The following is a 127411-nucleotide window of genomic DNA, read 5'->3' as shown; positions in this document are numbered from 1 at the left end:
TTATGTTGTTGCTGATGTGGATGCGTCTTCTTTATCTTATCTTAGTTTTCACTACTGTCATTGTGAGGCTACCTCACATAGACCTACTCACATTTCGTTTATTTTACTGTAAGTGCAGTGTTGATTTTGACAGCTAATTTAGATTTTAGTTTAGTCATATTCTTTTGAAGAAAATTCCATTTAGTTTTAGTCACATTTTAGTCACCTGAAATGTTTTAGTGTTCTGATTTTAGTCAACTAATTAAATATACAGTTGATTTAGTCGGCTGTATATGTATTTTGGCAGGCCTTGATGTCGTTGTAATGGCAGATTTTACACTTTGGTTGCATGCTGAAAATAGCAGATCTACAAGCTTACAACATGTCGCAGCGTGACACATTGTGAGCTTGTAGATCTGCTATTTTCAGAATGCAACCTAGCATGAAACTGAATCTCTTATCCACTAGTCCCTCCCTAACATTTTTGTCTAGTTGTAGACGAAATTGTCAATATATTTAGTCATGGTTTTTGTCATCAAAGATTCGTTTCTTATTTTGTTTTTATTTTGTTGTCATCAGTGAAAAAGGGTTATCGACGAACACTTTTCGTCTTAGTTTTAGCTTTTAGCTCAGGACCCAACAGAGAAACTAGACGTTTGCCCTGGACTGGACACAAACTAGTGAAAAAGCAGATCTACAAGCTCACAACACGTCGCTTCACACTTCTTAAACCTTTTTTTATTGTATTTATTTATTTGTTTAAACTTTTTAAATTCTTTTGAAATAATATATATTTTAAATGGAAGAAATGTAAAAAGATATTTACTCTGATAAAATACGTTTTGTCAGGAATACCTTTGTTATCAATAGTTAGGCTAATATTTTCATGCAGTGTTTCACAACTCACTTAGGCCTACATAACAAATATAATTATCTTAGTGTTCACACTTGTGTGCACTTGTGTAATGTTGTGTCTCCCTCTGTTATTGTTTAAGTGCATTAAAGAAGGAATTTAAATATTGCACTAATAAAAGCTATACAATATATCAAAATAAATAAATAGCAACTAAATAGTTAAAGTTTACAAGAATGATTTTTCATTTTGCATTAGTGTCACTGTTGTCACAATATTTTTAATTTGCTTCAAATTATCTCTGAAGGTAGATAATACTTATTGCTAGGGCCTTTATCTTTTGGTAGACTTTTGGAATGGAGGTCAAAATAACAACTACTACAATTGGCTAAAATACTGTACTGCCTGTACATTTGGGCTTAAAAAGCTTAGCAAGCATTTTTTTTTCATCCATTCATTAAAATTAAAAGCATAATATTTGTTCTGTAAAAATCCTTTTGAGCACCTTCTCCTTATAATATAAAAATAAATGAATAGGCCTACTATGGAGTCGATAGAAGATGGGATCAATGGGAAGGTCATGACGTTCCCTAGTGGTAGTTTTGTGCTTCTGCAACGTGTTGGCGTTATTATATGGTTGGCGAAGGGGGGGGGGGGGGGGGGGGTTGTTGTTGTGGGGGGCATTATCAGTGAACTGCCATTAGAGGGCAGCATGGCCACATTATGGGCCACATACAATCTCCAATCTCATTCCATTTTAGGTAGGCATGATTTGCTAAACCAGAGTAGCACTAAAACATGCAATGATTCTAGCCATGGATGGATCAAAACAATTACAGAAGTAAATATCGAGTGACTGACTTTTGTTTTCATAAGAGAACGTGATTGCCTGTCTTGATCCAAGGCTAGAATGATGTTGAACTTGATTGATTGACTGAATACTTTATTAACAGTTTCAGAAGAAAAAAAAGGCACAGGGGGATTTAAAACCCAAGAAAGCACATGGCATGTGTTTGTTTCCAAACACATGCCATATCGAGAACGAATTGAATATGATGGAAACTTTCCATTGGGGTCCTTCATATTCAATTCGTTCTCGTGTCAGCTGTTTGTTTGTTTGTTGATTGATTCAAGTACAACTCAATACACAAAACTGTTAACTGAGTGGACGACACCATAAAGCATTACACTTGTTTACAATAGGGCCCACCATTTTGAAATCATCAAACATTTAGAGACGTACGAATATACACTATATAGTCAAAACAGGAAATAATATAGAGGAGGTAAAAAGGGAAAAGAAACATACAGTGAGGGCCGGGAAAAGGGTTGGGTGGGGGATTCAGATTTTACGGGGGGTAGTTTTGAATTGCAGCCGTCCGTAGGTGTCCTTTGAGAGCAGTTTTGAAGGAGTCAAGGGATTCGCATGTCTTAATGACTGTTGGTCTTTTCTAAGGCTCTGGGTAGGGCGTTCCACATTTTGGTGGCATAGGAGCGAAATTAATTTAGTCCCTTGTTTGTGCCGAATCTGGGTTGCACATGGTTTGTTGAACTCCCTCTGGTGTTGTGGGTGTGGACTTCGTGTATTTAGACCGGTACATGGGTAGGTATCTTGGTGCTGTTGTTATCTGCTGTATTGTTTTTCAATTTTCATGATCTAACGTAAAGCTCCTCCCTCGCGGATAATCCAGGACAAAACGAGCTCACCAGACCAGATGACAAGACAACCACCAACAACCACGTGCTCCGTGTCTCTGGCACAAAAACAGAGCAGTATCAGCTCAGCTCAGCTGCGTCCTTGCTTGGGTTGAAATAGTCGCACATGGTCGCTGTTCTTCACTAGTTTTCGCTGCAAAGGAAAGAAAGGACTCGAACTCTAAAAAACACAAACGCCGAATCACGGTCTTTAATTCGTACGCGTTTTCCTCATTTGAATAACTTTTTGAAAGGCAATTGCAACAACAAGACAACAGTTTGTTATTTGTTTGCCTCTGCGCGTTGCATAAGCTTGCATTGCGATACATCTGCGTGTCTTTGCTCTTTTGGTACACTGGTAGTACTAGTGTACTACTTCGTTTGACGGCAGGCAGAGAGACTAATCAGTATCGCTTCTTCTCCGTGCAGAAACTTTTTCTTTCGGACGCTAAACTTTGAACCGTCATCATGTCGACCACCAAGCAGGTGAAAAGCTGCCCCATTCCCACCAGGATCCTCACCCTGAAAGACTGGTCCCAACTGCCCGACTGTTACAGCCAGACACCCGGGGGGACTCTGTTCTCTACAACGCCTGGAGGTGAGAATATTGTGTTGTGTAAACAGTTTTTTGGGGGGAGTTTGTTTCCTAAAACAAAAAAGTTCTACTTGCTTGCATACAATAAGCGTGTGCACGGTGTGCTCTGCTGTCTGCATTAGGTGTAAGCGGCAGCACAACACAGATATTGCCCATAATATGAATTGGACTCAACCCTTTTAATTTTAGGGACTCATATTTTGGTAATGCATTAGTCCATGGTCCCCAATTTGATAAGATGTATATCTCTTATTAAGAACATTATTATAGTTAGACCAGACATGCTGACATTTAGTCCTATTTGAACTGTCATTTGGTCCATTACCATATATACTGTAGCTAGGTATATTGAGATAACAGTGCTACTCGGATCAAAAATAGTTATTCTACTGTACGTTATCTAGTTGTATTAACTTGTACACTAATAAAGATTAACTACCCTGGCCTGACCACAACATTGACCTGTTATAACATTGTCCCAGTTAGATCTGACCGGGCCACCATACAATGCCACTTGACAAGCATTGCAGACAAATACAGACTGCTCTGATGATTGTCCCCCTTTGTCCACTGTGGTACCATTTGGTGACATGTTGCAAATGGGTGTTGGACTGCAAGTCTCGAACAAAATGCTCTTGTATGTGTTGAACTTGTAGCGTATTGTCGGTGCGAAGTGGATGCACAGACATTTTGATGGTGGTTGGTTGTTGTTAAACTCCTCGAGCTGATGCAATTCATGTACAGTATGGCTGGGCCCACGCAGCAACGGCAAGTACACTACACACTGCAAGAAAAACAACAAGGTTGACGTCAAGTGCCAACAAGATCTCTCCAACCCGTGACCTCTGAACGGGAGGGGCATGAGGTTTCACCAGATATCGCAGGCCAGCGATTGGCTTTTCTAGAGGCGGAGAGAGAGGTGGAGGGAGGCTGTCCTTACCCCTTCAGTCCTGGTGCGTTTTCTGGAACTCGGAGAACATTCTGTACTTGTTGTCAGGAGAGAAGTATTGAAATAAAACGTATACACTGCAAATTGTGCAAGACAGAAATGTATAGGCCTAAGTAAAGTTCCTCATTTAACCTGGGTCAGGCCCTTGGTGTAAACACTCTGAGAGACTAAATCATGAGGGTCTGGGGCTCTAATGCCAACAAAATTAGGGTCCTTCCTTACTTGGTATGAAAATGGCTGTGAGAGCCACTGCTGTAGGCTGCATACAAAAAGCTGAGTGAACTCAGAGAGTGGTAGTCTACTAACGTTGGACCATGTGCTTCCAGCGTGCACTCTGCAGAGACTGAATATATTATACAATGATCGCTTTTGCATAACTGTCTACTTGTCTAGCACTAGCATTGGTGGTGCTGCCTGCTACTAGCTTACATTCCAGCCCATTTGTCTCCCCCCTTGTCCAGCAGGGCCAATTCAGCAGTCAGTTATTACATAACATGTTTTTCCAGGTGTTTGGTGGATAGGCTGATACTGTGTACTGAGAGAAGTTCAAACTCCACTACAGAATAAGAATAGCGGGTAATAAACACAGAACTTAACTAACTTCACCCTGTCACGAAACACAATTCATGACATTGGTCTTGTGCCAGACAGGAGACACGGGGCCGGGGGTCTTCATGGTTTTAAATAATCTAGGCAAATTGTGGGACACTAAGGAGAAACATTAAGAAAAGCTGCTTGTGTGTGGGGGACCCGGGGAGGGAGCTTGACCAAAGCTTTAACCCCAGTGCTGGACGAAGCTACACACATGGCATTGAACTTGTGGTCTCATGGGCCAGGGGGGAGAATGTGTTTATGTGCTTTGATTTCCCAGAACTGACTGTGCAGAGACAGCCTTCACTCCTCCTGTTCTCCTCTCCCCTCTGTTCTGTTCTGAGAACAGGGTGTGTTTGTTTGGTATGTGTCCAGCCAGCAGCTCTCTTGTTGACCACAAGCATGAGCCAATGTGCCACATGCACACGCGTACAGAACTCCACCACGGCCTCTTATCCGCTTTGCCATGTCGGAAGTAAACACCACGGCCGCCCACATGGCTTATAACGAGCTCAGAAGCCAGACTGTCTCTTTGAATCTAATCCTATTAAAAGTGCAACCTTGGGTATTTTGTCTTTCATGTGTCGTCCTGAGTCTTGAGTTCACAAATGTAGGTGTTTTGTCCCACTCTGTTTTTCTTTAAAGAAAGTATGCTCTCACTGTATATTGCAGGTTCAACGTTTCAGTCACGGCTGGAACTTCAGGAATAAGTCAATAAGATATTCCTGTCTGAAGATCCAGATGTGATCCTGATGTTGAACTTGCAGCAGTACGATGGAAGAATATTAGCAATGTGCACACTATTTGCTTTTTGTTGACCTTGTCCCCCTTCGTCTTGCACACAGGAACCCGCATCATCTATGACAGGAAATTTCTTTTGGATTGTCGGAATTCACCCATCGCCCGAACTCCTCCGTGCTGTCTGCCTCAGATCCCAGGAGTAACGATTCCTGCCACGCACCCAATGGGGAAACTGCAAGACCTCAAAGAGGAGATTGAGGAAGAGGAGAAGAATCTTCCAGGTAAGACGTGTGCACCTACTCGCTTTCTCGCATACTAGGAACCAAGGTTATAAATTATAGTTAACCAAAACTAAGCTTAAAACTAGGTAAAGAAAATAAAACTTGGAACTACGATGCAGATAAAGAAAATGTCTTAACTCTTTGTTAGTATGGTCAAATTTGTCAATCCAAGCATACAAAGGCATTGGTGCATATGCTTATTGAGTGGGTTGTCACTGTGACGGTGAGTCAATTGCCTTAAAAAAACGCTGTTTTATATTGTAATATATACATATTCTGATTTAGTTAAATCTTACCCATTGCAAATACTCCCCATATTATCAAAAATATATGCAATAAACTCAAACTAATAAACAATAATAACCCCACACACTGAAGCTAAACGGAATTGAACAAAAACAAAATACTAAAATAAATGAGAATGCAAAACTCTATAATGTGCTGACTGAGCAGTTGCCGTGTGATGTAGGTAAAGTGTGTGCGTGTGCGTGCAAATAGTAAAATGCAGAGTGGTGCGCAAATAGTAAAATGCAGAGTGGTGCATGTTGGAGAGACGTTGAAGCAGGTATAAACAGGAATTGACTGATTGTGCAACACACATCCTTGTTTTCATGAAATCTAAATCTATTGTCACAGAAGTTTTGCTTCCCCCTGTCCGATTTATGACAATAATGGCCAATATGAAGCATTTCTTCCTCATGCGTATGAAGACCGTGTCTTTGTCCTGGTTATGTGAATTTATTTATTTCCTGGAAATAAAAACGTCTGGGTTTCCAGGAATTGGGTTTCCTGGAATTGACACGATTGACATTCTTTCTTGTTCTCAACATCATGACATCCGTACTGCTGTACTTGCACGAATGTTACACATGTACTAAAAGATTAAATATAGCCAGCATGCGTTTCTACAGGCCCTAGCATGTGTTTCTGCAGGCACTAGCAATGCCATGACTGCTGCCTGGTGGGGAGTGGGCTTAGGAAGGAAAACTACTGGAGTTTGCCTTTATTAACCCCATAGCCCTCTACCCTATTTTGTATTTCATTGTATGACCGTGTCGCATCAAAGAAAAACTGAAAAAGCTACACTCACAACTTGTTGCATTGCATTTGTAGATCTGCTCTTCTATTTTGTGACTCCCAAATAGAGCTGCTGTTATAATGGTTAGGATTATATTAGGTGAACCTTTATTGATCCCCATGGGGGACACCCAGGCTTCATTATCACAGCAAACACGTTTGAATAATATTATGACCCTTGAATATGTGACTATCTAATAGTATCTCTATACATGATGCAACAGTGTTTATTGAACTTTTATCCATTTCGTCTCAAGGGTTAGGAAAGATAACGAGGTTGGTCACTCGCTACGGGAAAAAAAATCATCAACCAGTTTAAAGCTCATAGATGCATACGGTAGTTGACCTATCCCTTAGACAAATATAACAAATTAAAATGAATAATTGTATATAAAAGAAGGTTAATAACTTATTATTGATGAACAATAAAGCAAGTGTAGTTCACAAACGGTGTGTCAGCAGGCCTGACCAAGGCAGAGTCTACTCTGATGGCACTCAGTAGGAATGACCTGTATGCAGGAGGGATTAGGAATGACCCCCTTCCGCTCTAGCCGTTGCCCCCCTTATTTTGTCTGGTAAACAACACAATGCAAGTATTTGGCTTTGGATTATGGAGCTGAGTTCTTTAGGTCTAGTGGTGTTGTGTTTTCATCTGTTCTGGCCATGTCCAACAAGGCCTCCCCCCCCCCCCCCCCCCAGTGAGTTCCTCTTCCTGCTCCCATCTGGTCCCTCTCGGGCAGTGACGATGTACTCCCAGACATTTCTGACCGGAGAAATATGCGGCCGTGTGCGGCTGCTAGAGGCGGGATCAACGCGATACTGATGACTTATTGAAGCACTGCCACAGTGCAAATGTAAACACAACCTAACAAGACTACAACTCAAAATTATTATGTAGATTTCATTTGTGTCCAGCTGCTTCCGGTTTATCGTTTCTGCTTGAGAAAGCCCAGATCTGGCAGAGTCGGGTTACATTCTTGCACCCAAAAGTTGAATATTCTTCAAATTAAGTTCAGTGCAGAATAGACGCTCGGCATCTCCCCACACTGCTGCTGTTAAGAGCATAGCGCAAATGCATGGCGCTCCCATTGAATACAATTCAAAACATACAGGGAAAAACAAAACGCTTTGGTGGACACAGCCCCTTACTGTCTGGACACACACACACACACACACACACACACACACACACACACACACACACTCATCCGTTAACAGGGTGTGGTAGAACATGGTGTACTGCCAAAATTACAGACTAATTGTTAATTATCTCCCCCTTTATCTCCCTGTCTTTTTCTCTCTTAACAGAGGACGACCAGTTTGCGATGGACATGTGAGCTACAGTTTTGCCTCCTGTGGAGAGTTTCCTTCCAATGCCTCTGTGGTCTGTAGCGACCATCAAGCGTTGCATTAATAAGCTTTTTTCAGCTTCCTTTTTGTTTTGTAAAAACCCTTTTTGAGGAACCAAAAAGAAGAAAAAAACAAAAACTGTAGGGTGTCATTAACCCTAAAACAAAAAAAAAGGCACAAGAATGTTGTTTAAAAAAATCGAGGATCGGCTACATGCTCTTTTCTGAGCGGTTGCAGGAAGGAATCGATCTTTTCTTTTTACTATGGTTTCTTTTTCATTTGTAAATAATGATAAATGGTACTATGTATACATTTTTTTTTAAGCTAAGGAATGTAAGAGGATTACATTAAGACGTGGGGGGTAATACTGTCGGCACCATTTTTGTTTTGGTCACAAATACAGTGGATTAATTCTCCTTGATGGGTGTCTGAGGCTCTCAAGCTTTAAGCATTAAAGAGGGCAGGGCTTAACTGAAAATCTGCACCTTGTTTTTTATATTGGGAAAATCTAATGGGAATAAGTTCAAATAAACTCTAAAAATGAACCATTGTGTTACTCCTGTTTTCATTTGTAATATTTCTTGTAACACTTTTTGAGTGGTGCAAACCACTCCAACAACCAGCATTGTCTGTATGTTTGTTTACCTGTGTCCGTGCACGGGTGAGCATGGTTACCATGGTCACTGACATTACGTCAGACCACAGCTGATCAGGCTATATAAGACCTTGCACCACTCAGTTCACACGGGTGTGATTTGTATTATTACTTATTAGCTCTGACAGACTCCCTGGCCCAGGTCACTGTGTCCATCTCTACCCTGTACATCAGTATATATATAGGTACAGAATGTTGTGTAATAACTGTACATGTAATTTGTCAGTGTTTGTACTTGGATGTATTGTTTTGACAAGCGTCTGCAAAGGAAAAAGTTTGACAGGACCTTGTTGCTGGGGAAACAATGGTAACACACAGCAAAGGACCCCACCACCACACACACATACACAACTTAAAGAATGCATAGAAAAAGAACAGTGAATATTAGCCTATTAATTGCTGAAAGACCATAGAACATTTTGAAACCAGAGAAGCTACACAATCTACATTCAGTCGAGAAAGTGTTCATAGTTTATCTACAAATACGGATGATGATGATTAATGAGGACCGGATAACCCATTAGCCAACATTATGTCATAAAACCAGACTTCACACCCACATCGTAAACGCTGAAGAAGGTATGTGCCCTTCTGTTACTTAAAGTGGTTATAAAGAAGTTATTTAGGTATGAAAAGGCTCCTGTTAGTCCCAAACCATAACCTCAGTCATAACCGGCCACGCCTCAGTCTTAACCCGCCACGTAGTTCAAACCATGAGATTAGATATGGGGAAGCATACAAGAAAATGTGTGCAGCATTGAAAGTACCCAAAAGCATGCTCAACAAACTCCAATAATCAAGTGGAAGAGCTGTGGAACCATCACGAGTCACTTCCTATGCTGCCCAGCCAGTAATGGGCATTAAGGGCCTTGGTCAGAGTCAGACAGTTGAACAAGAACCCAATGGTCACTGGATAAGATCCAGACATCCTTTCTGGAGATGGGAGAACCTTACAGGTCAATCATCAGGGTAGAGTGGCCAGACAAGCCTAATTAAAAAAAAAAGAAGGCACATGACAGCCCGTGGGGAGTTTGCCAAACGGCACCTGAATGACTGACCATGAGAATCAAAATTCTATGGTCTGATATTCATTTTGATAGTCAAGTGGTGGGGCAGCATCATGCTATGGGGATGTTGTCTGTAACGGACACGGACTCGATATAGAGCGAACAATTGATGCAGAACAATATGAGATTCGGCTGGGGTGAATTTAAACAAGAAACACTCGTGTGATTGAAGGTCCAGATTCTGAGCCTGAATAGAACCCAATAATAGAGCATCTATGAATACATCTGAAAATGGTTGTGCACAGATGCACAAGAAGAATAGTAGAAACGCCATAAAGGTGTACCAAGCTTTTAAGTCTGATCATAAAAGAAGACGCTGCTGTAGGTCTGCCACCGTTTTTGACATGTCATTGTGGATTATAGTTTGTATACATTGATTAAAAAAAAAAGGTTGAATCTGAAACAATGTGGAAAACCTGAAGGGTCTCCAAACATTCTAGACTATAATGTGTATGTAATGGCACAAGTACCTTGATATTTATTTATGGCCTCTATTGTGCATAGTTTTATATATTTTTGTAATATATAATATCATTCGTAGTACGGAGCCCCTGAATGGCCATGCATTCAAAATATATTGTATCTTGTCGGTACAAGATAATATCTCGTCCGGACAAGATATTATCTCGTCCGGACAAGATATTATCTCGTCCGGACAAGATATTATCTCGTCCGGACAAGATATTATCTCGTCCGGACAAGATCTTGTCCGGACAAGATAATTATTATCTCGTCCGGACAAGATATTATCTTGTATATTATCTTGTCTGGACAAGATAATATCTTGTCCGGACGAGATAATATCTTGTCCGGACGAGATAATATCTTGTCCGGACGAGATAAAATATATTTTGAATGCATGGCCATTCAGGGGCTCCGTACTACGCTACTAATATGCAACTATATTTTAATGTATTATTCAGAGCAGTGCACCAACCACAGCCATTCTGAAATGAATTATTAAAGGAGGGTATGGATTATGTGTAAATTCTAAGAGTTTTAGGCTTAAACATTTTAAAAGGAAGGCTTGTTGTGATGGATTCAGCCAACATGTCTAGGTCTAACGCTGTGCACACAGATAAGCTGTTCCTTGTGGATCGAATGCAGGATGTGGGTCACAGGGTCAGTGTTCTAAACTGTTCTACTCCCATGAGCTTGCTGACTTGACGAGCCGGTTTACAAAGCAACAATATGCCAAATGTATGCTCTGTCACACGTTGGCCTTATGCGCCGAAAACAGCAGACCTACTAGCTCCTCTTGTGACAAGTATGAATTGGGCTCAGCCTTTAAAATGATGATCTGTTGAGGAAAATTGTGGTAGAATATGATATTGGTTGTTTACATATCTGACTAACTACCTAAAAATGTGAACGACAGCACAGCCGTGCACAATACTAGAGGGAACGAACGATCTGGTACCACGCACCTATAGAACAAACGGTAAATTCTCCTTCTACAGCACTGCCACCAAAGTGTGGAATTCCCTGACACAATCCCTTAAAAAATCTGGATTTCTGGCTTCCTTCAAAACAGGAGGCCTGAAAATCCATCTTTCAGATGCCCAGGGGGAGGTAAATTAATATCTCCCATAGAAAGGTGACGGCATTCACTGCCTACATGTTGGTCTCTCTCCCCCTTTCCTTTCTCTTTTTCTACTCTGTAGGGCCTACATATATAGTGTTTTATATTTGTTGAAGAAATTGGATTTTGGTGTTATTTGTTTATGCTATGTTGATGAATTTCAATACATAGGACCACAATGGTAACAAATGCCCAGGACTTTCTGTGGTATCATGTTAGCCCAAATGTATGACTGTACCTTGTGCGGTTTGCATTTCTGTGACTGTCTAATTAATAAAGTATTCATTCAATCAATCAACATCTAACCTTCACTTATAGTAATTGTCTCCACCAGGCCGAAGGCATGGGGAGAGAGTATGTTTTGCACTCCGTCCGTCCGTGTGTGTGTGTGTGTCCGTCCGTCCGTCCGTCCGTCTGTGAACAGCTAATCTCCGGCACCGTTAACCCAGTTGATGCCAAATTTTGCACACACACTCACTGGATGCCAACGATGAACCTCTGCCCAGAAATTTCCAGAACAGCCTGTTATAGCACCACCAGGAGGCCGCTTTGTGCAAAACAAGTTTTTGGACAGTACACCTACAGATTTTGTCCAAACATCACACAAATTGGTACACAGTCTCTCTAGAGCCATTCAACAAAACGGGTCTTTCAGATTTCTCAGACTCCATCCTGATTGGCTAAGATTGGCTTCCAAAGTTCGCAAAGTTTCAAACAAAATACTGCAAATCATGAACACAGCGTGTGATTTCCGTGAAATTGTGCACGCACATTCCCACTAGGCCGAGGAAGAAATGCCACATGAACATTTTCAACTCAGCCTCATGGTGGCGCTATAATTGGCCGAAAAGTGTTTTTACCTCTCACTGCACGGATCTGTGGCTAACTTTGTATGCCAACTCCCTAGAGGCCAAGGAAAAACCTATGCCTGGAATTTTTCACATCTGCTCTTTATAGCGCCACCAGGAGGCTGACATATGCAAAACACATTTTCTAATATTACTCCTTCAGATTTTATCCAAATTTCACGCAAATCGGTACACATGCTCTCCATAGTCATGTGATCAAGACGGGTTTGTTTGATTTCTCATAATCCACCCTCATTGGCTACGATTGGCTTCTAAACTTTTCAGGAGTAGCCCACTTCACCGATTGTGGTGAAACTGTGCATGCATATTCCCACTAGGCTTTGGAAGAAATGCCACTTGACAGTTTTCAAATCAGCCTCATGGTGGCTCTACAACAGGCCAAGCCGCGTCTCTCTCTCACACACACACACACACACACACACACACACACACACACACACACACACACACACACACACACACATACACACACACACACACCCATACACACACACACACACACACACACACACACGTTTATATTGCTCCTAAACATTTTGCCAAACATCACACACACTCCTATCCTCCTGGTGGAGACCTGTGCCCAGAAGGGCACTTTTTCTAGTTTATGATATGAAATTATATGTTGTAGCTTGTAGGGGCCAAGATGTCTCCGCTAGGCCTGATGGCTATTGTTTTGGTACAGCCTGATTTGTTTTGGTTCAGTGTGTCCTTAATGTAGCAGCTAAAGCATAGTAAGATGTGATCCCATGTGTGCATTGGCAAAACTACCACTACTGCATATTATAGATTAGAATATCCGGCATCTTGAATATTGCTCCAAGTCCTCTTGCCTCATCAATTACTGATACTGTAGATCACAAATTCCACAACGACACAGTAGACTGACCGGACACGCTATCAGGCTGGCATTGCAGGCTGGCTATTGCGTATAGTGGATGTGATAAAATGCTGTATAGATTTGATTCATTTAAAGAAATGTGCCGTGAGCGTGGTGAGGGAGTGTGTCCAACTGTGCACTCTGGATGTTTGTTTTAGCACGAGTCTGGCTGTGTGTTTGTTTGTACAAGTCTGTGTGCTCATTATGTGTACATGAGAACTACACCAGATGCTGAGTTTCTAATCTATGTAGAACACAGCACGTGTTGATCACTCTTTCAGGTCAAGGGATCACCTGACAGACTGCATGTCTGCTTGGTTTATCTTGGATTACACTCACCTACATGTATGCACCTATCCGAAGCTGGTAGCTGGATGTTCATCTGGGCAAAATACTGACCCAGCACAGACACTCTATTTAACCACCCTTCAAGTACAATAACCGCATATTAAACTGTAAACCTGAACTTCCTCTTTGACATTTACATTATAGCTATTTATATGTTATGGCCCTAGAACAGATATGTGGCAGGTGCACATATTAACTTTCACGCAATAGAATCACCACAACTAGGATGCAGGCCTACACTGCACATACTGTAACCTTGACAGATTAGAGATAACTGAGGAGAGGCGTATTTATATTACCCAGAAACTCACTGTTGAAGGTCTGTATGCTGTACGTATATTCATTAACCCTAGAACACTAAACTTAACTTTTGTCAAACCATCACTAAACCCGGATATATTTTACCCAATGTAATATATTCCATAAAACATATTTCTCATCAAAATCTACAGCAATACATGGCAACTTGTACTCTTCTTTAATATTTCATCATGATTTTCACAAAGAAAAAAACAATAGCTATCATGAGGGGGCCCTATCATAGGGGGGCAAAATCTGTGAAAAATGTGGGTATGTGAGACTGATCCAATGAAATAATAAAATAAGAAAAAGCCCATTGTGGGCCACCCGAACACCTGCCTGTAGAAGAAAACAGAGATGTGTGCAGGGAAACAAACTTACCTTCCATGATGTCACTGAGCATCATGAAAGTACTGAAAGACCCACCCACCTCAGAACCATCAGCAACATTATGAGAATTACAAAAATATAATTGTCCGGGTGAAAATCACCCGGGTTTAGTGTTAATATATTCACTGTCGATAATCTGCTTATACAGTACGTACGGCATTCTTATATTCGTTGGCAATAAGTGTATATTAATTAATATACTGATTAATATAATTCACTTGTGAAGACTGTGCACATATTAAGCCATTCATTCAGATACCCAGTGTCGTGTCACAACTGAAGTCTATATTTTCACTTATTTTATTTAACCTTCCTCTTGACTCTCTTATCAGTTGTGTTTCATTTCTGTTGCTGCTATGACAACCTGTTTTATCAGCTGGGGATTAAACAGTTTTTAAATCTCATCTCATTTTATGCAATCTGTGTTTAACTGCTGTAGTGTCTGGCGTCTGCATTTCCCAAATCATTTCCCAGGGCCATTTTGAATAGCTTTGCATAGCTACCGATCAAGGAACATTCAGCACAGCCTCGACCTATAGAGCAGTGGTTTTCAACCAGTGGTCCGGGGACCACCAGTGATCCTTGGGGGGGATCCATGTGGTCCCCAGCTAAATGATGGAGAGTTGGTAACCAAATGGACCCTTATTAGATCTTTACCTCTTGAGAGCGTAACATGAAACCAAATAGACCCTTACGGGTATTTTACGCTCTCAAGACTTACATTATTGTTAAACAATCTGCATTACTTCAATTAGCCTACAAGAAGTTTACACAATTAGAGAATGTAGAAGAATTGTTATTTTGATCAACACCTGTTGTCTCTCCTAATGGTACTAACATCATACAGCATGGAATTGTGGACAAAATCCTTAGTCTTTGGTCTGAGAGGCTAAATGTCATCAAATGGTGGTCCTTGAAAACCACTGACCTAGAGAAACAAAGCCACTCTTTGTTTTGGCCTACGGAACAAGTTACAGGCCTACTGTAGTCTGTACATGAAATTAAATGTTTTAGGAAAACATTGGTCTTGGACACCTATATCCTTTTTTTTCCTATGCAGTAATATCACTGCCTTCTTGTTCTGAACTTGCCGCTTTGCCCTTTTCAATAGACAAAATATGTAACCTACCCGTAGTTCATGTACAGTATATAAATTACAGCCCCTTTGCCCCACCCCTCCTTCAGTGTCATGTAGGAAGGTGGGGTGTTGGACTGGATAAAGTTCTATTTTTGTCATCGCCCCCCTGTTGAAGTTGAGGGCTCAGACAGTGCTGAATCACTGTGGTGATGGTGTAAACAGACCCTCAAACAGTCGTGGTGTTGGGACACATCTAGGGTGACCAGATCCAAACTGTTCATTTGAGGGACAGAAGTATCACTTGTGCAGGACGGGGTTACTTATTACTCAAATGTCTTGATGTCATATTCGACCATAGGCCTAATATTGCCTATCATTTTGTTATTAAACCCCTCTGGTGTCTCACATTTTTTTTAAAAGGATAACTTTGGTCATGGGTGGTGTGCTGACTTGGTACTGTAGGGGATATTTCTCATGTTATTTTAACAACACGCATCTTGCAGGAAAAGAGACAACGAGAGAGCTTTACAACAGAATGCCAACTATTAATAGGGGACTAACTATTAGGGCATTTGAACACTGATGTCTGCCATTCACAATGGGGGACAGGGTCTCAATTTGTGAGATGCATAAAAAGTCTTGGAAATGAGGGACTGTCCCACGCAAAGGGGGACGTCTGGTCACCATAGACACATCTGTCACCGCGAGGATAGTCTTGTGTAGCCAGACAACTATTCCACAATCTCAGTATGCTATAAAGCATTTAGAAATTGCAAGAGGCAACAGTCTGGTAACGCGAGACTACCGCAAGGAGGACAGAGGGGAGAGCTGAACACTGTTATTGTTATTAGACAGTGGTGGAAAAAGTACTTAAATCTTTTACTTAAGTCAAAGTATCAACACTGCAATGTAGAAATAGGCTACTCCGTTACAAGTAAAAGTCCAGAATTCCAAATGTACTTAGATAATACTTACAAAAAAAAAAGTACAAAAGTATTGGCATCAAGATGTACTTAAAATACCAAAAGTAAAAGTACTCATTATGCAGAATGTCCCATTTCAAGTTTTCAAAATGTATAAAAAATCTTTTGAAAATAGCAGATCTACAGGCTCACAATTCGCCGCGACTCGCGACGCATTGTGAGCTTGTAGATCTGCTATTTTCTTTTTTATGATTTGTACTTTATTAATTTTCTTTTGTATATAAGACATTGGCATAGACAAAACACAACCAAAGAAATACATAACAAAACAAACAACAAAACAAAACAAAACAAAACAAAACAATATAACAGAGATGCACAGAAATATCCCGCAGTCCACCCGTAGATCTGCTATTTTCAAATGGCCGAAATGTATATAGGGCTGAAGTGGTTAATGTATTGTTTTGTAATAATAATCAAAATCTACAAAGTAACTCAAGTTTTCAAATAGGCCTATTGGATCTGAGATGTAGTGGAGTAGAAGTAAAAGTACAGTAGGCTACTGGGTGGGAACCCCTTTTTGTGTTTTACCCTTTCAGGACGGGAACTGCTTTTGAGGTTCCTGTTGCTATGTACAAATATGTATATTGGTATTGGCAGCATGACATTTTTGTAATTTTTGAATTTATATTTGAAACTTAGGTCAGTATTTTTTAGAATCAGAATAGTCCTAAATGGGTTAAGTAAATGTATTTAGTTACTTTACAACACTGGTCTAGTGGTTTTAGATAAGACATGCATGCATTGCTCACATTCTGCATGCATAACACGGACGGACAAAGTCTCATCACAATCTGATAAACAAACTCTATGTAGACAGATTAATGCAAACAAAATAACAAGTACATGTCATAATTGCAGTTTGTTGATGAAAATAAAATTGTTAAAACATTTGTTATTGCATCCCCATTTTAATATACTAAAGCAACACTGTCTCCGAAAAGATTGAAATATAACTTCCAGGAGGATAGGAGTGTGTGTGATGTTTGGCAAAATGTTTAGGAGTAATATAAACATGTTTTTTTGTTTGTTTGTTTTTTGCAACAATTTTCTTCATTTTGTTGAGGAAATTAAGAGCCAGATCACTCATAGCACCTCTGAGGATAGAATTCTGGATGAGCAGGACATGTGCAGCATTTTGAACGAAACGGGCCACTCTTTGGAACTTTGGAAGGCAATGTTAGCCAATCAGTGTAGAATCTGAGAAATCCAACAGACTCGTCTTGATCACATGACTACAGAGATCATGTGTACCGATTTGCGTGAGATTTGGATGAAATCTGTGCGACTAACATAAGCAATGTGTTTTGCAGAAATCGGCCTCATGGTGGCGCTATAACCGGCAGATGTGGAGGGATGCAGGGACAATGTTTTTCCATGGCCTCTAGGGAGTGCACATACATAAGTTGTATACAGATCGATGCAGTTATAGCTAAAAACAGGAATTGGCCTGTTATAGTGCCACCATGAGGCTAATTTGGAAAATAATTAGTGGCATGTCGTCCTCGGCTTAGTGGAAATGTGCGTGTATAATTTCACGGAAATTGCTCACTGTGTTTGTGATTTGTGGCATTTTGTTCGAAACGGACCAATCATATGAGCTTTGGAAGCCAATCTTAGCCAATCAGGATGGAAGATGGGAAATGGGGCAGATCCGTGTTGATCACATGACTATGGAGATAGTGTATACCGAATTGAGTGATGTATGGATAAAATGTGTACGAGTAATCTACAGAAATGTGTTTTGCCTAAATCGGCCTCATGGTGGCGCTATAACAGGCCATTGAAGAATATTTGGGGCAGAGGTTCGTCGTTGGCATCCAGGGAGTGTGTGTGCAAAGTTTGGCATGGATCGGGCCACGGTGGCAGAGATTAGCTGGTAACAGACGGACGGAAGGACGGACGGACACACACACACACACATACACACACACACACACACACACACACACACACGGACGGAGTGCAAAACATACTCTCTCCCCATGCCTTCGGCCTGGTGGAGACAATAACAGATGTAAAGAAAAAAAAGATTTGTTTTTATTTTATTTTATTTTATTTTAAAGTATGTGAACTTTTATGAACTTGCACATGCTGTATTTGAGTTGGTCTGACGCAATGGATTGTATGTCATTCATTGCTACTTGTTGCATAATGTTTGTTATGTAGGCCTATATGTAAATGGTCAAAGGACATATTATTTGTATTTTTTTAAAGATTTGTTTTGGGCTTTTGTGCCTTTATTTATAGTTGCAGTGAAGACAGACAGGAAAGAGGGAGAGAGAGAAGGGGAGAGCCATGCAGCAACGGTCGTCATGAACGGGACTCGACTGGGGGCGCGAAAAGGACAATTTCAAATCATCTGCTTGCAGCAGCCGCAGTCTCACTCATGCTTAATGCTGAGGCTCTGGTCCTGGTCTCAGTTCTATTCTATCAGCCATCGGGCAGTGAATTCACCTACAACTCCAGATCTGAACTAGAAATGCACTCTGTCGGCCTGGGCCATGGCTCAGTGGTCCAGGCACCTTGGCTGGCAATCCAGTCTGGCAGTGTGCCGCGACGGCATGTCTTCCCCCCATCTCTCTCCCCCATTTCCTGTCAGCCTACTGTCTGTCCCTCCATAAAAAATATAAAATAAAGGCGAAAGCCACAAATAACATTTAAAAAAAAAAATGCACTCTGTCGAGCTGCCAACTTGCGCATGGCCTACTTGTGCGCAAGCAGAGCGCGCCATGAGGTGCGCTCACCACTGCTGGTACGACTGCTGCTCGGAGTCCTAAAGCTCTCTGCCGCTGTCTAGGTTTGAAATACAGCAGTGGTCAGTGGTCCCTCATTGCCCGGTGGAGTACACCGACATACACCAGCCGATACATACCCCCTATTGACCTTATATCAATTTTGATAGATATATCTATCTATAGATAGATAGATCTGTATGAATGATGATGAAACTCAGTGGAGTCAGATGTATGTGTTTTCCGTGCTGTTCTATCAGTGAGATGCTTTTAGATTCCCTCTGTAGGACAGCTGTCATCTGCTACTGGTATGCTATATTCACACTGTCGTTACAGGCTATGACCTGCCACATGTCGCATGACTGAGATGGTGTTTCACTTCACAAACCTATCCCCCATCCCGTGTGTGTGTGTGTGTGTGTGTGTGTGTGTGTGTGTGTGTGTGTGTGTGTGTGTGTGTGTGTCAGGGCTGCCAACATTGGAGTGTCAGAATTCAGGAGATTTTCAAGGGTGTGGTCTGGGGTAGCTGTGCCCCCAAGCCACGCCTTATATGCCACACCCCCTTCAAGCAACCACTCCATTGAACAGCAATGTGTGTATTTCTATGCGTGCGTGTTTAGGGTACCAACAGGTGACAAATTGGTGCTGTTGAGCTTCACACTGTGCACAGCTACAGCTGCATGACGGGAAGCTGAGTTTTTAGCAGCCTGCAGCCATTATGTGATTTCGGGTGTGACAGTACAGTACAGTACAGTACAGTACAGTACAGTACAGTACAGTACAGGGACCCCCTGGGGACCCCGACAAGGTAACTCTGTCATTTCTCAACCGTTTCGGACCCAGGGTGGTCGGCTCGGCCCCCTGGGCGCGTTCCTGGGGGTCTGGATGTTCCCACAGTTACCGTTCCACACGGAAATTAAGGAGAAATGACAATTCAGGGGCACAGCAGGAGATGGGATTCAGGAGACTTCCAGAATCCGGAGTGTGGGCAGCCCTGGTGCGTGCGTCTGGACATTTCTCAATGCAGTCTCACAAACTTGAACATGCGTGCACACACACACAAGGCCTAATCAGTGATAGTACTATCATAAACACGTGTGGATAAGCGCACCAACGAAAATAACAAAAACACTATAGTAGTATATCGATTATATACTTGTTTTAAATTATTATTTTAGGTCTGCATCACCCAGAGAGATTGGTGGTCAATATAAGCAATGCAAGTAAGTACATTTTATTTATAGAGCACCTTTTACAGACAGGGTAGTTACAAATTGTAACTTTTGTTGATATTGCATATCAATAAAACATATAAAGGGATCTTCAAACAACTGAAAACAACAAATCACAAAAGAACGGATATGACACAGAGATGCCGTACGTCACACTATGGAAATAGCTGTCCAAAAGGGTGATCCTTTAGCCGCTTTTAAAAAATTGTTCACATAGGTCACATAAGTCCAGAGGTAAATGGAAAGGCTCTGTCACCTTTGGTCTTGAGCCTTGTGCGGGGGATAGCCAGCAAGCCATGCTCTGACCATGCTCTGACTGGCGATCACAAGAACCTTGGACTGGATCCTAAAATTGCCAGACCAGCCTTTAATGAGTAGAGACAGGTGAATAGTGGGCTACACTAGTCCAGGCGTTATGAAACAAAATCCTAGTATAGGCTAATCATTTCCAACTCTGATTGTGATACAGCAGACTAGAAATGTGGTAATAAACTGCATGGCCTGATAAAGAAACATGCACCTGACGATCGGATCATGTGCATAACAATGATATGAAATAGGCTACACTCAAAACATGTACACAGCGAACAGAACAAACAATACTAGAATGTGCCGTGTGTGTGTGTGTGTGTGTGTGTGTGTGTGTGTGTGTGTGTGTGTGTGTGTGTGTGTGTGTGTGTGTGTGTGTGTGTGTGTGTGTGTGTGTGTGTGTGTGTGTGTGTGTGTGGTCGGGGGGACGACAACGACATCGGAGGGATAGTTCTGTCCATCTATAAAAGTACACAGAAGTCTCAAGAATTGTATATAGGCCTACATGCATGTGGATTGGAGAACTTTCTGCAACAGCAAGCCAAGCAGAATTGACCTCGCAAGGAGAAGGTGTGTGACTCAAAGCTTGTGATAGAACTACTTCACAGCTGGCAATTTATTTACCTGAATAAAACACTTGGCCTACTTGATACTTCAGTTGCATTTGGAGTGGAAATAATAGTACACCTGGAATAAATAGACATATGAGTTACATGATGTCTTATAAGGCAAAGGCATATCCTAATCCTATTATTTAATACTAGACCGGTGCCTGGCTGTAGAGCACCAAGTCGGTAACGATGGAAGTTGGAAATCCATGCCCCACCCGGCTATGCAATACCCGTTGTCAGAGTACCCGTTCCACGCATCTGTCTGTGTCCCTTTTTTGCCCATATATGGAGATTTCTGTATCTTTCTCTCTGTGTCACTTTATTCCTATATATGGAGTTCTGTGTCAGGCATGTCCAAATATGGAGTGATGTGATGTCAGAACAGGCCAGCTCCATATATGGACACTGGGCAGGGGCCCTGTCCAGAGCCCGGGCAGAGGCCTTTTGTAGTGGTACTGGACAACCGTGGGTCTGACCGACACGACACCGGCACTATAGTACGCACTACACTCCCTGTGGGGGTGTGGAGCATGTGTGTTGAATTTGAATTCGTTGGGGTGAACGGTTCTCGAGTTACGTGCGTTACAGACAGACAGACAGACACAGACAGACAGACAGACAGACAGACAGACAGACAGACAGACAGACAGACATTCAATTCAATTTAATTGAGCTTTATTGGCATTAAAAACACAAGTTTACATTGCCAAAGCAAGTGTCAAAATACAATAAAAAAGTTGAAAATGGGGATAGTATATACAGTTGGAGGGGGTTACAACATTAAGTAAACAGAGCTGTCACATTGCATCATCATTTCGTTATACATGTTATAAATAGCAGCATTGTTTGCAGTCACTTTTAGCAGCAAATTCTCCAGACTATTTAAATGGTAGGCCTATACAGGTAGCACTAGCAGCTCTGTTTACATGTGCAGTAGCCTAGGTCTACTTGGTACAGATAGTAGGCCTATAGTCCTTAGGGTGGTTGTATTCCATCGGCTAACCTTCTTTTGTTGCAACAGTTTTGTCGTGACAGACGTGCATTTATAGATACATAGATATTAGTTTCCACTACTGCTCGCAGCGTTCCTAGAAAGCTACGAGCAGTAGTGGAAACTAATATATTTGAATAATACTAATAATATTGAATAACATAGGCTATGATGACTTTAAAACAGCATAATAATATTGCACAAACCAACAGCAGTGTCAAACAAAATAGAGTGGAGATAGGGTGACATCTGCTGGAAGAAAACGGTAAAGACCGAGTGGAAACATGAGTATAGAAGTGCTAGCTAGCAGTATAGTCAGTATAGAAGCAGCTTCTGACTGTATTAATTAATTTTCAAAAGGGAAGGGAATTCACAGAGATAATTGTATGTTAATGTGGAAGGGGCGGATTTTTCACATTTAAAAAAAAATATATGTTTTTATTAGTAGAAAGTTTGACAAGTAAAAACAGTTAGGCATTCCTGTTTTTCCTCCCTTCCCCCCAGTTATCGTTGCAATCATTTTCTTTTTTCAATAAAGACAATGGTGACAACAAGAGATAGTCACAAGTTATTTCGCTTAATTTTAACCCAAAGGCTAGGTTTTGAATGGAAAATACCATAAATACCAATTAGTTAACGATTAACATGAGTCACTCATCCATTTATGATTTACTGCTCGTCTTCTACGCAAATATATGCCTCTACTGTATATGGTTTCGTTTGTATGTATCTGTACTATCGCATTTACCAACCCCAGACAAAATGTCTATTTGCATGATTGGGTATTCCCAATTTCCCGATATTTCTACAGCCAACCGCGTTTCGGTTTCGAATGACCATAAAGGACCATTGCCATCTAGATTGGATCCCATGACCCAGAGGGGCCACCTCGCTGTAATTGGCTGTTGGTAAAACCATTGGTTTTCAACCGTTTTAGGCCATTTAATTCTGCATGATCCACAGCTGCCACGGACCACCATTTGATGACATTTAGCCTCTCAGACTCAAAACTAAAGAATATGTTCACATTACCATGCTGGCACCATAGGAGAGATAACAGGCAAACGTTCATCAAAATAAAATAATTCTACATTCTCTAATTGTGTTGACTTCTTGTAAAAAAATTTTTTTAAGTAATGCAGATGTTTAACAATAATTTAACTAATTAACCCTAACCAAATGGACCCATTTGGGTCCATTTATAGATAAAGATCTATAAATGGATAAATGTCTGGATAAATGTCTATGTCAATTTGGTAATATCAACTCTCCATCATTTAGCTGGGGACCACCTGGAACCCCCTCAAAGACCACTGGTGGTCCCCGGACCACTGGTGGTCCCCGGTCCGGACCACTGGTTGAGATGGTTGATTGATTGATCGATTGATTGATTAGTTTTAATCAGGTATAATTAAACAATACACGCAATATGGAACATAAATATCAGCACCAACACACCAACAAGTAAATTATTATAAAACATTATTTCCAGTGTGTGTAGTAGTCCTCATGTAATCCAAAATAAGTAAACTTAGACCAAATATTATAATGATACAGATTAAGACCATAATAAACAATAATAAAAAAATGCTTAAAATAAATTAATAAAAACTATATGAAACCAACCGTTCCCCCGACAACCACCACCAACTAGCCAATAACAGCGCGCCCGCCGCCCGGCCGTCTTTCCAGGCAATGGAATCTAAACTGGACCTTTTCCCACAAGCGGACCCTGTGATGATGCCGTTAGGATGACGTCACGGACCACACACAACAGAGCAGATACGCACTGGTCTTTTAGCAGAGACGAGCAGGGTCCTTCAATGCGGTAAAAAAAAAATACACACACAAGAAAATCAACAGTAAACCTTGATCAGATCTGTGCGAGAAGAGAAACCAGGGAATTTGCCAACGCTGCATTTAAAGGTAAGCCAGGCGGTGGAACTGTTAATTCTGTACGGTAACTGTAAGAATATAAAACATGGTCAACTTGCTGCTTGGCAACCCGATCGGGCTGTGGCCTGCCTGGCTGCAGGTGCGTCTTGTATTTGGTTTGTGATAACATGATGGCAGATTATAGTGATGAATGATAAACCTAACCGTAATACTAATTGGAATAGTACTACTTAACGCTACTACTACGTTGCTAAATAATGAGTTCGTTTTGGTTGAAAATGAAAATTCTGCTTTATGCTGGCAGCTGGTGACTGGTGAGGAGAAACATTTGCTTAAAAATGTCGTGATGGACCTGGCAGGCTGGCACCCTGTGATCTTTAGCATTTTGCCATAGTCATTCACTGCACTGTGTGTGTGTGTGTGTGTGTGTGTTTTAATAAGTGAGTATAAGTGAGTAGCCTAGATGAATTACAGGACAAAGCAACACACACACACACACACACACACACACACACACACACACACACACACACACACACACACACACACGCAGTAGTTTACTGTGATGCCCATCAGACAGAATCAATGTTTGTTTCAGCCTTTTTACCTTTGTGTAGGCCTATACTGTAGCTATAGCCAAAGCCAACAAAATGTAATCTCATTTCCATTTTAACAGAAATGCAATACTGTATTTGTCGGATCATGGATGTTGGTAATGTTATTGTAAATCGAATCATTAATTTGTACGACATAGATAGACTGTGTTGCATTGTCTACTCTAGGACTTAGACGAGTCTAGGTCATACAAAGGCAATCAGATAGGAACATAAAAGAGATCTCATATTACCAAGTTTGTTCCCCAGGCCTTGGGGATACCCAACTCCAACACTAAAAGTGCAGTTAAAAATAAAAGGTCATTTTATAAAAGAAAGAAGCTAATAAAACGTAGCTTTCTCGCTGTGTAGAAGTCAACAACCAGATTGACAGCTGAAACAGCCCTGGATCGGTTTGTCTCGTATTTGACTGATAATTCAGTCTCCTGTGGGGCCGCTGCCAAGACACACACACACACACACACACACACACACACACACACACACACACACACACACACACACACACACACACACAATTGCTGCAGTCTTTTGGTTCTTGAAGTACAATTAGGTAATGAAACGCAAACATAGATCATCATCATAATTCTTTTTAAACGGTGTGGTTTAAAAAGTCTTCCTCTACTGTAATCCAACCTACAGCTGACCCAGATGAGCTGGTGCTAAAATCAGACAGTCAGCCTGGCTTTTTAACAGAGAAGAGAGGCTGACATTTGAGAATTCTTACTGCTCTTTTCAAGTGTAAGAGTATCAGCAATGTATACCTTCTGACTTCTGAGTGAGAGAGCCGATATGTGAGTAAGTGTGGGTGTGTTTGTGTGTGAAACCTCTGTCTGAATCCATGTGTCAAGACTTTTATCTAACCACATTATTATTAGTGTGGTTGTTGACCCTTGGGGGGAACATTGGGTGAAAATAGCCAATCTACAAGCAAGCTCACAATGTCATGTTACCACAGCTTATTAGATACACAATTTCCAGTGAAGACATTTGGTGTATATGTCTCCGTGTATAGGCCTGAGACATATACACCAAATGTCTTCCCAGGGTTAAAAGGGCCACTTCACCCCTTTTACAAATTGTGCTACTGTTAACTACTACAAATACTATTAACATTGAGTGACTGCAGTTTCTTCCAGCGGTGAAATGTCCCTTTTAAAGGGGCATTCCACTCATTTTCAACATTTTACCATGTCATTAACATACCTTAGAGCTGTTGTGTGGAAATAATAAAAAAGTACCCCCATGCTGTGTTTCCTAGTATGAAAAGTATGAAAAAAAGTATTAACATGGTGAAACACATCTTGATGACATCATCAAGATGTGTTTCACCATGTTAATGATTTTTTTCAGACCTCCAGTTCTAGGAAACACAGCATGGGGGGACTTTTTCATTATTTCCACACAACAGCTCTAAGGTATATTAATGACATGCTAAAATGTTGAAAATGAGTGGAATGCCCCTATGGCTAAAATGTACAAAGAGGAGGAAGTCAAGTCACACCATGTGTTGTGATACTCCAGAGATAATAGCTTTGTACTTCCTCATTTGGCCTATTTGACCTGCACTAGCTTTTAAGTTAAAATAAACATAGGGCTTCATTGGCTGTAAGATAACACACCCTTATAACCAAACTAGAGCTATCAAAAAGTATGAGAGGAAACAGAGAGGATCTCAGTGGAAATTGACCACTGAGATTTGTTTCCTGCCAGTCATTGCACTTTATTGCGTTGATATTCTGACCTGGATAAAGTGCAAACCTTTAATATAATGGTTAACTAATGCCTTGTCTGCCACATTGGCACAGTATTGAGTTGAACCCAAATCATGTAATAAGGATGTCAACACCATATTTCCACTGATTGTGGAGGTTGGGCAGGCGTTAGACTGCTTTTTAGATGTTTACAGTGTACATATAGATAAATGGGCCAAATGAGGAGTCTTGAAAAGTTGACCGTTGCAACACCTTTTCATTTTCGTGTGATATTTCCACGTGGGCAATGTGATGTGGGTTCACCACTTTCAACCTGGTGTCCATATTTTGGGTATGCCATGAGAATTTCAGAGTTCAGACATTTCCAAAACGTTGAAATAAATTCAATGTAAAAGAAAATGGAGAACAGATCACAGACACAGTGAGTTGCATTATTATGACACACTAGACCTTACCCGTTCTGAATATATGAACACCAAATGATGTACAGTGTGGGTAATGCGATGTAATAGATCACATTACTGATTGGGAGGGAATTGTGCTGTCTCGTAGGCTACGCTATCGCAAAGATAGTGGATTTGCCCCCCAAATAGCATGTTTTTGCAATAAACGTTTTAAAATTCCGTGTTTGCGGCGCCCCTTATGGATGAAAATGTCTTTCTTTTTAAAAATATTCACTCACTGTATAGAAGGTATGCGCATGCATAAAGTGAGTGGCAAAGTGAGTTTAACATCATTTAATGCAATCAGGTAGGACTTTTCTGTTTCGATGTATGGGCTGTCGAGGACAAAGTCGTTTTTTGCCATTCGGTAGGCTTTCCCACATAACGTTTGGATATGATGATGATGTCACGCGCATACCCTCTATATAATGACATGCCCAAAATAATATTGCTTGTTCGGGAAATCAGAAGTAAATCTGTGCAATGTATTAATCATGACTTTCACCCTTCTATCTACATGGTGATTATGAGCTCGGACAATTACGCCACACACAGATATGAAACTGGGCTCGTGATTAACGTGACGCGTGTTTTGTACTCTCTTATCTTTGAATAAGTAAGGAGCCAGTGTACAGTTACACCTTTTGGCTCAGTCTGTCTTTCTCAGAGGGTTCCTTTGTCTCGGTTCACTTGGTCAAACAGTATTGCAGCCTGATGCCGCCGCCTCCTGCTGGCTTTGTGAAGCTCCTACACTACATGGTCTCATTGTGCCTTAATCAAGGAGCAATGCCATAATGGTGGCAGTTGATCTGGGGTGTGGTGCTTTAAGACATGATTATGCAGACGTATCGGATTAGGATTTGTGACGATCGGCCATATGGATCGGTGTCATGTGCTACATAAGACATGATTGTACGGGGATTACGAGTCGTGACTGTATAGAGCAGGCCATATGTTGTGTTGCCACATAGGCAGATGTTGCGTCACCTTGGTGCTTTTGTGCCGTCATGTCAATACCCAGAGGAATACACTACCTAATGGGTCTGTAGGAAATTGGTATTGAGTCAGCAGAGTGCAGACTGAGGTTGTGTATTCAAGGCCCTGTTACTCTTAAAGTTACAATCCATACTTTTGATTTTATTGCGTCTTAGGAGCTGCCACCATTTTTGAGGGGCGCTATGATGTATGACGATGTATGGCGAGTGTGATTTTTTCTTTTTTACAATTATAGTTCAGACAACAATTTAGACAACAATTTCAGACAACAATTTAGAAGGAAGACATTATAGGAGCACTACTGTTATCCCTCAACACCGGTGCTCATGGAAGGGAATAATAATATTCAGGAGAGGAAATATTACATTTGAATGTCGGAGACGCAAGACGCGACGGTGACGCGCCCGGTGGAGCCCCGGCGTAACACCGGGACTCCACCGGGCGCGTCATCGTGGGGTCTCCGTCACCGTCAGGGAATGTTCCCTTTTTAATCAATGAAATGAATTATTTTTATTTATTACTATTTCAAAACATTTTCAAAAAACTTTCCCAAAAAAGCAAACATTTTCATGAATTAAAAACTAAATTCAACGTTTTCTTTAAAGTGATTATATGAAGAAATCTACGAAAAATCTAAAACTCCATTAATTAAATAAGTGTTGAAAATAGCCACTCTACAAGCTCACAACATGGTGCGAAGCCTCGATTTGTCACCTCCCTATCATGTGTACATTTTCTGGAAGAAACATAAGTCAAGCCTCTCTCTACAGAGACCGAAGTTCACCATGAATCCTTTATTTTAATAATCTCCACACACACGTGCAATCGCGGCATTGCGCATGTCTAATCAATGCACATTAATGAATGGTCATGTGATATGGGTTTGTCAGGCCGTGTTAAAGTATATTAGGCAGAGTTTATTTCTGAAACGCTCATGTGTATGTGGGCTTAATTTGAAAAGCATTTCATGGGGGCACAGTGGCACAGTTGGTAGTGCTGTCGCCTCACAGCTAGAAGGTTGTGTCCGCGTCATCAGTGCCCATACCCGAGGCTGGGCAGGGTTGGCGAAAGGGCCTTTCTGTGTGGAGTTTGCATGTTCTCCCCGTGTCCCCTAGGGTAGGTACCCTCACAAAAAACATCCAGTAATCCTGGTCTCAAAACTGCCTCCCCCTGGCCAGCCGGGGCGCCTGATGGAGGGGAAAGGAACTGGTTGGAATAACGTGTTCCTTCCATGCGCTACGTCCAACCAGGGAAACTCCCCCCTGTCAGGTGGAGGAGAAACTTGGACACTCAGGCATGAAGGAAGCATGAGTTCAAGTCTGTTGCTCTCCCCATGTCCCCCATATATGGGGGTTGGCGGAGGGTGTGTAGAGCCCAGGATCACATTAGATAATTGACACAGGGGTGAAAAATGGGTTACAAAATCGTGGGATAAAAATTATATATATATATAAAAAAGAAAGAAAAGCATTTCATATTTTGAAAAGCAATGCCCCAGAACATAGTTCAGTTAGGTGGACTCTCCTCCAAGTTAATATTTATTAGCATTTATTAGCTTAAACAATGCAATACATTTGTGTTTGGTAGTACAATGATTTATCATATAGCATGATGCATGCAATAAATCCCCTTAGGGATAAAGACAAACTGAACAGAGCCTGCAGCAACAATGATAACAATAAAATGGTATTGTTGTTATCACCGTGTCATCATTATGAGTACTGCTTCTACTGAATCAATTGGAGCTGGTAGCGTACTGATAACTGCACGCATGCAGTGTCAGGATCAAGTGTGAGTAGTATGGGGGGGGAGTCATTAAAAAGACCAACCTTGTTGTCTGTGAGAATGAATTTCATTGGCGTGCAAATCAGCTGAGCCATCAGCTGACTGTCTTTCAGGGAGAGCTTGTCTACCGTTACATTATGGCCTGCCTAAACTAACACAATGTACAAGTATAGGCCTATAGATTTGTAGATGCCATTATGTACAGGGGCAGCAGGGCTTGACACTAAGTAAAGTTCTAAGTAAATGTTCTACTTGCCCAAAGGCCATGCCCACTTTTTTTTTTTTTTAAGATATTTTTTTGCGGCTTACGCCTTTTATTGGTTTTTGAAGGGACAGACAGTAGGCTGACAGGAAACGGGAGCGAGATGGGGGAAGACATGCAGTAAAGGCCGTGTCGGGCTCGGGAGTCGAACCCGCGGCACACTGCGACTGGATTACCAGTCGGGTGCCCAGACGGTTACGCCACCGCCTGGGCAGGCCATGCCCACTTAACCGAAAAGTAAATTGTCCATTATAAAATGATAGTGTAATATGTGTAATTACCATTCAATTTAGCACTTCCTTTTTTATTTTCTGGGGCTGTGCGATAAAAATGTCTCTTTTTATGCCATATGACTATATAGCAGTAGTAGCAACAGTGAAAACAGCCCATAGGTAAACAGTGCTCTTATTTTACATTCCACAGACCAGATGACAGAGTGATCTGGCAACGTTCAGGTGTTTAGACAGACATCTTGTGTTGTGTTTATTGGCGGTTGCATCCCCTCTCAAACAAGCACGTGCCCGATTGGGCAACCTGAAAGCAAACTCAACCTGCCCGAAAGGTTTATTTACTTGCTAGTTGCCAGGGGCAGGTGGGCAACCCTTAGTGTCAACGCCTGGGGGCAGGCAACCTTCTTGGGTAGCTACACTGTATACTGGCCAGTGTTCTACCAAAGGTCAACATCAGTATCAGTACAAGTATAAACCGGCAGACGTGAGGGGAGCACTCACTTGTGCACTAAAGTACACAAGCACACTTTTGAGTCCAACCCCTGTAGTTATATATTTATTATTATTAATATTATTATTACAGTGGTGAATTCTTGATGAATGTTCCTGGGCCAGTGGTTACAGTATAGAACGGTTGGCACCAAAACCTAGTCGGCCCCATTTATTTTTTCAGTGGAACGCTCGCCAACAGCCAGCTGAAAGTCTCAGAACACTCGGCCGGCTTGGTAAGAATAACAGACTTAAGTTGGGAACTAGTCTGATTTAACCAGGGCCGAGTAGGTTTGGGGTGTAGTATATTGTTACCCCATATACACATAATATTAAGTGCATTATGTAGAACTCCAGACAGCCTGAGCAAGGCTATGAGGCACCCCTTTTCTCCTTCCCCCTGTTGAGACAAATAGGCCTGCTCTGATGTGATGTATAAGCAACATGTCTTTATACCATGTCACAAATACACATTCTTACTGCACACAGATGTATTACACCCACAGCATAATGTTAAGTATAAGTATAAAGTTAAGTATGGCTGAACACAAGGTAATACATATGGTATATGCCACCCACAGTTCTGCAGGCCTGAGGTCATACAGGTCATGTGGTTCCCATGGAATGTTTATCAATGGATGTGACTACCACCGTAATATATTCTATTATCTTGAGACCGTCCTTCCTTAGTTACGTCCTTGGTTACGTATTGTTAACACACACACACACACACACACACACACACACACACACACACACACACACACCACATGCATTTTAGTGCATGTGCGTGCACTTGTCCATGTATATAAATTGTCATGTTTCCTCCGGACTTGGCTGCTTCTTCTTTTTAGGAGGTAGCCGACTTCAGGTCTGAGAGGTTTCTGGTTAGAGATGCTTCTTGTCAGAGATACTTTCAGAATGTAGCATACTAAAGTCATAATTTGTCATGCATGTTTGTCCTTCAATAAATTCTAGTTAAACGCAAGGACAATGCCTGGTCTCTCTCCCTTAATTATGCCGAGGGTATAATTAGTAATTGCTCCCACTGGACGACACCGGCGAGACAACAGGGGGCTGACCGTTCTTGTAATCGTTACAGTGGTTTGGCCAGTGGCACATTAATTACCCATTATTGCTTAGTTGAATGCTTGATTCTGTATAATGTATCTTATTACTTTTCCTGTTTTTATCTGTTATTTTGTGCTGCACTTAGGAAACCTTGTGTTTATGAAATGTACTATAGAGCGTTGCAGTCCCGCCCCCTTTCATGACGACGAGAGGCCCGGAAGAGAATTCCCCGTTAATTTTCCACAAATCAAATCATAACAATAAACACAATGTTTTGGGTGGATCAAATAATTAGTAAGAAGAAAAACAAATGTCTTCTTTCTAATCGGCCCAAAACATTGTGTTTATTGTCATGATTTGTCACGAGCCGAGTTGGCTTTGTCCGCACCGTAAACGTCTTTAAATAAATTATTTTTAAATACTCGTCGGGGGTGGGAGTGGGACTCTATATAAATAAATTTGGATTGGATTGATTCTGATTGGTCAATCTCTGAAGTCAGCGGTGTGTTATTTCTGGATAACAGACCAATAACAGAGTTCAAAGACTCTGAGCACCTGCTGCACTGCTTGATTTTATGTTTTTGAAAACATTTGAAGCGAGTAATAGACAATGCAGTAACCGTTAATTTGAACACTACCTCGTTTTATGAGGCGAGTGAGCCGTCCGTCCGCCCGACGAAACACTTATGGAATACTTTCATTACCGTAAGCAAGGAAATACTTATTTTGTTTTGGGTCAATTAATGAATTTACCCCTATTGTGCTGAATTGTGCTAAAAAATGGGGGTCGTATTATAATCGGGGACTAGACTATTTGACATTCAATGTTCTTTTTCCACAAATGAGTCTTCTTATAATCAGAGTCGTCTTATATTCGGCACAATACAGTATTTTTTAAGTAGGGGCGTGTAATAAGTGGGATAATTGACGGCCAGCCCGTCATTGTTGAGAAATAAAACCCTTTAGGGTGATTATGGCACCTCTGCTACGCGTCGGTGTCTAATCATCCTGTCGAGTTTTATTCCTGAACAATGACTGGCTGGCCGTCAATTATCCCTTGCTTTATGCCTACCCTTGAAATGGGAACACACCTGGACCATGGATATACTGCCAGCCAGTCCTGTTCCTGTGTTATCTTCCCACTGTGCTGCTCCCTGATATGACGTGAAGCAGTGTTGATTTCATCGACTAATACTATGACAAAAAATGTTCTTTTGACTTTTCACTGATGAAAACTAAATAGTAACTAAATGAAAACTAAGCCATGATGACTAAGACTAAATATTTTGGCAATTTCGTCAAAACAAATAAAAACTAGACTAAAAAGTTAGGAAGGGACTAGTGGACAAGAGATCCAGTATAAGTCATTTTACACTAGATCTGCTATTTTCAGCACGTGTAAAATCAGTCATTGTGATGGCAACAAGGCCCGTCAAAATACATTTTGGTCGACTAAATCAATTGTAGATTTAGTCAACTAAAATCTTATGATATTTAGTCGACTAAAACTATACTAACCAAAATGTGACTAAAACTAAAATCTAAAGTTGACGTCAAAATCAACACTGACGTGAAACCAGCAAACCTGTGTGATGTGACGACAGACAATAAGAATGTCTTTGTCTTAATGGTTTCCAAAATGCTCTGCGACCGTCAAAATAGCCCTTCGAGATCCGCCAGGCGATGTTAAAGTCATGGCTGCTCACCCAGTGGTGGTGTAGTATATGTTTTGGAAGCCATAGTAGAACCAGGAATTTTCCTGTATTGAAATGTCTTAGTCAGGCTGCCTAAGTGTTTTTCCGAGACATGTGATCTGTCTAGGCGGACGTTGCACAGGCCAGGGTGATCAGCTAGAGCTGGAACAATAGACTACAACATGCACAAGTAATCCAAGAGAACAGTGTTCAGATAAATCCTTTTGTTTAATTCAGATGCAGTTGCATTTATATATGGAATAATATAAATGGAATAATAACACTTTTGTCACCAACCCCATGGCCTCCTCTGGTTTCCGAGAGGAAAGTCTTTCCCAAATCTGCAGATTTCCCTTCAAAAATGGTTATTTATGACTATGAGTTTGCGTGCATGTGCGTACGTGTGTGCGCGTGCATGCGTGTGTGCGTGCGTGCGTGCGTGCGTGCGCGCGCATGCATGCATGCTTAAAATTAGAACAATATTTTTTAAAGGCATTGAATGTATGTAACTTAACAAAACATGTTTTATCCATAATTTCCCTCTGCAGTTATTATCAGTAGTGTGGTGGCGTCTACCTGCAGAAACACAATCTGTCGCTGTATTTTGGTGTTTTCACTGTTTGTTTTGGTAGAGACGGGGGACATTTTTGCCAAAACAAAGAGGGGGCCATGTGTTTCAGCACGTAAACAACACACTACTCCAGTGGCGGATGACTGATGACGCTTGTGGCTAACACACTATCACTTCCACAGGTGGGGCTACAAATTGGTACGATTCCATCACAACGTAACTCTATATAGTCTCTATATAGCTCCAGTTAGCTCATAACATTAGCTGCTGTTGTGAGGCGCTCCACTTGTACAATTACTGCGGTGTTGCAGAGTCTGGCTCTGGGTTAACACTTCCACGTTGCAGCCTTTCAGGGCTTAGGAGGCACTCCTATTGGTTTAGGCGGTGTTTCAGAGTATGGGTTCAGACTCGGGGCAGCTAATCATGACTAGGTCGTCAAAGCTAAGCCGAGCGAAAATAGGTCCAGGTTTCACCCATAGAGTAATAAAAGGATAGAGACCGAACCGGAGCGTTAGCCCCGCCCCCAAGCTATTCATTTCAGTGGAAGTTGCTCAGTGGTGTTTTGAAGCACCCGGAAGACTGCTGGAAGTAAAATTATAACTCAATGTCTCGAGTGAGCGGAAGTTAAGCCTGGACCTCAAAGCCCGGACCTCAAACATCATACATGACGTCATGAACGTCCGTCCACCTCCATGAAAGTGCTGCAGTTCCTCTTTTTGCCAGTAGGTAATGTCAGCTTCAACGTTGGATAGCCTTACTGGGGGCTTGGTTTCACCGGGCAGACTCATCAAAACAATTTCATTAACCATGCCAAGAGACATATGGAGTTTGCTTTCTGGTTGTCCAAATGGGAAATGTGTGTGCGTGTGTCTAAAAATACTTGGACTGGAAAGCAACCTTCTTTTGTTTGCTATTCACACAACATAAGCTAAACTATATCTATCCATGAACACATGGATGTCCTCCTCCTCACACACTGCTGCGTTCCTGCCCCCCCCTGATCTCTGACAAACAAACATGCACCAGCTGCGCAATCATCCACTTGTCAGTCGAGATGGCAAAATCGGCACACTGTTAAATCAGGTGGTCATACTGTATACAGTCCATCTTTAGAGTTAAAACAGTTTAGATTTACAAGGAAAACATATTGTTCTTTCTTTGGGCCTGTCTAGAAAGTTATGGAGTCATGGAGACAGTGGTAAAATTTAGGGAATACCTGCTTCTTTTTGTGGCCTTAATTTGCCATAGTGCATTATGTTTTTTGTTTTAGTTTTTTAGTTTTTACTGTGTATTTAAGTGAGTTGTTTTGTCCGTCTTTTCCGTGTTGTCTATTGCCTAGAAATCCACTATTACTTTATTGTTGGTGCTGGTGCATAAGAGCTATCGACCCTATTTATATTTTTAAAGTTGGCAAATATAATCAACCAATCTATCATTGCGTATACTCACTTCTCATTCTTGTCACTACATTTTCCAATGCATATTGATTCTGAATATTTGAAACTGTTTAAATCAATACTCATTTGCTGCACCATCAGTACCAGGCCAGCCACGTGTTGGCATAGTAGTACAGCGGCTAACAGGAACTATTGTTCATTTTGCGATACAAGCGTGAAATTTGGCAATCTGGGTCATATAGGAAGAAATTCACCATTATAGATATTTTGTTTATTATATATATATATATATATATATATATAGGGGTAGATACGCTGACATATCCTGACTGACTAATTTGTGGAATGTATAATAGATGTTGCCATCTTGTAGCCCTGGTTTCCCTTCTAAAAGAGATTATTAATTAATATTAATGTCAATGGGCAATGCCAAGAGTTTCGGAAGGGTTTTTTAGACTATTCTAGGGGTGGATGAGTGGAGAAAGGGTGTAGTATAATCCTAAAGGAAGAGTATATCAACAGGTTGAGTTGAAGAGAAAGTCAGACAGAGGGATGAGTATTTGTGCCTGGGTAGCTCAGGTGGTAGAGATCTGTGCCTGGGTAGCTCAGGTGGTAGAGATCTGTGCCTGGGTAGCTCAGGTGGTAGAGATCTGTGCCTGGGTAGCTCAGGTGGTAGAGATCTGTGCCTGGGTAGCTCTGGTGGTAGAGATCTCGCCTTTGGACGACAAGGTCATGGGTTTGAACCCGGGCACCTTGAACTCACCTGGCACCATGGTTTGATGTTAGTTGTGTTGACAGAGAAAAAAATCAAATGGTGGAAGATGAAGAAAGAACAATGCTGTGTGGAGTTCAGGGAGGAGATAAGAAAGGCAGCATGAATGAAGTAAGCAGGAGTAAAATGAGACGGAGTCATGAAGGAAATAAGCAGGAGTAAAAGGAGATGAGGCGAAGAGAGAAGTGGTAAGAGAGAAAAGGATTTGTACCGATTGGCTAGACAGTAGTGCAACAGGTTAAGGTGAGGATAGAGATGGAAATGTTCTGCAAACGAAGCCAGTGTGTTGAAAATATGGAATGTATGTGTCAGGAGTTATGTGACAGAAGTGTACCAGTGAGAGGGAAGATGGTAGTGAGACCAGCCATGCTGTACAGCTTGGAAATGTTGGCACTGATGAAAAGGAGGCACAGCTGGAGGTGGCAGAATTGAGATGCTATAGGAGTGACAAGGAAGAACATTATCAGAAAAAATGACTAAAATAGAGAATCAACCCAGGTTAGGTTTGGGGATAAAGCAAGAGAGGTGAGGTTGAGATGGTCACTTGGACATGTGAAAAGGAGGGATGAAGGGTACATTGGGAGAAGCATGCTGAAGATATAGCTGCTAGGTAAGAGGAAGACCAAAAAGGAGGTTTAAGACATTCTTAAACATTGAGAGCCCACGCAAAACTGCCCAAAATCACTTTCACCTAGAAAATCCATTCACATTTTTTATAATTCAGCTGACTGTGGAGACACATGCTGGAACTTTTTACTTTGAAATGTTTTATAGTTTCTGAGTTATTTAATTTAAACGCCAAATCCATTCTCAATGGCGAAAACACAAACTTTGGCACCACGTGTTAAAAGAAATAAAAGTGTTTTGATTTTTCTGATTTCTTTTTTAATAAAAATAAAATAAAAAATGTTTTTTTATTTATTTTTTCAAAGACGTCCACAGACGTCTTGGGCTATGCACGTGCGGTAATACCCAGGATGTCCACAGACGTTTTGAATGAATGAATGAATTGTATTTGTATAGCACCTTTCCAAACATATAGTTACAAAGTGCTTTACAGACAGGTTATAAAACAGGAATCATAAAAACAACAAAACATCAAGACATCAGAAACAATAAAATATGAAGAAAATAACGGGTCAATAAAACAATTAAAAACAATATTAATAAAAACACTTGGCATATAGATGTGTTTTTAAAAGCGTTTTAAAAGAAGACACTGATTCTGCTAACCTAATTTTGGGCACAAAATGTGTTTTAATTAACATGACATGTTTTTATAATTGTATTAATTAAGGCATATTCGTCTTATTAGCCAGGGAGTTTTCCTGTGAGCACAGTTGTATGGCGTGTTTTTGAAATGTTTTTATTTTGATGGTTATAAATTAAATGGTAACTAATTGGTTTCCTAAATTGAAGAGATCTCTAAAAAAAGAGATGATTCGTACCAAATTCCCCGTTTGTATCACCATTTTAAGTATTCTCTCAAAATATTGTTATCTGCTTCACTTCATGGTGTGTTTTTGAAATGTTTTAATTAGGGATGTCCCGATACACTTTTTTCGCTTCCGATCCGATCCCGATACCTCAATTTCTGTGTTAGCCGATACCGAATACCGATACCAGTATCGTGATCTCATGTTGTGTTTATAGCTATCTAGCTAGTGTTGTGTTTATAGCAGACTCCTCACTCAAATGTGCACTTGCGGTTTGAGCAACATTTTATTTACCTGTCATAGTGTCAACCCTTTACCCCTGTGTCGGATCAGTGGTTAGACTGGCATACATATTCACCGATACCAATATGACCCGCTATGACAAATAAGGGCTGATCCGATACTTTTCTCGATACCGATACAGTATCGGGACATCTCTAGTTTTAATTTAGATGTTATAAATGTTAACACTGGCACTGGCGGATGGATTAAATAATTAATACCCGGAGTAACGGTTACCGTCGCCCATATCTTGCCCTCGTTTTTTCCCCCGACCTCACGCTGACCGCTCCGTGCGTGCCCGTGTTTTTTAATACATTTTTCATTTCTTTATTTTATAAATATTTGACTGACCGTGTATAAAATTAAGTACACAAAATAAGTTGTATTGCTTTGATTTCTAACATGAATGTTCTTACATTGATTCATAACATATTGAGATTTTCCCTCTCCACTATCTTCCAGTCGACTGATGAACTTTGAGCAGCCCCCTCCGTATCCGGGCCCAGGGCCCACTGCCCCAGGTTACCCACCGCAGGGGTACCCCGCGCCGGGACCCCCGCCTCAAGGCTACCCTGTGAACATGGAACAGCCAAACCCAGCCTACCCAAACTACCAGGCTGGTCCTATGGGCCCTGGAGGACCCTACCCTGGCCCCGGAGGCCCCTATCCTGGCCCTGGGGGCCCATATCAGGGATATCCTGGACAACCTGGACAACCACAGTTTGGCTGGCAGGGGGGCCCACCCCCTGGCCCTATGTATGGAGAGGCTCCTAAAAATACAGGTGGGTCCGGCTTAGAGATAGCAATTATCGATTAAGTAATTAATTGATAATTGATACGTTTTGATAACCTTATCGATCGATTAACTGGTTGGTAAGCGCCGTTTAAGAAAAATCGGAGAATCTTAATTTCACTCAATAATGTCTAACATAATATCTACACCATTTGCGATACAGGGCCAGGCATTGGCATCTTTGTATGAGGAATAAAATTAAATTAAAAGTGCACTGTCTTGTCTGTAGGGCCACATGTAACGGCCCACATGTGCGTTCCTCGGCAGTGTGCATGGCAGACAGCACAGAAAACCGCCTAAAGATAGCACTGCAGAATCTTCGATTAATTATTAACTGTTGAGTTTAATTGATTACTTTCTTAACGATGATTCATAGATTATTAACATCCCTAGTCCGGCTTCAAAATTCTAATTGAACCTCACGTAGTAAATACAGAAACAAATGTGGATGAATAATTTAATGACTGAAGATGTATATAATATACATTTATGCTGCACAAGGAAGAATAGTTTGGCAACCATTCAACTTGAACTGGAACAGTAGCTGGTTGGGAAATAAATAAACTTACTATATTATATTCTATTATATTATTGTGCTGTTCGGAACTATTACCTTCAGGTTGATCACCAACAATGTCACTTGATATGTTCAACTACTCGGAACTAAAGTAAAAAGTAAGTTTAATTATACTTTGTCTCAAAAACCATGTCATTCAACACGGATTGCATGTTTTAAACTGAAGAACGTGTTGATGTGGGTCGTCCAAAGCCAAACCAATACTGTATATCGGTGTGATATAACGGCTACTTATTTTTATACTATATTTTTGTACTAGTTTTACTTATCGATGCTAACCCCACGCATACTGCAGAGTGAGCCAACCTTTGTAGTCAAAGTGTAGACTGTAGCAAAACGACAAGCAAATATCTAGTTGGAAAATATTCAAACTAAATATGCAAAAGCAGCAGGCCTGCCTCTGGGGAGTACAGCACACTTCTTTAGGCACACAATTCAGCGGCTGGCTACAGATAAGTCTCTACACAGGCTACTATTGGCAATTTGAATAGAACACACCATTATTTCAGGTTTGCTTATGATTAACCAGCTCAAATCATTGTCATGTCATTATCTGAGACCAGCTCTGATAAGTGGCTTGCTCCTGTCAGGCATGAGCTGGTCACCTAGGTAATTTTCATGAGTGACCCATGAATGACCCATCACCATCATAAGAGTGAGAGAGGTGTTTAAACTTTTTGTTCAGAGACACAGAGCTATTATTTGGTCTGGCAGATGGGAAAAGGCTTGACACATACTTAGTCCTTCGACAATATAGTAAATTATAGTAATATGTTGTCACTCTCTGGTGGAAACTCAACAAAACCGTTCCTTTTCATTAAAGAAAGAGTTCAATCGTGGAAATAGCAGATCTACACACCAGGGTTAGCCGGTAGCCGGTAAATACCGGTGATTGACAGATCAAATATTGGCAGAATAATATAATCACCGCCCACATTGGCCAGCTGCCTTGCTCCACTGCTCCAGCTCCACTATTAGGCCAGTCAATCTAAGGTTTGACCTAAAATAAATTGCAATAGTAATCAATTTTTTTTAAATCCTTAGGGTCAATCAAGTAACATATTAAAAGTTGTGAATTATATTATTAGTGGATCAAGGTAAATACAGGCATTGAAAGTTGGGGTACCATTAACCTATATAAGGCAAAACATTTCAAATGCTTTTAGTAGCATATGACATGTCAAATTAGGGGGGTTTCATGATTCTGGATCAATTTACAATTTAGGCATTTAGCAGACGCTCTTAATCCAGAGCGATTTACATTAGGCAGGAACAAAAGTATGGGAATACATCACATATATAAAATGCATTTATCAAGAAACATGCGTAAACTAAGAACGTAACTAGAACAGATCTATATAATGACACTATACATATTAACTATACATATATACTATACTATGCTATACATATGTAGGCTACTATGATGTGCTATGACTATATACAATGCAATTATTGTGCTGTCTACATGACATGCTATAAGTCTGTTTCAAATGCTATCTAAGTCTAAAAAGTGCTATCTAAGGGGGTAGGATAAGTGCTATGGGCCATGATGGAGTCTGAAAAGGTGGGTCTTCAGACTACGGCGGGATCCATTGCAAGCATTCGTTTTGCATGAAAAACACTCCTTGGGCTAAAAACGGCCATAGCTGTCATCACAAATGTGATGAGATCATCACATTCGGGCACATCACGTGTTTTTCGTGCAAAACTAATGGTAGGTTGTTAATGGTACCCCAACTTTCAACGCCTGAACCTTGATCCACTAAGAACGAAAATAACATCACCTGGATGCAACTGGGACGTATCCTCAGTGATGTATCCCAAGGTCATCGGGGTTTCGGGTCTCTCGAACATCATACCCCTCACTCGGGTGACCCAGCCGGGGTGATCAAGTCCCGACTTACGTCCCAGTAGCTACCCTCAATCAGACCACTAGGGAAAGACAGGGCCGCACAATCCGTTGGGACCAATCCGGAACTACTATGCCGGGACTGAGAGGTACAATTCTGGTATGTGGAGGGACTAGGCTCTGTGCCTCCTGTCCGGGCCCTTCCTACGTCTCACCAGGTCCACTACTGCTCTCACCAGGAGTACCGCCAGGACCTGTGCGTTGCACCAGACTCCCAGCACCAGACACTTCATTCAGGAGTGGTGGATTCTTGAGCCGCAGTGGTTCGGCAGGCTCCACCGCTGGTCAATGGTAGTACTGCAGACTCCACTTGCGGCTCGAATGGCCCTCCTAAAGGCCTCATCGAAGGTTTTTGGGCTTCCTCCTCACGGAGGATGCAGGCAAGGGCGCTAACCCATACTGCTCCCGGGGTGCCGTCTACATTCCGGCTGTCACCCGTCTCTCCGGTGGTCACCAGACTATACCTGGTTGTCACATAGTCTATTCCTATGAGTCACTACAAACAGAATACCTCAGAACGAAAATAACATCGCCTTGATGCAACTGGGATGTATCCTCAGTGATGTATCCCAAGGTCATCGGGGTTTCGGGTCTCTCGAACATCATACCCCTCACTCGGGTGACCCAGCCGGGGTGATCAACTCCCAACTTACGTCCCAGTAGCTACCCTCGATCAGACAACTAGGGAAAGAGGCACAATCCGTTGGGACCACTCCGGAACTACTATGCCGGGACAGAGAGGTACAATTCTGGTATGTGGAGGGACTAGGCTCTGTGGGTTGCCTCCTGTCCGGGCCCCTCCTACGTCTCACCAGGTCCACTCCTGCTCTCACTAATAATATAATTCAAATTTGAATATGTTATTTGGATGATCCTAAGGATCTTAAACGATTACTATTGCGATTTATTTTGGGTCACAAGCTTAGATTGACTGGCCTATGTATCCTTGCATTGTTTAACTCAAGGGTGCGAGCACGACTCCAAACTCGTTTCAGCAATAGAGGGTATGCGCGTGACATCATCATCAAACCCGGAAGTTATGCAGGAATGCCTAGTGAGTGGCAAAAAACTACTTTCTGGCCTTGACAGCCCATGCATCCAAACAGAAAAGTCCTATCTGATTGCATTAAACAAACATTAAACAATGTTAAACTCACTTTGCCTATTGCTTTGCCACTGAATTTGCCACTCGATGTGCCATTCACTTTAAGCATGCGCATACCCTCTATATTGAACTTTCTTACTGGGTGCTTACTGGTCTGGACAAGTTACTTTATAAACGGAGAACACCAGCACTCACAGACTAGTCCTTTTAGACTCTGTTATTTATATATATTTAAGTAGGCATTGGGGTGTGCATTGTTTGTCATGCTTTCAAGCTTGTTGTGATTTGAAGAGATCAGGGGTGTGGAGCGGATCTTATCTTAGCAACACTGACAGCGCTAACTCTCATTGGTCGTGCCATGAGTAAATGAGCCAATGAGCTGCTGAGCGCATTCTCAGACACCAGGTTCACACAGTTGACAGTCACAGCCACAGGCAGTAACATCGCAACGAGATTGGAGAGCAGAGTGGGAGGAGGAGGCAGACTTCATTGTCTCAAATAGAAATAAATCACCCTGTCATTCATATTTATTCCCCGACCTTGAAATACAAAAACAAAGTGCGTCCTGTATCATTTCATTGTGGGACACGTTTTTTAGTTTCCCAAATGCGCCACGATTCCGCGTGGTAACCTAGCCTGCGCTACTCGGCTGTTGCAATGGTTGAGTGGTGCACACTCACCTAACATGCACTGATGTGTATTAAATTATGGCAGATTAATTAACACTTGAATAATAAAAACGCTATCGGTCACATTGGCCGCCCAAGAAAATGCTTAGCGGAAACCCTGCTACAACCTCACAACGCCCGAACAATTTGGGATTACGCCCCAAACCCCACCAATTACAGGACATGCTATATATGATCCTTCACTGCATGGATTGTGTAAATACATATGCTTTTTTATTTGTTTGTTTTCCTCAAACCAACATAAATCCCTGATCTTTCCTGTATTGATTGTACACAGCACAATGACAAATGCTTAGGAGTCCTCAAAGAGTTGTAACACAGCTCACATTCTGCCGTCCATTTTAATTTGGTAATTTGTACAGACTAAAATAGATAGCATGGATCATACAAACCGTATAAGAGTCTTATATTGGCCCCTTGTTTAACTAATTAATTGTTAGGGCTCCAACTGTAACCCTGTCCTTAACAAGGCTTTGGCCTCCATGCATCTCCACGGCAACGAGCATCCCCTGCCATTATGGGTATAATGATGAGGGCAAAACCAAAGGAGCCATGGCGACCGTTGACCTTGCTGATAATGATGATGAGCATAATCTCCGGACTGATGTAACGTGAAAGAAAAGACTCACTAATGTCGTTCTTCTTCCCTATTCTGTCTCTCTTCCTCTGTACCCCCACCCCTCTTTTCTCCATCTCTGTACTCTGTCTGTCTGTCTGTCTGTCTGTCCCAGTGTATGTGGTAGAGGACAGAAGGAGAGACGACTCAGGAGACACCTGCCTCACAGCGTGTTGGACGGCCCTGTGTTGCTGCTGCCTGTGGGACATGTTGACATAATGTCCCTCGCTCTCTGCACCGACCGCCCCCCCCTGGTTACCTCCTGCCCCCTTCTCTGTGCCTGGACTCCCTCTGTCCCTGTCTCTCTCTCTCTCTCTCCCTCTTTCTCTCTCTCTCTCTCTGCCTTAAACCTTGCACTCTCAGCCTGCCTTTCGTTTCCTCTGTGAGTCATTTGCTTGTTCATAAACAATACAAAATAAACCCCTTTCCTTGATTTCCCTTCCCAAAGCGTATGAGTTGTATGAATAGATAATGATAATGATAAATAGAGCCCTAGATTCTACCGCAGGCTCAGCTGAGGTGTCGGAAAACGAACCTGTCCATGTGGTTCCGCTCTGTGGCCGCTTGTATTGAACTTCTGAGCTTAGCCTGAAGCTCAGGTTTGTGTACTGTAAATGCATATACACACACACACGGCGCAGACAATATATGCTAACGGTACATTGTCGGTAAAATCAGCAAATGCACGTTCACGCAAACAATCCTACACATGTACGTGCGCGCGCACACACACACACACACACACACACACACACACACACACACACACACACACACACACACATACACAGATCTCAGGCTCACCTATTGTGGAGCTCTCCTTGGCACTTTATTATCATCTTATTACCTCTATAATATGACATGACTCCTGCCTCCTCCTCCTACAAACTACCATAGCCCCATCCCGACCTATACATGCATCCCCACCACACCACACCACACCACACACACACACACACACACACAGACACACACACACACACACACACACACACACACACACACACACACACACACACACACACACACACACACACACACACTCTCTCTAACGGCCACCAAGACCACTGGATTCCAGTAAAGCGACTTGGTCCATTTGTTCTTAAGTATGCCGATGCTTGAAATGTATCCCTTTTATTTGCACAAGTAGCTGTGGTTGTGATCAATGTGTGATCAATCAATAAATGGAATGCATTTTTAAAAGAGGACAATGATTTATGTTTGATTACTGTTCAAAACATTCAATGCCTGCACATGTTTTTTTGTCATGCTGCCTCCTTATATTGAAAATAATAATAATTTTTTTAATACACACATTCCTTGAAAGTGAAACGGAAAATATAAATATCGTGATGATATTGATAGAACGGATAAAGACTTGTTAGATACCTTTGCTTGACATAAGAATCTTGCATTAAAAAAAATGATGTACCCCTGAATGTGTCGGCATTGTTATTGTGTGTGTGTGTGTGTGTGTGTGTGTGTGTGTGTGTGTGTGTGTGTGTGTCACTGTGTGTGTGTGTGTCACTGTGTGTGTGAGTGAGAAGCTATAGATCAGTATATTCCATGGTGCCTGCCTGGCCAGTTTGCTCGTTTATTTATAACTCTGTGACAGATGACCCAGTTTGTATACCGGTATACCAGATGACTGTTTACACTTTACAGCATAGCAGCCTGCCTGGCAGTGGTGTAAAGTAACTAAGTACATTTACTCAAGTACAATTTTGAGGTATTTGCACTTTACTTGAGTACTTCCAATTTCCAATACTTTTACTTCTACTCCACTACATCTCAGACAAAATTTGTTAAAGATTTTAATTTTGATTAGAAAACATACACTTCAATTTCGGCCATTTGAAAATAGCCGATATACAAGCTCACAATGCGTCGCATAGGCTACTTGTAATAGAGTACATCTACATTGCAGTATTTAGACTTTTACTTAAGTAAAAGATTTGAGTACTTTTTCCACCACTGCTGCCTGATCCATACAGCTTATTGACAACACAACACCCAGCTGAACTGCTGCAGCGACAATTCAAAGACACCCCGTCGGGGTCCATACAACAACGTTGATAGGCTGTGGTGTGGTGTGCTGCACAGTACACACGACTTTCCTGGTGCAACTAGAGGAGATTGAGTTGCATATGTCTGTAAAACTGCCACAGTGACTAAAATTAGATCAAGAGGACACCCACCCATGTGCTTTGGGCATGCGAGGTCAGTCGGTGACTATTTCATCTCCATGGTCACTCAAAAGGTACATTACCACTAACGTGTGAATTTTGGCTGGAGGCTGGTAACCTGCTTTCAGAGTTATGAAGCCTTCTAACAACTGTCAACTATGTAAGGCATATGGCGACTCTTGTCGAGTGATATTTATTTGATGGTATGAGCACAGCCATTTTTGTATTATTCTTGGATCTGTTTGGTCACCACCACATTCATTTTTCACTTGAATTAAAAGATACATGGCTGTTTACCACAGCTTCTATTCTTCTAATCCTTATCTGAATAATAAAATAATAAATATAATAAATACTAAATTAATATATAATAATAAAAAGACGGAATAATACAATAATAAAAAGACGGAAGTAAAACAGTTTTTGGATAAAGGCGATATATAAATGCACCATTTTCCATTTAGCATTTCTGTACATATCAATGATACTACTCTGAACTGAACATCTTTGAGCAGAACACATAACGTGACAGGAGGATATCAAACGGAACACAACCACCCTAAAGACTAATCATTGTGTATATTCCTGCACTATACCTGCATCCAGTGATCTTGGTACAATATAGAAATTGATCTATTGAAGATTCTGACGTTCAAATGTACATATTTTTTGTTTTGATTGTATTGCTGTATTGTTGTACTGTGCTTTCTGCTTTGGCAATGTAAACGTATGTTTTCTCATGCCAATAAAGCCCTTTGAATTGATGGCCGCTGGGTGGCGCCGTGGCGGTAGACGCTTTAACGGGGGACAATAATAAACAACAACATGGAAGAAGTTGAAGGGGGGAGTGTTCCTCAGAGTGATCCTGTGGCAGTGATTGGTTAACCACGCGTCGCCAGGCTTTCCAATTGGCTAAGACCCGCTGAGACTCAGGCTTTCCACAAGGCGGATTGGTTGGCTGCTTTCTGTGTGACGTCAATTTGAATTGAATTTAATGCGCGGAAGGCGGAACACACGATTACATTTGTTGTTTTGTTTGCTTGGCAGTTAGTTCCATGTCTGCAACTTGTGCCGCGCCACATATTTGAGGTTTAATTTAACTTGTCTTCAACTATGTCTTTCGCAAGAGCGCCACTGAAACGTTTTAACGAACATGTCGGTAAGTAAGTCAAGACAACATTTAGTAGCAGCTTTACTGACAGTTTGGTAGCAGTTTTCAAGTTATTGGTAGGCTAGGCTATGCTACGCTACTAAGCTAACGTACTTAGTTAACGTACTTAGTTAGCAGTGCTTGTAGGCCAATATATTATAAACTCTTGGTTCCACCCTGTAAAAGTAAAGATACTAGCTATGATGGGTCGTCTAGTATCTAGTTACTTTGGGTTGAGAATTCTGGTAGAATGGAAAATGTACGATGTCACAGCCTAAGGTCACAGCACCTGAGAATCTGTCCGCACCACTGCCCTAAACATGTAGGAAAAAAATTAAAACCGTTTCCCCAGATTGCAGTTACTGTGACACTTGTTCCCAAACAATGTGACTTATGCCTTCCTATACCAGTGGTTCCAAAACGTTTTCATGTCAAGGACCCCCAAATTGACACTCATTAGACTGCGGACCCCCATTCGGAAATATATGCCAAGGAAGCCCCATAAGAGAAGATCTTTACGGTTCTGGCAGTGATTTTCCACTGCCCTATACACAATTATTTATTTACTAACAAAACATATCAGTTCAGTACTTTATGAGCACTCAAGCTTAGTGATGATAGGTTATTAATAATATAACCTATCATTAAAATTATATGTTGCCATGTCTTTAATTTACAATGGAGTTTACTTTAGTGCTTTTAATGTTATTTGACCCCCACCAGGCTGTTCTACTGGTCCTGGAGACTACGACATCAAGCCTGCTGAGCTGAAGGGACCTGTGACCTTCCACAGATCTGACAGGTTCAGACCCATCAAGGAGGGTGCGTCAAAGACGGTCAAGTGCTTATAATATGAGATCTACCATGGCAGCACATGGACTAAAGTTCTCAGTCGGCACAACTAATTTGGATTCCATATTAGAAGCCACTGCATGAATTCTATGAAAGCCAGCATATCTTCTATTGATTGAAGTTTTTATTTCACAGTATGTGGAATGGGTACATTTCAACCGAAAGCACAAGTCAATAAAAAAACTGTTTATATATATTTGTGGACGATCCATACACTTATTTACAACAGGGTCCACCATTTTGAATTAATCAGAATATTTAGAGATGTACAACTTTACAAATAAATCATTTAAAGAAAGTAAAAAAGGGGAAAAAAGTCTGTGGTGCTCTTTGGGAGTGGTTTTGAAGGAGTCAAGGGATTCACATGTCTTAATGGCTGTTGGTAGGGCGTTCCACATTGTAGTGCCATAGGAGCAAAATTAATTTAATTCCTTTTTCCTTCGAGATCTGGGTTGTATGGCAGATCTAAAAGCTCACAACATGTCACGCTGCCATGTGTTGTGAGCTTGTAGATCGTCTATGTTTGGTCATTGGCTATGTAATAGAGCGCCAAAGTCCTGACCGGGACAAAACTGTCCCGGCGATATTGTCGGGGAGGTGTCTATCGTTTGACAGTCAGTCCCTCATATTTGATACAGTATGTTTCTAGCGAAATTAATTAATTAATTTATTATTATTATTATTTATTTATCAACTGACGGTAATGTCAGTTGATTCTCCATATACATATGAGTGAAACGGCCGGGATGATTTATCTTTTCATTTATTTATTCTTATGAGGCGATCTCTACCGATATTGACTTCAGACTTCGGTGCTCTATGTTAAGAATTAAGATTAAAGAGTTTTTAAGTGGTCAAACTAACAATACAATACAAGTTTAGAAGCATCTGCCGTGAACATGAATGGTCTCAGAAATGTAATAAAAGCAAAGTTTAAAGCCTCACCCTGTGATTACTTCAGCTGTTTGGCTGTGTGTATTGTAGAACGGCAGCAACATGCGTTTAGAATGGTAAACGACATCATTACATTTTCAGGCATGAGATTTTATTTCGGCTTTATTCCATGAGACATTTAATTCATCATCTCCTTGTCTACAGCTGCTGCGGACCTACCACCACCACCACCACCACCACCACCCCCCTCACCCTCAAGAAGTGTCAGCATGAGAGTCCGCAGAACCATGTCTGCTGATGGCCTTGTAAGTTGTGGTGTGGTAACCTTGGGTCACCAGGCTTTCCACCTCGGAGGAAAGCCTGGTCTGTGTTGCTAAATTGCAGTGTAATCCGGTCGGGAGTGGATGATATCTTTTCGTCATGTAGTCATTGTTTTGTAGTCAGTCATCAGGCCGGAACCCTCAATCTGGAACTTCCTTTCTTCCCCCAAAAAGCATGACATGAGGGAAAAGGAAGTTTGATTGAGCGTTGACTACAACATGACATAACGATATCATCCGCTCCCGACCGGATCATAAACCCGAAAAGGAATGTTGCCCAGGCTAGTGGTGTGGTGGTTGGAATAATTTGATTTACGGGCGGCTGTGGCTCAGGAGGTAGAGCAGGTCATCCAATGATCCCTGGGTCGGCGGTTCGAATCCCGGCTCCTCCTGTCCACATGTCGAAGTGTCCTTGGGCAAGACACTGAACCCTACATTGCCTCCAATGAGTCGGTCGGTGTGAGCTCGCCACCATTGGTGTGTGAATGTGGGAAGTGAGGACGCTGGCGTCGACTGTTCGCCGCTTCACCTCCCAATGTATGAATGAATGAACCATTGTAAAGCGCTTTGAGCACTTGGAAAAGCGCTATAAAAATGCAATTCATTATTATTATTATTATTATTTCAAGCTGACAAATCCAAAGGTTAACAATAAGTAAAAGTGAGCAATTGTTTTTCCAACATGGTCCCCGATGTCATCAAACAACTGGACAGACGGTAATGCCCTTTTCTCCATCATGCATACAATATTGCTTTATGGCACACTTGGTTGGAAAAAAAACCCAATAACTGTCAGATGACTTTCATATTATAGGATCTTAGTTTTTTTAGTCACCCAGGGTCTTCTGGTCATTTTGATTATTTTAAAGTATTTAGAACCCCCCCCCCCCCCTCCCCTTGAGATGAGCCCAGACCTGAAACCCCTCTAGATTTACCCCAATTGGAGATCAATATTGTATTTCTATGGTTCTCATTGAAATCTGAATTATACCACTCTCTGTACATCAAGGATCATCAAGGATCAAGTGCAAAGAAAGGGAGAAGTGGCATTACAATGGAGATGAAACTGCAGTGTGCCTTGGAGAAGGAGGTAAGTCATTTTCACATTATCATCAACCAAGTATTATTTACTGGTACGTCATTTTTGGTTTAAAAGCTCTACGAAAAAGTCCTTCTGCACACCTACAATGGACAGGTGCGTCGGATAACTGGAACTGAGAAGTAAGTAGAGAAAAAAAATCCCGCACACTGTCTTCACTTGGGTTTAGGTTTTATTGAGCAACGTTTAAGTGAAGACAGTGTGTGGGATGTTTTTCTCTACTTACTTCTGGTTTAAAAGCTCAACTCAATTCTGATCTGACGACTGAGGTTCTCCTGTGGGATCAATAATGCTCTATCTTGTATAAGTTCTTGAATTGAAATGGGCTCCATGCACACATGTCATTTTGAAAAGAACTTGGGCCCCTTCCCTACTTCCTTCACAGGTGTTACTGCTGCGGCTCTATACCATTCTGGTCAAACTGTGTGTGTGTGTGTGTGTGTGTGTGTGTGTGTGTGTGTGTGTGTGTGTGTGTGTGTGTGTGTGTGTGTGTGTGTGTGTGTGTGTGTGTGTGTGTGTGTGTGTGTGTGTGTGTGTGTGTGTGTGTGTGTGTGTGTGTGTGTGTGTGTGTGTGTGTGTGTGTGTGTGTGTGTGTGTGTGTGTGTGTGTGTGTGTGTGTGTGTGTGTGTGTGTGTGTGTGTGTGTGTGTGTGTGTGTGTGTACACTCACTCCATTTGTACACTCTTGAGTTATGGGGATCCTTGAAACTAAACAGTTTGAGAATCACTGCACACTAAATGGAACAGAGCCTTAATTAGTTATTGTTTGCATATAGCCCATTGGTATCCCAACCTGAAAACATATTTTCTGTCTTGAACCCACTAACATTAAGCTAGCTACCCTTTTATGATAATTGCTCTGTTTGACCTGCTTCCTCCCAAGATCCGCTCCTTGGTGCAGCAGCGTGGGGAGCAGGACCAAAAGCTCCAGTCCCTGGAGGAAGAGCTTAAGAAGCTGCATGCAAAATTGTTGACGGCAGTCCGGGAGAAGACGGCCCTCTCTGCTAATATGGCCACCTTGGAGAGACAACTGGCTGAGCTCAAGAAAGCCAACAAGTTCTTGAAAAACAAGGTCTGCTTATCTGACTTCTATACGCATCTCTGCCTTGGTTGAGTTCATAAAAATAATGAACTATTGTTTTATTTCATCTGTAGGTGTCTGCTGACACAACAAAGAAACAGATCAACTCTCTGATGATGGAACTGATGGAGGCCAGAAACAATTTGGATGCTAAAAACAAGGTATGGGAGATGCAAATTAAGGTCCTCAACAGATTGTAACTTCTTGTAAAGTCTTTGCGCTGTACTCTTTTTGCATAAAGCAAAAAATGCTAATAAAAAGCTTTAAAATAAAAACGGACCATTATACATTTCACTTGACCCTTGCACGGTGAAAGGCAGTCCAACCACAATCATCACACTTGAAAATGTGCATGCTGCAGTGGATTGTGCTGAAGTGTAAAGTAAACTACTGTATGGGTTTCAGGACTTAAGTGACCTGCACATCACCACAGAAGGGCAGCTGCAGGCACTGGAAACGGACCTGCAGACCACTAGAACTGCCCTCACAACTCTCACGGACCGAAAGAGTGATCTGGGTAAGGATTACAGGTTAGCTTTGTAAAGACATTTTGCTTTGTCACCTAGATTTTTCAAAGGCTATGACATGAGAAAGGGCAAGGTAAATATTTTAACTACAAGGGCTATAATGTGATTTACTGTTCACAGAGGACCTCCATCAAGCAACGAATTCAAGGAATGAAGAGCTGGAGAATGAGAAGGATGGACTGCATGGTGAGTTCTGAGCATGCCCACGGATGTGTGTTGAATACCACCTTTGCTATGTTATGTGGACTATAGCTCTATATATATACACGCACATACATATACACACAATGTAAGTGTCTGTACTGGTTTGAAAGGCTGCATTACAGTAAAGTGAGGCAACTTTCTGAACTTGACTGAATGTTTTCCTTCACCCACTTAGTTATTTGCATTATTTACATTTATTTAAACAAAAATATTCATCACCCTGCCCTACATTATGCCATGTATACGCATGTTTTCCAGCACTGTTGAAGGAACTGTGGGCAGAAGTAAGAGCTCTGCAGGCAGAAGTAAGAGCTCTGCAGGCAGAAGTAAGAGCTCTGCAGGCAGAAGTAAGAGCTCTGCAGGCAGAAGTAAGAGCTCTGCAGGAATACCTGGACATAGCCAACGATGAGATCCAGGTGAACGATTAATTTGAATTACAATTTAATTGCATCGCTTTAATGTCAACCAATGAATATACCTTACATTTGTGGACTGTGGTACTTATGTAAAATCACACCTGTGTGACGTGAGGGGCGCCCTCATCATCATACATCAATCACATTCCATGCTCAGCCAATCACAATTTGCGTCTTCACTTTTCTGTCCTCACTTTTGTCTTCAACACGGAAAGATGGGCATAGGAGCGTTTGTCCAATCTGTATGGTAGAGAGAGTTTGTACAATCTGTATGGTAGAGAGAGTTTGTACAATCTGTATGGTAGAGAGAGTTTGTCCAATCTGTATGGTAGAGAGTTTGTCCAATCTGTATGGTAGAGAGAGTTTGTACAATCTGTATGGTAGAGAGAGTTTGTCCAATCTGTATGGTAGAGAGAGTTTGTACAATCTGTATGGTAGAGAGAGTTTGTACAGTTTGTATGGTAGAGAGAGTTTGTACAATCTGTATGGTAGAGAGAGTTTGTATGGTAGAGAGAGTTTGTATGGTAGAGAGTTTGTATGGTACATTACATTACATTACAGTCATTTAGCAGACGCTTTTATCCAAAGCGACTTACAATAAGTGTATTCAACATAGGTAGGGAACAAAAACTACTAATCACCAGAAGTCTTTAGTGCATTTTCTGCAAAAACAAGCAACCAAGAGTATACCTAGCGCTAAGGTAAAAGTGCAATATATCAGCTACCTATTTCCTTAAACAGATGAGACAAAATAGCTAAATCAAATGAGCATGAGCTAAAACAATTAAGTGTATCGACTAAACAAGATCCAATAAACAATACGACAATAGAAAACAAGCGTTCGTACAACTAGTTAACAACAAGTAGGTCAGGCAGAGAGGAAGGGTAGTGTTTCCTGAAGAGGTGGGTTTTCAACCTGCGGCGAAATATGGGCAGTGACTCTGCTGTCCTAACATCAGTGGGGAGTTCATTCCACCACTGTGGGGCCAGAACAGAAAAGAGTCGTGACCGTGTGGATCGGCCAGAAGGACCCTTGAGTGACGAGGCAATCAGTCGCCCCGAGGTGGCAGACCGAAGTGGTCGGGCAGGGGTGTAGGCATCGACCATAGCCCGGAGGTAGGAAGGAGCTGTTCCTTTCACTGCCCTATAGGCTAACACCAGGGTTTTGAACTGGATGCGGGCCGCTACGGGGAGCCAGTGTAGAGAACGGAGAAGGATGGTTGTGTGGGAGAACTTGGGGCGGTTGAACACCAGACGAGCCGCAGCTTTCTGAACAAGCTCCAGAGGTCTGATGGCAGATGCCGGAGCACCAGCAAGGAGGGAGTTGCAGTAGTCCAGGCGGGAGATGACGAGAGCCTGGATGAGCACCTGGGCTGCCTTCTCCGTGAGGAAGGGGCGAATCCTCCTGATGTTGTAGAGGAGGAATCTGCAGGACCTTGTCACTGATGCGATGTTTGCCGAGAACGTCAGTTGATCGTCCAGGGTCACACCCAGATTTTTCGCAGTCCGAGTTGAGGTCACCACAGCATTATCAATGGTGATGGCCATGTCTCGGTGCGGACAGCCCTTCCCCGGGAGGAACATCAGCTCGGTCTTGTCCAGGTTGAGCTTCAGGTGGTTTGTCGACATCCACGCCGAGATGTCAGCCAGACAAGCAGCAATGCGTGCCTCCACTTGGGTATCAGAGGGGGGGAATGAGAGGATCAGCTGGGTGTCATCGGCATAGCAGTGGTAGGAAAAGCCATGGGAGTGGATGACAGTACCCAGAGATGTAGTGTAGAGAGAGAAAAGAAGAGGACCCAGAACCGAGCCTTGGGGAACCCCAGTTGTGAGCCTGTGTGGTTCTGACACAGACCCTCTCAGCATCACCTGGTAGAGAGAGTTTGTATGGTAGAGAGAGTTTGTACAGTTTGTATGGTAGAGAGTCTGTATGGTAGAGAGAGTTTGTATGGTAGAGAGAGTTTGTATGGTAGAGAGAGTTTGTACAGTTTGTATGGTAGAGTTTGTATGGTAGAGAGAGTTTGTACAGTTTGTATGGTAGAGTATGTATGGTAGAGAGAGTCTGTATGGTAGAGTATGTTAATACAATATAACTTGAACAATGTTGGGGTGGTTGTATTTGGGCTCCCTGGGACATTTCGACCGTGATTCCTAGAAACGGGTTCTGACCTGAACGTGATACCTAGAAACGGGTTCTGACCTGAATTTTGACCTGAAGGCTAAGTTTAAATTCATCCCCTGAGCATGAAGGAAGGATCTATTATTCACTCAATGGTAAAACAATTACCGGTAAGCACATGCGTAGAAATCCGTGGCAGAAGAGGTAACTTGCATAGAGCATCTTTAAAGGGGCACATGATGAAACCCTAGGCTTATTTTGTAGGTTATTTTCTGGTTCAGGTTAAAAACTACAGCAGATTAAAAACGATGCAGCTGCATTCAATTAAAAATAATAATGGGTGTCTGTAAATGGTGCATTTATATAGTGCTTTAAAGGACAACTTTAGTTTTTTCAACCAAGGTTCATGTTTTAGGTTGTTATTAGAGAAAGTAAAAGATGAGTGTTAATTATTTCTACTGAATGTGTCAAACTTGACATATTGAGCCTTTGACACAGTGTGGCTTCTCCCCAGTAGGCTACCTTCACATTCAGTAGATCCTGTGATCTTGTGTGGCCAGATGTAATTTATTGGGGTCTAGTAGGACTATTAGTAAAAAAAAAAAAATTGCATTCATATTTTGTAAATTGAAAAAGTGCTCAAAGGAGCAGCCATGTTTGGAATTCGCCAATCGGGATGGAATATGAGAAATCGTACGGATCCGTCTTGATCACTTGACTATAGACATAATGTGTACCGACAGTGGCTTGCATTTCAACAACCCCCAAATTTCCGCTGTCTCGCCCACACCGACAGCGATCTTACTGGTTTTGTGTTTGTACTGTAAGATATTATCTACATATCTCCATTTATGTTGTAAATGCATGCAATTTGTACATGCACTAAATCCAATTATAATTTGTCATTTGAATCATCTTCATGTACTGTGAAAACAATACTCTTATTTGTTTGCCTGCAGGACCTTCGGCGGAAGTGTAATGAGAGGGTAGAGCCAGATGAAACTGCAACAAAAGTCCAGCAGGAGAAACTATGGTAAGAAATTGGCTGTGAGCTGAAAATAAAAGATTTACAAAATTAGCTAACAATGTATCACGATAACTAATAAACCAACTAAATGGAAAAAGCGGCACTCCAAAATAAAAGATGCAAGACTGGCTCAGATGTAATTTCTCATGTTTATTTGAGAACGCTGGTGCGTTTCGGCAGAGCCTTCTTCAGAGCAGACTTCACTTCACTTTTTAGTCTGCTCTGAAGGCTATTGAGTGCTGCTTTTTCCATTTAGTTGGTTCATGAGTTAAGTTATTTTCAAGGCTGAGCACCCACTGCCTTAAACAAAGGGCAGTTTCCAGAGGTAGCGCACCTTCTTTCTTTAAATGTATCACGATACTTTAGCTGGTAGAACAACTACTGAGAATTGGTGTCTGTGACACCAATTTGCTACTTGTTGTGCCCAGTGAACTAGAGGGAGAAGTGGAACGGCGCACTGTGGAACTGCAACACCTCCAGAGTGTCGTGCAGCAGAAAGAGGAGGAGTCGGCGAGCTGTCAGCAAAAGCTTGGGGCCTCCCAGGACACTCTGAGAGAGACCGAGGAGAGACTGAACAGTTGCGAGGTGGAGCTGAGATGTTCACAGGAGGCGCTGGGTGACATGGCGGTCCAGATGAAAGAGACCAGCGAGGCCCTCGAGGAGTCCCTTGGTAAGGTGAGCCAGCAGGGGACGGAGCTGACCAGACTGAGGGACATGCTGAGGAGAACCGAGCAGGAAGTGGACGAGAGAACATCCCAACTCGCAGAGAGTCGCCTGCGCCACGAGGAAGCCATAAGTGCGTATCGAATGAAATCCCAAGTGCCACATTTAATTTTCTTGGATTAAAATACATTTAGAATTGTTTTGTGTCACACATTTTCTGTCTTGGTTTTTAGGCCGGATACAGCAGGAGGGCCTGAGGCGAGTGGAGGAACTGGAGACTGAGCTCGGTGCCCTCCGGGCAGTCGGGACGGAGGAGCGGAATGAACAGATCCAACTTGAGCAGGATCACGCTGCCCTGACTGAGCAGCTGCAGAAGGAAAAGGTAAAAAACTGTTGACATTTTTGTACAGGGGTTGGCGGGGGGGGGGGGGTGCGTTTGTGGGTGGGTGGCACAACACTCCGTTCACGTGATCGCAGAAAAAAATGCCTCACCCCCTCCCTTCCTGAAAACAGCACGAGGCAGCCCAGCCCCTGTATTGTCACTCACGTAAAGGCTGGAGACTCCCATGCATCTCGGGGCAAAATAATGGCTTCGTCTTCATAACCAAGCTGGCTGCAGTCGTCTTGTTTATCTTATAATATCTTTGTTTCAGGGAGGGGAGGGCTCTCTCATGTGACTTTCAATGGAGGGAGGGGTTGTGTGTGTGTAACTTCAGTGTCTCCGTCAGATTTCTCTCCTTTTTTCTTCATTTCTTCACTCATGGATTGTATCGCCTGTGCGAGCGGTTATTTCTTTATCATGATGATCAACGCCGGTCAGATAGAACATGGCAAATGTGTTGTGTTGTTTGGCAGTAATACTAACCGCCTAAAAACATCGGAGGGAACTCAGCGCGAGCACGGCTTTCCGAGTTTTTATGTCAGACAGCGTCTGACAAAACCGCTTCTAATTAGCCTTTCTGTTCAAGAAGAGTAGGCTACTACAAAAGCAGGTGTTACATAGAGGTGCATATCTCCAGAATGGAAGATGGTAAAATCACAATTTTAATCTTTTTTTTTAGAGTGGACAAGTTACGCTTTCTTTTGAGGTATGCTGTGTGATTCTCGCTATAAGAGAACATTTACTGTGGGCCTCAGACAAGGTCCTTCGTTCAATGCATCACCTTTAGCACCGGCGGAATAGCTCTACTCAAAATGGCCAGCATTCAAATTGTTAAGGGTGTGTTATTTAAATGACAGTCTGTTTCAGGCAGCCGTGTCCTTATCAAAGCTCCGACCAAATTTACACTAGGATCGGCTGTATAGCATAGGATCATTTGATAAATGTCACGTTGACGTATGCCAAAACTCACACTCTAATTTAAGACATAATATGCACTCCATTTATAAATAAGGCCCTTGGTCCACATCCTTTGAGTATATTGTCACCGTATATTTGCACATGGTGAAATTTGTCCTCTGCATTTAACCAATCCTAAATAACAGGAGCAGTGGGCGCTACAGGGGCAGCAGTTTGTAACGGTCAGATATTTCTATCACAGTTACTAAAAATCACGGGGTATTAATGATCCTCCTTTAAAGATGAAATTGATAGGTTTCAAACATGTAGCATGCAATTAATTCTTTCCATATAAAATAAACCACTGACACACAGAATAGAAATAAGTCTCAGGTAAATAGTTTATCTATATGCAATCACTGAAGAATGACATCAAGTTACAAAAGGGTTCATCATGACATGTTAAATATTATCCATATATAATGCACAGTTCCGTGCCTCTCGCGCACGCACGCTCGCTCGCTCTTATTGTTCCATGAAATATCCACATGTCTCCCCTAAGTTCCAAACGTAAAGATGATCCCCCCCCCCCCCCCCCCCCCGAACGAAAACAATCCCAGAGAAGTCCAGCTGTCTCTCCAACGGAAAAGCAAACGGTACTCCTCGCTGTCTCTCCAACGGAAAAACAAACGGTACTCCTCGCTTGACAAACAAACTCACCGGAGCAGATGATGGTCTCAACCGTGAGTTGGTGGCCTTGGCTATATTCCACCGTATAGCATAGACAAAGTTTATACAGAACGCCATCAGGTCTCACGTCGACTCCCTGCCCGTTTGTCTCTGTCTCGGCGACTTCCGTGTGTTTTTTGTCACGGAAGCGTCACGTCCTGTCAATCTCCTTCGCGACATTGACCCTCCAAAACATAAACAAAAACAATACAGATACCTCTCAGACACTAGGACATTACACATATATATTTTGAGCCATGCTCTTTTAAATTACATTTTAAAATAAATCCTTAATGAATAATATGTGGCAGTGCTACAAGTTAGCGGCGAGCTCAAGTGAGGGGCACCTAGACCAGGGCCGGGATGCGAACCAGGGACCTTCTGTTATGAAGTATTGGAAATTATTGAACCTGGTGTGGAGTGCCGACTCGTTTATGAGTCTTGTTTTTGAGCTGTTGAATTGATTTTCTTCATTTCTTTGTATAGGTTATGTCATATCAGCCCTGTCCAACTTCAAATCCTAAAAGCCAGAAACAGAAATGTTATTTCTATACATTACCAGTGTTCATTCACGCAAACACAATTGTTAATCGCAATTATTTGAGTGACAATTAATCATCAGGTAAAATGTCATAATCTTGACAGCCCTAGCTGCCCTACCCAGGCAGCCTCTACCCATTCAGCTATTATGGTGTTACAGCTAGTACCACTGAGTACATGTGCATAGCTTGTGTTGGATGTCAGGATTGTGGTCGATATTATACTGTACTGTAGTTCCAATTCCAAGAGGGAGAGATATTAGAAATGTAAACGTGGGATGCAAGAACCGCAGAGATAAAAGGTGAAGATGAATGCAACTCATTCCAGATCTAAAGCAACGGGAAGAAAAGAACACCAAATTGATTCTGATGGAGAACAGATGTCAAGTGATGGAGAAAATGATTTAATTCTGAAAAAATACAGAATAATGAAGCATGAGACTGGGGAGGTGAAGAGATGAGCATGGAAATACCAGCTCTGACAGCACCATTATGGATATAGCAGATGTGTATATCTATCTAATTAACACATTGTTGTAGTAACTATACACATAACAAGGTGTTTATCATCATTTAAGGTTTTTAATGAATGATTATAATCTATTATATGCCAGCCAGTCACAAACAAAACAAACCTTTATCTGGCAGGAACAAAAAGGCCATATAACTGGTGCACACATACATTCATAAATATATTTAAACAGGTTACTTAGCAACAGCTACTTCCAACAATGTCCTGACAGTTGACCACCCTGCTTTGCCAGTGCTATAACGGATTGCTGATTTAGATGATCATTTTGATGTAAGTGAAGTCAGTGAGTATTTGGTTGGAGTCAAAACGGTTGTGCTGCACAGTGCACAGCCAAAAAACATGTATTGTACTAGGCTAACCATGTTAACCCTGACATCCCTATTGTCGGTACTTTATTCATAACTAGACCTGTACGTGCAGTCAGCCACCGGCCTACTTGGGAACCTAATATACGTTGTCATAGCACCCGTTTTAACTGTCAGCCGGTGTCCCACATGGAGATCTGTGTATGTGCCTGTGTGTGTGTGTGTGTGTGTGTGTGTGAAGACTGCAAACTCAAAAGTGTACTTGGCAATCAATTCGTCCCACTGGCAGAGCCTGATTAGTTGAGCCTCAAGCCCAACACACACCGTCTGTGAACGCCGCGTGTCAAAACAGCTGCCTCGTTATTTTCAATGAACCTATCCCACACCGGCGGCGTCTGGCGCGCGTTCACGCCTCGCCTGACGCTCCGATACGCCGCTGTTCTATTTTCCAGGCGTTGCCGTGCGGCCTCCATCCGGGAATCCGTGGGCGTGGCTGGCCAGCCGCACGGTAGCGCGCCGTGTCCTGTGGGCGGCTATGACGCGCGGCAATACTGTGCCGCGTCGCTGCGCACCCGCTTCACAGACGGTGTGTTGGGCTTATATTGGCTGAGGCAGAGGCTGGAAATTGCACAGGTGAAAGGAGTTGGCCTCATTAGGCCCACTGGCAGAGTCTGGCCCAGGTGAAAGGAGTTGGCCTCATTAGGCCCACTGGCAGAGCCTTTTGTGGTGGTTCTGGTTCTGGTGCCCATACCTGAGGCAGGGTTGGCAAAAGGGCCTTTCTCTGTGGAGTTTGCATGTTCTCCCTGTGTCCCCTAGGGTAGGTACCCTCACAAAAAACATGCAGTAATGAGAAAATAGAAGAAAATGGGTTGCAAAATTGTGGGATAGAAAAGAAAATGGCAGCCAGGAGAATGAGACTAGCAGAAATTAGTGCTGTGGAACCAACACACGGGCACCGGTCACGAGGACGTCCCACATTAACATGTGGATGTACTCAAGAACGACACAGGAGTGCAAAGACCAACAAGCTGGCCGGGATGACTGGAAGCAACGATGTAGGACTCGTCTGAGGACGACCTAGAGAGATTTTCAGTATAAACAGTGATTTAAAAAAAAAAAGTGTTTGTGTTCCTGTAGGCCCTTGTCGCGTCTCTGTCCATCCTCCTGCAACAGGAGAAGACAGAGTCCGACCAGCGCATGAAGGACCTCCGAGATGAGATGGAGGAGGTGCTGGGAGAGCTGGCTGCCATGGAGGAGCAGGAAGGGTCTCGCCGAGGCATGCTGACGGAGACCCAGGGGGAGTTCCTGGTACTCCAGCAGGACCAGGCAGAGTTGGAGAAACAACTGAGTGAAACCAGGGCCCTGCTTGACAGGTACAGGTCTAAACACCGGGCACATCCTCAACATGGACATATATTTTTAGTGTGCGGATAGTTTAAAGGATGTTATGGCTCAAGGGTGCTCCTTTAGTGCAGTGTTTCTCAAATGGGCATACTAGTACTTTTCTGTTATTTATTACAAAAAAATAAATAAAATCTCCTGTTACCCCTGGAGACTGGAGAGGCTTAAATATGGACTATCGAAGAGAGCAGTTTATTCATGACTCATACCCTGTTTGTGTAGGACAGGACCCACCTTCACTTGCCCACACGCATTTCACAAGCCCGTGAAATGTGGAAATTAGACATTTATTTTGTTTTTAATTTCTTTGTTTTCATTGGTTTTATATATATTGTTGTTAGCATTTTATATGTACACTCACTGTCATTTTATATGTACACTCACTGTCTTGTATGTAAGTCTGTTGTGTTGTCCTTGTGTCTGTCAGAAGAGAGAGGTATATGTCCAGGACAGGCTTCAGAAGTGCCTCCTTACGAGACTTTGCTCAGCTCTGAACCCATTTGATTTAGTGTTAGGAACCCGTTGCGACCGCATGCCCTTGCTGAGGTCAGCCCCAGGGAGGGTTCAAACCCACAACCTTCTGCATGACAGGTGGCCCTCTTTGGAAAATATTGATATGCCCTACATTTTCAATCTGTCATGTCAGCCACCCCCCAATACAACCCAAGTTGCCAGCTTTTCAACCTAGCCTGAGTGAGTTTTGAATACTGTATTAAATACAAAAATAGATAAGTGGACAAAAATAAGCTAATGTGTCCGTATCGGGAAGGCTATTTTGTGCTGGTGAAGAGAATAGAAAATACTGGAAAAAAACATCACACTACTAGAAAGATGAGGTTGGAGACAAGGCACTAGCCCCCAGCCAGGGCAGCAGCCCCAGGATCCAGTCTCTGTCTGAAAGGGAGGAGGGTTGGTTGGCTGTGTGTGGCCCCCCCCCACACACACTCAAGAGAGAGCCACGTGTCCATCTTTTCTGGTTGTACCGTATTGACCTCTACACAATAGACAATACATGTTTGTACCATCGTCTACCTGACTGTATCCCTGAGTCTGAGGAACCACCAGCAAAGTCAGTGTGGCAAACTGAACCCACTCCACCAATCCGTTGAGTTTCTAGGCCTATGTAGCATTTAGTTTTTGACATGACAAAATGTCAAACATTTTGTTTTGATAACATCAAACCTTTTTGTTTGACATGTTTAGTAAGATGAAGGAGATGTCTGCTTTGGAAGAGAACCACTCTCTGGCCATGAGAAGCCTTCAGGAGCAGCACACCGACTCACTCCACAAGACAAGAGACACTGCTGCTGAGCTGGAGAGGTGAGTCTGTATTTAACCTGAATAATGGAACGTCAGTTTGATAGGCTTTATTTTCTTTTTTCTCCATGACCGTTGCATTTTATGACTGCCTAAACCTTTTTTGTATTAAATGTATTAATTCAAGCGGCAAAGGAAAATGTTAGAACAGAGTCAACGGACAATGTTGTACGTGCAGTAATGTTTAGCCAGTTAATATGAAATCTAAAGTTGAAAAATCGTGAAAATATTTATTTCAGAAAACTGTAGGATTTAGACGATTTTTTTTGTAATTTTAAGGTCAGGCCTAAATGGACAAATGGCCTGTTTCTGTCGGATATTTGGCTAAATCTGTGAATAGACGACATGCATTCATTGATGGGCTGTATGGTGACTATGGTCCTTTTCTTTTTAAATTTTCTTTTATTCTATATAAATGCTGCCCAATTCCAGCATCAAACAGTCTCTGCAGCAAGCAGAGGAGAGGTCGAGAACCCTGGAGGAGGAGGTGGAGAGGGTCACTCATCAGATGAAAGAAGAGATGGTCGCCACGATTCAGAAGAAAGATGATGACGCCAGGAGGATGATGGAGGAGGCAGATGGCACACATCGTGCCGCTCAGGAGGAATGGGCGCGGTACGTACGACAGCAAAATTAGATTTTCGTGATTTTTATTTAGTTTTAGCCACGTGGAATGTTTTAGTGTTACTTATATATCATGAGATTTTAGTCGACTAAATGTAAAGTTGATTTAGTCTACTAAAATGTATTTTGGCGGCTAAAAGTGGCCTTGATGGCGTCTTAATGAATTTTACAGTCTCTTAATCTGTGATGTCCAGTCAGTGGTCTGAAGCCTTCAGACGTGCCTCCTTAGGAGACTTTGCTCAGCTCTGAACCCATTTGATTTGGTGTTAGGAACCCATTGCGACCGCATGCCCTTGCTGACGTCGACCCCAGGGAGGGTTCAAACCCACAACTTTGCATGACAGGCGACCCTCTTTGGAAAATATTGATGTGCCCTAATATTTTCAATCGGTTTCATTATGTCAGCCACCCGCCAATAAAACCCAAGTTGCCAGCTCACTTGGTTTATTATTTTTCAACCTAGCCTGAGTGAGTTTTGAATACTGTATTAAAAGCAAAAAACACACCCATGTGAAGTGAGTGGTGCAACTCCGTGTGGGGGTCCCCAGGGGTTCGGAAGTTCCAGACCCACAGGAACGCGGCCAGGGTGCTGGCCCCGTTACGGCGAGCCACCCCACGTCCGAAACGGTCGAGAAATGACACCAACCAAGCTATTTTCGTGCTTGGACAGACCCAGGGACACGTATAGCTGTGTAATGGAGTGGTTGCACCACTCAAAAATAGATAGGTGGACAAAAATAAGCTAATGTGTCCGTATCGGGAAGGATATTATGTGCGAATGAGAATAGAATACTCTGCTGGAAAAAACATCACACTACTAGACAAGAAACATGAGGTTGGAGACAAGGCACTAGCACCAATGCCCAGCCCCCAGCCCGGGCAGCAGCCCCAGGATCCGGTATCTGAAAGGGAGGAGGGTTGGTTGGCTGGTCAGTTGGTTGTCTGGTCATCAGCCCCCCACACACAAGAGAGAGCCACGTGTCCATCTTTTTTTGGTTGTACCGTATTGACCTCTACACAATAAATGTGTTTGTACAATCATCTACCTGACTGTATCCCTGAGTCTCGGAGGAACCACCAGCAAAGTCAGTGTGGCACCATGTCAGTGTGGCAAACTAAATGCTACACAGGCGGCAGGCCTAGTAGAAATTCAACGGATTGATGGAGTGGGTTCAGTTTTTGGCATGACGAAATGTCAAACATTTTGTTTTGATAACATCAAACCTTTTTGTTTGTGACATGTTTAGTAAGATAAAGGAGATGTCTGCTTTGGAAGAGAACCACTCTATGGCCATGAGAAGCCTTCAGGAGCAACACACCGACTCACTCCACAAGACAAGAGACACTGCTGCTGAGCTGGAGAGGTGAGTGTCGTTCCATTATTCAGGTTAAATACAGACAGTTTGATTTAATAGGCTTTTTTTTTAACCGCTAGAATGACCGGCTAAACCTTTGTCACACTGGACAAAGATGACATGTTCAACTTTATTTGGTTGTGATTGACATGGTTAAATGCAATGTCTATTGACATGGTTGTGCAAAGTATAAATTGGACCATAATGGTGTTCTGGCATCAGTGGCATGACTCAAAAATATACTTTACATACCTGCCCATCATTTTCCAAAGCGGTTTGAAATGAACAGAATCTAAAGAAGTCCTTGAAAATCTAACAAAGCGTTCAACTTGTAGAGCCTGTCTGCCTTAGTACTTATAATTAATAATTACGTAACTTCTGAGTGCCTGAACCTACCCGTGGAGCTCATTAGCCTCTTGGAGCATTCAGAGTGAAAAGCCAGCTTATCTCAACAATGTCCGTGGAAGTCATTGCCATTGAAATGTGATGGCTGTGGCTTTAGAAAAGGCCAGATCCATATGGAGATATAGGGGTGATCAGGTCCAGAGCCCGGGCAGAGGCTTTTGTGCTGGTTCTGGACAACCGTGGGTCCGACCGACTCTACATCGGGCACTGCACCCACTGCGAGGTGTGGAACGCGTGTGTTGAATTTCAAGTCGGTGGGGTGAAAGGTTCTCTAGTTACGTGGATTACACGCGTACAGACGGACAGAGACATGGTGCATTTATAGATAGATAGATGGTTCTTTTTTTGGTCTGTTTGTTTTTTGGTTTGTTTGTTTTACTAATGTCAAGTAGTTCAAAATTGTCCCTGGAAAAATTATTAATTCAAGCGGAAATGGAAAATGTTACAACAGAGTAAAGTAAACAGACCATCGTGCAATAATGTTTAGCCAAGTAACATGAAATGAAGCCATTGCCATTAATGGACAAATGGCCTGTTTCTGTCGGATATTCTATATAAATGCTGCCCAATTCCAGCATCAAACAGTCTCTGCAACAAGCAGAGGAGAGGTCGAGAACCCTGGAGGAGGAGGTGGAGAGGGTCACTCATCAGATGAAAGAAGAGATGGTCGCCACGATTCAGAAGAAAGATGATGACGCCAGGAGGATGAGGGAGGAGGCAGACGGCACACATCGTGCCGCTCAGGAGGAATGGGAATGGTACGTACGACATGGTTTTTGTGATTTTGTTTTTAATAGTTTTAGTCACGTGGAATATTTTAGTGTTAGTTATAGAGCGCCCTCTATAACTAAGTCCTGATGTCACTCGCTCATCCCGTGACAGAGCGCAATATCTCTCATGGATGAGCCACCCATCGACTAATCTAATATACGGCAACCTTGCCCCTGTTTCTTCACTAGTCCGATCTAGAATAACACAGTTTGCCGGCCACTGCTACAGAGCTGACAATGAGGTTATGTCTTCCCTTCTCTGGAATCCTGCCTCAAAGCAGACCAGAGGTCATTCTCTGATGTCATCACTAGGGACACAAGCATCAATAAAGGCTCATACATACTCCAGTTTTAGGTAATAAGTTAATAAGTTATCACCACAAACTGGAGTATGAATGAGCCTTAAGCAGGAACTGGGGATGGCAATGAAGGATCGAAGGTCGACGAAATAAACACTGTTTGGAACCAAGCACAACTGTTTCATGTCCTGAGTCATTTTTAATGTTTTCGTTTTCTTCACTGTACTAAGGGAGCTCAAGAGGACTGAGGAGGCGAGTCACACAACCCTGGCTCTCCGACTCGAAGAACAGGTGAAGTCAGTCGAGGCAAACCACGCGACCCTGGTCGACCAACTAGTAGAGCAGATGAAGTGTTTCCAGGACCAAGTCGAGACTTTGGCTCAGGAGAAGGTCACCCTGCAATGGGAAATGTTAGAACAGAGAAAGGACCTCGAGGGACAACTAGCTGAAGCACAAGACAGGTGAGTGTGGGGGGTGGAAGTATTTAAGAGTTTATGTATCACATTCTGCATAATGCAATATGCTGTATGCACCATTTCCGATGTTTTGCACCTTTTCGGAAAGGTCCCTCTCTTCCAGGCTATGGCCATAATGCTCCTCTCTTCCAGGCTATGGCCATAATGCTCCTCTCTTCCAGGCTATGGCCATAATGCTCCTCTCTTCCAGGCTATGGCCATAATGCTCCTCTCTTCCAGGCTATGGCCATAATGCTCCTCTCTTCCAGGCTATGGCCATAATGCTCCTCTCTTCCAGGCTATGGCCATAATGCTTGGGTATTTGGACTAGTTGCATCTTCCTGTAAAGTTCTGTTCCTGCAACTCTAAAAACGAATTCTGTCCATACTTGCTGTCTGTCCGAAAACATTGTTCACTACCAGACAAATTCAAGGCACACATCTCGCCTCACAGCAGATTTACTAAAGAAACAAATGCATATTATTTTCACTTCTGTGTTCTCAGTTCAAGTTCCGAGTGGAAGCAAAAATATGAAGAACTGTTGGCTAAAGTCAAGCCTTTCCAGGTGAGCTTTCCGGCCTAGAGAAGATGTAAAAAAAATAATATATATATATACTTATATAGATAGAGAGCGAGCTCAAAACTTTAACAATCAGTTGTTTGGTTCTTACAGGAACAGCTCAATGGCTTTGCTGCAGAAAAAGATGCGCTGCTCAATATGAATGGATCTAACCAGGAGGAGTTGAATCGGCTGGCTGGAGCTTACGCTCGTCTTCTGGGCCACCAGAATCACAAGCAAAAGATCAAACACATGGTGAAGCTGAAGGACGAGAACCTTGCGCTTAAACAGGTGAAACATGCACGCACACACACACACACGCTACTTGGTCCCACTAATACTGTATGAACATGACTAGCCAATGGCTGTGATTTACCTCCACCAGTTTCGGTGAGAACTAAACATTTAAATTGCATTGAATACATTCCTTTTCTATGCTATTTGTCCAAGTGACACTATATACCTAAATATTTTGTTGAGAATGACATTGAAAACTACAATATGGAGAAGGCGGCAGATCGCTTCAACCATTTTTTTGTTAATGTAGGCCCTGATCTAGGCAGAAAAATTCAGGATCGAGGATCAGATGGTGAACATGTGGGGGGAATGGTTGATAGAAATCCTTGCTCAATGTTCTTGAGTGAAGTGAAGGAAATTGAAATTTTGGACATAGTCCAAAACAGTAAAAACAAAACATCTACAGACTATAATGATATTGACATGTCACTGGTCAAACAGGTCATTGGGGGGATTTCTAGGCCATTTACACACATATGTAATTTATCATTCCAAACAGGTTCATTTCCAGACCAAATGAAAATAGCAAAGGTCATTCCTCTATATAAAAATGGGAGCAAACATCACTTCACAAACTACAGACCTGTCTCATTACTGCCACAATTCTCAAAGATATTGGAGAAACGTTTTAATAGCAGACTAGATTCATTCTTGGACAGATTTAATATACTCTCAGAGAGTCAATATGGTTTCAGAAAGAACAGATCAACATCTCAGGCATTGATGGAATCTATAGAAAAAATCAATCGCAATTGATAATCGGCAGTATGCAATAGGAATATTCATTGACCTCAAAAAAGCTTTTGACACTATCCATCACAACACATTAGTAAAAAAAACTGGAGAAAATTGGTATCAGAGGCATTGCAATAAAATGGATTAAAAGTTACTTGGACAGATGGCAACAATTTGTGAAGCTGGGCACCTATTGCTCAAATTGTCTGGAAATTACCTGTGGTGTCCCCCAGGGGTCAGTACTGGGGCCCAAACTCTTTATTCTTTATATCAATGATATCTGCAAAGTATCAAAGCTGCTGTCACTAGTACTTTTTGCAGACGACACTAATGTATTTTGCTCTGGTGATAATCTGGATAAACTACAGGTTGACATCAATGAAGAATTAAGTAAATTAAAGTTATGGTTTGATTACAATAAATTATCTTTAAATGTGAGCAAGACGAAGTTTATGCTATTTGGTAATCACAGGACAAACTCACAGGTACATATAAATATTGATGGGATTGCTATTGACCGGGTCCATGAAAATACATTTCTGGGAGTGACAATAGATGACAGGCTTAGCTGGAAACCACACATTACTAATGTTAAGTACAAAGTTGCTAGAAGTATAGCAGTCATAAATAAGGCAAAGCAGGTTCTCGATCTCAAGTCACTTCACACTCTCTACTGTTCATTAGTATTACCATATTTTCATTATTGTGCTGAGGTTTGGGGAAATAATTATAAAAATTCAGTTCAGTCGCTAGTCATACTACAAAAAAGAGCATTAAGAACCATTCACAAGGTCAGCTATCTGGAACATACAAATTCTCTATTTTTACAGTCAAAACTGCTAAAATTCACTGACATAGTAGCTTATCAAACCGCAATAATAATGTATAAGGCTAGGAACCACAATTTACCAGCAAACATTCAGAATTTGTTTCAAGATAGGGAGGGGGGTTATAATTTGAGGGATAATTTTAATTTCAAAACGTTAAACAGAAATACCACAATGAAAAGTTTTTGTGTTTCGATTAGGGGTGTAACACTGTGGAACAATTTGAGGGATGAGCAAAAACAATGTTCTAGCATCAATCTGTTTAAAGTAAGGTATAAAAATATGGTTTTCACAAGATACAGGGAGGAGGAAAATGGATAATTCAGGTGCTTATGTGTTTAAAATGGATATTTTTGATATGTATGATGGATATGTGTATTCAATTTATGTTTATACTATGTATATGCGTTGCATATTTGTATGTACATATACAGTTTTCTTTTCGTATATAAAAATGAACATATTAATTTTTATATTGAGTTGAAGCACAGAAGTCAGCGAGTAATTATTAAATTACAGAGGGGTGGGAGTTTATACGTTTTTAACTTCTTCTCACTCCTTTTCGGATATGCTTTTTTTGTCTTTTTCTTTGTTTTGTTTTCTTATATTTTAAGCTATTTATTTTAAGTGTTTTTCCTTGTAATTAGGAAATACAAAACTGTTCTGTTTTATTTATTTTATTGCATATTCGAAATAAACATGACAAACAAACAAACAAAATATACACATGCTGACCACACACTATTATCCAGTATTTTTCAGTTTAGACACTTTTCCTGTTCTCCTTCCTGACTACGGTACCTGGAGAAGATGATTCTTTATGTTTATGTTATCCTTCCTGACTACGGTACCTGGAGAAGATGATTCTTTATGTTTATGTTCTCCTTCCTGACTACGGTACCTGGAGAAGATGATTCTTTATGTTTATGTTATCCTTCCTGACTACGGTACCTGGAGAAGATGATTCTTTATGTTTATGTTCTCCTTCCTGACTACGGTACCTGGAGAAGATGATTCTTTATGTTCTCCTTCCTGACTACGGTACCTGTTCTCCTTCCTGACTACGGTACCTGTTCTCCTTCCTGACTACGGTACCTGTTCTCCTTCCTGACTACGGTACCTGTTATCCTTCCTGACTACGGTACCTGTTATCCTTCCTGACTACGGTACCTGTTATCCTTCCTGACTACGGTACCTGTTATCCTGACTACGGTACCTGTTATCCTTCCTGACTACGGTACCTGTTATCCTTCCTGACTAGGGTACCTGGAGAAGCTGATTCTTTATGCCCCAGGCTTTGCTTATGCTGCGTTCAACTTCGTTACGAACCACTGTTGTTTTTGACAGCTTATTTTAGTTTTAGTCAGTCCTTAAAATTAAATAAACTATTCTGGAATGTTTTAGTGTTAACTGTAGATTTAGTCTACTAAAACTAGACTGATTTAGTCGACTGAAATATCGTAATGACATACCAGTAAGACACCTGAGGGCGAGAAGCATGCACGCAGGAGACATCGAAGAGGAAGGATGGATGGGGAAGGATCAACATATGGAATGTCAGAACAGGTCAGCTCCATATATGGTGATCTAAGGGTTTGAGGTCAGATATAGAGTTGCTGGCCAATATTGAATTGAATTGAATATTGAGGCATGACCATATATGGTCATGCCTGGGGGTGACGAACAACTAACTAAACGCCATGTTTTCAAGCTGAAAATAGCCGATTTACAAGCTCACAACGCGTTGCAGGCGCAGCAGTTGTGAGCTTGTAGATCTGCTGTTTTCAGCATGCAACCAAGTGTAAAAATGACTTGTCTTTTACTTATGCTGGATCTCTTGTCCACTAGTCCCTTCCTAACATTTTAGTCTAGTTTTTAATTGTTGATGAAATTTACAATATATTTAGTCTCAGTTTTTAGTCATCATGGTTTACAATATATTTAGTCTCAGTTTTAGTCATCGTGGTTTAGTTTTCATTTAGTTTCCATTAGTTTTCGTCAGTGGAAAAAAGGTAGTCGATGAACATATTGGTCGACAAAATCAACACTGGTGGTTGTGAACCTTCCCTTCGTACTGTGTTTTTGTAGGAGGTGTCAAACCTGCGTTCCCAGGTGACCCGGCAGAAGTCCCAGATGGAACAGCTGAGGTCGGATATCCCTGCAGCCGCCCGACGCCGGTTTGATCCCAGCAAAGCCTTTCAGTGCGACGTCAAAGAGAACCGACAGCCAGAAACGCCCGCCGCCCTCCGAGACGGTGGTGAGTAGTGCTAAACAGACTGTTCTGATTATGAAGAGACTGCTGTGACATGACAATGTTAAAGGTCAACTTCATTTTTTTTTTTCAATCATGTTTTAGGTTGTTGAGAAAGTAATAGGAGTGTTATTTATAAGTTAAAGTAAAAGATGATGTCTTGAGTAGGGATCACTAACCATTTTAAAATGTAAATGAGGACAGTGTAGTGCACTTGAAATTGAATCATTTCTCTTCTGTCCTCCAGGAAATCATCATCATTATGTGTAGAGGTGGGGCCTTCGACCAGTCAACATCTTTCTTTTTGGAATTCATCAACGTTTTAAGTTAACATTTTAATCTTTATCTTTTAATTGATTTTATTTCCTTTTTAAAATTACTGTCATTTGGGCATGGCCCACGGCAGACAGTAGAGGGCACTCTCGCACTGTCACCAGACTCATTTCACACTCAATGAATACAAATGCATACTGTAGCTCCAGCCACAAAGGACACACAACACATCCTCAGTCTGGGGTTAAAGCTCAAGCTGCTTTATTTTCTATATTTGTCAGAATTTGATAAGACAGTCTCCATGTATTTGGCCACGGTGGCGCTAAAAGACTCGTACGAGGGGTGTCTGTGGAGTCATCAGTCATGCACAGTAGCTCTCCAGGTGGTGAATGCTGCAAGGCTTATGACAGCACTGCTCCACAATTGCTCGCTTCACCTTGGCGTTATTGTGTCCAGACAAAGCCTTCCGCGGTATCTTCTGTCTAGGGAAACCTGTTGAAATGTACAAGTTTCCATAGCCCTATGTGAGTTGTAAGTTATTTGTTTAGTGTAAACCCTGTTATGTAGCAGAATTAGTAGTAAGGTTAAAAATAAAGGTGGTGTAAATATAGCTATATTCCAACAGCAATCCATGCTATTGAGTGTTTGTTCCTTAACGGGTGCTTCCCAGGTTTGTAATAAACTGAAAATATGCCACATTTCTCATATTCTGTGTTAGCAAAACTCATACAGTATGCAGAATACACTGATTAAACAAAACACAAACATTGCAAAATTGAGACTGGAACAATAAAATTGATGCCAATAAATGTATTGTGACATTTTCTGTTTACAAAAGGCTGAAGAGACGTTACTATCTGATGCTGGAGGGTTTTGGTAAGAAACCAAAAGAACATTGAGCCACAGTGAACCTCAAGGGAGGAAACTAGAAGCTAATGGTAGTTTGAATGAACCCAACTTGAACTTTGAACACTGGGTAGTAGAGATTGCACATATAGAAATATACATCTAATCAGTTTTTCTAGATTGGACAAAATGTGTAAAATCTAAATATCCCATACCATTTGTATGCAAATTAGTGCCAGCATTATCGAAACATCTGTTTTACTATAAATCTGCCAATATTGCGCCTAACTACTCCATTACTTCCAACTGAACTCCTCTGGGAAACTTTGTGGGAACCAATCAAAGTTCAGAATTACTTTTTCGGTCCGTCTTTCAGCAGCAGGCAAACCCATGATGCAGAGCTGATACTTCTGCTCTGGGAAACAATGGAAAATGTATAAATTGGACAATATGAGCTTGTGGGATGTTTAAGGGTTTGTGGGGGTGCTGAATCCATTCCGACCATTTGGTTTTTTTTTATTAACAATGGCCAGATAATTGGCCATGCCTACTTTTCAGGGGGGCTATCAAATTGTGACCATATAATTTTCACTTATTTCTTTGTTGTAGTATATTTTGATTCTTGGACTTCTTAGACTATCAGATCACGTTTAAATGTTTCTATGTCTATATTTCATTATTTCCAGCCATCCCCTTACCATGTGCATACTTGGTAAGGATTATTCGCATAGTGCACCCCCCCCCCCCCCCCCCAAGCCCATAGTGAGCAATTATTTCCATGCAATTTTATTATCAAAAAGAGTTGGCATAATTGTCAAAGATTATATTTTAATGGCAGCACTCATTTGCACACCAGAATGCCACAGGTACATGTGACCACTAAATGGCTTCATTGTAATCCTTACATTATCGAAACATGTTTCGATATTGTCGGCACTAATTTGCATATACAATGGTATATGGTACATTTTGACAATATATAGCTCATCATTTTGTATTGTTGATAGTTAACATAGACTTTAAATTAAACTGGTAATTTGTAATATCAAACATCAGACGGTTTATTAGGAAATGCATATTTAAGTCAGCCTGACCAGAATCGTGGTGAGACAAATGCAAAGCAGAACAGACCTGGTTGAAATCCTCTCTGGTCTTACCGAGTGGGCGCTGCTGCAGATCTCGCTTATGGTTGGTGTGGTTGGGAATATTATTGTAGAAGAAACCCCTCTCCCCACATACAAAGTACAAAGCATAGAGACACGGGGACTACAAATTCCACGCCCCCAAATGAGACAGCGTCCCCACTTCTGGTCCGTTAGACCAGTGTACTGCATGCCAGCCCATAGAAGTCAATTGAAATTCCACTGTAGTTAGCCTACTTTTAAAATAATACAACATGAACTGAAGACTATATTGATTTGAATAAAAATATGTTTCCAAATGTATGAAGTGTCTTTGTCAACATATTTTTTTGTTTTCTCAATAGATGACTTGTTTCACATTTAATTTACCACTTGAATGAGTTACCCATAATGTTAACGGAGCAGAGCTGAGTTGACAGACTGATTACCTGTCGCTTATAAGTGACGTTCCAAGCGCCGCCGAGTTTGAAGATACATTATCCGTATTTGTGGTGCATGGTGTGAACATGCAGGCGTATATGAATTATTTATACAAAGAAAAGATAAAACTTGTTGGATTATCAATTTGTCCATATGATTTGCCTAAAAGTAGTTGGGAAAATGACCCAACTAAATGGCCAGGAGTGACATATCCATTGTCAACTATCTAGTGGATTCTCCAGGTTTATAGATAATAAAATATCAATTAGAATCTATCTTATGTATTACAGTTTTAATACATATTAGAATATATGGGGTATTTATTTATATAGCCCATATATTGCAATTTCACGGGAATTGGGAGCTTCATGCATGAAGAATAATATAATAAATTACTTTTCAGGCAGTCAATTTCAGTCTGTGTAATCCTATATAGCAGCATATGCTCCTCAGATGATTTTGCCTGACTTCTTGATATTGTCAATCTATATCATATTCAGTAGGATAAGATTAATGGTTCACATGACGCTCGTCCTTCACGTGCGTCGTGGCGTGACTTGCCTTGTTTTGAGCGCCTGGCTAAGTTATGTGCATTTGTAAACGTTCAGATTTCAAATAGCCTATAAAGTGCTCACCCCCGGGGACACGGATGTTAGAATTTTGAACGGGCGGCTATTAACAGCCGTGCATCCCGTATTGTTCAAGAAAATGCATTTTAATCCGATCGGTGACCATTTTCTATAAAGGTTATAATAATGCATGAGTGCAATACACCTCCCAACCGATAAGGGCACGTATTGAAAGCATATAGCGAAAAAAATAGAAATTGGCCAGCCGTCGGATAAAAATGCTTTTTATTGAACAATATAAGGACTACACGGGTGCTAATAAACGTGCAAATGTATAACATCCGTAGCTCCGGGGATGAGCACTTTATATTTGAAATCTGAACGCTTATGTAGCCTACACTTAAACGTTGTACGCAACTTCACCCTGTCTTTAGTGCCTTGCTACATTGCAAGGCACTAAAGACAGGGTGAAGTTGCGTCATGACTGACTATCATAAGTTTCAAGGCTATTTTCACTGTGACATATACCTTCATAAGCTTCACTTGAATACTTAATTTCCACCACTTGTGGAGTTCACAAACTTCTTCTGGATGGTTTCACATATTTTTTACTAGTGGATGGGTGCAGCCATTTCTGTCTCTTTTCATGATCAGCTGGAAGTTGATGAAACATCAAGTCTGGGTTTTTTTCTTTGTTGTTTTTACAAAGAGGAACGCAGCACACTTTAGGCATGATGAAGACCGGCCGTTTAACCGTTTACAACGCTGGACTCTGTCACGCTCGTCGTGGTCGCTCGATCCGTCGCTGGGGAATGCCGCATCTAGCGGTATTTATAAGGATTAATGCGTGACGTACAAATCATACGTCAGGGAAACTTCAATATATCCGATGCTAGCAGTCTTTACAATCTTATGGAGTATATTATAGTACATTGTGGGTTGTATATTGAGATGGCAGGTATATGACATTAAAAAGGACAAATAAAACATATGGGACACATTATTCGAACACAAAATAAATCGCTACAGCCTCAGTAATGAACCAGTGAAATAAGGGTATTTTATGATACCTCTCATAGGGATTGCATTGGCAGCTGCAGTACACAGTTGAAACGGACCAGAAGTGGGGACGCTGTCTCATTTGGGGGCGTGGAATTTGTAGTCCCCGTGTGTCTCTATCCACCAGCTGAGAGCCACACAGGTGCTGTGTGGGGACGGAGCCTACCGCTGGTGCTGTCAATGACAGCACCAGCAGTAAAAGCATGGACACAGCCCGTGGTACCACCGCCATAGGAGGAAGAAGACCCCTTGAAAATAAGCACACACGTCCAACACTTTATGATCCTAGCTTGAGAAGAAGAGCTAGGATAATTAATGAAAAGGTGGCCTATCAGCGTTTTTGTTGTATAACTCCAGATGCCTAGAGATTATAGCTGAAAGACAGAATGGCTTTGAAGCAGAATGGACAGTTGAACTAGAGCATTATATAGAATTAGTTCCCATACTATAGGTGCATTTTGAGACAGATTCATGGTGATATGCCCGTCTACACTACGCTGTAGAGCAGATGAAAAGAAATGAGCCGCTCTTGAGTTAACATACATTCCTGATGGTAATTTATTGGCATATGCATTATGCAGAAAAGATTGAGACTTACAGTTCACCAACCCCCAAAAGGCTTTTTATGCCTTATTCCAGAGAGGGGGGATGACATGCAGCAAAGCACCTCAAGTTGAATTTGAAGCTCTTGGTGATCCACCACGGCGCACCACTCTAAATAGAAGAACTTTGAAGAAATCAAAGATTTTAGCCTTTTATTGCATATGTCAGGTTGAAAAGCCTCAATGAAAAAAGCTGTTGAATATATTGAACTTTTTTCAATTTGCAGTCAGCCAGTGTGAACAAAGTGAAAGTTTGTTGTGCGAGTACAAAATGGTTTCTGCATGTGTGTTTTGTGCAGAATTTAGAGTCAGACCTACCTTGAATTAAAATCTACACAATTCCTACTGAACATGACATTTATTTAGTTACATTCAGCTGCAATATAGAATATAGATTTTTTTCCTAAGAACGTATGTGCATGAAGAAACAAAAACGTTAACCCAGGATCTATTCTATGCCCTCCAACGCCATTGATTGTGGAGGTGGAGATGGTTCTAAATCTAATCTGTTGTATTATGTACCTGTATGAGTGAGTGACAAAGAACTCAAGATTCCCTTGATTCTTGTCCTTTTCAGAGCTGATTTTGCCCTGTATCCCCATGCAGTCAAGGAGAGAAACAACCTTAGCCTACTAGTGGTCCAGACACGGTAAAAGAGCCTTTATTGAGATCTTAACGTTTACTGGACAGCACTGAGTGGTGAATAAATCACCTTAACTGTTTCTTTCATAAAGCACATTTCACATTGGTTGCATGGTATCTGGCTTACGGCATCTAAGAACCTCTATCACTCTTCAGTGTGCCAGCAGGCTATCCTTGGCATATTAGGTGCATGGGTTACATTACGTTCAGATGTGTCGAATGCAACCAAACCAGTCACAGCTATGCATTTCAAAACAGTTGAAGGAAATACAGAAATGTACCAACCAGTTCAGGGCAGCAGTCTGCAGAGCAGGTACCAGCGAGAAAGTCTGAAGGTCTGTCTATACACATGCAGCAAACATTCACACTTGTTCCTCCCCCTTTTATAATGGCTCTTCACATCTAGCTGGTCTTTGTCGGTGTCAGCAGGAAACCACTACTGTCCACTCATTAACGAGATGACCTGGCTGTGAATATGTTGATTTGCACTGAGGACATCTGCACTCTAGGACTTTTACTATACAGAATGTGACCTGCTCTGAACTTTGAGAGCAAGATGTGAAGGGATTTGGCGAGTAGGCCTAATACCCCATGCTGTGGTGTGTGGGTGTCCTGACTGGCGCAGCTCAAGAGGTGACAACACAACACAAACACCAGATGCCAGTGTGCCACCTGCTGATCAATCCACTATTACACAACCACCTGTTGGGACTGACCTAGTGGTGTAACCTGGGCGTACACAGTCAAATTTGATCCATTTGGTTCCATTTCTACACTATTAGAGGATTACTGCATGTGTACCTGCATACATAATATTTTGAGTGAGTGTTTCTTTTGTTGCTGACAGTTTATTATACATCTTTTTTTCCCTTGGAGAAGTGAGATTATGATGTGGCTTGTTCAGTTCTTTGGCAGTTCTAAAATCAAGGACAATCTCCCTGGTGCTAAGGTCGAGACAGTTTTCTGCACTCTGCAAGCTGCTATTCTAGCACAGGAGTCTCTTTTTTTGCAGAGCCTGGGTTTCGATGGGCACTGATGGGGCACTTGTTTTACAGCGCTCGCTACTACTAGTAGGGCAGGGTTATATAACCTCACAAAAACTATACCTAAACCTAACCCTATAAAAAAAGCGTCCCCTCAGCGACCATCGACTCCCAGGCTCCGCCAAAGAGAGTCTCCCATTCTAGCATGGCAGTCAGTCTCATTGTCATCCTGAATCAAACCCAAAATGGCAAATGTGATGGTAAGAATTGCATGTATTGCTTCTGCAGTCATTTACTGTAAGACCAGTGAAATAACACTCCTTCGGGGAGGCAGTGTAAATGGTAATTGGGAAGATGTTCTTCACCCCTTACCACACTGAACTTAGCCTCGATACCCAGGCTTTCATTTCGTCTGCGCGACACTAAACTTGACTTGTCATAAAAGATCACATCGGCCTTAGACTCCATCTTAACATCAGGTTGGTGGCGGTGCCACGCTCGGGCAAATTGTTTTGTGTTCTCAGACATTGGGCCTCATGCGCCAACCGTTCTTAATACATTCTTAAGAGGAAATTTGTTCTTAGACCCACTTAGGAAGTTTTTAAGAAGGTTTTGGGATCCCTCAATGTTTTCTTAGCTGTGATTTGTTCGTAGGTAAGAACAGAATCTACGCACACTGTGGAGCACTCTTGGGGTGCCTTTTTTGTTCTTAAGTGCAATCTGAAAACATAAAGGAAAAACAGCGCCCTCTGCATGATGCTCAAAGTTTGGTCTGGGGACCTCAAGGGGTCCTTGAGGAAGTTCCCGGCAGTCCACAGCAAAATATGGAACATTTTTACCACTTTAATCCCATTTTATACTTTGAAAATAAAATAGCCAATCTACAAGTTCACAACGCATCCCATTAATGTCCATTTTGAGCTTGTAGATGTGCTATTTTCGAAACATTTTGATAAATCTTCGAAACATTTCCCTAGCAGAAAATATTTTCAGATGGGGTCTGCAGACTGTATGTAAATTTGGGGGTCCTTGACATGAAAATGTTTGAGAACCACTGCTTTAGAGTTTTCAACTGGCCTGAAAATTACAATCCAACCCAAACAGACCAGTCGAGTTGAAGCCAAGCACCATACCCACCCCATCATCCCCCCCCCCCCCCCCCCCCCCCCGCCTTCCTACCTGAAAGTCCCCCCTATCCCCACCCCTTGCACCACCATATCACCCTCAACACCCCTATTTCCTCACCATTACATACCAAGCAGTTGCTGCTTCACAGCCCCTGCCTCCATACCCACCCTCCAGTGTTCAGTAATAAAATGTTTTATATCCACTACTATCCACTACTTCTGAACATGACATATGGATAATGTGCTAAATTCAGCAAATTTACATTGATGTCTAGTGGTGATAAGTTCACTAATGTGAGATAGATAATAAAATACATTCATGAATAAAATGTGCTGTTCACTTCAGAAGTGCCTCCACAGTACTATTGATTTTTAATGTTTGGAGTCCACTGGTGTTCCACCATATTTAGACTTTAGTTTATGTATTCTTGACTTCCTTCACTCAACTTTATTTCTGTGTGTGAGGTCCTGTGATTTCTGTGTGCTGCAATCACACACAGGTGTGACTGCAGGCAATGGCCATGGAGTCATGTAAAACCACACCCACTTGGGTGAACATAGGTAGGAAAGTGAATTCCCAATGCCTTATATGGGATTGGTGGGGCCCCCTATGGTAATTAGGATGCTAATTAGGATAGGTGGGGTCTACCTATGTTATTTTGAATGAACTGACACACCCCTTCAAGTTGGATTCATCATCATAAGAACATGCTTACGAACAATTCTGCCTACTTAAGAACGTTTCATGAATCTGACTGGACTTCTCTTAGGAATTCACTTAGGAAGAAATGTAAGAGGAAAAGTTAGGAACTTATTGGCGCATGAGGCCCATTGAACCTAATGATATTGCTATAGCTTTCCAGATAAAAAAGGAAGGAGACCAATTATAGAGCCCTGGAGGCCCCCGATCTACAACGTACTGTATTAGGGTTTAAGTAGTTGTTCATTGCTAATGAGAAATGCTTGGTATGGGCTACTAATTTGTGCAGAAAGTAAGAGTTAAGAGAAGAAAACCACACTACTAAAAGATATAGATTAACAGTGATGCAGAGATAATGTGAATCATGGAACTGATAATCTATAGCCTACTGTGGAAAGTTATTTGTAGCAAAAGCAAGCGAGAAAGCTCTCTGAGTGGCGGTCAGTAGAACTAATTCATGTGTACATGAATCAAAGATAAAGAAATGATTCATTGACTTCACCAGGCATTGTATTGGACTAATTAACACAATTCTGTGATGCAATGAGAGATCTTATTAGTGGCAACCATTGTTACAGAACATCATACCGACTTTCATCAGTGTTAGAAGTTCAACATTACACAATCACACATCCTCTTCAACTGGAAATGAGACAGGGCAGATTCACAGAGATGTTCATTCATATGCCCTTGCTGTTTTAACTATGGAGATGGACTGGGCACTGCCAGGAGAGGTTCATTATTAGCTGACAGTTGAAGAAGGGAAGGTGCCCTCCAAAACCAACTAAAAAAACAAGCCCTTTTGTTGGATCATAAAAGACAGACGTGGTAAGGAAGCAATGTGGCATATTGGAACAGCAATTTGAGAGGGTGTTATGTACAACCAAGAAAGGTCCAACTTAACATGAGGGGCCTTTTGAAAGTGGCCACTCAGGGGATGCAGTGCAGAGCAACGAGGAGCAACAGGCACATCCACTCCAGTAGCACGTATGGCTGCTTCAAACGTCACACATCAAATAGAGGACTTGTAGGCACCAGACATGCAGACAGAAGTTGGGTGGAAAGTCGGCCGGGTCCCTAAAGAGCGGGGGTTGCGTAACATGTCTTGTCTTCTAGAGATAAAAGGCAGCAAGGAATTTGGCCTGCATGCTGAGCTGTCCTTAATCTGCTCTGATGGCGTGCTGTTTTCACCGCCATAATCATCCCCCGTCTTTCTCGGGATGGAAAACTGGAGAGAGTTGGAACATCAAAAATACTTCACTTGATGCGCAGTATACAGCAGAGACGGCTTGGATCCTTTTTGTTTTAACGTGCATGTTTGAACTGCAGGAAGGCACAGGGAGTGTTATGTAATGAGATGAGACTTCAGTAAGCTGAGTTATATAGGCTTTAGGCTACACAGATACTAGTATAGAGGCTGTGTTGCCTGCACTTATATAAACCCAGGGTGGATGGCAGAGTAGTCTTTGAGCACACATTAAAATAACACCAGATAAAAAGCTTTGTCTGGGGAAAAAAGTATATGCAAGTGTCAGAAAAGTTGGAAGCTATAGCTCCTTGACAAGGACAAGTGGTTGGGATTCTGACAGACCCTATACTAGTATTCGCCTAGATGCAGCACACAGACACCTTGTCGTGTGTGTGTGTGTGTGTGTGTGTGTGTGTGTGTGTGTGTGTGTGTGTGTGTGTGTGTGTGTGTGTGTGCGCGTGCGCGTGCGTGCGTGCGTGCGTGCGCGCGCGCGCGCGCAAGATAGAGAGAGAGAGAAGTGGGTGTTAAAGCTGAGACGGACTGGACACGTCTGCTTGTTCCAGACACTGCCCTCCATGTGTGTCATGGCCTGCTGGCTCACATCCGTGACAGGATGCTCTAAAAGTAGTCTTGTGTGTGCGTGTGAGTGTGCGTGTGAGAGAGAGAGGGAACGACAGAGAAGGAGGTTGGGGTGGGGTGGGGACAGGGTGCCCTGGTGTCTGTGCTCTCCTGTCGTAGCAGTGACAGTCGCTAATGCAATACTAACCCCTGTCATGACCTACTTTGTGCTATGCCACCCGTGTCCAGACCGGCAGAGGACACACACACACAGACACAAACGCACACGACAGACCGCATGGGCTGAAATCTGGAATGAATTTTAAACATCCTGTGATGTCACTATTTGGCATAGAGTTGATTTAGCCACTGAGTATGTATGCATAGTCTGTGTGCTAATATACTGTATATATAGTATTGTTCTATACATTCGGCCGGGGTGTAACTATGTAGTAACTGCATCGAAAAATCTATTTTAATTTCAAGAAATCGTATATATCAAAATGTAAACGGCAACATTGACTTTGTATCGTATCATTTAGCAATGCAAATAATCTGTAGCGAATCGTTTTGCAATGCAAATAATTGATTGTATCAATACTATACTTGTATTTAGCAATTTTGAGGAGAAAAAAGAAAAAGAGGGGTTTAATTACTTATTTTCTAATTAGTTACTGTATTGATTTTAAATCATTGAATCGTATCGCCATAATGAACCAAAATCGTCCATGTATGGTACTGTCAACCATGTATACATATATGGATACGTATCATATCGCTGGTTAAATGTATCGTTACAGCCCTAATATATACATACGTACACGCATGCACACACACACACACACACACACACACACACACACACACACACACACACACACACACACACACACACACACACAGGATAAATATCCATGGTTTCATCACACTTTTGAGCAGATTAGAATTGGAAGTTGACATACTGACAACGTGAGACTGAGCCGGGTGAGAGCATGGTTTGACAGCTGAGAAAATGACTACTATGTTCTAGATATGACAAGCCCCCCAGAGAGAGGTGAGGGACGGTGGCTACTTTGATTTTCAGGCCAGAAAATGGATTTCTATTTAAACCCTCATGTGACTGCCCCCTCCGAGTTGAACTCAGCCAGAAGAGACGAGATAATTCCATTTAGAAATGCCGGATTTTCTGGTTACTGCGAGGCATTTTGGCAGGGTTTTGATGGATTGATATGAGACTGCCTCTCTGAACGAGTTGTTTCTACCAAATACGAGGCAGGGAGGAGGTCATTTCCCATAAGAACTAACCTCTTCTCTCTCCCTAATGGCTATTATTACACTCACAGCCGTGACAAAAAGTAGTGTCAATTTTGAATGTGCTTTCATGTCTCCCATCTCTCCGGATGAAAGGGTGATAATTCACCACGACTCGGGGTGATCTGATGCAACACCCATTTTATATCGATAGCTTTCTCTTAGTTTTCTGGTTCCATCCATTTAATAAATAGCAGCAGGTGACTTCATCTGCAGCTTTTTTGGCCGAATATTGCTGGTGGGCTGTTTTGTGTGTACGTCTCTGTGCACATGCAAAAGAGAACGTTTTTGTGTATTCTGAGGGAAATTGTAGCCTATTTCAAAGGTTTTCGTGAATTCCAGAAGTAGTCAAATATGAAATTCTTTACACCATTACAATTATACAATTGACAGCTTTAATGACAGATTTTGAATATTAATAGAAAACATACCTAACTACAGTATGCATTCACGTGACAATTTAAAAGATTTAAATTACTTTGTCACTGACAAAGTCATTTAAATCTGCCCCACCTTTACCAGCTGCAACATTAAAGTGATGAACAAATTAACAGATGGTTATTTTACTTTGGTACTGTATTGGTTCAAAGTATATTTTTATGTGAATATTTTCAAATAATAACTTGAATGCAGAACCTTTATTTGTATAGTATTCTACTTTGTGGAATTGTTACTTTTGCTTAACCCATTTAGACCTAAGAACGATTCTACAAATGTCTTCTAAATCCTGACAGTTTTCTGAAAAACCCATGTTTCTATTTCAGTGGTGCTCAACTTTTTTCATGCCAAGGAGCCCCAGAATGATCTGTATTTGCCTGCGGACCCCCATCTGAAAATATGTTGTTCCAGGAACCCAGAAGCAAAGATTTTTAGTTAAAGAGATAGTTCAGATTTTTTGAACTTAAGTTGTATGAAATACTTGTCATTAATATAGTGGTTGCAACTGTATTAATTGATTGCCCGAGTCCTGTGGTGGGAGTTCTGCTCTGGTTTTGGTGAAATATCAAGTAGTTCCGGTCATTTTGTGGGGGGCACTGGGGGCCACGCAGTAAAAGTAAATTAATCCACAAAACGAATTTGTATTGTTGACCTATTTCTAAAATATTTTTTTTACCCCTCTATCACACAGAACTATGTTTTTTGTGTCCATATCACTACGCCCAAAAAATAGTTCCATGTGATAGAGGGGTCAAAATTGAACGAAAGTCGCGCTAATATTTTAGAAATAGGTCAACAATACAAATTACGTTCGTTTTGTGGATTAATTTACTTTTACTGCGTGGCCCCAGTGCCCCCCACAAAATGACCGGAACTACTTAATATTGACCAAAACCAGAGCAGAACTCCCACCATGGGACTCGGGCAATCAATTAATACAGTTGCAACCACTATATTAATGGCAAGTATTTCATACAACTTAAGTTCAAAAAATCTGAACTATCCCTTTAAAACATTAAAAACGCCACTATAAGCTCGTAGCGTGGCACTCGGGTGACTCGGTGCAGCGCTATGAGCTTGTAGATCTGCTATTTTTCAACAGCTAAAGTATAACATAATGCTTAAAAAAATAATGGACTTCACTCTCTTCATATAATTTGTCCTCCCGAATGCTCATTTGACGGAACCATTTCAGTCTCAGAGGTGGGATGCGGACGGTTCAGAAACCTGCCTACCAATGACTTCATCGGTGGTGGCAGTTTATTTGTATTTATTTATTTTATGCAAGAACAGCTTCCATTTCAGCATGCTAACCTTACAGGAAGAAAAGGGCTGTAGTTTCTGTTTGCCTGGAATCCCCTTTGATGATATAAGGCAGGTGATGTCTGAACTGTCCACGGCCAACCTCTGTGACACAGTGCAAGTAGACATAAATGGTGCCATCTTATAATGAGCATTAGTAATGACCAATTGTGTTCAGTGTTCAGATAGGTGAAGACAACTGTGCATGTGTGTGTGTACATGAGTGTTTTTGCAGGAATCAAGTGTGGGTCTCTACCCCATGAGTGCATCTTGCTTGCTCCAAAGGCAAGGCCACCTATGAGTGAGATTAACAACAGGTCGAAGGGAGAGGGCCAACGATTTCAACTCTTTCATTATTTTGAAGAGAATGTAACGCCTTTACAGCAGGTACTGTCATTAAGGTCAGACTGAATCAATTCAATGTTCTCTGCCAACCTGCCTCAAATTGCATATTGATGCTTGGGAGCTGCCCTTGACTTGACTATTGGATTAGATGCATGTTGATAACTTCAGTTTTGTAAGGAAGGAGACCCCCCACCCACTTATCCAAGTCTGTATGTGTGTACACTTACACACTGCATTGACATATGGACTGCCAGTCGTTTTGCCATATGACATGTTGAATAGCTTTGATATGCTGACGAGAACAGATCTCTGCAGTACACCCTTTAAGTGATGTAAAGTGTGTGTGTGTGTGTGTGTGTGTGTGTGTGTGTGTGCGTGCGTGCGTGCGTGCGTGCGTGCGTGCGTGCGTGCGTGAGAGAGCTTTTATCACCTGAGGCTGCTCGCCAAAATCAAGTCTGTGCTTTCTTTTAACGATTTTGAGCGTGTCATTCATGCTTTTATCTCCACTCGTTTGGACTACTGCAATGCTTTGTATGTTTGCTCAAACCAGGCCTCCATTAGACTACTGCAATGCTTTGTATGTTTGCTCAAACCAGGCATCCATTAGACTACTGCAATGCTTTGTATGTTGGCTCAAACCAGGCCTCCATTAGACTACTGCAATGCTTTGTATGTTTGCTCAAACCAGGCATCCATTAGACTACTGCAATGCTTTGTATGTTTGCTCAAACCAGGCCTCCATTAGACTACTGCAATGCTTTGTGTGTTGGCTCAAACCAGGCCTCCATTAGACTACTGCAATGCTTTGTATGTTTGCTCAAACCAGGCCTCCATTAGACTACTGCAATGCTTTGTATGTTGGCTCAAACCAGGCCTCCATTAGACTACTGCAATGCTTTGTATGTTTGCTCAAACCAGGCCTCCATTAGACTACTGCAATGCTTTGTATGTTTGCTCAAACCAGGCCTCCATGACACGTCTACAACTGGTCCAAAATTCTGTGGCGCGTCTCCTAACTGGAACCCGCAGGCGTGACCATATTACACCTGTTCTGACCTCTCTTCACTGGCTCCCTGTTTCGTTTTAGAGTTGATTTTAAGACTTTAAATCACTGAACAGTCTTGCACCTCAGTATCTCTGTGATCTTATAAAGGTTTAAACTCAAGGTCATTGCGTTCTGCAGGCCAGTTGTATCTCAAGGTCACAAAAAAGGCACATTTAAAGACCAGAGGTGACCGAGCCTTAGTTTTCTGTCATAGCCCCCAAACTGTGGAATGAGCTCCCCTCCCATGTGGAACTGGCCCACACCATAGCGACTAGAAATCTCGCCTTAAGACCCACTGTCACGGGGCAGCCTGTGCCCTATACACATATACACTGATGGAGAACAATGCACACACCTAAACTACACAGTTGCATCCAATTACTGTAACTAACTTTGCCGGCTGGCTTGGAAGACTGTGGAAATAGACACAAGTGCATATTTTTATTTTTATTATTTGTAACTCACAGTGAATTGTAAAGCATATATGTTTATGTTCAATTTTGTTTAAGTGTAATTGTTTGGCACCTGGCTCTCCTGCAGTACTGGTGATCCTCTTGATTGAGTGGAGGAAGGTACCAAGTGCTATAGAGCAGGAGGGGTGTCTGTCTTGTGTTATGTTCTATTTATCTTGATGTTGTGGCGCATAATGTATCTGAAATGTAATTGAATTGGTTCAGTTAAACTAGATAATTGTGTAAGTTAACTCATGGGCCGTGGTTAGCCAGTTGTTGAGTTAAGTGGGTTACCAATTACAGAACTGTTCCTTGGTATAGTCTTGCCTAGTATAAGAGAGAGGCTGCAGGGGCAGTGACTCAGTTCAGTTTGGCTTGAGGCAACCAGAAGGTAACACCCAGGGAGAGCTGCTAGGGGGGGCCGTCATTGCAGGGTTTATACTAGCCTAACACAGTTTCTCAAGTTCTGGGTTTGTTTCCCCAATTTGTTTTCAAGTGACTTTCTATGTTGTATTTTTGTAAGTTTCGTCTTCAGTGTTATTTTAAGTGAGCATTCGCGGAATATTTCGCTTATGGGAGGTTTCCTACTGGCAAACCGAGCTGCAGAACTTCATTTATGAACTCCCACAGGGATCAAAAGGTCCTTGCGGGTTTAAGAGATGTGACGTCAGGCACTGTGCCCCCGGGATATAGAAGGCGCGCCTACGTCACCAGCTCTCATTCTACTTTTCTCTGCCAATAGAGGACTGCAAGACTTCTGAACTCGAGTGCGTTTGAATGTTTTAGCTTCACAAGCCGGACAAGAGAAACCAGTTTTCTTGAGTACCGTGAGGTTCGACGCATTCTTCAAACCTTCTTGAATATTTTACACGTAATTATACGTTGTTTAACAGCCTTTCTCGGCGCTAGCCAAGATTTCCCGCTGTTAGCTTAGCCAAACTAGTGTTAGCCTCGAGCGACACACTAGCTTTGCCTAAAATACAGTTAGCCAGCTAGCCAAACTTGTTTGCGCGGCGTTTTAACGCTTAGCTTTCTCGTGTTGTTAGCTTCAGCTAGCTTTAGCTTACACCGGGCTGCCGGTGTAGCTTAGCTTTCTTCTTCGGAAGGAAGATGGTTTACCCCCGTACGAAGGTTGCTTCGGCGCGGAAAAAGGAAACCACAGGAGAAGAGGAGCCGCCGCGGTGTTGCCCCGTCTCTGGATGTGGTAACACCATGGCAAAGGACGACGGACACGCTGTGTGTCTGTATTGCCTTGGAACCGCTCACGCACGCCAGGCGGCCCAAGGAGGGGACGGACAGGACTGCTTCAAGTGCCAAATCATGAGGTTCGACATTAGGGAAAGCAGACTCCGGCGTTGCATCAACTTTTACGAGGAGCTACGCCTTACAAACCGTCAACCCCCTCCTCCTCCTCCTCTTCGAGACCCCTGGCCCTCCAAAGTATTCACCGGTGAGGGACCAAGGGACGCTCCAAGGAAGAAGCTGGACTACCCGCCGCTAACACGCAGCGCCCCAGCCTCTTCGACAGCCGGATAGAGGCCTGTTCCAGCACCGCGGAGCCGCGCTCCGGCTACGGTCTCTAGCTCCCAGGCCTCCATAGTCAGGGCTACCGACTACGAGGTCTGCAGAGCTAGGCCAAAAGCTACAGCTAAGCCTCGCTACCTGGCCCCGCCGGCTTCTCTCCCCGCAGAGGCTCCTCCACGTGAGGAGGCTAGGCCCCGGTCTGGGGACCAAAACCCTCCCATACCAGCACCGAGACACGGTAGGCGTCCTACAGTGTCCAGCGCCATGGAGGAGCGCCTCGACCCATCTCCACAGAGGAGCTATCGCTCTGACCGAGAATGGGCCGAACAAGAGGAAGGCGAGTTCTCTGATGAGGAGCTCCCTTCACGCCAGTATCGCCAGGAGGACTATCACGTTCTGGATGAAGTGAACGTCTTCTATGACGATGAGGGTGACGAGAGAGACTACGAGGATTATGACGAGGTCAATCCACGTGTCACTTTCCATGACGACGACATGGACGTGGACTCTCAGGGGCCACAGGTGATTGCACCTGTCAGCCCCCCACCCCAGCAGGACGAGCCTGCTGTTCCTGTGGTGTTAATGAGGGACGACTCCCCCATTCTGGACATCTACAGGAAGGGAGCCATACGCTGCCAGCTAGAGTGGCCAACATGCACCACCAAGGCACGTGCATGGCTGGGGATGTCTGTGGACCAACTCCCCCCCCCCCCACCCCCGAAGAAGCAGAAGCTTCCTCAGGCCCCGGAGTTCATGGACACCATGCTCCGCCCCTGGAAGAACCCCTCTGTGAGCGCGGAGTTTCAACACCGCACCACAAAGGCGGTCCCCGACATGGTGGACATTGGCAAGATGGGCCTCCTTGCTATGCCCACCATGGACAGGGCGATGGCCTCCTACCTAGCCAACCCTCAGGCTCCCAGGGTCATCCCGCTGGAGAGGGAACCAGCCTTCACCAGCACCATCGACAAGGAGGCCTCCAAGCTCAACAAGTGGCTCCATGCCCACATGAGCTTCATAGCCTAGGCTACCAACGCCATTGCCATCCTGCAGGGCTCTGTTAAGGCTCTCCTCCTGGAGATGAAGGACTCGTCCACTCCAGCTCAGCTGGCAGAGCTATGCCGCCTCAACCATGAGATGGCAGCCCGCCAGTGTGAGATTGCGGAACACACCAGTGAGTCACTGGTGTGCTCCGTGCTGCAAGAGGTGGAGGTGGGTTAACCTGGCTCCTCTCTCTGATGCCATCAAGAAGGAGATGGTGGGCAAGGACATCTCTCATGAGGGCCTCTTCCACGGGGTCCTGGAGAGTATGTCCATCTCCATTCAGCAGGCCGAATCCTCCTACAAAACGATGAAGGCCCTCGAGCCACTGGCTGTCCAGGCACCTCCTAAAAACCCCAGGGGAAGGAAGGCACCCTGGAAACCCAAGACAGGTGAGAAGGGCCCACCCAGGGCCCCTGACCGTAGCGGAGACAGACAGCAGCAGCGCCCGCATCCCAAGCCGGATCGCCGCCGCTCTCCTCCTCCCTACAAAGCCACCGCTTCCAGAGGCCGAGGCACAGGGAAGCGGAAGTGACACCCCCGGCCGGGTTCAGAGGGGGGCCTCGGCCGAGCCCCCCCATCATCTCCCAGTTCAGAGATTAGCGCAGGAGGTAGTGGTCACAGACCTCACCTCCGGGCCGGCGCCCAAGCGCTTGCGGAGGGAAGTACATGCAACTGTTGCCTCTGTACTCTCCCTCCCAAAAAATGCTGTTATGTGCAATTCACAAAGTGTACCTGTTTTTGTACCAATAAAGTTGACAAAAAACAAAAAAACACAAAAAACAACAAAACCATCTCTGAAGGGCATAAGCCCACCCATGGGAGAGATAACCCATACTGGGACAGCGCAGGCTGTCTCAGGCAAGAGCCGTCACGTCCGATTTTTCCGTCACTTCCCGAAACATCCACTGGAGGGAGACATAACACCACAGGTGAGTCTTCCCCTACACAGACCATCCCTCCCCGCCCAGCCATTGCTAGGAGTCGTCAGAGGGAATTCCCTATCGAGTCATCTGTCACAGTGGCGGAAGCACGGGGCTTCCCCGTGGATCATCCGTACAATAGCGACAGGATACAGACTCCAATTCGCCTCGAAACCGCCCACGTTCGAGAAAGTAATATTCTCCCGAGCGAAAGGGCGGGAAGCGGACATTTTGCAGCAGGAGATTTTTTCTCTGCTGCAGAAGGGCGCTATCACGGAGGTACCCCCCCACCAGTCACTCAACGGGTTTTATTCTCGTTATTTCCTGGTGAAAAAGAAAGGGGGCGGGCTTCGTCCTATACTGGATTTGAGAGCCCTGAATCGTCATCTAAGAACATTCCGTTTCAAGATGCTGACTCCGCCAGTCCTAATGCGCTCAGTCCGCATGAACGACTGGTTCACGTCAATAGATCTGCAGGACTCATATTTCCACGTTCCAATTTACCCCCCCCACAGAAGATTTCTGCGGTTCGGGTTCAAAGGGAAAGTGTACGAGTACACGGTTCTTCCCTTCGGAATGTCATTGAGTCCGAGGGTTTTTGTCAAATGCACAGCGGCGGCTATCACCCCACTGCGACAACAGGGTCTTCGTCTAGCCACATATATAGACGACTGGATCCTAATGACAAACTCTCCACAAGAGGCTCGGTTGCACACACATCAAGTGCTCAACCACCTCTGCTCACTAGGGTTCCAAATAAACCTAGAAAAGAGCATGCTGACGCCGACTCAGTCTATAGACTTTATTGGAATAAGGCTGGATTCAGTTTCTTTCACAGCTCGCCTGAGCAAGGAAAGAATGGAAACAACATTACAGTGCGTGGCATCGTTCCAGAAGGGGCGTTCGATTCCCTTCCTCACGTGCCTTCGGATGGCGGGGCTTATGGCCTCAGCAGTCCATATAATCCGCCTGGCCAGATTACACATGAGACCATTCCAGCGATGGATGAGCTCTCTACGTATACCTATACGTATACCTATGTACCGTCGCCGCCAAAAAGTGTTAGTGACGTCACAATGCGTACTAGCCCTTCAATGGTGGGCGAACAGACGGACTCTCTCAGAGGGCGTCCCTATGGGGAGACCTCTGACGAGGAAGGTGGTCACCACGGAGCATGTCCGGATGGGGAGCCACACTGGAAGGCTATACAGCCAGAGGGATATGGGAGGGACCTTTACGATCCCACCACATCAATTACCTGGAACTGATGGCGGTCTTCCTCGCACTAAAGCACTTCAAACCGCGCATTCAAGGTTGGCATGTCCTAGTCCGGACGGACAACACGACAGCTATGTGCTATATCAACAGACAAGGCGGACTCAGGTCCCCTCGTCTTCATCAGCTAGCACGCAGACTCATATTATGGTGCGACACACACATTCTATCAGTTACAGCGTGCCACGTCCCCGGTCTTCTGAACACAGGAGCAGACCTGCTGTCCAGAGGTCCCCTCCGTTACGCAGACTGGTCCCTACACCCTCAGGTGGTAGCCCAGATCTGGAGCAGATTCGGGACACCCGAGGTGGATCTCTTTGCCTCAGAGGAGAACACGAAGTGCCCTCTCTTCTTCTCCATGAGAGAACCATCGCCGCTGGGACTAGACGCTCTGTCACACCGGTGGTCCAAGACGCTACTCTACGCCTTCCCCCCCCTAACCCTGATTCTCCCCACTCTAGACAGAGTGAGGACTCAGGGTCTAAAGGTGCTATTAATAGCCCCGTCCTGGGGGGTATGGAGGTCAGAAATAGCCCCTCTTCTCTTCGATCATCCATGGCAGATTCCTCTACGAGCGGATCTCCTCACGCAAGCGAAAGGGGAGATCTTCCACCCTCACCCCAGAGACCTAGACCTGTGGGTCTGGCCCGTGAGAGTTGACAGCAGCAGGCCTTCCCCCGAACGTGGTGGCAACGATCCAGAAGGCCAGAGCCCAGTCAACAAGGAACCGTTACGACACGGCCTGGCGCATATTCGAGCAGTGGTGCTCGGATCAACCAGACCACGTAATTCCCTATCAGGCCTCAGTAGTGCACATACTGACGTTCCTTCAGGACTTCCTAGACAGAGGCCTAGGCCTCTCGTCGGTTAAGACCCACCTAGCAGCCATCTCAGCATGCCACGTGGGCATAAACGACCAGACGGTGTGGAAACACCATCTGGTCAAACTATTCATGACGTTCGTAGAGAACACAGGGTTGTTAAATCCCTGGTTCCCTCTTGGGACTTGTCTCTGGTTCTGGAGGCCCTAACCACGGCACCCTTCGAACCACTACAGGCAGCAAACCTGAAGTGTTTAACACTCAAAACTGCCCTCCTAGTTGCTTTGACAACTGCAAAGAGAGTAAGTGACCTACATGCACTCTCGATCTCTCCAGAAGCCTGTTACAACAGTCACTATATCCAACTCGATAGTGGACGCCATCCGTCTGGCCTACACTAGCCAAGGAAAGGAGCCCCCACAAACGCTGAGGGCCCATTCCACACGAGGTATGGCAGCATCGTGGGCACTCTATAAGGGGGTGTCGATCCAGGAAGTCTGCACTGCAGCAAGCTGGTCTACACCCTCGACGTTCGCCACATACTACAACTTAGATGTGGCAACGCCCTCTCTGGCACATGCGGTCCTAGGAGCGGCTTCTCTATAAAGAGGCCCACTCCGGCCCTCTGTGCCATGAGATGCACAGGCGACACTCTGAGTTAACCTGTCCATCTCCCCAGGGACCGGGCAAATGACCATTGTAGTCATTCAGCCCACCTTTTACCTCCGGTCCTAACATTCACTCGTTGGTTCAGGATTCGGGAGTTCATAAGGTCCCATAAGCGAAATATTTCGCGAATGCTCACTTAAAATAACATTAAGGTTACTTTAGTAACCATGGTTATTTAAGTAAGTGAGCGAAATATTTCGCGGAACACCCTTCTGTCTTGCTATTGGCAGGAGAAAAAAAGTTCCGAATGAGAGCTGGTGACGTAGGCGCGCCTTCTATACCCCGGGGGCACAGCGCCTGACGTCACATCTCTTAAACCCGCAGGGACCTTTTGATCCCTGTGGGAGTTCATAAATGAAGTTCTGCAGCTCGGTTTGCCAGTAGGAAACCTCCCATAAGCGAAATATTTCGCTCACTTACTTAAATAACCATGGTTACTAAAGTAACCTTAATGTTTCTTTTGTTTGTTAGGCCTGTGTTTCCACTGTAAATACACTGCAACAGGGAAAAATAAAACGCCCTAAAAGGTATTTTTTGACTTTTTGGAGACTTTTTGTTTTAGCTTTACAGTGTATTTAGCTTTTAACTTTCTGTACAGCACTTTGTATTTGTAAACCTTGAGTTGTGAAATGTGCTATAAAGAGTGCGTGTGTGCCCGCCCTTCTGTTGTGTTGTCCTTTTAAGGCTTTCATGGTTTCTTTGTTACATCTTGTGTACATAAGCGTAAACATATTGTGTTCTTCCGCCGTAGTCTGAAGACTCACCTCTTCAGATAGCCGCAATTTGCAACTCTAGATTTTTTTATAATGGGATGAATCTAGAGTTGCAATACCCTCCATTGACTCCCTACTCATCCAATTTGCTTTTTTTGTGCTTGTATTAAACAACGTTAAACTCACCATCATTGCAGCTCTAGGCCAAGCTTGAATTATCTTTCAATCTTCTGAGCTTTTGTTTCATAAAAATCCACCGTAGACATGTTATGAGCTACTTTCTGTCAAGAAATTCTATGCATGTGCTTCTTTTTGCAGTTTGGTAGCACTCGTTTTTATTAACGGGTCGCGCTGCTGCCTCCTGCATTAAGTGCAAATTCGAAACAGGTGGAACACAGGGCCGTTCAGTGACTTACGACGAGTGCTTCCAAACTCCAGCACTTGGAAAAAGAATCACATGCACAGAATTTCTTGACAAAGTATCTCATAAAATGTCTATGGTGGAATTTTATGAAACAAAAGCTCGGCAGATTGAAAGAGGATAATTCAAGCTTGGCCTAGAGCTGCAATGTTGGTGAGTTTAACGTTGTTTAATACAAGCAGATCGCAAACGCAATTTGGATGAGTAGGGAGTCAATGGAGGGTATTGCAACTCTAGATTCATCCCATTATAAAAAAATCTAGAGTTGCAAATTGCGGCTACTCTTCAGACTCCACCTCAGCCCGTAGCACTTGCCCTAACCTCAATGACCTTGCAGGCTAATGCAAAGGTTAAAAATGATTAAAATTAGATAGCATGTTATTATGCAGACAGGTCATTATTTACCTGACGTCCTATAGGCCTGTTTATAGTTTCAATCTAGAGATTATTACTGTTAGACTGATGATAGGTCCTAGACTCCTAGACTATTTCTATGCATTTGATGTATTACCTGTGTTGTCCTTGCTTACTGTAAGCTTTAGTTTAGAGCATCCATGCTATACTGTAAATGCCTAATTGTAAATTGTTCTTGTTTTTTCAGACATTGTAGCAGCAATCAACAATAAGGAAATAGTTGCCGTGTCCACCTTCTTTGGGGTCAGTGTATCCGATGGGCAATTAACATTTTATTATAATTTATCCTGCTTTGGTCCTTGAATCTTTCATGTAACCAGTACCACCTCTCTGTTGTTTACAGTTTCACTGCTGTTGTTGCAATGGCACCTGGATTTTCCTTTGCTTTGGGGATCGATAAAATCTTATCTTATCTTAATTGTGCTTGCTGCAGATAAAGACTCAAAGTCATGCCTGGGAAGCTGTTTACTGCACTTGGAAATATCTGGAATTAATTCCTTCACCAGTTGTGCCTGAACAATTCAAGGGCAGTGTTAGATACTCAAATTGAGAATTTGCTCGAAGGCCTTTGTAAAGCAGCAAGTAATAGCTTTCTTGTTAACCATGATTCCTTTCATTAGTAACTGTCGTGACTAAGAACTGATTTGAATTGCACAACCCACAGACTATACGTGACACTCGATCTAAACAGTCATTCTCCCATTAGGCCTAATGGGAGAATGCTTTTGTTTAATGTCAGCGCAAGAAGATGAAGCAAACACATTCCCCCTTGAGTCTCTACAAATAGGAAAATGAAGCAGGAAATTTGGAAGAGGACAAACGGGCAGAAAATGCTTAACCATTCTTCCCAGGTACCTTTTTCCATAATTCAACAATGCCAGCCCCCAAACACTTGCATGCACACACGCACGGATGCACGGATGCACGGATGCACGGATGCACGCACGCACGCACGCACGCACGCACGCACGCACGCACGCACGCACGCACGCACGCACGCACGCACGCACGCACGCACACACACACACACATATGCATTACTGCATATGTACATGCCCTTTGCCCTGGCACAGCAAAGAGCTGTCTGGAGCAGATGGTTCTGAATGCAGATTCTATATCATGGCCTTCATTGAATCATTTAACCTGCAGAAATCACAAGATGTAAGAAAACTTTGCATTCATGCTTTTCTGTAAGGTTAAAAGGGTTTCTTTCCCCGAGGCGGGGTTGGCAAAAGGGCCTTTCTGTGTGGATGCATGTTCTCCCCGTGTCCCCTAGGGTAGATACCCTCACAAAAACATGCAGTAATCCTGGTCTATAAACTACCTCCCCCTGGCCTGTGCCTGATGGAGGGGAAAGGAACTGGTCGGAATAACGTGTTCCTTCCACACGCTACGTCTGGCCGGGGAAACTCCCCCCTGTCAGGTGAAGAGACCTTGGACTCCTCAAGCATAGAAGGGGGCATAAGGTCAGTCCGCTGCCCCCCCCCCCCCCCCCCCCCCAGGTTGGCAGAGGAAGTGTAGCGCCCAAGATTACATTAGATAATTGACACTGGGTGAAAAAAAATGGGTTGCAAAATCGTGGGATAAAATTTTAATAAAAAAACAAAAGGGTTTCTGTTTCAACTCTACACCCCCACAATACGTCACCCCAGTAGTCACCAGTAGTCACCAGTAGTCACCAGTAGTCCAAAGCTAGTTTTGTGGAGGTTCAAAGTCTATAAGCACATAATGAATGGCATTTTGAATGGCATTTTATAGCGCTTTTCCAAGTGCTCAAAGCGCTTTACAATGGTTCATTCACAGGGACGGATTAACCCCCATGAGGCCCCCTGGGCCGGTCATTTTTGCAGGGCCCCCATAGCGTGCGTGCGCACAACATGTTTGTGTTTTTCCGTGTTTTTATCACGTTTTTGACCTAAATGTAACTAAATCAATGGCCAATGAAGGGCCCCAGGAGCCTGGCTCCTGACTACAGACCTACAGACGTACGTCTGTAGGTCTATAGTCCTGTATTTTATCTTTCGACATTACTGTCATTCCTCCTCCTCTCCTCTCCCCTCCTTCATCCTCATTCTGTCTCCCCCCACCCCTCTCTCTCTCTCTCTCTCTCTCTCTCTCACTCCATCACTGTAAAGTGGAGCACAAACAGTGACTGTGGACACCTCAGCATTAAAGCAGGGCTCAACAACACCTCCAGTAAAGCAAACAGAGGAGATGAATGGAGTGTGTATGGTCGACCCGACTTGTCACACAGGCAATCCTTCTAATAGAAGACCGCTGATTTATCGCCGAGCCTCTCCACAATAGAGGCCCGTAATGGGCTTTATTCATATTTTTATTTTATGAAACAGGATGAAAGGGGTCATGGTGGCTATTAAGCAGATTAATGGTATCTGTTGGGTAAGGAAGATGCTGTAAAGCCTTAACAGTTAATGCTGTCGTCTCTGGACCACCGGCGTGATGGGGTGGGAGGGGCCCCGTGCGGCTAATAGACATAATTCAACCAGGTAATGTAAGATCACCGTCCGGGGACAAGATGAATAACGCTTGGCAATGTTATGGGGTTACTCGAGGTATAGGCGGCACATTTATGTGGATTATTTATGCTCCATAATGAAGAGCATAATGAAAATTGGACGCAACCATAAATATGAGCGAGGGGAGCGTAATGTGGGGGGATAATCATTGATGCAATTAAGGTGTCACGCACATGCAACGGGGGCCTCCCCCCCCCCCCCCCCTGGCTTTCTCCTCTGCTTCCCGCTGAAGGTGTATTTTATCCCGAAACATCACATTTAATCAGACAGCGGCGTCGGTGTAAATCTGCTAGCTCCTGGCGTTTTGAATATGTTTCGAGGCTTTAAGCCAAAGCCACGAAACCTCCGGTTCGTGTGTCTGTAGGCCTTTCATTTAGTTGCATAGCTACCGTAGTTATTTACGATATATGGTTTGCTTCTTTGCTCTTCCTCCTTACTACCGTAGCAAAATGCATGCGTGTGTGGCTGCGTGCACGCAATAGCCTAAATATGTGTGCACACCGTGTGCACAGCTGCACACTTATGCATGAATTTGAGAATGTGTATGCGGCGTGTGTGCATTCCATTTTTTCTTCTTTCACATAGGCTATAAAAAATAAATACGAACAACACATGCATGCACATGTGCGTGTGGTGTGTGCGTGTGCGCGCGCACGTGTGTGTGTGTGTGTGTGTGTGAGAGACTAGAGAGAGAGAGAGATTGCTGTCAGAGCTGTCACTCCACAGATGAGTGAGAGAGAAAGGAGAGACAGAGACAGATAGAAGGTTTTTTTGGGGGGGGGGGGGGGGGTGGTAGACAGATGCTGGATTGACCTGTAGACCCCCTGCTGATGTCCAGACGTCACTGACCACTCTGACCAGCTCTCTCATCTGTCACTGTCGCGTATGTAGTATAGTATGTAGCCTACGCGCTATACACACCCTCATCTTTCCTCATCCTCTTCCTCCTTCTTTTCTTACCTCGCTCACGTATTGTGAGTCTACTCTTTTCATCACCTCTCCAATGCTCCCATGTCAGCAGCTGACCTCAAGTATATGGGGTGAAGCCCATATACTTGATAAGCTACACATGCAGCCATGCACAAATAGGCTCTGCTCCACGCACAACAGAAACCAATGGATTATATATTTCAAGAGTGAGAGAATACAATAAAAATCCTAATCATTCTTCCTCCACACTGGGACAAAAACAGCATCTGAAAGTTTGATGGGGCATTTTTTACACACGAGTGCAGCTAGAACTTTTCCATTGCATCTTATGAGAGGTGGTGTTCTTGTGCTGCCGGCCTGCGCGCATGCTGGTGCTTATCAGTGTGAGGTGTTTTTAGAGACATCGGGGTGTTCGTGAACCATGAGGTGTTTTAGAGACATCGGGGTGTTCGTGAACCATGAGGTGTTTTAGAGACATCGGGGTGTTCGTGAACCATGAGGTGTTTTAGAGACATCGGGGTGTTCGTGAACCATGAGGTGTTTTAGAGACATTGGGGTGTTCGTGAACCATGAGGTGTTTTAGAGACATCGGGGTGTTCGTGAACCATGAGGTGTTTTTAGAGACATCGGGGTGTTCGTGAACCATGAGGTGTTTTTGAGACATCGGGGTGTTCGTGAACCATGAGGTGTTTTTAGAGACATCAGGGTGTTCGTGAACCATGAGGTGTTTTAGAGACATCGGGGTGTTCGTGAACCATGAGGTGTTTTTAGAGACATCGGGGTGTTCGTGAACCATGAGGTGTTTTTTAGAGACATCGGGGTGTTCGTGAACCATGAGGTGTTTTTAGAGACATCGGGGTGTTCGTGAACCATGAGGGGTTTTTTAGAGACATCGGGGTGTTCGTGAACCATGAGGTGTTTTAGAGACATCGGGGTGTTCGTGAACCATGAGGTGTTTTTAGAGACATCGGGGTGTTCGTGAACCATGAGGTGTTTTTTAGAGACATCGGGGTGTTCGTGAACCATGAGGTGTTTTTAGAGACATCTGGGTGTTCGTGAACCATGAGGTGTTTTAGAGACATCGGGGTGTTCGTGAACCATGAGGTGTTTTTAGAGATATCGGGGTGTTCGTGAACCATGAGGTGTTTTTAGAGACATCGGGATGTTCGTGAACCATGTGGTGTTTTTAGAGACATCGGGGTGTTCATGAACCATGAGGTGTTTTTAGAGACATCGGGGTGTTCGTGAACCATGAGGTGTTTTTAGAGACATCGGGGTGTTCGTGAACCATGAGGTGCGAGCATAGTCAAACATGACACTCGGTGCACTCCTGTTGAGATCCTTGTTCTTTAGTTGACTTAGATGATAACTGTTAATGCCATTTATTAACCGGAAACTTTGTCATCCAATGCAACTTAAATCGGTAATCTGTTCTTTGCTTGTCGGTGTCGGTGACAATGTAATCGCATTATCACTGACTCTGACCGTAAAACTTGTTGACCTATTGAGGTCCCGGAGTAGGAGATTGGTATATAAGTTTGCTGGATAAATATCAACCTGCCCCTATATTAACCTGAAACCTTTGAGATGGATCAAAGGAAGGAAAGAGGCCGGTATTGTCTTTATTCAGACAGCAGCCATCTTGCCAGCAAGGTGCTACCTATGTGCTACTTCCCATAGACAGCCCATTCATCCAAACAGAAAAGTCCTATCTAATTGTATAAAACAACTTCAAACTCACCAAAATTGCAGCTGTACGAAAAGCTTGAATTATCCTCTTTCTATCTGCAAAGTGTTTGTTTCATAAAAATCCACCATAGACATGTTATGAGCTACTTCCTGTCAAGAAATTCCTTGCAGATGATTATTTTCTAAGTATCAGAGTCTGGAAGCGCTCGTTATCAGTAAAGCCTCCTGCTGCCTGCTGCACTATGTGCAAATTCAAAACAGGTGGTACGCATGGGCCGTTTCCAAACTCCAACACAGACATTAGATACAGTATCTATACCTAATCGCCTGGCTACTGTAACAATCCCTTGTTGTCTCTGTGGCTGAGATTATGTTTTCGCCCCTGTCCATGTGTCTGTCCGTCTGTTTGCAACTGATCTCCGGCACCGTTGGCAGGATCAGCGTGAAACTGTGCAAGCACAAGAGCAGAACCTGGATTTTCCCCGCATCTTTCACATAGACCAGGAAGCCACCATCTTTCACATAGACCTATAGAGCCACCAGGAAGCCACCATCTTTCACATAGACCTATAGAGCCACCATGAAGCCATGCACCATCTTTCACATAGACCTATAGAGCCACCAGGAAGCCACCATCTTTCACATAGGCCTATAGAGCCACCATGAAGCCACCATCTTTCACATAGACCTATAGAGCCACCAGGAAGCCACCATCTTTCACATAGACCTATAGAGCCACCAGGAAGCCACCATCTTTCACATAGACCTATAGAGCCACCAGGAAGCCACCATCTTTCACATAGACATATAGAGCCACCAGGAAGATGATCTATTGCAAAAATAATACATAATAATAAATAAATTATGACCATGCATGATCCAGATTCTCTAAGATTGGCTTCCAAAGTTTGCAGGAGTGGCCCATTTTTTAACAAAATGCCTCAAACCATGAATGCAATGTTCAATTACCGTGAACCGTTGCATGCACATTCCCACTAGGCCAAGGAAGAAATTCCATCCTACATCGGCCTCATGATGGCGCATCGGCACTATAACAGGCAGATTCAGATTTGCTGATATAACTAGTCAGATTGGCGTGTAACTTTGAACGCACACTCCCAAGAGGCGAAGTACACCTCTGCACCAAAAAATTCCAATCTGCCTTTTATAACGCCACCAGGAGGCTGATTTTTGCGAAACAATTGTTTTGATATTACTCCATACAGATTTGGTCCACTCCAAACATCACACAAATTGCTACACATTATCTCTATATAGTCATGTCATTAAGGCGGATCTGTCCAATTTGTCATATTCCATCCTGATTGGCTAAGATTGGCTTTCAAAGTGCAGGTGGCCTCTTTTGAATCCACAATTCCAAACTTTGCTAGCCCAAAATTAAGCTACCTGCACCTGGCGGAGACCGGTGCTCATAGAGGAGCACATTTTTCTAGTTTGTAATTGTACATAGCAGAATTTAACAATGACAGGCCAGGGCACAGTGGAGTAGTTCCAGTAACAATGAGTTATTATGTACAATAGATGACACTATTGTAGGTGACAAGGGAGAGGGGAATATTGCAGGCATTTGACCTTACTTATAGACGTCATGTATCACTGTGTCCCCAAAGCTAAAATATATAGAAATGGACAGAGTGAAGTGACCGCTCTGAGCCGAGAGGGAAGGTCAGGAGTCCCCCGGGTTAATCTGTCTAATAGCCACTACTCCAGCTGTCACGGCCACTTGGAGACCCAGCGATGACTTTGTTTTGTCCCTGTCTCAGAATGCCTCGTCTCCCAACTGATTGGCACTGTGTGTGGCTCGAAAATACAGACACAGACATTGATTTGCGTTCGGTGGAACAGATTAAATTGCCTCCTCATATACCCATACCTGCGTTTCCATGCCAATGCGTGCGCAGCTGTGTGTGTGTGTGTGTGTGTGTGTGTGTGTGTGTGTGTGTGTGTGTGTGTGTGTGTGTGTGTGTGTCCATGTCCATGCATGTGTGCGCATGCACTTGTGTGTCCTGGCTTTCAGGCCAAACCCTGTCATTTTGCGCCTGTCACATTCTGTTAAGTGTGCTTCACACTCTTTCCTAAATCCCTCACATCCCCTCCTCCGCCGACATCAACTCAGACGCTCGTAAACAGCATCTCTCAAAATGGCATCCGACTCATTACCCCCCGCTGCACACACATGGTTACACACACGTCACTCACTCACAGACACACACACACACACACACACACACACACACACACACACACACACACACACACACACACACACACACACACACACACACACACACACACACACACACACAAAACAATCCTTGAGACTATAGCCGTCATCACAGATGTGATGGTAATCACATTTGGACAATGGCCGTTTTTAGCCCAAGAATTGTTTTTAGTGCAAAACAAATGCTTGCAATGGATTCAGATTCATGAAAACCCCCTAGTTTGACACGTCACATGCTACTTAAATCAGAATTCAATTTTGAGAATTTTGCCTTATTTAGGTTGATAATATTGTATATGTTCCACCACTGGGATTTCTTAGGACTGAAAAAGTTTCTGTTGCAATTTGTTTGAGGTTGACCCCCCTTTTTTTCTCCATAGAATGCTTATAGTAATTTATATGGCCAGCTCTGCACAACCTATTCTGGTATTCTGGTATGCAGTAGATCAAGGGTCCTTGAGGGAGTTCCAGTGGGTCCCCAGCTAAATTATAGTTTGGAACCAGGACCCTTATGGGTCTGTAACTCTGAGAGTGTACAAATGGAACCAAATAGACCGTTGCGGTTCCATTTGGTTCCATTTGTACTGCACTCTCAGAGTTAAATTAACATTGATTTTACAATATAAATTGGAGATAGAGAAGAGATAGAAATGCCATTAAATGGGGGTCTGTAGCCTCATTCATGTCAAGCTGGGGGTCCTTGAAATTCAATTTCAATTGAGAACCACTGCTAGAGCCGTAAAAAATCTTCTCTTATGGAGGTCCCTAGCTGGCATATCTCTATAAAAGGGCGTCCGCGGGCTAATTAGTGTCAATTTGGAGGTCCCTGACATGAAATAGTTTGGGAAAACTTTAGTTACTAGTTAGGCTATACTTTGGAGACTTAGATCTAGATTAGAAAACATACATTAAACACTTCAACCCTGTATATATTTTGGCCATTTCATTGTGAGCTTGTAGATCTGCTATTTCCAAATGATTTTTTTTACACATTTCAATGTGTGAAAAGGGACATTCTGCAAATAGTGAGTACTTTCTACTTTTGGTACTTTAAGTACATTTTGATACCAATACTTTCACTCAAGTACATTTTGAATTCCGCACTTTTACTTGTAACGTAGTAGTTTTATATTACGTATTGATACTTTTACTTATGTAAGAATTGTGAGTACTTTTTCCACCATTGTACTTGAGTAAATGTACTTGGTTGTCCTGATCGGATCGGGTGATCGGAAATCGAGGCCGATCACGTCATTTTCAAATGATCGGAATTGGACCGGGAGCCATGATATTAGACTGGAAATTGTCTGTGATTTGGGATATTGTACTATTGTGATATGGCATAAACGTGTTCTATAAAATATAAATATCGGATCGGGAAAAATCGGTATCGGCAGATGCTCAAAATCAAATGATCGGAATCGGATCGGGAGCAAAATAAAACGTGATCGGGACATTCCTACTTACCGGTATACTTTCCACCACTGCATGATTTATGGCAGTGGTTCCCAAACCTTTTCATGTCAAGGACCCCTAAATTGACATTTATTAGCCCACAGACCCCATTTGAAAAGATGCCAGGGACCCCCATAGGAGAAGATTTTTATTACGGTTCTAGCAGTGATTCTCAAACATTTTCATTTCAAGCACCCCCAGTTTGATATGCATTAGTCTACGGACGCCCATTTAATGGGATTTCTATCTCTGGGACCCCCAATTTATATTGTAAAATCAATGTTAATTTAACTCTGAGGCCCTCATTTATCAATCGAGTGTAAAATCTGCCCCAAATTCGAGTGTAGGATTCGTAGTACACCCACGTCGGGTCGGCATTTACAAAGTGATCGCAGACAGCTGTTTCTTCCTTAATTTCGTTCCGACGTTAATAAATGTGACGGCTGAAATCTATCTGGCACGCCCTATGAAATCAAGCCTCGCCCTCGTTTTTGCGACATGAACAACTGCAATACGACCTGGAAACCATGGTTACAGGAAAAATAAAGTTCCCCTCGCTTGCATAAGTTGCCTTTCTGCCCCCTCTCATACACACAAACACACACACACACACACACACACACACACACACACACAGACGCACGCACGCACACGCAACTTGCAACTTGTTGTATCTTAAATAAATAAACCTGCATGAATTAAATAAAGCTGTAGCCTACCCTGTCTGTTTCTCCTCTCGCTTCGCTTCCCCCCTGTCCGCCTCACCCCCCCCGCACGCATGCACGCACATATCGCAATTTGCACGCAACTGTCACTGTGTGTTGTTAGTTGTATATTCAATTATTAAAGTATTTTTAATTTAATATACAACAATAAATATTAGTGAACGAAAACCTGAACCTGTGAACCATGAATTAAATAACAAATAGGCACACACACACGCTGCTGTTTTGCATAGGTGCTCCTCCTGTCCTGTCTGTCTCTCTCTATCACTGTGGTCCGTCCGTGACACCGTGATCAACTGACCAGCACGTTCGACGATTTAAATTGCCTCGCAGTCGCTGCAGTGGTTGGGCTGTCAACTGTCAAATCAATTATATGAATATTGAAGCCAAAACCGTAGCCTCATGTGGCATGCACTGGACAGTGGTGGTGGTGGTGCTGGGCTGCAGGCTGGGTTAGCCTATACTATCTCCGATGCGTTCCCACTTGCGCTGGCACGACACATTTGGCATTCGAGCGACGCGTCGGGTTTATTAAACGAGGAGGAGATTGCACATACTGTAACTCCAGAAAGACATCGGCCTGCTGTAGATTAGGCTACAGTAGGCTACCCATGTTGGGACTCTCCGCAGCTGCAGCGCTGTACTATAATCTCCAACGTCCCGTCATGGAAATATTTCAGCACAGACAGCCCAAATCCTCGCATGTATGCGCTCATCATGCAAAACACTGTTTAAATGGCTTTCGCATCTAACTTGCAACATTGTTTTTAAATGCGCGATTTTAATTGCTTGCTTGTAAAGTTGGAAATCTCCTACTAATTTCATATGACACAAAGACACATCGTTGATGTATTCCTTTACTTTTTTTTTCTTTTTTACATTTAGCCCATATACATACAGTTTTATATAAACATTTTAGGAGTGAATACATATGTTTCGATGCCTGTGACAGCCTCTCAGCTGGTCAAACAATGCTGCTCCGCTGTTCTACGACAGAAAAACAGGTGAGGACAAAGCGTACGACAGCTCCCGACCAGACGTGGTTTTTGTCTTGGCTCAAGTTCAAAATCAAACGTTGGCGCAAATGATAAATGCCGAAAATTGCGGTAATTTCGGCGTACACCCATATTTTGGCGTACGCACGGTTGATAAATGAGGGCCTGAGAGTGTACAAATGGCATTTCCATCTCTGGGACCATTTGGTTCCATTTGTACACTCTCAGAGTTACAGACCCATAAGGGTCCATGTGGTTCCAAACTATCATTTAGGTGGGGACCCCCTGGAACTCACTCAAAGACCACTGGGGGTCCCCGGACCCCACTTTGGGAACCACTGATTTATGGTTCATTGAAATTCTCCTGTCGCACTTGTTTTACAGCCTAATTCACTTTGCATAAAGATGCCTGCTACAGTAAATGCCTGAAATTAGAACTATGATGGATAGAATAAACAGAATATTACTGTATAAATTATAAGAGGAACAGAATGAAGACAATTAAATAAAGGGTCAGTGGGGTGTGAGGAAATGATTTTGTGCCATGGACCAAGGAATGGCAGGAATGAACCAACATTAATTTTGCGAATGCTAATGTGGGTTAGTATATCAACAGTGATGGAGCCACCGTTGATTAATTAAGCCAGAGTACCATGACATTCAATCACTGAAGACTGCACAGAGGAATTAAGATATGTAGGACATGAACTGGCCCCTAGGGGGGCCATGCATCAAATTATACATTTACACGATTGTGTTGCAGGCCTTGTGGATACATGTGCTTAACATGCTTTTATTTGTTTAGGATGATGATAAGAATGCTGTGCCTACGCATACATCCAGCAAATGCTCCAAGGATTTGTTGGTACAAAAAATATATGATTAAAATCATATATTTTTTGTTCATAAAAAGAAAAAAGATTTAAAAAAAGACAAATGACAGGACATCTCAAAATGCCACAGTAATGGTTTGCCACCGATTATATATTTTATATAGTTTGCCGTGTTAAAAAGTAATAAAATGTATTGAAACAGATTAGAGAGAGAGAGAGAGAGAGAGAGAGAGAGAAAAGAGAGATGGAGGGAGAGAGAGAGAGAGGGGGGGGGGGTGGGGTTGGGGACAATATGCAGTTTAATGACAATCAAACACCTGTCACATGTAACGTTTGACAGGTGAGTGACAGGAAAAGCAGACTATTAAATGTAAGTAAAACAATTAATTATAACTCAAATCATAGTTCGAACAAGAATGTATTTATTTCCCCAATAATAACTTTTACTAGTCTACGCTGAAACCTAGAACTGCTCATTCCTTATATCAGTGTTTCCCAAACTTCTTCATGTCAAGGACCCCCACATTGACACTAATTAGCCCGTGGACCCCATTTTGAAGAGACTAGACCTGTATGTGCCCGTCGCACCGGCCTACTTGGGAACGATGCAACTTGGGAACCTAATGATATACATTGTCATAGCACCTGTTTTAACTGTCAGCCGGTGTCCCACAAAGTGTACTTGGCAATCAATTCGGCCCACTGGCAAAGCCTGATTGGTTGAGCCTCAATTGGCTGAGGCAGAGGCTGGAAATTGCACAGGTGAAAGGATTTGGCCTCAATAGACCCACTGGCAAAGCCTGGCCCAGGTGAAAGGAGTTGGCCTCATTAGGCCCACTGGCAGAGCTTGACCCGAGCCTTTTGTGGTGGTTCTGGAGAACCGTGGGTCCGACCGACTCGATACCTGGCACTGCACTGGCACTGCACTCCCTGTGTGTCGAATGTGGGTCAAACGGTTCTCGAGTTACGCGCATTACAACCGCGCACACACACACGTATGCACGCACGTACGCAGAGACGTGGTGCATTATATAGTAGATATGCCAGGGACCCCCATAAGAGAAGATTTGTATTGCTCTAGCAATGATTCTCAACCTGTTTAATTTCATGGACCCCCAGTTTGACATGCATTAGTATATGGACCCTCATTTAATGGCATTTCTATCTCTGAGACCCCAATTTATTGTAAAATCAATGTTAATTTAACTCTGGAAGTGTACAAATGGAACCAAATGGACAATTTGGGTCTGTAACTCTCAGAGTTACCTGGAGACCCATAAGGGTCCATTTGGTTCCAAACTATCATTTAGCTGGGGACCCCCAGGAACTCCCTCAAGGACCCCTGGGGGTCTCCGTACCCCACTTGGGGAACCACTGCCTTATATCACTATTCACCTCGTCATTTGACAGTTGCAGATGTCTACTACTAGATATATTCACTATAGCGTCTTATATATAGTATGTATAGTTATTCTAGCTCTGGCTAATGTTATTCATAAACACAGCTCCATAGTACGTACTGTTTGCTTGTCCATGCTAGGTTTGATGTTGTACTTTTAGCCTAGCTTCATTGTTTTCTTGGGACTCTTTATTCTTGACCTTTTATGTCGTTTGTTGACTGGAGTTCTGTGTCATGACATTTAATCTGAGCTTGTCTGGATTCCAGCGTCTGCAAAATGCTAATACATTGTAAATACATTGTCTGATATTAAATGTACTTTTGAAATGTCATGTTGCCTTTGTACTTCCAGCCGGACAGTTCCTGGAAATAAATGGAAAGAAGGATGAGACTATTTGGCCTGTACCCTGAAGAAGCAGAAACACCATTGGGCTCATCTCAAAGTAAGGTTACATTTTGCTTAAACATTTGGCTATATGCCTAGTTTAGGGTATTGGTCTCTATGTTATCATATAACTATTATATTATATTATCCTATTACTTCGGTTATCATAAATAGGCCTAGCCTAAGATCAATTTCAATGTGTGGAATAATAAAAAACAACTTTATCATTATTTGAACCCCTCTTTATGTAAGTGTAGCCTATTGTAAAATAAGTTTATAATAATCAGCAGTTATTTCACCACTTTCATACCAGAAAGATATAATAAATGCTCCACCCCCACACTAACCTTGAACGTCTTTCTGTCTCAAACTAAACTTTCCATCTCAATTAAAATCTCCAGATTATGATTAACATTGCCAGGGTTGTCCTCCTGTATTAGTTAGGGTGGCCATATGCTCATCTCCCCTCTGCCTCGCAACAGCTGAATCAGTGGTTGTCTCTTTTAACCAGAAAACACAATATGACAGTATTTGGCAGAGCCATGTGTGCTCTCATCTTAATGCCAGCGCCTGTGCCAACATTCTGTCTGCTTTTGTAATGGCTGTGACCAGAGCACCAGTAGGTGGCAGTGTTGCTCTATAACATATCTCGTCGAAGACTTCTTTGGCCTATGCTGAGTCCCTCCAACATTGATGAATTTGTTTATAAAATGTTGAGTAGACTTTGGTGTTTTGGCTCTTGTCTGTGTTTGCTCTATCCACCCACAGTTGCAGACAGATTAACAAATGAATGGTGGATCGCCACAGAGTATTCCACTATTGAAGTAGAGCATAAATCAATATCTATTGCCCAGTAATGGCTCCAGAATAGATCGCTTCTTTCTTTCTTTCTTTCTTTCTTTCTTTCTTTCTTTCTTTCTTTCTTTCTTTCTTTCTTTCTTTCTTTCTTTCTTTCTTTCATTAGCCCTGCATCTTGAACAGAGTTTGTCTGTTATGTCTGTATACAGCTAGAAGTAGACCAATTACAGCTCAGTCTGCTACTACTACGTGCATGACTTCACAAAACAAACCTAACCTGCATGCACCGTTACTCGCTGTACCAGAGTACAGACATGCACACCACAACATAGCACTGAAGTTTGTTGCATCCGTGACTTGAAATGTGAGCAGAAAATAGACACACTCTATGAACAACTCTGCCCAGGCGAAAAATGTATATATTTTTTCCGTACACTTTTTGCAAAATTTGCACAGAAAGTATGCTAAAAGTATACTATACAATAGTAATTATTACATTGAGAATGCATTGTAATTATATTTTTGCTAAATATAATATAACTTTATAAGTGAACATAAATTAATTTGTAATTTAGCACATTTGTGTACAAGTGTACTAAATGAGAAATATATTTCTAATAGTATGAAAATATGCTCGTCATAAGTGCATTCATTTTATGTTTTTAGTTGTCTAACTTAAATACATATAATTTCAAATATATTTTTAATTATTATATTTTAAATACTTTAATATCAATATATTCATAGCTAGTTCTCCTGAACATGCCTTTATTGTAAGATGTACTTTAATTATAATAATAAAAAATATATTTGTAGATTGTAGATTTTTTTTAAATGCATTGTTAGCATATTTTAAGTAAATATATTTGTAGATTGGTTTTTTAAAAATGCATTCTTAGCATATTTTAAGTAAATATATTTGTAGATTATATTTTTAATACATTATAAATGCAATAAAAGTATCAACTGCTTTCAGTATATTAAGTTTAAGTATATTAAGTACTAATGTGCTATAAATACTGCCAGGTGAAATGGGAGTGGCTAGAGGAAGTCCATTTCCCAGCATACACTGGGGCGCCAAGGACTGTGTGTTATTGTTCTTGTTTGTGTTATTATTTTAATATTAGAATGTTTAGTGTTTTGTTGTGGAATTATTTGGTGATTTATGTGATTTGTTAGTAAAACCATGAATTTAAATGTAATCTCAATTATGCTTAAAATATATTTGGAATATAAAATAAATGAATTTGAAGTATGCTTGTATTAGTTTCAAGTATACTATCAAATACTTAAAATTCATGTATTACATACTCAATGTATATGTCTAATACATTGATATTATACTTGAAACTAATAAAAGTATATTTCTAATACATTGATAGTATATTTGAAGCACATTAGTTCCTAATGTTATTATATTAACACATTGGTAGTATATTTTAAATGCATTTATTTGATACTTGATATACACTTGATATATTCGAAAATACACTATAAAAATAATATAAGTATGCTTTTCACTCATCGGAAAAAGTATACTTGGGATACTGGAAGTATATTTTCAATTAAACACTATTTGTTTTTGTCGTGAAAGGGTTAAAAAGTACAGGAAAAATATATTTCATATATGTTTTAGCAGATCTTAAGTGCAACTTAAGTATAATAAGTACAACTGAATTCTTTCAGTGCCATTGCCATAGATGTAGGTCAATTGAAGCCTATTTTTTTGATACTACACTTACCGCCATTGTCGTTGATTAATGGCAATTGCGCTTTTATAGTGCATTTGATCGATCGAGCCATAATGCTACTTACGTTAGCCGGTTAGCTAGCTATGTTGTTGTCACAGCACTGGATCGTCCATCTTAGATCGTCGTCGCCATAATAATCCATTCTATCTGTTTCTTTCAATCGCCTGTATCTCCTATTCCAGGGGTCGGCAACTGAGATTGTCCTCGGGCCAATATTATTCCCAGACATTCCATCGCGGGCCGGCCGTCTGGCGCGTGCGTCCGTGAAGGTCCGTGAAGGTCTAATTTCGGGTCTAATTCGGGTCTAATTCGGTCTAATTCGGGTCTAATTCGGGTCTATTTGACCAATATAAATCAACTTTTTTCTTTTTTTTTTGCTGGAAAAATATGGTGCTGACACGACGTTATGCTGCTTTCACACGGGCAGATGCAAAGCTACACTAGTACACCTAGTCACAGAACAGTGTCGTCGTTAAGCAGCAGGAGGATCCCACTGGCAGCACCTGTCCGTTTATCATTAGCACAACCACGAACGTCCAACACATATACAATGAATTACTCACCTAATGCTGCCTGCAGGTTCCATGTTTAATTCCAGCGGTGTGTAACCTACATTGTCTAAGTGACAGTTTTCATATTGTAAATATGGTCGCTAACGTGGGACTTAAAAAAAAAAAAAAAAAATCTCAAAATTATCTCACGGGCCAGATATTATTTCTGGGGGGCCAATTTTGGCCCGCGGGCCGCCTGTTGCCGACCCCTGTCCTATTCCTTGTCCCAGATGGCATTTTTGGTCAAAACAACGTTTCTTTGACGGCACAGAGCCGACGATGTGGAGCTCTCCAGTGCCCCGGTTTGGATTCATCTTGTAAACAAGGCCTGTCCAGGCTCCGTTGAGCTCACTAGGATAATTCTACTTCCGGTAGACTGGAAATGTGGCTTTTCAAAATAAGAGCTCAAATGGGAAAAATGCTGGCGTGAATTAGATCCTAATTTTTCAATAAATGCTAGCGCTGTAAGTGTTAAGTGGTTTCAAAATAACACAATTGAAATTCAAATAGTTTCAAGTACAAGTATATACTATACTATATGTACAAGTACATTTAGTATACTTTCAAAAAGTATAATAGCCTGGGTGAATCTAACCATTCGTTCATGAACTGCATGCTTTGTTTGTAACTACAATTGATAGCTAAAGGTTGGACATGGAGGCCATACCAATATTACACGTTGTCTTTGTTGTAGTTTTGGTTACTAGCAGCAAAATGTTTATTGTGTGTTGTTCTACCGAAACTGTTTTCGGGTCATCTGGGTATGATTATCGATGAAGCCTCATTTTGGCCCAATTCAATAAATAAATGATATGAATTGAAGTTATACATTTTAGTGTGCGAACGTCCTTGGTGCCTTCACAACAGGCAATGGAAAACCTTTCAAGCTCTGCTAAACTATGATTGGTTGTTATGGCATATTGTTAATTTCAATGAAAATTAATTTCCTTTAATTTAGATTTTGTAAGGTCAACTAACTTTGAATAGCTAAGTGACAATCCACCATTACCATTGAAGGTGGCCTAATTGGGACATGCCTTGAATTAACTGTTTATAGGTTTGAAATAGAACAGGAAATTAGGGGTGAAAACCTTCTGGGAAAACGATAAGGAGAACCCCTGCCTTTTTAATGAATCAATTGTGTTTCATGCAAAAGAAATTAATTACATTCTTAAATATTACACATTGAAATAGACGAAGAAATTAAACACTTGGTAATCAGCTGAAATAAAAAGTAAATTAATTTGTTATATAAATTAAATACTGAATGAAACATAATTAATTGGGAAGAACAATAAGTGAGTTTTTCTTTCACAGTAAAGGTTTAAGGCAGATGGTAATGATCAAAGAACTTGTTTGTGTTGAATTAAAATAGGTGCCTTTAGATCAAACAAAGCAGTGAAAAGAACAGACACATTAATGATGGATAGACAACATATGTTGCTGTCTTTGAGTCTCCGCTAACAAGTTGTGGCCCCACAGACAAGTGGCACTGCAGGCTTTATGAAAACATGCTGTTATTTTTCTTCTGTTCGTTTGGTTTTATCACCCATCCTCTCCTGTTGCTGCTTTGGATTGTTGAGGAATAATTGATTTGAATACAAAAAGGGCTAATTTGATGATGCTCTCATAAACACAGGCTATTCCAACTGAACTTGTTAGCTTAAACTGTACTTCTTCCCCTCCCGTTTGGAAGGCAACAACATTGGAGTAAGACCGTTATATTGGTTTGGCCGATGTATTGGCCTTTTGAAACTTCTCAAAGGAACTTTCAAGGCCAATTTTAGTCTGGACTGCAGACCATTCCACGACCATGGGCCAAAGAAAGCGAGACACTTTTTACCCCCCTCAGATTTGAAGGCTGGTACTACACACCGTAGCCAGACATTTGATCTGAGGTTTATACCATTTCTTAGCAAATTACATTTGGAGGAAATGTAAGGAGGCAGGTCACCAAGAATGGCTTTATAAATGAAAATATGGGTAATTTTGAATGACGCAATGTCAGTGAGAACCAGTTTTGTGACATCATGTAGCCTATCTTTTAGATGTTATCTCTCTATGTTAAATGTTCTCAAATAAGATTTCAGAATAGATTTATCCAATATTTATTATAGAATGAGAATACAAGTGTGCATATTACATTGGCTCTGCTACATTTTTCTCCCTGCTCGGCAAAATTAAACACCATCATTAAACATTAAGAGCAGGGAGATAGATATAAAATAACAACCCCCCCATGGGGAACAGAAATAAACATTATTTAATGACAACTTTGTGCGGATCCAATCATTCCTACTGTCTTTGAAACCCTGGAAAATGGTGATTACATTTCCACTGTGTGAATTAGAGTTCTCATTCTGAAAAGTGCGATCAAAAGAATCAATTTCAAATCGCTGGCTTGTGGAAGTATAATCCTTTGTGGCAAAGCTTCAGCACACACTGGACGTGGCCTGCCTGACAAAAGACCAACGGCAGCGATGTCGCAGCTGCTCAAGGTGATGTAGGTCAGTGGTTCTCAACCTGTAGCTCGGGGACATGAGTTTGGTCAAAACATTGGCAAAAGTGTTGAAAATAGCCGATCTCCAAGCTCACAACGCCTTGCAACTTATAGATCGGCTATTTTCACAATATTTATCTGCGGAACCGAGACACTCCAAAATGTAAATTTTTCAGAAAATGGAAAAGAAAAGAATTTTCAGGAAATTAAAACATTGTCGAAGTTGGTGTTGTGACTTTATATATTGTCAATTACTTCCATGAGAGGTGGTGGAGTTACAGTAGCTGCTTTAGCAGACAGTTTGAGGGTCCAATGGAGTTAAGAGGTTTTGTCCAAAGCGCTTTTTACTACTTTTCATTTCAACACACAAACGCAAAGGGTGTTCAATAGCACTGATTTATGCAACAAAAAAAGTGGAGTTATGTGGTTTGGAAGGTTTGGAAATGTGTGTTCGGTATTATTTTGGTATTATGTAAACAATGTCTCTTGGCAATATCTTTTGTACTGTTGGAAAGCATGCTCCCCTTTTAAATGGTGCCCCAGTTGTACGGAACATGCATTTGTGGGACGAGCAGTGCAGCAGAGTATGTGGGTTGCAGCCTTGGAACAATTTGACAAATCTCGGCCAATTCCAAACAGCTTTATTCTGCTTTTGCTATTGTTTTGAGCTACCTATCGCAAGTACCCATAGTGTGAGTCTGGCCGGGGAGGAGTGGTGCGGAGGTTTCCATCTCTGGTGGATCTTCCAATATTATCCAAACATGGGTCCTTAATGAGCACGGTCTTGAGTCGGCAAGTTTGAGAAGGGCGAGTTTGGAATTAGCAGGGCCAAAGGCAGAGTATTTGGAGTTCAATATGTGATTTTGAGGGAGGTCATCAGGGCCAGTGCGCAGCCTGGATGGAAAGGTTGTGAAGGTTGTGAATCACAGGAGAATCTTAATCAGACCTTGTTACAAGTCTAATTAATTACAGCCCACAGGGCAAAAGACGCACACACGCGCACACACACACACACACACACACACACGCACGCACATGTACACACACACACACACACACACACACACACACACACACACACACACACACACACACGCACACACAGGCACACACAGGCACACACACAGGCACACACAGGCACCTCATAAACCTGGTTAGGAACGCTACAATCAGACCTGGTGTATTTCAATGTTGGCAGGACTGCGTTGGAGGCTGTAGAGAGAATGGCCTGATTGGCTGCAGACAGGGCAGTCAGAGGCTTCCGGGGTTAACGAGCAGTGATAAATCAACAGTCCCTGCTGTAAATCACCTTTATTGATTTGCACGCACACACGCACACGCACAGACACAAAGGTTACCCACATTCCTCTATGGCAGTGGTTCCCAAACTTTTTCATGTCAAGGACCCCCACATTGACACTAATTCGCCCGCAGACCCCCCATTTGAAAAGATACGGCTCTAGCAGTGATTCTCAACCCGTTTAATTTCAAGGACCCCCAGTTTGACATGCATTAGTCTACGGACCTAGCCTGGCCCCAGCCCTGAATCGCTAACCACGCCCATTAAGAAAATATGTTCTGGTCTGGTGACTCTCCCTACGACCGCATCAGTCTCGGTCGAAAATCTGTTCACAGCAGCTGATTGGCCATCAGCCCCCCCTCACTCGACAGCAGCTGATTGGCCATCAGCCCCCTCACTCGACAGCAGCTGATTGGCCATCAGCCCCCTCACTCGACAGCGTCAGACAACAAACATGGCTGCCCCCACTGCTGTGACTGAGTGACTCACGAAAGTATCAATATGGCTATTAAATCGACGTATGATAAATAGTTTCTTTACAGAAACGACATTATCTGACATATTTTACCGCTTTTGCTAGTAGCGCTCGTTGGCTGTGTTTGTTTGGTTAGCAAAAAGGTTAGCCATAGCCTCATGATTGACAACAACGTCATCTGCTTTCCTACTATTCTGATTGGTTGGTATGAACCAATCGCTGAAGACTGCCGCTTTGACAACGCCCATCCCAGAAACTGCTGCCGTGGGTGTCAGGCTACTACGGACCCCCATTTAATGGCATTTTTATCTCTGAGACCCCAGTTTATTATTGTAAAATTAATGTTAATTTAACTCTGAGAGGACCCCTGGGGGTCCTCGGACCTCACTTTGGGAACCACTGCTCTATGGTACCAAAAAGATTATATACAGAAACTGAATTGATGTAAAAACTAAATGACAAATGTATGGTGTTGATGGTGCATGTGTGAGTGCCTCCATATACATGTATGTGCCTGTGTGCATACATACAGCACAGTATAATGATGTGTGTGTACGTGCACATTGGGAAGAGATTATAGTGAAAATTCGGGAGGTCACTACCAATTTCTCCGCAAGGAATCAAATGGACTAATCCAAATCTCAAAGTGACGAATCATTGACTATAAACAGGATGGCCGATATGAATACATTAACCTTGAGGTTTTTGTGTTTTGGCCAAAGTGCTGAGTGGCTGAAAAGCACTGACTCGACTCGAGTAAAGCCAAGTTTGTGAAACTCATACTGATGCAGAGTACATATTTTCCTAATCGATTTGCCAGCAAATCCTTCTGTGCAAGGCAAACACGGCCTTTAGTATTCATGTGGGGGAGTGCCTCTCTCGCTATGTTAATAATGCTGTCTTCAGACAGGCTTATACGCTGTATAATGAGGATGCGCACATTCAGCTCACACTCCGCTACATATGTCAATGGCATCAATATGCCACGGCCCAACCTTTACAGTTTCCTCTCCCGTCTTTGACATTGGTTGAACTCCTTGGCCCTCCTCAACCTCAACAAGGAAGCAATAAGTAAGCTGAAGACGATATGCTCTCTTCAGATAATGACAAGATGATGACTGGGCTAGCTGGCTCATTGCCACACTCTGACCGTGGCAACGGGCCACGTACCGGGGATGATGGCTGCAGGCTGGGGAAAGAGGGCATGGCATGGAAAATTAGCGTGGGAGAGACGAGCGTTGCTTCTGCTTTTCTCTGCTCGTCAAAATTTCAGGGAGGGCGCAAAACGATGGCAGGCGGAGGTCAACGGAATACAATTCCCTCCACTTCTCATAAATAGACTTGCCATCTTGTTTCTCTCTTCCATTCCATTTCCCCCTTGATGGTTTTTTAACTGTTTGTTACTGTGTGAGACACCTTGAACTATGTGTAATGAATGTTTATCAGCAGCGGTTGAAGTGAGAGTCTGTCTACTTCTCTCTCTCTCTCTCTCTCTCTCTCTCTCTCTCGCTGCATTGAGCTTTAAAGGTGTAGTGAAATGAAAAATATGTTTTTCACACTTTTAGACCATATCCGTGGTCATCATATGGGCATACCTAACAATGGATGCCAAAAAAATGGGCAAATTCTCATTGTTGTGTTTTTATATCAAAAGTCCATCAAAATATATTTTGTATTACTTCCTGAAAACGAAAACGTGCTGCGTGATGACGTGTCGAGGCCCACATCGATAAAATCTAATAAAAATGAAGCTCACCTGTTTAATTCCCCATATCTCCGCATCCGTCCAGCACTGGCAGCACAGCTGCTACTGATTACAGAAATCCATTCATGATAACATCCAGACAATGTATTACTCGGTTTCAACTTAATCATCACGCTAAAATATGTATCTCAAAACATTATAGGGTAGAAATAAGCCACATAACAGTAAACTGGTACAGCATGGCCGTCTATCTGATTTGTAAACAAACACACACCATGCGCTGCGTATAGCATAGCTACCGTCCCTAGCTACCGTCCCATCGCCTGAAGGGATGCGACGCTCTGATTGGTTCAGAAACATCAGTCCGGTGTTTCAACTTGAAACCGTTTGAAACTTCAAAATAAAGTGTCCACCATTTCCGTTGCACTACGCCTTTAAGTATTTATGTGAACTAGACTGGCCTGTGCCTGGCTGTAGAGCACAGTCGGTAACGATGGAAGTTGGAGATCCATGCCCCACCTGGCTATGCAATACCCGTTGTACCCGTGTCAGAGTACCTGTTCCACCCATCTGTCTGTGTACCTTTAATGCCCATATATGGAGATTTCTGTATCTGTCCTTTTATTCCTTATATGGAGTTCTGTGTCAGGCACGCCCAAATATGAAGTGTTGTGATACGGCTGTAATGCGGCGGTCCGACTGATAGAATTGTAAAACGCGCCGGTTCGACTGATAGAATTGTAAAATGCGGCCGTTCGACTGATAGATTTGTAAAACTAGTGTCACGGTCTGGCTCTCCACAGACCGTGTCAGCCCTGGCCACTCCCACTTTCCCTTCCACTCTGCAGTCCCATTCTCTCACATGTCTCCAACTCCCTCGTTAGCCCACCTGTGAACACTTTGCCCATTTACCTGCTCCCTATTTAACTGGACTCTTTACAAACACTCACTGTCAGAACATTCGTCATTGTCCCTGTGCGGTACCCCAAAGTTCCTGGTTCTCGGTTTTGTTCGTCTTTTTTGTTTGCTTTTTGGACTCTTTAACTACTGCCTTGTACTCTGTAGAGTTTTGCCTTTTGGACTTCTTAGTTTTATTTGTACTTTTGAAAAGTTTGGCCTTTGGGTTGAGTTTCCTGAGATTACAGCTACTACTCAGTTGTTTGTGTACCCTTTTCTGCCCATCCTGCTATCCAGACAGAATGTTCTGACCGTAAATATGAACCCAGCGGAGCTACAGAGTTGTCAGAGGAAGGTTAACATTTTTGAGAATGTGGTGGCTCGGCTCATGGCCTCTCCACCTAACCAGTGTTTTGCTCTCCAAGAGGAGATTGTGACCCACCAGCAGTGGTTTAAAGAGAGGCCATGGATTAGTAATTTTGTCCCCCACCTGGATGTCATTCGTGGGAGGCTTAAAGATTTTTTAGACACCAGCTCGTTTCCCAGTGCTTCCCAGCCAGCTTACTCAATTAGGGTTGGAGTGTTCAGCCTGCGTACCACTAGCCCTGATGGATTATTTTCCCTGTTTTCCCAGCGATGAAGTTCCTGTTTATTCAGAACAACTTCATGCACAAAATCCCTTTTATGGCACCCGTCTGGCTCGGGGGCGTCAGTGTGCCGCATCCGCGGCGTCGCCTCAGTCTCGGCCTCCAGGCCACCCTCCTGACGACGCCTCCGCTGCCTCGTCTCGGCCTCCGGGTCGCCCTCCGGACGACGCCTCCACGTCTCGACCTCCGGGCCGCCCTACTGACGACGCCTCCACGTCTCAGCCTCCTGGCCGTCCTCCTGACGACGCCTCCGCTCCCTCGTCTCGGCCTACAGGCCGCCCTCCAGATAGCGCCTTTGCCTCGTCTCAGCCTCCAGGCCGCCCTCCAGATAGCGTCTTTGCCTCGTCTCGGCCTCCAGGCCGCCCTCCAGATAGCGTCTTTGCCTCGTCTCAGCCTCCAGGCCGTCCTCCAAATGACGTCTTTGCCTCATCTCAGCCTCCAGGGCCGCCCTCCAGATGACGCGTCCTCCGCCTCCTCTTGGCCGCCCCTCTGATGACACCTCGTTCCAGCGTCCCCCGGACGACACCTCTGCTACCTCGTCCCAGTGTCCGGGCCGTCCCCCAGACGGCACCTACTCTACTCTGGTCTGTCGTTCAGGCCGCCCACCTGAGACTCTGTGCCCAACCCCGGTTCTTTTTGTACTTGAAATTATTGTGCATTGAATGCTGTATCCTTTCACTATTGCATATCCCCCTGATGTGTGTTATGTACCCATTGTTTCTTGTGTACACATACATATAGGCAATAAAATAAAATAAAATAAAATAAAATAAAATAAAATAAAATAAAATAAAATAAAATAAAATAAAATAAAATAAAATAAAATAAAATAAAATAAAATAAAATAAAATAATAATTGTAATAATAATTGTAATAATAATAATAATTATTATTATTATTACACATTCCTAAAACACTCACATGGACACGCTCACTCATACACTCATAATCATTCATTGTTGTGTTTAATTTTCAACTAAGGGACTGCAATGGAAATAAGCCGTTGGCTTTCTTGCATTTATCCTTTTGATAGTGATGTATAACTATGTGCATTTTCCTGTACATGTAAACAATGTCAATAAACATATTAATCAATACAAACACTCACTGTCAGAACATTCGTCATTGTCCCTGTGCGGTACCCCAAAGTTCCTGGTTCTCGGTTTTGTTCTCTGTAGAGTTTTGCCTTTTGGACTTCTTAGTTTTATTTGTACTTTTGAAAAGTTTGGCCTTTGGGCTCTCCTGAGTTTCCTGAGATTACAGCTACTACTCATTTGTTTGTTTACCTTTTCTGCCTTGGACTTAATTAAATACTTTGATTTTGAACCTTCCTGTTTGTAGCTTTGCATATGCCATGGTGCTGGCCATTCCACTGATGGAATTGTAAAATGTGGCCGTTCGACTGATAGAATTGTAAAACGCTGCCGTTTGACTGATAGAATTGTAAAACGCGGCCGTTCGACTGATAGAATTGTAAAATGCGGCCGTTCGACTGATAGAATTGTAAAATGTGGCCGTTCGACTGATAGAATTGTAAAATGTGGCCGTTCGACTGATAGAATTGTAAAACGCGGCCGTTCGACTGATAGAATTGTAAAACGCGGCCGTTCGACTGATAGAATTGTAAAATGCGGCCGTTCGACCGATAGAATTGTAACATGTGGCCGTTCGACTGATAGAATTGTAAAATGCGGCCGTTCGACTGATATAATATAGGCCGTTTGACTGATAGAATTGTAAAATGCGGCCGTTCGACTGATATAATATAGGCCGTTTGACTGATAGAATTGTAAAACGCGGGCGTTCGACTGATAGAACTCAGACAGACAGACAGAGACATGGTGCATTTATAGATAGATATCTCCCAATGGTCTGGTGTCAACAAAATTAATGCTATTCATTCAGATGAAATGTAGGGCCGTTCTCATGTCAGTCGTAACCATGACAATAATTATTTAATACAGGTAACAATAAATCATTTCGTCCACTCCTTTTGGGGTATCATTTGCACATGCAGTGGACTGTCACCTTTCCGATTCCCAGACGACCGATCTGCCAATTCATGTGTACGGCCCTCCCTGCAGAGGACTGTACAGCCCTCCCTGCAGAGGACTGTACGGACCTCCCTGCAGAGGACTGTACGGCCCTCCCTGCAGAGGACTATTCATGTGTACGGCCCTCCCTGCAGAGGACTATTCTCCACGGCCCTCCCTGCAGAGGACTATTCTCCACGGCCCTCCCTGCAGAGGACTATTCTCCACGGCCCTCCCTGCAGAGGACTATTCTCCACGGCCCTCCCTGCAGAGGACTATTCTCCACGGCCCTCCCTGCAGAGGACTATTCTCCACGGCCCTCCCTGCAGAGGACTGTTCTCCACGGCCCTCCCTGCAGAGGACTATTCTCCACGGCCCTCCCTGCAGAGGACTATTCTCCACGGCCCTCCCTGCAGAGGACTGTTCTCCACAGCACACTTTTATTTGACAGCTGTTTTTTTTATGCTTTCAATGCCACCCCTCTTTTATATGCCTCCACTTTTAAATGGTTACTTTAGGAGAAAGGACTCTGTCATTATGTTTCGACATAGCTGATTAATTAAGTGGTTTAAAAGACGGGGGTGCAGCCGCAGAGCGATAGTTTGTTGCTTTTTGCACGACACTTGTTTGCTGCTGTTTATTAAAGAAGCTCCTCTGGGCGGGGAGACCTCTTAAATGGGGTTAGACCTCATTGAAGGAAGCGTCTCGTAGTGAATTATTGGATTGCGGCTCAGAGAATGCATGCGCGGACGTGTGTTTAAACGTTCGGATCGAAAGGCGCCCGGGGGGGTGTTTACCTGAGAGGGCTCTATATATCCCTCTCACCGATCGTGCCCTCTACTCCGCTCCCTCCATTGCGCCCCCTCCGGTGTCTAATCGGTCTGATAAACAATGTCCTCCTCTGTAGCCAGGCATTTAGGCAGTCCTGCTCATCCACGTCTCGTGGTGTGGGGAGACGGTGGAGTTCAGGACAGTGACAGCAAGGGCCGGAGGTGGGGACAGACAGCGGGGGTACGCAGACAGACAGACATGCATATGGACTTCACACACACACACGCGCACACGCACGCACGCACGCACGCACGCACGCACGCACGCACGCACGCACGCACGCACGCACGCACGCACGCACGCACACACACACACACACACACACACACATACACACACATACACACACGCACACACGCACGCCCGTTCACGCATGGCTGTGTGTGTGTGCTTTCGTTAATGACACTCGTTGAGGAGTAATGAGCAGGTTGCCCCTGATGTAACCTCCACACGCGGAGTTAGAGAGATGGATGTTGCCTTGTGTTATGTGAGGAAGCACTGCACGCACGTGTGTGCACATGATTTGCACACACACACACACACACACACACACACACACACACACACGTTGCTGGTGCTTTGAGACGTATAGGAAGACAAATGTACTCCAAGGAACATTATATGGAATTACACGACCGGAGTCCCTCAGGGGCCGTTGACAGGATGCCAAGAATTTCTTGTCTATTTGCAAACGATAAGCGATTGTTGCGGTGATCCGGTATAATTGTATGCGCCTGCAAACACACAGACAAGCAGAGTGAGCTCGTTCCGTTGCACTATCCATGTCTATTCTGGGGACATTTGAGGCATGACAATATTCTCATCTGCAAATGGCAAGCGAGGTGCCACACGCCAGAAACATCAGTGGATAATGTTTGCTGATTGCAGGCATGTTTTTATTTACTTTGAGCGTGAAATTGCCTCACTCAGGCCATTTGTGGCTCCAGAGAGTTCCTGATATTGCAGTCTCTCCTGGTGCCACTTGTACGGGAAGCCATTGTCCCCAAAATACACATGCACTGCAGCCATGGCTGCTGTGTCTATGCAGCCATGGCTGCTGTGTCTATCATAGCATGCTTATTTCTCTTTTCAATCTGTATAGTAACAGAGGCTGCAGGGAACACTTCACGCGGCACTTATTAAAGGGACAATTCACCACTTTTGCGACCAGATCTTATTTGAATGATGTTTGGGAGATGAGAAACACTTTCCTGGGGTTTGTGGGTAATATGTGTTTTTAGATATTTTAGTATTTCAAAGTGTTCATGATGTCATGGACACTGCATGGCTCACTTCCTTCCTGGACTACAATTCCCATAATGCTTTGGTGTACTGCTCCTCCTTGTGGATAGGGGGAGGGCTGACAACATGTAGTCCAGGAAGTGAGTGAGCCCAGTGTCCATGACATCATGGACACTTGCACTTGGACATACTAATATATCTAAAACCCCATAAACCACATAAAAACCCAAGGAAAGTTTTTTTTTGTCTCCCAAACATCATTAAAATAAGATCTGGTTGCAAAAGGGGTGAAGTGTCCCTTTAACGGTTAAAGGGACGGTTAAAGTTTAACCCATTTAGGACTGTTAGGCCAGTTTCTACAAAATGTCTTCTAAATCCTGACAGTTTTCTGAAAAACCTATGTTTCTATGTCGGTGGTTCATGTCAAGGACCCCCCGAATTATATTTACTAGACCTTACCCTGAATACATAACCAAATTATGTACAGTGTGGGTATATGCGATGTAATAGATCACATTACTCATTGGGAGGGAATTGTCCTGTCTCGCTATAGCGCACGTAGACTACGCTATCGCAAACATAGTGGATTTATCCCCCAAAAAGCATGTGTTTGCAATAAACGTTTATAAATTCTGCATTTGCGGCGCCCCCTACGGATGAAAATGGAATTGCTTTGGGCTCTCCAATGATTTAACCACCCTCGACATGTGAATGAAATTTGGGGTGGATTGGACATTCTGTTGGTGATTTGTGATTTTTTTTAGGGGGGGCGCTAGCCCCTCCTATATACAGGTCAATGTTTGTTTTTAGTTCAATGTTTGATTTAAAAACGCCTTGACAATGAAGGGAAGATTTACGTCATCTTGTCCCTATAACACAAACATTAAATGCCATTAACAATAAAGATAATTTAATGTTTGTTTTGTCACCGTTTGTTTTCGGAACGAAAGGCGCCCGTGGGGGTGTTTACCTGAGAGGGCTCTATCTATCCCTTTCAACGATCGTGAAAAAAGGTAGTCGACAAACTTTTTTTTTCATAGTATTAGTCGACGAAATCAACACTGCAGGAGAGACAGACAAACAGATGGACAGACATATACAGACAGAGCGGAAGTGTGAAGAGGGAGTCGGGGAGAGTTAGAGCGGGACAAGAGAGAGAGAGAGAGAGGGGGGGGTGGGGGGGGGGGAGAGGGAGAGAGAGAGAGAGAGACTCTTTCACCCACGCCATAACCCACCGAAACCTGAACACGCTGATCGACTGTTTTCAGCTTTTTATAGAAAAAAGTAGAAAAGGAGGAAAACAAAGGGTAGAACTCAGGGGACTTAAAAAAAACAAAACAAAAAAAACTGCTATGTTCTGGAAAATGGTGTATTTTGAGCACATCTTGACTACCTGACTCTTCATCAAAAGCATGATTTCTATTGAAGGCATATGCCTTGTTTGACCCTGCAACATACAGCATTCTTTTTCGTTGCTCCATTGAAACACGTTCTCTATTTTCTACATATCACATCATCATCCATTCCAACGCCTCTCCACTCCGACCTCCTGGTGTTGGATGGAAGCTGTTAAAAGAAGAAGGAAAAAAAAGAGTCTTGAACCCTGTAACCTTGATGGCTGTGGCAGTCGGCTTAAATCACACACTTTTACGATCTCTGTGTGGCTACACACACACACACTGACACACTAGACTGAATAAGATGGCCTGGCTTTGTGATTGCTGCACCACAACCAATCTCTCCATGCGATGTAGCACGTCGCTGTTATAAGGGGGGCTTTTTTCGATTTACCGTCAATGGAGTTTATTAAAACACAGACCAGTGGTGCCTTTTATGACGGCAGTGGGCGTGATGCTGCTATTAGGCGACAGAGATCTAACGTACCCCGTGACACTGATAGAGGAGCACCAACTCGGTGACGGTCACATCCCCTCTTAACTTTTCTTTTGCACTTTTATACAAGCGGTGCGAAATAAAGGTACACACATTCATGTACATATGTGACCCACCGTGAATGGGAGCCTGTCTTTGGAAAGGTTCACTTCTGTGGACTCTATAACATTACACCTATAGCTAAATGTTTAAGCATTTATTTATTTACATGTCGATTTCAGCACTGACATTTATTTCAGACATGCTCTAGTAGGCTATGTGAAGATTCTGCCTGTGCTATTAACTCATTTTGGATAAAAACATAAATAAATGCAGTTTTTCTCCTCTGGTGAAAAGCTGGAGGTTGCACGATTACAGGCTCTCAGTCAAATCTGGTCACATATTAACATCACTTATATTTATATAGGCCTACATAACAGTACTACATGTCTAGTGTTCATGTGAAATTACCGCAGGCAGCCAGGCAATATCTGTGCATTTTCACCAACTATTTCCAGGGCACACAGCCCAACACGGCAAGAGGAGGAGCAAAAAGTTGTACGAGCAGCAGACGACATGTCTTAGTTTTCACCACAAACAGTAATATGTCTGGCGTGATGCGATCAAAAATCTTTTTACACCTGAACGTCGGGCGGATTGGACAAAAACAACCACTTTGGAGTATTTTTCTGAGAAAACAAGCAGGAAAGAAACGACATTGAGTGGATCCTTATGGGGGGTGCGTGCATTGATCCTCCTGATGGGAAGAACGTATAGGCGCTGTCTAGCAGCCTGGACAGCACGAAAGGTTAGTGTTGAGCTTCGGCTGCTTGGAATTGATATAAACCTTATAACCCGTCATATGCCGGGTATGGCGGCCTTCGGGGTAAAATATTAACTCGTCATCTGATGGGTTATGAAGCGTCTTGGCGTCATGAGTGTTAAAGGACCACTTCACCACTTTTCAACCTATATTCATATAATAGGTCCTCAATAATAATCATGATAAAATGGCACGATTTTTTGTCTGTGTCTCATAGGAGGGCTATGGGCAGTTTAGAAACCGTCCTCCAGTGACATCATTAGGCAGATTCTTTTTTTAAACAAGGTTTTTTTTACAAAAATGTTTAGATTTTCATTATCGTGAGAACGATGGCTTCCATTTTCGCATTGCAACTTTTCAGGACTAGAAAGCCTGCAGTTTCTATTAGCTTGTATTCCTCATCGATGATGTCACTGGAGGACGGTTTCTGAACTGCCCACAGCCCTCCTATGAGACACAGACAGAGTAGAAAAAGATTGCCCCATTTTTTCATGATTATTAGTGAGGACCATGAAGATAGGTTGAAAAGTGGTGAAGTGGTCCTTTAAGAATGGTGGTCTATGGGCAGGCTGGCAGGCTGCGGCCTTTTGTGACCTTAAACGTTGGCGGGGGAAGGAGTTAAGTGGTGTTAAAGTCTGAGGCCTTCGGGTATAAGTAACCTTGACAAAAAAAGAGCAGATACAATTTTCCCTGTGGTACCTGAACCAAAATGTCCAGGGGCACCACATGTAACCAAGCGGAGCGAGAGGGGTGAAGTTATTGTCTATAACTTTGAGTTGAGAACGCAGGTAGAATGGGAAATGATATCCTGCTGTGAGGCACACCCAAGGACACCAGTGTTGATTTTGACAGCAGATTTTAGTTTTAGTCATAGTATCTTGAATAGTTTTCATTTAGTTTTAGTCACATTTTAGTCACCCATGGAATGTTTTAGTGTTCGTCTAGTTTTAGTCGACTAAATATCATGAGATTTTATTCGACTAAATCTACAGTTTGTTTAGTCGACTAAAATGTGTTTTGGCGGGCCTTGATGCCATCGTAATGGCAGATTTTACACTTGCGTTGTGAGCTTGTAGATCGGCTATTTTCAGCATGCAACCAAGTGTAAAATGACCAGTGTTGTTCAAGTTACTTTTAAAAAGTAAGTTGTTATAGTTATAGTTACTAGTCTGAAAAAGTAACTAATTACTTTACTAGTTACTTTACTTTATAAAAAATAAAGGTTTTAAAAATATATATTTTTCAATTCAGACATATTGTTTTCAAGGAAGAAAAACAATTCCCTAATGTCACTGGTCCAGTTGTGGTCTGTTTTAAGCTCTAAAAAACAGGAATAGAACACTTATGCCAATAGTACAATATCCAAAATCACAGACAATATCCAGTCTAATGATAATATAATACTGATACCCTGCCCATGCACAGACAGGCCTAAAGTAATGACCCTATGTTACCCTATGTTGACCAATCATCATCATTATGATGACGTTATGCCCTGTGGAAGCCACTTTCTCTTTCTCATGTGGAATGTGTTTGAGTGTTTCACTCTGGGAGCACACTCAGTGCACCATGTCAGTTTACATGACAGACTCCGCACTGGCAGGAGAAGGAGACGGTTCTTTTGGATTACATTACATAACGTGGGTAACTACTAACTCACCCATTGAAAACACAGTAACTATAATGGTGTTACTGAATGGGAAAATGTAAAGAGTTACTTTAACCCGAACTTGATCACCACTGACATAGACACCAATGTCTCTACCGTGTAGCTTGCATACGTGATCGTATGTGCGCACACGCAGGTCTGTGTGCTAGTCCTTGATAATGAGCTTCTGGACATCATCAGGTGCCATTATCTGAATCCAGAGAACCATAGGGGTCCCCCGGTGGCTGATGGGATTAGGGAACAAAAGAATGGCAGGATTAGTCTGGCACTGTTGATGGAGGAGTCTGGAAGGAAACTAGTTTGCAGTGGTGGAAAGTAACTGTATGTAGATTTACTTAAGTACTGTACTTAAGTACAATTTTGAGGTATTTGTACTTGATGTGACTATACTACATCTCAGAGGCAAATATTGTATACTTTTACTCCAATGCAATTATTTGAAAACTTGAGTTACTACTAGTTAATTTTGCAGATTTTGATTATCATTACAAAACATACATTAACCACTTCAGCACATTACAGCCATTTGAAAATAGCTAAGCTCACAATGCGTCGCGATGTGACCCATTGTGAGCTTGTAGATTGGCTATTTTCAAAAGATTTTTACACATGAAAACTTGGAATGAGACATTCGGCATAACGAGTACTTTTACTTTTGGTAGCCTATACTTTAAGTTCATTGTGATGCCAATGCTTTTGTACTTTTACTCAAGTACATTTTGAATTCCAAACTTTTACTTATTTCTGTATTGCAGTATTAATACTTTTTTCTTAAATAAAAAATGCAAGTACTTTTTCCACCACTGCCATTTGGTCTACCCTTCCTTTATTCCTTCATTCATTCTTTTTTTTTTTTTTTATCTTTAATTTATTTTATTCCATTATACGCCGCAGCTGTGAGGCGGTTCCGTGTCGGGGCGGGGGTAGGCGGAGACTGATCTGTTGTCTGGTCGCTGACAGCACCACTCGGCGAAGGAGAATGGAAAGAGATGGCGATCATACATCCCACACGCGCCACCCCACAGGCCTGTCCAGCCCCACGCTGTTCACTGGGCAATTCAGACCGGCCAAGTTATTAGGGCAGAGACAAAATGGAGGGCAAGACAGCCTAACATAACCGGTGTGAGGGGAGGAAGGTTTCGGAAGGAGAGTGAGAGACACGTACTGGAGAAGACCTGGGGAGTGATTGGTGCATGGACTGCTGGCAGATGTAATTTTCAGATGAGAGAGAGAGAGAGAGAGAGAGAGAGAGAGAGAGAGAGACTCATTTAGGTACCGTGATGGTTTGGATATATTTCAAGTTGATGCAGGCTTCCACAGCTTAATGACTGTCAATAAAATGGGAGGTTTTGTTTTGATATGGTGAGGCTCAGGTGGTTACTTCAGTTTGAACACACGCAGACACATTTGCATTCAGAGCAGATGCAATTAGTTAAGCGTTGACTGCAAAACTAATGATAGTTCAAGAAAGCTTATTTTCCTGCAGGATACGCATTTTCCTTCATTTTGTTGTTGTTAGGACCAAACAACAATGTAGAGATAATAATGTTCACAACAA

At 42.7% G+C, this 127411-nt stretch overlaps 4 protein-coding genes across 7 annotated transcripts; 3 read left to right on the top strand and 1 right to left on the bottom strand.

The window, feature by feature from the left end:
• Positions 1-2416: 2416 nt before the first annotated feature.
• Positions 2417-8656, top strand: eif4ebp3l (eukaryotic translation initiation factor 4E binding protein 3, like). Of its 3 annotated transcripts, none has more exons than XM_079497836.1 (4): positions 2417-2435; positions 2957-3125; positions 5508-5684; positions 8070-8656. In XM_079497836.1, exons 2-4 carry the CDS (start codon positions 2996-2998, stop codon positions 8096-8098), a joined length of 336 nt encoding a protein of 111 aa, XP_079353962.1. In that variant the 5' UTR covers positions 2417-2435; positions 2957-2995; the 3' UTR covers positions 8099-8656. The 3 variants fall into 3 exon arrangements, with proteins under 3 accessions (XP_079353962.1, XP_079353961.1, XP_079353960.1); XM_079497835.1 differs by lacking the exon at positions 2417-2435 and adding an exon at positions 2545-2745; XM_079497834.1 differs by lacking the exon at positions 2417-2435 and having other exon boundaries at positions 2546-3125.
• A 15218-nt stretch (positions 8657-23874) lies between these two features.
• LOC306922774 (cysteine-rich and transmembrane domain-containing protein 1) lies at positions 23875-44925 on the top strand. The gene is made up of 3 exons (XM_079500594.1): positions 23875-24067; positions 38257-38576; positions 43602-44925. The coding sequence occupies exons 2-3, from the start codon at positions 38264-38266 to the stop codon at positions 43703-43705; spliced, it is 417 nt and encodes a 138-aa protein (XP_079356720.1). The 5' UTR covers positions 23875-24067; positions 38257-38263; the 3' UTR covers positions 43706-44925.
• Positions 44926-46642: 1717 nt separating this feature from the next.
• Positions 46643-71671, top strand: hmmr (hyaluronan-mediated motility receptor (RHAMM)). Of its 2 annotated transcripts, XM_079504958.1 has the most exons (23): positions 46643-46831; positions 47546-47644; positions 48773-48873; positions 49898-49978; positions 50870-51058; positions 51142-51228; positions 51473-51584; positions 51715-51780; positions 52057-52097; positions 52182-52214; positions 55293-55366; positions 55789-56156; positions 56257-56405; positions 60545-60780; positions 62012-62128; positions 62558-62740; positions 63997-64113; positions 65085-65267; positions 65809-66039; positions 66538-66598; positions 66707-66883; positions 70540-70708; positions 70950-71671. In XM_079504958.1, exons 1-23 carry the CDS (start codon positions 46786-46788, stop codon positions 70970-70972), a joined length of 2943 nt encoding a protein of 980 aa, XP_079361084.1. In that variant the 5' UTR covers positions 46643-46785; the 3' UTR covers positions 70973-71671. The 2 variants fall into 2 exon arrangements, with proteins under 2 accessions (XP_079361084.1, XP_079361083.1); XM_079504957.1 differs by having other exon boundaries at positions 52057-52214.
• On the bottom strand, positions 71337-75243 carry LOC306920112 (insulin-like; the record flags this gene model as incomplete). The annotated part of the gene is made up of 2 exons (XM_079496740.1): positions 71337-71495; positions 75136-75243. The coding sequence occupies 2 exons, from the start codon at positions 75241-75243 to the stop codon at positions 71337-71339; spliced, it is 267 nt and encodes an 88-aa protein (XP_079352866.1).
• Between the last annotated feature and the right edge of the window lie 52168 nt (positions 75244-127411).

The sequence above is a fragment of the Electrona antarctica genome, assembly GCF_951216825.1.
Source record: "Electrona antarctica genome assembly, chromosome: 1".
Taxonomy (NCBI): domain Eukaryota; kingdom Metazoa; phylum Chordata; class Actinopteri; order Myctophiformes; family Myctophidae; genus Electrona; species Electrona antarctica.
Note: the sequence above shows the minus strand (reverse complement) of the source record. Positions and strands in the feature narration are given on the sequence as shown.

Bases quoted from the DNA above. Each gene is read 5' to 3' on its own strand.
- eif4ebp3l (XM_079497836.1), top strand. From the start codon at position 2,996: ATGTCGACCACCAAGCAGGTGAAAAGCTGCCCCATTCCCACCAGGATC. The intron at 3,126-5,507 runs GTGAGAATATTG...TCTTGCACACAG, and splicing joins GTTCTCTACAACGCCTGGAG to GAACCCGCATCATCTATGAC. The intron at 5,685-8,069 runs GTAAGACGTGTG...CTCTCTTAACAG, and splicing joins AGAGGAGAAGAATCTTCCAG to AGGACGACCAGTTTGCGATG.
- hmmr (XM_079504957.1), top strand. From the start codon at position 46,786: ATGTCTTTCGCAAGAGCGCCACTGAAACGTTTTAACGAACATGTCG. The intron at 49,979-50,869 runs GTAAGTCATTTT...CTTCCTCCCAAG, and splicing joins AGTGTGCCTTGGAGAAGGAG to ATCCGCTCCTTGGTGCAGCA. The intron at 56,406-60,544 runs GTAAAAAACTGT...GTGTTCCTGTAG, and splicing joins AGCAGCTGCAGAAGGAAAAG to GCCCTTGTCGCGTCTCTGTC.
- LOC306922774 (XM_079500594.1), top strand. From the start codon at position 38,264: ATGAACTTTGAGCAGCCCCCTCCGTATCCGGGCCCAGGGCCCACTGCC. The intron at 38,577-43,601 runs GTGGGTCCGGCT...TGTCTGTCCCAG, and splicing joins AGAGGCTCCTAAAAATACAG to TGTATGTGGTAGAGGACAGA.